This window comes from Haliotis rubra, unplaced genomic scaffold (genome assembly GCF_003918875.1).
Source record: "Haliotis rubra isolate DU_JTF1 unplaced genomic scaffold, ASM391887v1 Scf814, whole genome shotgun sequence".
Lineage (NCBI taxonomy): Eukaryota > Metazoa > Mollusca > Gastropoda > Lepetellida > Haliotidae > Haliotis > Haliotis rubra.
Window position 1 is genome coordinate 144,180 of NW_025767540.1, and position 134,322 is coordinate 278,501.

At 40.5% G+C, this 134,322-nt stretch overlaps 2 protein-coding genes, 2 long non-coding RNA genes and 1 pseudogene across 5 annotated transcripts; 2 read left to right on the forward strand and 3 right to left on the reverse strand.

Moving 5' to 3' along the window:
* The first annotated feature begins 2,490 nt into the window (after positions 1–2,490).
* LOC124261895 lies at positions 2,491–89,635 on the forward strand. The gene is made up of 4 exons (XM_046696260.1): positions 2,491–2,617; positions 86,361–86,436; positions 87,243–87,357; positions 89,403–89,635. The coding sequence occupies exons 1-4, from the start codon at positions 2,544–2,546 to the stop codon at positions 89,633–89,635; spliced, it is 498 nt and encodes a 165-aa protein (XP_046552216.1). The 5' UTR covers positions 2,491–2,543.
* On the forward strand, positions 24,006–43,851 carry LOC124261893. The gene is made up of 3 exons (XR_006894459.1): positions 24,006–24,092; positions 37,892–37,896; positions 43,842–43,851. It is a non-coding gene; the product is annotated as an uncharacterized LOC124261893 (long non-coding RNA).
* On the reverse strand, positions 24,798–50,066 carry LOC124261890. Of its 2 annotated transcripts, XR_006894456.1 has the most exons (3): positions 50,029–50,066; positions 26,552–26,755; positions 24,798–25,395 (listed from the first exon to the last, which is right to left on the reverse strand). XR_006894456.1 is itself a non-coding variant. In XM_046696258.1 (2 exons), the coding sequence occupies exons 1-2, from the start codon at positions 26,688–26,690 to the stop codon at positions 25,220–25,222; spliced, it is 315 nt and encodes a 104-aa protein (XP_046552214.1). In that variant the 5' UTR covers positions 26,691–26,752; the 3' UTR covers positions 24,798–25,219. The 2 variants fall into 2 exon arrangements, 1 of the variants encoding a protein (XP_046552214.1); XM_046696258.1 differs by lacking the exon at positions 50,029–50,066 and having other exon boundaries at positions 26,552–26,752.
* Positions 89,636–106,999: 17,364 nt separating the features above from the next.
* On the reverse strand, positions 107,000–133,934 carry LOC124261891. Its single transcript, XR_006894457.1, has 3 exons — positions 133,877–133,934; positions 107,662–107,877; positions 107,000–107,095 (listed from the first exon to the last, which is right to left on the reverse strand). It is a non-coding gene; the product is annotated as an uncharacterized LOC124261891 (long non-coding RNA).
* LOC124261900 lies at positions 109,800–109,918 on the reverse strand (annotated as a pseudogene).
* Positions 133,935–134,322: the final 388 nt, after the last annotated feature.

Genomic DNA, 134,322 nt, shown 5'->3' on the forward strand with positions numbered 1-134,322 from the left:
ACAAATTACAATATTCCATCATTTCAAACATTGGCAGTGATTAGCTGGAACTTTTTCATTTGTTGAATATCATCCCAGGTTTTGTGAAGTACCTTGCCCAAACAGCACAAGAATTGACAGACATGAATGTAAATGAAATTGTTTCATGCTTTTGTGTTGTGTAAATGATGGATGAAAAAAAGAGACAGCTGTTATACATACACAGTGATCGATTTCACTGAAAAATAGAAAGGTATTTCATAATGGCATAGTTGTAGATGTAACTCATTTGCTGTTGTTTAATTACTAATTGATGAAAAAAGAATGTATTTCATCCTGTTTGAAAAGAGTTAGTTGGGAACCAGAAAAACCAGGTAAGAGATTATGATAATGTGTAAGGGGAGAAAACTATGATAAATTATGAATTGATCCAGCTGTAATTGTTGCCATTCATGTCAGACTAATCTAAAAAAGATATTTCTATCAACATAAATATTGCACCCAATACATTTTCAATTTGCATCCTCAGAAAATTTTATTGTTATTCATCAGTGTTACACTTGGAAGCTATTGTGAATGTGTCTATTGTTATTGGATTTTTAAGACACCATTTCAAAATAAAATTTTATTAACTGCACTCCAGGTGTTCGTTATTTATTTAGGTTAATTGTTTGCTGTAGTGTGAATCCTGTTATGCTAACCTGATAATATGTTCTCCTTAAAAAGGTCTTCAGTTACAGTGGTACAGAATAAATGCACAAGGTCTACAATAAATCAATGTTATGGTATAGTAACACAGTATTGAAAAGTGTTTCAAATATTCTACATGCAGGTACCATAAGTCCATTTCGGTAAAATACCTCCAAATCAGTCACGAAAGAAAAAAAATCATCCAGTTTTGTCTTGCACATTTTGTCCCACTCATGCTGATTGAATGAAATAGTTTCTACATGATGATGGGGCGATTTCGTTTTTCCTCTGCGATTGTAACATGCAGCTACGCGCACATCGCCATCACCAGATAAAAATAAATGCGTGAATACATACCCTATATCTATAAAAAAAGAGTCGATAGGACAAACATTTTAATAGAAGCAATACCAAACAAATAATTTCATCACATGAATAATACAATTTTGTTTGGTCCAGATCCAATCGAGGAGAGCTATCTTGATCTGCATATTACTTATAATCTCGATTATACAGCTCAAGAATTAACAACACTACTCCCATGTGGAAGCGGATGATTTGAATCCATGTCAGGAAATACGTTTAGTCTTTTGCTTTGTTCATATGTTGATAAAGTAAACGTTATTGACTTCCCTTGGTAATATTTCCACTATTGTGACTTTAGAGTAGCTTCCCTTCATAAATGCTGCGCAACATGGTAAACGTAACCTAGATATCTAGGTCATATATGACTTATCGTGATGTGTTGTGAAGTACAGTAATTATTCACCCTTCAATCCATGAGTATGCTACAGAAACATTTGTGTAACCCTTTCCCATTTCTCTGCGATTTCCCTGAACTACATGACAGTTTCGTAATGTACCGTTCAAGGGAAATATGAAACCAGGAAGTAAACATTGAGATTGGTCGCCATTACGCGATTGTGTCCTTGCCCCGTTTAGCCTCGTTTTGGTACAGATATGAATATTCATGAGGCCTCATTAAGAATGGTCTATTAACTGCCCGACGAAGGAGGGCAGTTGAAAAAGATCGAGGGCTTCTGCAAATGATAATGCCCTCACAAATAGCATTACCGTTATTATTGCTAAAATACATGGAATTTGTGTTAAAAAGACAAAAAGAAACAGTGAAGGAATTTGACTGTAAGTTTACTCAAAACCAACTTCTGACAGGGTTGACTGACCGAATGCAATTACGTCATCGAATAATTCAAGTGACGTCACACGGAACGTGACGATATTCGACCTTGGCCATAGCTTGCAACATGTCAAACTATGTCAGACACAACGTCAGTTTTCAGTGTTCGGTTTTGGTCCAACAACAACGTTAATAGTGCAATTGTTAAGGTTAGCACAAGCAAGAAAGCCAATATTACCGCTAATTAAAACGGGAATTCGGGTTGCTTTGACTTGTTTGCCCAAGAATATCTGCCAGTCTAAAGCCAATGTCGAATAAACCGTAAGCCCACGCACCAACTATGACGTCACTTGACAACAGAACGGATAGTGGCCCGTCGTTAAGGTTGAGCGGTCCAATATCATTTGCAGCGGCCCGCAAATTTCTGATAACAGGAGGGCTGTTTCATGATAATTCCATGTATTTTAGCTATAAGACAATATATATGATATCAATGATTTATTGCAAATTCTTTTGAGAGAGTATATACATATTTATAGCTAAAATACATGGAATTATCATGAAACAGCCCTCCTGTTATCAGAAATTTGCGGGCCGCTGCAAATGATATTGGACCGCTCAACCTTAACGACGGGTGGATGATACAAGACAGGCGGTTGCTACACCACAGACAGGTTATGGGCATTCAAGAAAGAGGAAACAAAAAGGTGACAATGTCGGAAATACGACTAAGAAGATGAAGGGTGGACATGGCGGACAGGTTGTTTCATCGTTGTTCAGATACAATCTGGATATACCTAAAGTTGTCAGGTACATTGATGTCTGCCTGACATATTTAATAGGGAGGGGAGATAAAACCGGTTACGTTGATGTCTGCCTGTCATATTTAATAGGGAGGGGAGATAAAACCGGTTACGTTGATGTCTGCCTGACATATTTAATAGGGAGGGGAGATAAAACCGGTTACGTTGATGTCTGCCTGACATATTTAATAGGGAGGGGAGATAAAACCGGTTAACCGGTATATTGCAATTTGAACTTCACAATACGATATATTGCTGTACACTTTTCGCAAACCGGGCACCCGATACGATCGGCAATTGGCGTGACCATGATCGATAATTTTGGTGATGTGAGTGAGTTTAGTTTTATGCCACACTCAGCAATATTCAAGCTATATGGTGGCTGTCTGTAGATAATTGAGTCCGGACCAGACAATCCAGTGATCAACAGCATGAGCATCGATCTGCGCAATTGGGAACCGATGGCATGTGTCAACCAAGTCAGCGAGCCTGACCACCCGATCTCGTTAGTCGCCTCTTACGAGAAGACAAAGTTCATGGTCCAGTGCACTGCTAATCTCCTGCCTGTTACCTATTTCATACAATGGACCATTCCAAACACTTGGAAATCAAGAGAACGTTTCAATGAGCAATAAGGAAACTAAGAGTTTGAGATAATGGTGAAAATGGAAGATAACAAAAATATTTTAATAAAAGTTCAATAATATTCAACTTGAGGTTTAATTAAGTTCATTAAATATCATAACATCATAACATATGAAATGTTTTTATGTTTTATTTTTCAACATATTACCTGTCACCCTCAAGCAAATTGCTTTTACCATGTTCCAGCCTCACAATCCCCATTTTGTTTCACTTTTTATCTTGGTACTTTGCAAAATCTGCAATAAATGCATCACAAACTTCATCTCCAACACTATTACAATTGATATTATTACGATTTGCAAATTCTGTCTACTTACAATGTACACCAGGAAGCTAAAAAAACCTAGTTCAGCATTTAATTCATCTCAATTATGTAAAATGAATTATTAAAACACTACCAACAACAGCATCCGTATACTCTGTGCAGCTTAATCTCACACTGTATACTCCACCCCGTAATCTCTCCTTTGTGTCAGGTCATTACCCGACAGGTAAATGCAGCGTGTTGATTTTACAAATTATAAGGGTACTGGGCTGTAGGGGTTATGTGATGTAGGGGTACTGGGCTGTAGGGGGTATGTGATGTAGAGGTTATGTGATGTAGGGGTAATGGGCTGTAGGGGTTTATGGGCTGTAGAGGTTTATGGGCTGTAGAGGTATGGGCTGTAGGGGTTATGAGATGTAGGGGTACTGGGCTGTAGGGGAACTGGGCTGTAGGGGTTATGGGCTGTAGGGGTTATGGGATGTAGGGGTACTGGGCTGTAGGGGTTATGGGCTGTGGGGGTTATGGGATGTAGGGGTTATGGGCTGTAGGGGTTTGGAGAGACAACCGTTACTGAAGGCCAATATTCTAACCCGGACCTTCACAGGTCTTTCGTGATGAAGTCAAAAATACTAATAACATTTGTATTTCCTTCATATTATTATACATTAATAGTTTTGATAAGTTTATTGGTAATATAATTGCATTTGCGTGACTCTTAAACCATATAAATAAAAATAATAGAATTGGTTCCGGTGCTATTTGTTGGGATAAACAAACCAAAATAGGGGACGCCGCTTTTCCTCGGGTTCCAAACTTTATAGCGGAGTCTTCAATTTAGAAACATTTTCAAGTGATAGGATAAACGGTATAAGCACCTATACCAAAACGTCGCAATAGAACAATAAAGAAGTTGATCAACAATAAACATTTGTCATTACTATTGCTTAACAACTTCTAGAATGCCTCGCAAACAGTTCATTTTCAATTGATCTCTTGTGCAATCTATACTAATCTGAGTCCTGACAGTGGCCAGTGGCATTGTTTCAAAAGAAAGGAAACAGTAATTTCATTATCTTAAACCATGTGTTACACTGTCACATTATATTGCGATAAATATTGTAATACGCAAACACATATAGTATGACCAGAAATTATTGAGAATTTTAGGTATATGTTTAATTGGATTTCTAGTATAAACAACCTTGACCAGCTATCAAGTGCTTGGTTTCATTCAAGAGAGACACTCCGTTAATCATTTTTCATTAGTTTGTGAAGAGTTATCTCCCTTTGTTTACTTGCTAGCAGACGACATTTTCAGTGATCCTCATTATGGATGATTTAGAGAAGAGGAAGTTGATTTTAGAGTATTATGACAAGGACATCAGATCAGCTAAAGTGATTTCAAGTAGAACAGGCATCCCTTTGTCCACTGTTTATCGTGTTTTGAAAATTATTGCAAATGGATATGGCATTGCCATTGAGCACCAGGGAGGCGCAGGTAGGCCCAGAACATTGACTGTCGGTGACAGGAGGCGGCTTGGTATTCTTGTTTCTAAAAACAAACGAAGGAGTTTAGAAAGCTTGAGGCTTGATATGATTGACAGAGGAACTGTGGCTGTCTGTAAGGAGACAATTAGAACTGAGCTGCATGCAATGCGTTGGCAGAAAAGTCGAGGAATTCCATCACCGATCATGAAACCTGAACAAAAGGAGCGAAGGTTGAACTGGTGCTTACAGCATAGAAATTTTAACTGGGACAATGTGATTTTCTCAGATGAAAGTTCTGTGTGGCTGTTTCCTAATACACTGAAATTCTGGACCAAACAAACTGAAAAACCTTTGTATCAGCGCCCAAAGTACAGTCCGAAATTTAACGTGCGTCAGGGGCAACGCCCCTCTGTGTATTTGAAGGGAATATGAACAGTGAGTGGTACACAGATATGCTCGAGGGACATTTACTTCCATCTGCTCACGTGTTCTATGGAATTTGTTTGGATTTTCCAGCAGGACAACGACCCAAAACATTGTTCAAAGCTTTCACAGGCCTGGTTTCGGACCCAAAATATGACATTATTAGATTGGCCAAGCTATAGCCCTGACCTAAATCCAATAGAAAATGTTTGGGGACTTATGAAGGAAAGTGTCAATACGAAAAATCTGACAAATATTGCTGAAATGAAAGAAGAGGTGGTCGATATATTTGGACATCGTGGACAATGACTTTCTAATTTCCTTGATCAGTAGTATGGCCCGGCGCATTGAAGCCTGCATTGCTGCCCATGGTGACTTGACAAAATACTGTTCACCTGTCTTTGAATCTGGAGTTATGTTCTGCTAATATTCACATTTAATATGTGAGTAGTGAGTGAATTTTTTTTTCTAAAATTACAATCTTTAAATTCTCAGTAATTTCTGGTTGTACTGTATCACAATATATCACAATACAAAAATGTTGGCAATACCCAACCCTAACATTTACAGGTAGTGTTGGAATAAGTGAAGGAAAGTCAGTTGTGAGACAGTGGAGTAGGTAAGTACCAAAGAAAACACACCTTACTCCCCTATCTGATAGAATGGATTAACCCCTGCTAATTAGGGATTATCTATTTAACGGAATCTTGTGGAGGTAGCTTAAAAGATAAAGTAATTAACCTACTGAGGTAAATGGCTTTAAAAAATAAACACTTTGTGTAGGTAACTTCGTGATCAATATGAAAAGTGTCAAAATCTCCAAACATGGACCCATGTAAAAAAGTGTTTTATAATGACGCACAAACATCATATAACGCAAATCATCAAAATGTGTGAATCAAAAATCACAATGAAATATTTAATGAACTATTTCTTTTGTGTAAATATAATGATAATCTTTTTCAGTATTTCAGTATTTAACTTGTTCTTCATTGAAAACAATAAATGCTCTTTAATGCTCATTAATGAACTATGCCTCCTGCGGGACTCTTCAGCAGCAGGGCTGTTCCCACTTTCATCGTAGGGATGGGGAAGCACCACCTGTGTGCACTGAACCATTAATTAATGTGTCTCACAACTGGGAGTTCTCACAAATGGGAGGACACCTTTACAGGTAGTGTTGGAATAAGTGAAGGAAAGGCATCCACATTTTGACATCCTTGGATCATGTGTATGTTTCTGTGGGGGGAATCCGGGGGGGATATGTTACAACACTCAGTGTCTCAATGGAGTGTTTCTGTTTCAGCTCGAAAGTAACGGAATTAAAAGAAGATGTGTTTTCATCAGATTCCTTCAGTCATCTCTCTCCACCCCTTCATGGTGAGATTGTCATTAGCTTGTTAACATGGTGGGATTGTAAATGGCTTGTTAACATGGTGAGATTGTCATTAGCTGGTTAACATAGTGAGATTGTCATTGCTTTGTTAACATGGAGAGACTGTCATTAGCTTGTTAACATGGTGGGATTGTATTATATAAATTGGCTTGTTAACATGGAGAAGTTGAAATACTGATGTCGTCATGGTGAGATTGTCCTTATGATGTTGATATGGTGAGATTGCCATTATGATGTCTTCATGGTGAGATTGTCATTAGGATGTCAGCATGGTGAGATAATGCTGATGTCACAATGGTGAGATTGTAATGGTGAGGCTGAAATACTGATGACGACATGGCGAGATTGCCCTTATGATGTTGATACAGTGAGATTGTCATGATGTCATCATGGTAAGATTGTCATTAGGATGTCAGCATGGTGAAATAATGCTGATTTTGACATGGTGAGGTTCAAATACTGAAGTCGTCCTGGTGAGTTAATGCTGATGTTGGCATGGTGAGATTGTCATTATGATGCCGATATGGTGAGGTTAACATTAGGATGCTGCATGCAGAGATTGTCATTAGGATGCCAGCGCGGTGAAGTTGTAATGCTGATGTCAGAATGGTGAGATTGTAATGGTGAGGTTGAAATACTGATGTCGACATGGCGAGATTTCTATCAACATCAGATTGTCATGCTCATGTGAACATACTGAGGTTGTGATGCTGATGTCGACATGGTGAGATTGTCCCTATGATGTCGATATGGTGAGATTGTTATTAGGATGTCGATATGGTGAGATAGTAATTAGGATGGCAGCATGCTAAGGTTGTAATACTGATGTCGATTATGATGTTGACTTGGTGAGATTGTAATGTTGATGTCAACATGGTGAGATTGTCATTATTGATTTGACATGATGAGATTGTCATGTCAACAGGTATGTGCACTGGAAGAAAGGCTGCAGCTGACACAGATGACTGCTGTACAGCAGCGAGCCATCCCCACAATCCTGCAGGGTCAGGATGCCCTCATCAAGTCACAGGCTGGCTCAGGTAGGTCAGGTCACACACTGGCTCAGCTAGGTCAGGTCAAGGACTGGCTCACCTAGGTCAGGTCACAGACTGGCTCAGGTAGGTCAGGTCACACTCTCTCAGGTAGGTCAGGTCAGAGACTGGCTCAGCTAGGTGAGGTCAAAGACTGGCTCAGCTAGGTCAGGTCACACTCTGTCAGGTAGGTCAGGTCACACACTGGCTCAACTAAGTGAGGTCAAAGACTGGCTCAGCTAGGTCAGGTCACAGACTGGGTCAGCTAAGTCAGGTCACAGACAGGCTCAGGTTGGTCGAGTCAAAGACTGGCTCAGGTAGGTCAGGTCACAGGCAGGCTCAGGTAGGTCACGTCAGAGACTGGGTCAGCTGGGTCAGGTCACAGACTGGGTCAGCTAAGTCAGGTTACAGACAGGCTAAGGTTGGTCGAGTCACAGACTTGCTCAGCTAGGTCAAGTCAAAGACTGGCTCAGGTAGGTCAGGTCACGGACATGCTCAGGTAGGTCAAGTCAAAGACTGGCTCAGCTAGGTCAGGTCACCTTTGATACGATTGAAGCGTCAATGGAGGAGCACCGACCAGAGGAATCTGAAATCCCGTGGAAAGAGTTGACTGAACGAAGGGGTCTGCCAGTATCGTCCAGTTGAGTGCATAATCTCCAAGTCTTCCGCCGACTGGTGAGTCTACCACTGGCACAACTGGAGGCGAGAGTTCCCAGTCATGCAGCAATGTCACAGAGTCACTGCTTCGAAGATCCCGACACATGGGGCTGTACGGTCCTGGCAGTGCCACGAGAGCTGGCGAAATAGTGTTGCTGTCATCTGGGACGTCCATGAGAGAATGATCGACCCCCCAAAGAGAACTGAAGACGTGGAGCGTAAATTCAGATTGCTTGCAACAGATTGTTGCAACGATTCCTCTACCTGTATACTAGTGGAGGTCCGATTAATTGAAATAATCGAAGATTGGTCTGATGACTAAATGACCAAGCAATTAATCATAATTTCTTATAATTGAACACAAACAGTTCTGGAACACTTGTTTTCATTAACAATATTTTTCACATGGTTGGTTTTGTCTGTTACATTTCGTCAGCACTATAAGCTCGTTTCAAGTCATGATTGAATTTATCTTAAAGATTCCAAGAAACTTATGTTCCTAACATACTAGTCATCCTTTAAAGATGTGGAATTTGGCCAAAAAAAAACCCCAAAAGAACTACAGTGAAGCCTTGTTAATGGGAGTTCATCTTGTCATCTCCATGACACCGAGTGTTAATCTTTTGAGGCCAGTTAAGTAAACATCGCCGTGTTGTTACGGTTCGTGAACACGACCTACAGCGTCCGGACTGTGAAGCAATTTACTGTTTATTTTACTGATTGGTGACAGCTACTTACCGTCTGGTTCCGGAAACCGAATTTCCGGATTATCGAGGCAAATTATACAGGCATAGATTGGTAACAAGCTGAAATCGTCCGGGAAGCGAGACATCCGGATTATCGGGGTACGGACTAACGGGGCTTCGCTGTACATCTTTTTTTCCTTATTTTTATGTGTATTAACAAATTTCATAAATGACGCTAACCACTTATGTTCGATGATTGATCGGTAGTAATGAACCAATCATCAATTATGAGATTTTAACCAATTCCCAACACTACTGCATACGCTGAAGCTTAAGGAGTTGAACTGAAACCTGAAGTTGTGTATCTTGCACGACTTTAGTAGCTACCTCTCTGGTGGCCCCATTAAAGCGTGTGCATCCAGACCAGGGCTGGCGAAACAGGTCAGTTTTAGACCCATCCTCCAACCACGACAGATTCAGTGGTCCCCTACACCTGACAGCCGTCAGGTAGGAGAAAAAGTGCGCAAACTGATCCAATACTTGCGCATGATCCAGTACTGTCAGGAACTGCTCCTGCATCAGAACCATGGCTCCTCTAATGTAGGCCTGTTCAGGCAACAACTCATGCGCAAGTGGCTGTAAGGATCATAATAAAGGGACAAAGGATCTTGCGTATTGACAAATCCGAGTGACACAACTCCTTATTTTCTACTAGAAGTGGGGTGTACGTATGTTGTTTGGTCCCTATCAAAGAAAGGTCATCATCAATTGAGTGATACACGGTCGAGGCGGGAAGGTGATGGTCGCATGTCGAAAGAGGAAGGCAGATCTGACGGACACCTACTCCTGGGTTATCCGCAATCCACGTCAGCAGTTGGGGTGTTACTACTGCATCTGAGGTACACAGACACTCTGAAGGAGGAGAAGGCATGGCAAAAGTGAGTGCTTCATCCAATGAAGGACCGGACGATGGTTGATGCAAACCCAGAGGAGTAGCAGTCACTTAGGGAGGATCCCGACCTAAGGCAGAGGCTACTGCTCAAACAATTGAGTCAAAGTCGAAAGGCTGGGAACTAGCACTGTCTCTAGAAGGATCCCAAGAAACCAGAATAATCGGACGGGAGGATGTAGACTAAACCGTCACAGGGGTTGAACCCGGCAAAGTAGATGACGTTGTAGATGGGAGTGATGTCACACCTGGCCGGAGAGGGAGTGTCACCTTGAAGTGAAACAGCGCACAAGTAAACAAGCTCGCACTACAAAAAGTGACTGTAGACAGGTTAATTTGCTGAGCCAGAAAAGAGAGATACACTGCCAGTAGGTGCTGACATTGCTGTACCGGGTGTTTGAGAAATTGTCACTTAAACTGTTGGTCGGGACTGTGATCGCGATGTATGAAGCACTACCAAACGAGGGGGTCAGTCTGTCTCAACACTGGACTCGATGTCTGGGGCCTGAATAAACGGCTTAAACTCGCTGAGGTAGGAATCTGACGCAGCATCGAGAAATCACTACGTCCGGTGATGGTGATGAACGGCAAGCTGTTCAGAAGGCTGACTGACTGACTGAGTTTAGTTTTATGCCGCTTTTAGCAATATCCCAGCAATATCACGGCGGGGGACACCAGAAATGGGCTTAACACATTGTGCCCATGTGGGGAACCGAACCCGGGTCTTCGGCGTGACGAGCGCGGGTCTTCGGCGTGACGAGCCAACGCTTTAACCACTAGGCTACCCCACCACCCCCTGTTCAGAAGGCCTCCGACGGCCACTGTCTGCCACTCGTCTTGTGCCCACTCTACGATAAGCGGTGAATGATTCATCATCTAAACTGCCAAAATATGAGCAACGGCTAGACCAGTCACACCATCTGATACAATCAACACACAGTGTGTGAGGATCAGCGGCAGAGAAATTACTTCTGCATTTGTCACAGTGTTTTCTCTTACTGGAAGATTGGTTACTTTTCCCCCATGATGAAAAATAAGAGACGAGTGCAGACAGAGCATAACACACGTCCACCTCTGTAGGCAACAAGAAAGAGAATGACAGGAGTGGGACGTCACGTGACCATCTGAGCGCTTAGCTTCACAAAGATGATTGACAGGTCCAGCTATAGGAGCAGTGGGAGCAATCGGGTGGGAGAGAGGCCAGAAGATTTGATTCAACTTAACCTACAGGACATATCCACGCCATAGTCGAAGTGAGAGAGAGTAGTGCATACCGTGAGATAGGATAAGTTTAAAAATTATTCATTTTCTAAATCTATACACAATCATACAACTTGGTTCCAAAATAGTATTACCCCAAACTAGAATATCCCCTACTTTTTCAAAAAGTGTATGATGCCCAGCTGTGAATATATCCGACATTGGTTAAGGTAGGACACCTCGTCTTAGGGGATGATGAATGGTTCCTGGAGGACTAGTGTCAGAAACTGCTTGGCTACATGGGAACGTTTATTGCGATAGTCCGTCATCGGTATCTCCTGGAAACTTGACAGGATTTGGGTTAATCATATTCCTGGAACCACAAATTCTGGATAGGTGTAGTTGAATAGGTGACAAACAATTTAAACTTTCATAGTGTTTAATTCTGATGCAACAATAAGAACTATTTTACAAGAAGAACCTTCTCCAAGAGTGATCACTATGTTCAACAACAGCAATATTCACCACCAGAAATTAGGAAGCAACAGTGAGTGTGTGTTTAGTGTTACGCCGCTTATAGTTTTATTCCAGGAATATCACAGTGAGTTACACCAGTAATGGGCTTAACACATTGTGCCCATGTTGGGAATCGAACCCGGGTCTCCGGTGTGACAAGCGGATGCTTTAACCACCAGCCTACCCTACCTCCCAGGGCAGCAACAGCAATATTCACCACCAGCAATTCCCATGTTGAGGAAGTCAGCAGCAGCAATATTCATCACTAGCATGTTGGGGAAGTCAGCAACACCATCAGCAACCATTATGTGCACAAACTCATCAAAGCACTATTTCCCTCAGCAATGACTATCTTCATAAATGCAGCACCAGCTTCAGCTACAGCACAGACAAAACAATACAGACAAAGCTGTCACAGACAGGAATGTTTCCTTGTGGGGATCACAGGGCCAAAGTCTTTCAAGAACTCATGATGATATGACGTAAAGACAAGATCATGCTTTAGAACTACATTACATAAATCTGAATCTGTATGCTGAAGTGGATAAAAAGATGGATCATGTCATTGTTGGAACCCAGCTCTAATGATAAGAGACTTGCACACAGTCTACATGTATACTGAGCCAGGCGAGCCGGACCCGCCCCCTACCCGGATGTGCCTGCCTCACACGTGCTTCTTGCGAACCGTGTCACCTTGTACACATCGTGTTCAGTCCTCTATTGTTGGTCCTCGTCCTAGCGTCACATTGTTACATGGTGTCAGGAGTGGTTTCGTCAGAGAAGGGACAAACTACATCCACCCTCACCTTTGCCGTTGACGGGTAATCTTGCGGAGAACTGGCGTAGGTTCAAGCAACGGTTTCAGTTGTTTATGACTGCTACTGACAAGGACGGGAAAGGTGACAAGGTAAAGTCGTCTATTTTTTTGTCTACTATTGGAGAAGATGCACTGGAGATTTATAACACATTTCATTTTGAGAATGACACGGATGCTATGAAACTTCAGCCGATTTTGGATAAATTTGAAGCTTATTGCATTCCCAAACGTAACATTACCTTTGAAAGGCTTTACTTCTTTACTTGTAGTCAGAGGGAAGGGGCGAAAACAGACCAGTATGTTACAGAGTTAAAGAGCAGAGCAAAAACATGCGAGTTTGCGAGATTTGCATCATTCTCTCATCCGAGATAGGATGTGCTGTCTTGTTTCACATACAAAAATATAAAACCCTGACCAATCTGCCATTACTGCCAGACTTAGACTTAAGGTCAAGGTCATGTGTGGGCCCTAGTTCATTGACACTTCCAACAAAGGAACGAGTATAAAACAGTTCCAATATCTATACAAAGTTATGTACAAATAAATTATCATAATATTGTCCACTAGCATAATTTTATTTTTAGCGGTCTACCCTCTGTGGGTGTGACGTCATACCCGAGAATCCGCTCAGTGTGGTGACATTTCAGTAGTGTATACGCCATCGAGTTGAAAGTGACTTGAAGCGCAATATTTTGAATGGAGCGTTGTTGTGATTATGTATTGGAAACTGACAACAGCTCTACGAGTTTTGATGATTATCCAACTGCATAAACAACACGGATGTACATTTCCTGAGAAATTCTATTTTACAAGATAGGAAGAGCATAGATTGTTTACTGTCGTCGTGCGGATTTTGTGAACCCCTCTAGTTCGCACGGTCATCTGTGTTCGTTACACTTTTCAAAGAAGTGCTATGAAAGAGACCTAACCTGTGGCGAAATACGGATACGAATAGGCAAAACCAGAGACCATATACCGACTTAAACTTTATAAGGATGTTATATATCGGGCATTCCTTTCGACATTCCAAACAAACACAGAGGCCGAAATGTCAACTTGGGACTGAGACCGAGAGAGTTGCATTCCGGACGCGACGTTAGTTGCAGGTGGGTTTTAAGATTTAGTTGTTTTCGAGCAACATAAACACTCCAGTAGCTAGCTACATGAAGCAATAGTTGATTAAAAAGTACGTCATAATATGCGCTCATGTCCTATTTTCGATCAGAGATATATTTTCACAGCCACTGTTAGTGTTACTCAGTAGGGCCAAGTCATCTATTTCCCGAGACGGGTGTTTTGTGATGTGAGTGTGTGTTGAGGGATGGGGGTGGGCATGGACAAATGAGAACTTGCAACATATGGGTGCGGTGGTGAGAGAGAGCACATAATTACTAAAACATAATTAAAAATAAGTCATATCAGATAATTATCCACCAGGGACTGGTCCCCTACCATGTTAAAATGGGTATGTGAATTTTGTTTGTGTGTTAGGGCATGATTAAAATGTTGACTCTCATTCTTTCTCTTTAAGGAAATGTACAATAAACAAAATGAAAATGACTGCTCTGCACTTGCATAAAACTTAGGTATTAATGGACCCCTTGTAAAAACATCATGGCAGCTGTATATATAGGTAACGTTTAACACACTTTCAAAAATGGGAAATCAGGGAAATATGTTCACTCAGATAATGTATTTCTTTGTGGGTTTTGTTTTTGGCAAATGTAAAAATGCCACTTTAATGCTGTGTTTTAGGATGTACATGGCAGCATTTCACATCCATGAAAACAGCCTAAATACCCTAGAAGTGACCAAGACTGGAGAACCCAACTGGGCAATCAGCTACCCGCAGGCTTAAACCAAGAGGCCAAGCCAGTGAACAAGAAAGTACATGGTAAATATAATTCAGACAATCAATAATCTTTTGTAGAACTGGTGCACTCCAGTTTGAAAAACAAAACAAAACACTGTTCCTATTACTGCATGTTTTTCTCAAACCAATGAGTCAACACCAAGTCTTGTTTGCAAAGACACTTGTTTTTAATCCTCATATCTTTTTTCCCTCTCAGCTTTGTTAAGACAAAAGTACTTACTTTTTTAGTGCAGATTTCAAAGAAAATTATTATTATGTTGCCAAAACAACATATACTGAAATTGTGTTACAAAATGTCTCTAATTCAATGTAAAATTTATTCACAGAGTTTGTTGAATTCCTACTCAGTAGGCCATTCTCTGGAGAAGAAACAAGTTTCCTTCCTACAGCCTTGCAGGACAAACAGCCTATATTTCCAGGATATTCTGCCAGACACTTTCATTTATAACTAGTAAACAGGAACTGGTGAATTCACAGACATCAAGATATAGTAAAATCATGTATATGTGTCTAGGGGGTGAACTGAAACCAGTTGTGCCTGATGTCTGAAGGTCTATTGTATTCGTCTGTTTGAATCCTGGGACTTGTTCAGATGGCAGTCAACACTGTGTCACATGGTGTTATTGGAGATCAATCTTGTTTTCTTAGGCTTTTACAAGTCCATCCAGTTAATTTACACGCAAGTCTTTGCCTTCATGATGTTGGTGTACACACTGTATTCATTATTTTGTCATAAATAGTTTGTATGCAAATAAATTATTTGCTTTAATTTTTGTGTGCTGGTTTCTTGATTTGATCCATGGTCTTTCTGTGGGACTGATCACACTTTACACGTTACTACTAGAACACAATGAAGAATTCTCTTTTTCACTAGCTGACAGTTAAAGAGATAGATAAGGATTTGTCAGTTCTATTTTTTGCATCTATATGTATTTATTATATCTATTATCAGCTGTTAAGGAGGTTACAGGTCTTTATCATTTTACATTTTACGTATATTTTGCAGATTTATATGACTACGTATCACGACATATAACCTATGCTTTACACGTGTATGGAAATTGAAAATGTAATGAAACTGATGTTTGATATACCATGTCAGAGACGATTTTTGGTTTTTAGATTTTTTACTAGGCAGGTAGGAAAATATAATAGTCCATCAACCAAACCGAAAAAGGCTCTACTATGTTAATAACATGTTAAGAGGCTAAACATAAACATCATTCACAGATGCATATTATATTGAGTGATTTATGCTGTTAACTTTAACATTGATGTATTTTTTGGGCAAAATATGTGAACAAATATGAAAAAAACTTCAATTGATTTTTAAAATGGTGTCTCATTGCTCATGGTACTGTTTTAGTATCTTAATTTATAAATTTTATAGATCACACATAAATATTTTTTTTTTTAATGAGTGATTTATAATGTTTGCTGGAACACAAGAGTATTTCAGGGGCCAAAAACATGAAAATGAAAATGAAAGAAAAATTGAAAAAATGTTTTAAAACAGATTTTCAATGTCTAAAACACTTTTTCTTAATATATATCTTAGAATTTTGTTCTTTTCTACATTCTTGAGCATAGATATTTTATTAACAATAATACTGTTCTACAAAATATTTTTATTTTATTTTCCTCATTGACTCAAACAGTGAAAATGTTCAGATATTATTTTCTAGTTTCTTTCTGAATAGAATCAACAATTCACCATGTTCACAGTTGATAGTGATGGAAATGAGTTATATCATGCATTTTTTTACTTTACAAATGTACACTTATATTATTGTGCATTGACTGTAAACATTAGTCTTTAAATTGGTAAACAGCCATATTGTCAACAAAGGTTACCAGGGGGGATAACTCTAATCAGTAGTACTTACTTACAACTGATTACACTTCTCACTATGGTTTGATGACTTCACACACATAATTACTTATATTGGGGACCAATATTTTCTGTTTTCCTAACCTGGCTGATGGACTATAAACAAACACTTGAGAAACAGTATTTTCCAAAGGTCAAAATTATAGGGGTAAATACCTCTGTTGAACATAATATTTTTTTTTTGTGATAACTGCACTTGAATTTGGACATTTTGTCAGATCTTATGTAATATTTGAGAGATTTGATTGTGTTATTGGTCATGTTAAAAATTTGTTGAATTTTTTTTATCTGTGATTTTAATAAATCTCGATTACATGTAGAATTCACAATAATTGCTGCTTGTGTTCTGTACCTATGATTAGGTGCTTATCTCTTTGCTGAATATATATAGGAAATGGAATATACAAAGTTTGGAGGGAGTTTAATAAAGGATTACATTATTACTATTATTATGCATTGTAATTTGTTATACCAGTTCAAAAATGAAAATAACCTGAGGGCAATGAGATGTTGTTATCCTTTAAATCCAAATTTTGGAGGAAATTAGTACATCACAGAATTTTAAATTTTTTAGCTTGTTATACCAGCAATACAATAACACATCATTGCTCAAGATTTTATTTCTATTGCAGGTAACATCAAACCATCATAATCAACTATGGCAGACATTTGTAATTCTCAATCATCAGTGAAAAAACAAAAATATACTTGTATAATATGTGAAAAGGCATCTGATGATTTAAGTACACTTTCCAACATATCATCTTGGAAAACACTGCTGAGGGCCGCAAAGCTTCGTCATAAAGAACCCATTTTGGAAATTGGAAAACAAACTGATGATGATAAATTTCCATCACTTCTTTATCACAGGAATTGCCGGAGCAGGTTCACTAATGAAAGAGACCTAAAACAATACATGACGCCTGAAGATGGGCAAGCAGCAACAGAGCCCAGGGAGACATCTGTGCGTAACAGCAAGTCATCAGCTGTATATGAAGCTCTTTGTTTATTTTGCACAAGAAATAAGTACATCAAAGGATCAAACACAAGGGAGCCATTGGTAATATCATTACAGTTGAGAACAGATGACACACTGAGGAGAAAAGCCATTGAGAAATTGGATTCCAGAATCATAGCAGCTACAAGCCGGGATATTGTTGCAGCAGAGGCGCACTACCACAGGAGTTGCTACAGATCTTATACAAGAGAGGATAATAGACTTCACCACTCAACTTCAGTCACCAAAGTCACAGAAAAATAGCAAAATTTTGAAGAGGCTTTGACAGCAGCATATGATAAGCTTTTCATGTATATACGAAACACTGTATTCCAGAATCCAACTGTATTAAAGATGTCAGAGATAACCAACAGACTGAGAAACTACATGGAGGCAAAAGGATGCCAGAATATCAAGACTTCAACAACTAAGCATCTGCACAGGAAACTCAAGTCAGAATTTGGTGACAGCCTGCATATATTTCAAGATGACAATGCCAGACTTCTACTTTTTTCCCAGTACATTGACAACTGAAGCTATTGCCATTGAAAATCAAAATATGAAAGAAGAACTGAATGCCATAAGAAAGAACAGCAACAGCAGGAAAGCCCTTCAGGAAACAGCACTACTTCTTCGAAAAGCTATAAAGAATATTGAAGAGGAGTTACCATGGCCCCCAAAACAGTGTGATTTGGACAATCCTTCTAGGTACATTCCTACATGTGTCAAGGAATTTTTTTGTAACTATTCTGACAGGTGATTTTAAAGCTGATGTCACACACCAAAAGACGAAGATTCTAACTGAATCGTTTGGTCAAGATCTTGTTTATGCTGTTACAGGAGGAAAAAAGCTGACACCTAAGCATATCCTGCTCCCATTTGCTGTGAAAACCCTAACTGGGAATGTTGAGATGATTCAAATTTTGAACAGATTAGGTCATGGAGTTTCCCATCCAAAGTATGAAGAAATTGAAACTGCCATTTGTCTCCAAAAGCTAGCTTTGACTCAGGAGGGTGCTGTTCCTTTGCCACAGGATATCCACCCACATATTGCAACAACTCTTGCCTGGGACAATATTGACAGACTTGAGGAAACACTCACTGGAGGTGGAACTTCCCATAGAGTTAATGGCATTGCAATCCAACCGTCAATTCATGGCGCACATTCACACGGCAGTACAACCCCAGTGGTTCAGAAGACAAGACGCCGTACAATTGACACAGTTCTCCCAGTTCTACAGCCATATAACAGTGGCAACCGTGTCGGCCCACCTTCTGTTACACTTGTAAAGTCTTACACAGTTTCTGCTGTCAGTGAGTCAATGAAGAAAAACCTTACATGGATCATTGCAAGATTGCATAGTGCTAAGCAACAAGAAATAAGTTCCTGGACAGGTTTTAATATCCAAACACGTGATGCAGAAGACGTAAGACTAGACACCATTGGATATCTTCCAACAATCAATGCTCCTGCAACCAGCATGTCTACAGTTCATGAAATCTTACAGCAGTCTTTGACCATTATGAACACGTTGCGACTTGAAAACATTGTTGTGACATTGGATCAGGCACTATATGCAAAAGCATCTGAAATTGTATGGAAGCATAAGGAAAGATTTAAAAGAATCATTTTGAGGCTGGGTGCTTTTCACACTGCATGTACATACCTCTCTGTACTTGGAAAACGTTTCCAAGATGCTGGTCTCAAGGACATTTGTGTTGAAGCTGGACTACTAGCAGAGGGATCTACATCTAGAGTTTTTCATGGGAAACACTACAACCGCGGAGTTAGAGTCCACAAGATCATGTATGAAGCACTCATGAGACTGCAATGGAAAGGCTTTTTGCAAAGGGTCGAGGAAACAAATTGTGGCCTGCTTTTTACAATTCAGTCTGCATTGGCAGATATTGAAGACTTTCATGTTAATGTTAACAAAGAAAGTTTGGAATCACTCTTTCAGAGTTAATCTTTCACAGACACTGTGACAGCTTTTAAAGCCTACCAAGAATTTCTCAGGAATGAAAATGGGGATTTATCAGCTTTCTGGACTTCATACACAGATATGATTGAAGTGCTCTTGGGTCTTATCGGAGCATCACGGGAGGGCAACTGCATCTATCCAGCATCAGGAACATTGCACCTTGGTGTTTTGCATATGACAAGCAGAATTATGCAAGATATCTATCAGACTATCATGGTCAGATGTCAGCTCTGTCAACTACTCACAAGCACATTCATGAATACTTAGAGAATGGTGGATTTTCTGTACAGCTTGGAACTGAAAACCCTTTTGGGAGAGTACCAGTAGACCAGGTTCTGGAGGAAACAGCAAACAGAGATACACAGACAGCAGGCGGAACAAAGGGCTTCAGTCTTAAACCTGGTGCTGTTGCTAAGTATTATCTGATGACAGAATATCGCAGTATCTTCTTAGGTCAGATCAGAAGTCTCACGAAGTTGACCAGATCAAGTTTCAGTCATCCAGATTTACAACAATCAAGGAGAGCAAGAGATGAGGCAGATGTTCTTGCTGTTGAAGACATGTTGGAAAACAACTGGGTAAACCCTTTCTTGAATTCAGAACTCATCTCCTTGTCAACGGCTGCTGCTGCCACTCCAGCCATGGTATCTGACCTTCTCAAGGCACAGACCATTGGGGAAGAGAGGATGATGGACTTCTGTACAAATCGTTTACAGCCTTTGTCACCACAGGACTTTCATTCTCGGCTACAAAGGAACAACTTGAAAACTTTCACCGAATTGAGCCAGAAGAAGAAGAAACTCCAAACAAGTCAAGTGGAGGTTGTGCTCAGAGCTGACAGGAACCTCTTTGCTCATATGGTTATTATAGCTCAAAGCAGAAAACTTGACATGAAGTCTGTTTTCAGGCATCCTCTTGGACCGCTTCCTTTATCACTCGCATATCCAGATGGTTCCATAAGAAAGACCAACAAGTTAAGCCTAGCTCTAGAACTGGAAAAGAACATCCTTCCTGAAGAGAAGCTCCCTTACCCATCCTGTACTCTGATTGATGGTATGGCACTTGTCCAGAAGATCAAAGGTGACAACAAAACCTTCCAGTTGGTTGCAGAAGAAATGTTTGTCCAGGTCCTTCATGAAGGTTACAGCAGTCAGAGGATTGATGTCGTCTTTGATGTATACAGGAACGTGTCAATCAAAAATGCAGAGAGAGGTGAGCGCTCTGGAACTCAAGGAACACAATACAAGAACATCGCAGCAGGCCACACCATAAGACAATGGCGAAAATTCCTTTCCAACTCTTCCAACAAAACGAATCTTGTTCTGTTTCTTGTCAAGGAATGGGGAGGTGAGAAGTATGGAAATCGGATTGGAAACAAGGACCTCATTGTCACCTGTGAAGAAGAATGTATCAAGCTGGGCCCAAACAGTGTAGAGATGATAGAGGAACTAACATCCACTCAGAGGAAGCAGACACTCGGCTGTTACTCCACGCCAGACATGCTTCAAGCAACGGCTACGGGAACATAATCATTTGTGCCGAGGATACAGATGTATTTCTACTCTGTGTTGCCTTCCAATCATCTCTTGAAGCAGATCTCTACATGAAGCTAGGAACAAAGAACAGAACAAGACTCATCAAGGTTTCAAGTGTAGCCCAGGTCCTTGGCCAGACCGTCTCTGAAGCACTACCTGCATGTCATGCATACACAGGATGCGACACTATCAGCTCATTTGCAGGAAAGGGAAAACCGTCTGCTCTAAGACTCCTCAAGGGGAATAAGAAGTACCAAGACTGCTTCAAACAACTTGGAAAGGATCCTGAGCTTACAGAAGATCAATTTCAAGTCCTGGAAGACTTCACGTGTTCACTGTATGGATCATCTCTCAAGAGTGTCAACGATCTTCGCCACACGTTGTTCCTCCTGAGGAAGGGCGAACTTGAATCCCACCAGCTTCCTCCTTGCAGAGACTGTTTATTCAGGCACTCACAGAGAGCCTGCTACCAAGCTCATGTGTGGCAGTTGGCCATGGAATGCAAGCCTGGAATTCCATCACCTGTCGGCAAAGGATGGATCCTTGAAGAGAGAGACGGTGAAAGTGTGCTAACTGTTGAGTAGATGAGTGGTCTACCGGCACCTGAAGCTGTCCTACAGCTTTTAGCATGCAAATGCTCCAGAACATGCAAACTCCCAAACTGCACTTGCATGGCAAATGGACTCAAATGCACAAGCATGTGCAAGTTGCAAACCTGTGCAAACATAGAGACTGGTTCCGATGAAGAAGATGGCAGCTGTGATAACACTGATGAGGATGACATATATGATGAATGAACATTATGTATGTAAATGTCATCAAATGCATCAAAATAATCTGGTAAATAGTGTAAACACAACATGTATTTGATATTTCATTAACAAACCTAATTGTACAGTTGATGAGAAAGGGGATTTAACTGTTTGGTGCAAGTTAGTTCACTATGATCAGAAAAATGAAATTTTAAGACACAAACATTCATAAAAATGTTGGAAAAAAAGGTCTCCCCTTGCCCCCAAGTGGTACCAATCACCCTCATTTTTCACTCTGGGATCAAGGACTACAGGACATTTTTCTACAGGATGAGCCACTGATTGATGTTCCACAGACAGTTTGACCCTACTCAATCTCTAAATACCAACAATTTTGTATTTACTTGTATCACTTGATCAACAAACAAAATTAAAAGAAGCGAATAGAGAATTAGAGAATATTAATAAAAAAGAAACAGAAGGGATACTACTACGATCTAAAGCTAAATGGAAAGAAGAAGGAGAAAAACCAACAAAATATTTTCTGTCTCTAGAAAATCGAAACTTTTTAAACAAAGCAATATATAAACTTGAAAACAATCAAAAGGAAACCCTAACCAAAAAAGAAGATCTTATAACTGAAACTAAATCGTTTTACCATAACCTATACACGAAAAAACCATGTGAAAAAGTGAACCTAACAGAATTGCTTAAAAACATAGACATCCCAAAGCTATCAAAAAATCAACAAGAAAGTCTAGAAGGACAATTAAGATATGAAGAAGTATTAAACAGTCTTTAAAAAATGAAAAATGAAAGAAGTCCTGGCTCATCGGGTTTCACTGTTGAATTCTTCAAAAAAAAATTGTCCAATATTCACGAGTATCTTATAAGATAATTAAATTTAGCTTACGAGAAAGGAGAATTGTCTTTGACTCAAAAGCAAGGCATTATAACCTGTTTTCCCAACAAAAAAATCCAAACATTTGCTTCAGAATTGGAGACCCATTTCATTGCTGAATGTAGCGTATAAAATCAGATCATCAACCATTGCAAACAGAATAAAAACAGTCCTACCCTCTATAATAAATGAGAATCAAAAAGGGTTTATGTCAAAAAGATATATTGATGAGTGTACTCGCCTAATATATGACATCATTGACTATACTGAATATATGAATATACCAGGAATTCTACTTCTTATTGACTTTGAAAAGGCATTCAATTTTGTTGACTGGCATTTCATTCCAAAAGTTCTTCTATTCTTTAAATTTGGACCATCGATTACTAGATGGATAAATACCTTCTTTAATAACATTCAACCATGTGTTGTTGTAAATGGTTTCCTTTCAAATTATTTCAATATCTCGAGAGGATGCAGACAAGGAGATCCCATCTCCCCTTATATTTTTATACTGTGCGCAGAAATTTTGGCAACAATGTTTAGAAATAATAATAAAATAAAAGGAATACAAATTGGAGATACAGAATATCTAATTTCCCAATACGCTGATGATACTTCGCTGATACAAGATGGCACTGAAAAATGTTTACAGGCGACATTAGAAATTCTTAGTAAATATGCCTCATTTTCAGGCTTAAAAATACATGTAAACAAAACACAGGTATTATGGATATGCTCAGAAAAAAAACTCTGAAAGAAAATTTTGCAGAAACTGGAATTTAGACTGGAAGAGTGACTCGTTTAAACTATTAGGAATTGTATTTACTCACAACATCGCAGAAATGGTTGAAGGCAACTATAAAGATAAACTTAAGACTCTCAAAATATCAATGAATCAATGGCTAGCAAGAGATCTAACTCCCTTAGGTAGAAATACCATATTGAAAAGTTTACTTTTACCGCAACTTAATCATTTATTTGTAAGTCTACCGAACCCAAACGATCAAATGATTATGGAAACTGAGCAGCTCTGCTTTAAATTTATATGGGAAAACAAACCAGACAAAGTCAGTCGAGAAACTATCACAAAGAACTATGAATACGGAGGAATACGAGCTCCAGAGATAAAAAATCTTATTCAATCACAAAAAATATCATGGATTAAAAGACACATCAACTCAGATTCAAAAGTAAGGAAATTGCTACAAACGAAGTCACATTTGGACATCGGCAGCTTTATACAAACATGCGAAACACACATACTTGAATCAGTAATAACACAAGAAACAAATCATTTTTGGAAAGACACTTTGAAATCATGGGGTAAATTCGTAACCAGAAAAGCAGAAAAAGGAAAAAATGCATGTGATATTTTATCCCAACCCTTATGGTTAAATGACAATATTAAAATAGATGGAAAACCAATTAATTATAAACATTATTCAAGCAAAGGGATTACTTATATAAACGACAAGGTAACTTTTTAACGGTGGAACAATTAAGAAAATCGTTTGGGTGCAAAACTAACTTCCTAGAGCGTCAAGGAATAGTGGAATCAATTAAATACTACTGCAAATCCATAAACATCCATATTGAAGAAAACATCCAAGCCCTGATCTTGCCATATCTTTTACCAAATATAGTAGGAAACCCAAAAGGATGTAGAGATATTTATGACATACTCATAAATGGTAAATTTAGAAAACCTTTAACATATCGAAACAAGTGGCAAAAAGAACTTATCGAGTCTATTGACGATAATATATGGGAAACGATAGAAAAAAACAACCTTTAAATCGTGTAATAATAGTGTAAAACACTCGTGGTTTCAATGCAGCATACTGCATAGGTTTCTGCCAACAAATGATTTGCTAACAAAAATGAAATATAAAGATTCCAACAGATGCACATTTTGCAAATCCGAGAAAGAATCAATTCTACATCTATTTTGTGACTAAAGTCATAAAAGCTATTTGGAAGAAAATAGAAGAATGGATATTCGAAAAAACAGGGTCAAATATTATCTTTTCAAAGAAAAATATTATTCTAGGATATTGTGAAAAGAGAAACCATGCTCTGAATTTGATAATAACAGCAGTGAAATATAATATATACAAAATGAAACAAAGAGATTAAACACCAAATTTGAACTACATTATAGAAGACGTAAAGACAACATATTATGCTGAACGTTTTAATGCCTATTCAAATTGCAAATATGACGGCTTCACAAAATTTTGGTCACTATGTCACAACCTGTTCTGTTAACCTAGCGCTATATATAATGTACTGCTATTACATTTTCAAGTACCTATTCATTTTGCCTGTAAAGACTTTGTATATATTTGCGAATCGTGATTATACCAACCCGTTATGTTATGAACTGTATGACCTGGATTTATGGACAATCAAAAATATAAAAATATTAAAAAAACCCAAACAAAATGGTAAAATTTGTCAGATAGGGAATCGAGTCTACACATAATCAACTGACAATGCTTCATGTGCTCAGCTGCCGACAACCATGGTATATGCCTGAATGTAGCTCCTGCAGAATGGGCAGCTCCGGTCCAAGTCAGTGATGATCTTATTCACACAGTCACTACACAAATTTGCGTGTGCGCAGGGAGATCTCTTTATTGCCCTCATTTTCGAAACAAACAGCATTGTTGATGTCTGGGCCCCTTCCATACTGGGTGTCAGACATGTTTGCTCTCTTCCCATATTGACTTCCACCATCCGTGTCATCAGGGGGGCGACGGCCGGTCTGGTTGTTACCTGTAGAGAAGAAAAATATTATGGCCAGTAGACCACTTGACTACTCCATTTCTTCGAGGACATGGAGCCTGTAACCCATTGAGCAACTCACGGGGATGGGGCAACCCCTCTAACCACAACTATCCCTCTAACCACAACAATCCCTCTAACCACAACAATCTTTCTTACCATACCAATCCCTGTTACCATGACAGAACAATTACTCTGGGGTTGTCCAAAGAAGTACAGGTCCTTGGGGTCCAAGGTGAAATGTTGTGATGGTAGTGTTGTTTAAAGTGATTTAAACTATGGATAGTCAGACATTGTGTCACTGTTTCAACTCTCATTGTTACAACCTCTCTCACCATTAAGGTCACTCTAACCATTACAATCACTTCCCATGGTTACAATCACTTTTCATCACAATCACTCTCAGTGTCACAATCGCTCACATTGTCAGTCACTGACAGTGTCACAATAACTCTCCATCACAATCCCTGACAGGGCCGCAATCACTGACATTGTCACAATCACTCTTCATCACAATCACTCTCTATCATAATCACTCTCAGTGTCACAATCACTGACATAGTCACAATCACTCTCCATCACAATCACTCTCTATCATAATCACTCTCTGTATCATAATCACTCACAGTGTCACAATAACTCTCCATCACAATTACTCACAGTGTCACCATCATTCTCCATCACAATCACTCTCAGTGTAACAATCAATCACAGTGTCACAATCACTCTCAGTGTCACAATAACTCTCAGTGTCACAATAACTCTCAGTGTAACAATCAATCACAGTGTCACAATCACTCTCAGTGTCACAATCACTCTCAGTGTCACAATAACTCAGTGTCACAATCACTCTCCATCACAATCACTCTCTATCATAATCACTCTCAGTGTCACAATCACTCTCCACCACAATCACTGACTGTGTCACAATAACTCTCCATCACAATCACTCACAGTGTCACAATTATTCTCCATCACAATCACTCTCAGTGTAACAATCAATCACAGTGTCACAATCACTCTCAGTGTCACAATAACTCTCCAACACATTCATGCTCCATCACAATCACTCTCAGTGTCGACGTCACAGTCACCAATAATGTTACATCCCTGGTACAATATTACAATCACCTTGACAAGCTCTCACCTGAGTTAGGCCATTGACAGTGCCCCCTTGTCTCAGGAAACCCATCTCCGGTCGCTCTACTCTTATGCAAATTGTAGTAAATGATGCAGATGGCAACTACCGCGGTCACCATCATCAGGGGAATTGCTGTTGGCAGCATCCTCAACCGTACACCAAGTGCTCTTTATTTTATCGCAACACAGTAAAATGTCCCACCTGCGAAACCTGCGAACATAACACACATCATAAACACTGACATCTGACTATTATATGGACATTTAACATTGGAAAGTAGAGCACAACTATAGTATGACCATAAAGTAGTGACATTATCTAAAACAATTTAAACCCTACCAAACTACCCCATACTTCTACCCCCAACATATTTTCCGGTCAATTTCCCAAATTCAAACTTCACATAAAAATTCAATATGCAACCACCCCTTCAGGTTGGTTTCAGTGATGTTCACCCTTCTTTCGATCTAACACTAAACATGGTAAATGGCCTGGCGGACCTGTGTGTGAAACACATGTTGGAAAGTGCAAGTAAAATCTCGAAATCATCATCAACTAATATGTAATGGTCTCATCCTTAATGGTGCTAAGGTTTGAATTGGTGCTCCGGAGTGCGATCCCAACATACACCAAGACTGTGCGAGTCAGCAGATAGTGCCTCTTGAAAATATCTCTTTTTTGAGTACAGACTTGCTCTCAACTTCCGAAGAACATGCTTCAGCTGATTAGCGCAAATCTACAAGATTAACCAAAAGCACTATCACAAATAGTCATGTTTACTATGTGATCGGTGTTGTACTTTGACCTCCAAACTTAAGCAATCATTTAACCCAGAATCCAAACACAGGAGGATTCAGTGTGAAAGCAACAAATAAAGACACACATTACAGGGAACAAGTGTATGATAAACTTATGACCGTTTACATATCAATACATATTACTGCAAAGTAATTACAATGACAGGATTACAATAGGGTGGCAATATTTGATGGAAGTAAAATTACACAGGCAGTTTGTCATGCATCCGCCGAGCAGGTAGGATAGGGGAAGACCGCAAAAAGACAGCGTGAAGAGTGCGGACAGACCAGCAGGAGGCATGCTATGGACACAGAGGGACGAACACTGACCAGCCTATCCAGGCGTTCTACTGGTCAAGTGTCAGTCTGACTTCTCTGACTTCCCTCCATAGTGCCTGTCGGACTCTGTGTGAACTGTTCACACTGCCTCACATAGTTCAGTCCCTTCTGGATTCCGCGACAAATTTTTAAGAACTCCACGGCAAACATAAGTAAATTCTGAATCCCATTTTTCAAAATTACGCAAAAAAATCTGCAGTTAAAAACTTGAAAAAACATACAAACTAATGCAATTTAAAAGTTCAAAAAGATCGATTTTATGAACATAATTGCAGTAACAAACTCAAATAATATTATTGTAAGGTGCTGAAGAAAAATGTCCTTTTCTGACTAAAATTTAAATTTTATACTTATCCTGACTCATGCTACAAGCTTGTCCTTGCGAATGATAGTGGAACACTTGAAATCCCTTTAAGTTCCCTTCTACAAAGCGGACGTAAAATCACTACTCACCAAGGAGTTGCCTCCCTTGCCCCTTTGGCGCCCTTTTGGTCACAAGACCGACCATGCCTTGTCACTCTCTCCGTTTGAATGCCGGACACCCGGATTTACAGGGAAATCCAGAGTGCCATAAGAGGGGAGGTTGGGAGGGCTGACCTCATGAGTCAGGATAAGTATAAAATATCAATTTTAGTAAGAAAAGTACATATTTTTCCATATCCTGACTCATGCTAAATGCTTGCAGAATCCGTCTGAATCGGTGGTGGGTCAGGCCACTTCTGGATTCTCTGGCTGTAGATTTACGTCCTGTATTACCCCCATGGGAACTTATGACGGCACTGCTGATGATTCTGTTCTTTCAACTTCCTCTGATGAGTCTGGGGGCAACCACAACTTGTCAGATTTCTTCCGAAACTTCTGACATTTTGTGTGGATTATTAGATATACTAATGTTCCATTAGTTATCTATTGCAACTCCATCTCTTGATGCGCGCATCAAGTGGAGATGCGACCCTTGTTCATGTACGTGTATGTCCTATACAAGTACAGCGTCTATCACTCATGCTAGCCTGTCCTAGGCGTGTGCATGGACTTTAACCATTAAAATTTGCTCTCCAGAGCGCTGTTTTTCATAAGTCACGTGATAAAAAGGGTGATATTTTTCTCAGCGCCTTTGTTGAACCGTTAGTTGTTGTGTTACAACAAGTGGCCCAAACTGGTGAATGTCTGAGACTTCTTCGGTGGCAATGTCTCTGAGGTAGTGGTTGGCAAACACTGTGTGTGATTTCCAAAAGCAGCCCTCCATTATTGTTGTAATCGAGTAGTTTCAAAAGAGCAAGTGTATACGCCAAGGCTCTGACTTCGTGGGCATTGCAGGCTCGTGGAGGCTCAAGTCCCGCTGCTTTGTAGGCCCTTAGTATAACGGCTCTCATCCATATCGATATCGTTGTCCGTGACACTTCCGTGGGCGTCTCAGTAGATAAGGGGATGAATAGGCGTTTGAATTTTCTTCTCCTTGTTTTTGTCCTTTGTAGGTAGACTTTTAAGGCTCTGGCAGGGCATAAGGATAGATCCTGTTTATCCTTTGGTCCAAGGACTGTAGAGAGTGCTTGGATGTGGAACTGTCTGTCAGGCTGGCCGGGCAGTTGTTTCTTGGCAATAAAATCCCATCTCAGTCCTAGATGTACGATGTCTTGATTCAAATCGTGTTCGTTCGAAGTACAGAACATGTATTTCTGACATCCGTGCTGCTGTTGCTAGGGCGATCAGGAACAGCGTTTTCTGAGTCAGTAGTTCAAAGGATGTCCATTTTAGAGGCTCGTAGGCATCACTGGTGAGATGTTGTAGAACTATGTTGAGATCCCAGGCAGGAGCCTTGAAATACTTTTGTTGGTCTTCCAACTTGAACGAGCGTAGTAGTGCCAGTATCTCTGGTACTTTGGTCAGCTTGACACCCGTCTTCATGGTGATTACTGTGCTGAGCGCAGCCAGGTACATTGAGAGCGTTGAACCTTTTAAGTGTCTCGTCTGTTGCGGTATTCCGTCACTAGAGGATGGGTTGCGTTTACCTCTGTAAAACCTTTCCTCGTTGCATACTGTTCAAATCTCTGTCACTTGTCGTCGTACAAGTTGCGAGTTGATCTGTGTAGAGCTAGTGTCACTGCTTTCGCTACTCTGGTGGAGTACCCTCTAGTCTTCAGGCAAGCTTTGATACGCTCCACCCGTGTAGCTGGAACAATGCCTGATTCCCATGAGCTTGCTTGGTGTGTGGATGGACAAGCAAGTTCGACCACTCTGGTAGTTTCAGGGTTGGACTTTCCAAGTTCTTGTATGAGGACGGGAAACCATACCCTCGCTGGCCAATACTGCACGACCAAACTCAGTTGCAGCGTTGTCGTCTGCTTGATTTCCTGTGTTACTTGTGGTAGTAGTGCTGGAGGTGGAAACGCATAAGCGTTTAGTCCTTCCCATGAGATGCTTAAAGCGTCTGTTGCCAATGCCTGAGGATCCGGAATCGGAGAGACGAATGTTGGTAGTTGCTTGTTGAACTTTGTTGCAAACAGGTCTATCACCGAAACTAGGAACCCTTGCCGTGTCCGTCATGGAAGCGGGAGATGATCGATTCTGGAATCATGGCTTGAAGCTTGTCTCATCAATCTTCGGGTAATTTCTTTGAGAGGCATTTTAGAAGTTGTGAAGATGATGTACATTGGATATTTGATAAGTGATTACAGCAGAGGAGGTTGATGTCCATCTGGCTTCCATGCTCCCCTCCTTTGTGCTTGTAATCACAACTATTGTACGTCAACTCATCAATTGTATAAACTCAACTCTAATCACAATCAATCACTCTGTACATCAACCTCCTCTGCTGTAATCACTTATCAAATATCCAATGTACATCAACCTTGTTAATTGTATATACTCACTATACAGCTATGTATATATTCTCCTTGCTTCAGTTGTTGTATCACTTGCTTGATAACGGTCTTAGTTCCTACACCAAAACGTTGCACTCATTGCAATAAAGAAGTTGACTATCCTTAGAAATCAGTTTTTCTTAATCTTCCGGTAATATGTAATAAAGATGTTGTCACCAGAATCCGAACAATGTGCAGCGATGATGCATAATACGTTGTCTCTAGATCAGCAAAAATCTATGATGTACTGGGACTGCCATTGATGTCAAGTCTACTTATAGTCGACCGGCTGCCGCGAGCAGAAACCGTCTCACGCTTGTCGCTGCAAGTCCACAGATAACCAATATTAAATCTGCTGACAGGAGAAGTCCTCTATGACCCGTGAAGATAGTCGAACCACGCTGTACCCTGCTAACTGGAGAGTAAATGGAGCCTTTCCCACGTTGAAAGAGTTGTTTACAACTGTAGACGACTTCCTGGCACGTGACTGTGACATCACCGGTGTTGCAGGTAAATGATCCCCATACAATCTTGTGCAGTCGTTGATTTCTTCGTCAACACGGCCTTGTCTGTAACCTCTCTGTTCGGCTTGTGCCGGAGTTGCACGAGTGAACACGTGTTTTGATGGCTGAGCCGCGTAGTGCCGATGTAAGCAGCCTGTTCCCTGTCTGTTGTGACTGTATTCTTCAACTTTATAATCTTTACTGCCGTCGTCATCTTATACAGATTCATCTTCACTGTTTCATCGGATGTTATCTGACATCGTTACTTCAGGTGTGCGTCTCTTCCTTAAACCACGCGTTGATCAAACATAGCCAACATCTAGTTGTAGTGTCCAGTTGTGTTATTTTCTTATCTTCCATCTTGAAGATCTATTACGGGATTCACCGATGATCTTGTAATCTCAAACCCTGATGTATCATGAAGGGCTCCGTATGATGAAGGGGGAAATCTGCCATCGTTGAACAGCGGGACAAACTGACTCTGATTATAATCCTCCCCGTGAGTGCCTGTGCGCAGGTTGTTGAAGGTCCAAGTTGGAAGATCCGTATCTGCGCAGTCTGTAGAATCCTGGAGAACGACTGGATCTACTTCGGTGCTAAAATCCTTCCTTCTGAGACGCTGAAACAGCGTGGAGGCTCCGTCATGGACTGCTAACGCTAAGCTGGCGTTCGTTGAATCCTCCAGGGTTCTAACTGCTGATACTTTTGACGGTAAAGATCTTCGCGAACGTAACCATTCGTGCAGGCCTTCATCCAAGAGAGCTTGTATAGCTAATATACCTTTGCGCAGGGCGACTGTCATCGGAGGGGTCTGCTATGCTGAGCTGACGTTAGTAGAGTTCTCCAGGCTTCTAACTTCAGACGGTGAAGTTGGACATTTCCCTATCTGAAGATCCATAATGACGTGAGTCTCTGTACGTAGATCTGTATGTAGAGCTGCGTGCAGGTGAACGGTCCTGGTGTGACTGTGTATTCCTCCTGGAGTCTTGAGATATCTCTCTAGGCCTTCACGAAGGCTGATAGACGTAATCTCCCCTCTGTGAGATGTGGAGTGCCATATCTGCGGCGTCTGTAGGGTTCTGGAGAACGCTTCAATCTGCTTCTGTGTGGAGAATCTTAGAGGCTCCTTTGGGGACGTCTCAGGCTGAGCTGACGTTGGTAGCGTTGTCCAGACTTCTAGCTTCACTCGTTGAAGATCGTCAGGTGCGTGGCCTTCGCGCAGGCTTTCTCTTCAGCCAGGTGCGTTGGAGAGGCTGCTGAATCTTCATGCTGGCTTGTAGTCATCATAGTGGACTTCGTAGCAGCTTCCTCTTGCGTGAAGCGACGTTCCATCATCGACATAATCTGATCTGTAAACTGTTGCATAAACAGCCCCAGGTTGAAGTTCTGCGACGTATGTTGAGACTGCTCCGGGGTTGATGATGCTTCTGAGAACGTTGAGGCCTCTTCTTAAGTAGGCTGCACTTGTGAAGAGTTGATGCTGCTGCTATCTCTGGTACCCGATGTCTGTGTTGATGGAAGGTCTTCTGTCAATGTCTGCGCTGATATAGTTGCCGATGTAGCTGTTGAAGCAGGCTTCGTCTTCTTGCTGATGACTGTGACTTCAGGTATGATGATGGGAGGATCATCATACACGTCTGCTTCTTCCAGAGGTACAATTTCGGCAGTGAAGGATCTCGTCTTCTGCAAAGATCTGTGAAGAGACTTCGACAAAGTCTTAGGTGCTGTAGACTTCTTCTTCTGCGCTGAAGAAGATCTCGTCTTCTTCGTCTGCGAAGAGGACCCGCTCCGTTCACGATGATCTCTACTAAATCGAGACGGAGTTCATCACTGGAACAGCAACCTGCCCTCATAAAACGCTCGGCAATTACTGGAATTATGAACCTATGTTATCAGCGCAATCACTCGATTTACCAGACATGACTTGTGAATACCTTCTTACCCAGTCCTTTGCACGTCTATGAAGAGAAAAAAGGTAGTTATTAAATTCAAAAGTAGTTAGTTTCTGACAATGTTTACAGCGAAAGCTGGAAAAACATGTCGTAGTGCAATCAGGACATAATATATGCGGGTCAGCCACAGACAGCCGGTAGCTACAATGAGTAGAAGTTTTCATCAATTGTAAACCAGATGAAAAACATGGCACACACAACGTATGAATTAGACTAAATATCAAAACAATTGATAATGTACAATCCAAAAACCGTATACAGCTGCCATTTAGATGTAAAAGGTCCAAAATAGAAAAGGATATGTTCCATATAGGGACCCAGGTGCTCTCACAACCGTCCTCAAGGGCGAAGAAGGAGAGAGTGACAAACATGGCATGGTCATGTGACCGAAAAGGGCGCCAAAGGAGGCAAGGAGGACTACTCGTGGGTGAGTGATGATTATACGTCCGCGTTTTAGAAGTGAACTTCAAGGGATTTCAAGTGATCGCAAAGAGAAGGAGACAGCATTAAGCAGGAATCAGGATAAGGAAAATTATTACCTTAGGAATAAATCATCTTTAATCGTGAATATTTTTAAAATATCATTGTAACAAATGTCGCAGTTCGTTTTTGTGAAACCAATTATAGTTTGGTCATTTACCCTGACTTATCGTTTCGGTTGATAGTCAATCTTGATTCAACTTTCAAAATATGTAAATTCCGGGGCACAAATATGGCAAATTCAGCAGGTATTCTGCATGAAAATGCATTTTCCGTGGAACAGATGATTTTCTGCATCAAAAGGTAATTTCTACAACCGCGGAATCGCGGAATCCAGGATGGACTGATAGTTGTACTGCGAGAATAAAAACACCCATTTTTTTGTATGTCACTACGCCTCGTGTTGTTTGAAGAGTGACATCCATCCTGGATTTGCCCATAGCTTTCTAGAAGTTTCCCGGCAACACTAGATTACAAACGGATCGAAACAAAGTAGTTACACATTCAGTGATGTCAATACAATGACAACTCTGTTTTACAAAGATTACACTACCATACATATTGAGTCACTGACACCATGACAATCAAAACTCTTGAAAATATAATGGAATTTCCTCAGTTTCCACGGGATGAATCTGTTAAAAGCACTGAGATAGATAACACAAACCTTAACCTTCAACTAACCCTTGACTGTAACGTAGAGCAGTCCTGAAAGAGACCAAACGCTGACCATTCTGAAGCACTGCTTGAAAACAATAGCTAATGTGAGTGAGTGAGTGAGTTAAGATTTAAAGTCACATCGGCAATATTTCAGCCATATCGTGACTAAAACTAGTTCTAAATTTGTAATACAGACATATTATATATAAAACCCTGTCAACGAAGGACAGTAAAACAACTAGAATATCACAATTAGATTTAAAACTAGTGTGGAAGGTTAAAACTAATAGCACTATTAGGACAATACAAGATAAAAACAGGCTATAGATCGCCAACAACTGAAGGTAGATCACCATGCTAGGAGCCATGGGGACTTACATTACTTTGCTACCTGCATGGATCCTAGCTGGATTTACACCATCCCTTCAGCCGCTGGCGATTGTAGGAAAATTTAGCCAACAGTTAAAATAACAAAAATACTACTTTTAAAATGTCCTGGTATATTTTTGACTGAAAGTTTTGGGACTTACGTACCCTCTCAGGAGGACAATAATTTTACGCTACTTCAACCCCTTTGAGGGTACAGCCACTAACAATCTCAGTGACTAATTTAAATTACCAAGAATAAAATATTTATCTATTTACAAATCAGTTAACAAATCTAATTCTTTTAAAAATTCAATAATTAAATGATAATTAACATTATAAAAAGATCCTTCAATGTTTTGACATTAAAATACTTATCCCTTGTGATGGAATATTCAACACAGTCAAGCAGGACATGCTTGACCGTGATTCTTTCATCACAAGGGATACAAAACGGAGGATCCTCACCTTTCAATAGGTACTCATGAGTATATCTTGTGTGGCCAATACGACATCGTCGTATGATGACCTCTTCAAATCTGGACTGACAACCCAAGTAGGTGTAACCAATAGTTGGTTTGATTGCATGTAATTTATTGATACCTACTTGGGCATCCCACTTCTTTTGCATCAGATCGCGGATGTATGTTCTAATGCTGGCTTTATAATCAGAGTATGGGATCAGAAGTGGTGTCACAGATTTGTTGAGTGCTGCCTTGGCAGCAAGATCAGCCATTGTGTTCCCAGAAATGCCAACGTGGCTGGGTAACCAACAAAAGATGATGTCGCATTGGCCAGTAGCAAGTTCATTGTACAATTCAATAATTTCTAATAAAAGTGGATGTTTGCAAGAAAGATTTTTAATAGCCTGAAGACACGAAAGAGAATCTGAAAAAATGATATATTGTTTATATTTACGGTGTTTATTAATATATTTAAGAGCTGTTAGTATTGCGTTTGCTTCTGCTGTGAAAATTGAACTGTCATTGGGTAGTCTGGAAGATATTGTTTTGGACCCAATGACAGTGGCACAAGCAACCGCGCCACCATCCTTGGATCCATCTGTATATAAGGATTTATAGGTATTATATTTATTTCTTAATTGACTAAATTCTTGTTTATACTGTAAATCATTAGTTTCGGATTTTTAAATGTGGTTAATGTTAAGTCAACTTCTGGCCTCACCAATTGCCAAGGAGGAGAAGAAAGAAGACGAGAAGGAGATATATTATCCAGCTCAATGCCAGCAGCAGAAAGGAATGGTTTAATTCTGTGCCCAAGAGGCGGAACAAGAGAAGGCTTTTTGTTGTACAACTGCTCATAAGAAGGATTGAAAACACAGTTAAATGCAGGATTAGACTCGTTAGAATAGAGTTTTGTTATATACTGCAAAGATAGTTTGATACGACGTTGGGTAAGTGATGGCTCATCAGCCTCAACATAGAGACTATCAATTGGAGAGGTTCTAAAAGACCCAAGACAAAGTCTTAGGCCTTGGTGGTGGACAGAATCAAGTAGTTTTAGGTTGCTGTTGCAGGCTCCACCATATACGATGGAACCATAATCAAGTTTCGAGCGGACCAATGAACGATATAGGTGGAGGAGGGTAGTTTGATCCCCTCCCCACTTTGAGTTGGAAACAACTTTCAACAAATCAAGGGCCTTCAGGCATTTAGCTTTAAGTGATTTAATATGCGGCAAAAAGGTTAAATGAGAGTCGAAAATTAGACCCAAGAACTTGGCCTCCTTGACAACTTTGATAGGAGTGCCATTTAAAGATAGTTCTGGGTCCTTATATGAGGCTTATATTTTCTACAAAAGTGTAGACAATTAGTTTTGGACTTGGAAAATTTAAAGCCGTTTTCAAGACACCATTTATTTATTTTATTTAAACACAACTGCAATTGCCGTTCAATAGTATGCATATTTTTACCACGACAAGAAATATTAAAATCATCCACAAAAAGTGATCCATCAATTGAATCGTTTAAAACCTTGGATAAACTGTTTATCTTGATACTAAACAATGTGACAGACAAAATACTGCCTTGCGGGACACCCTGATCCTGATTGTAATGGTCAGACAGGGTTGAACCCACTCGGACTTGAAATTGCCTGTCTTTTAAAAACTGTGATATAAAAAGAGGCAAACGGCCTCTCAAACCAAAATCATGTAAATCCTTCAAAATGCCATGCTTCCAGGTTGTATCATAAGCTTTCTCAAGATCAAAGAAAATTGATACTGCATGTTGTTTATTTACTATAGCATTTTTAACAAAGGATTCTAAACGTACCAAATGATCAATGGTACTACGATTTTTCCTGAAACCACATTGAATGTTGGTTATAAGGTTATTGGTTTCAAGATACCATGTCAATCTATTATTGACTATTCGTTCCATGGTTTTACAGACACAACTCGTTAAAGAGATTGGTCTGTAATTCGACGGATCAGTATGATCCCGGCCAGGCTTTGGAATAGGAACAACAATGGCATCACGCCACGAAGTTGGGAAATTCCCTGAAGTCCATATTTGATCAAAAATGTCTAAAAGGATTTGTAAACATGATTCGGGCAAATGCTTCAAGAGCTGATAGTGAATATTATCAGCTCCTGTTGCTGTATCGTGAGCTTGCTCAAGGGCGGTATGGAGCTCATGTAACGAAAATAGTTCGTTATAATCTTCACCGTTGTCTGAGATAAAATTTATTCTTTTCTTCTCCTGTTGTTTCTGATACGTTTGAAACTCAGGGACATAATTAGATGAAGATGAATGCTTGGCAAGAGTTTCACCAAGTTTATTTGCAATGTCAGTTTTATTAGTCAATAAATTATCACCGTCCTTCAAATGATGAACGGTAGATTTGGAACCTTTGCCCTTTATTCTTTGGATCATGTTCCACACTTTTGACATAGGTGTACGTGAATTTATTTTAGAAACATAATTTCGCCAAGACTGACGCTTATTTTGTTTAAAAGAACGTCTAGCCTTAGCATTAGTAATTTTGACCTTGTCTAGATTATGGACAGTAGGGTGTTTGCGAAAATATTTTTCTGCCTTTTTCCTACATTTTCTGGCCTGTTTGCATTCATTATTAAACCATGGTTTACGAATATGCGGAATTGCAGAGGACTTAGGAATTGTTTTGTCAGCAATGTGATTTAGTATATCCGAAAAAGTCTGTATAGGATCTTTACTGTTCCTAAAAAAGATCATGCTTCAAGTGTTCAACACACAGTTTCTCATATAATGACCAATCAGCCCTGGCGAAATTTCTCCTTGATAAAGGTGGATCATCACCAGGGCTGATTGTTTTGAGAATGGTAGGGAAGTGGTCACTCCCACATAGGTCATCATGGACCATCCATTCAAAGTCATTATACAAGTTTGAGTCAGCGAGAGACAGATCAAGGGAAGAATAAGTTCCCGTAGCTGGATGAAGATAAGTGGCTGAATCATCATTCAAAATACATAAATTATTATCGGCAATGAATTCCTCAATAATTTTACCTTTAGTATTAGTATGGACACTACCCCAAAGCGGGTTGTGTCCGTTCAGATCGCCCATGATGAGACATGGCTTTGGCAGCTGATCATACAGATTTTGCAGATCCGACAGTCGGATATCAAAAGATGGAGGGACATATAAACTGCACAGCGTCAACGCAATGTGCATAGTCAGACGAACAGCTACAGCTTGGAGATTGGTATTAAGAGGGACAGGGCTATGTATGATGCCCTGCTGTACCAAAACAGAAGCACCACCAGTTGCTTTATCTCCTGGCGGAGAGAAGCAGTGATAATCACTGTATTGTCGTAAATTGAATGAGTCCGTATTTTTTATATATGTCTCCTGAACACATAATGCTGAAGGTTTAAAATCCTGTAATAACAATTGTATCTCATTGAAGTTATTCTTTAGCCCTCTGCAATTCCATTGAATTAAATTGGCCAACTGAGTCATGGTGGCTCAATTGGCGATCTCTCTCGAGAATGTGAGTTGGGTAGGCTCCTCCGTCTGTCCTGTGAGTACGGAGTAACCTCCATATCCAGAGGTCCAAACGAGTTTTGTGTTAGAACCTCTGAAGGTGATGAGACATTAGGCGATTTGTCTCTGTTTAGTTTTTTTCCTTTCTTCTTCTTTGGTTGATCTCCAGCCAGCTGAGGATTGTGACTGTGTAGAGAGCTGACATTCTGTCTGGAATCCAGACGTAGACTGGGTGACTCGGGAAGTAGGTGGAGTAAGTAAAGTTATTGATGTAACAGGTTTTTCTGACTTGGGTCAAGTCAAGTCAGTCTAACATGCAGTTGAGGACACCGCTACAGAGCGGGATACTGCAGCTGAATACGTGATACTCTGAGGGGTTGAAGGCTGATTATTGAACATTTTTTTCGCATCAAGGTAGGGAATATTCTTTTCACATTTTATCTTCATAATTTGTGATTCCCTTTGATACACGGGGCAGGACCTGGATGAAGCAGAATGTAGGCCATTACAGTTAGCGCATTTGAAAGTATTCTGACAATCTGTACCATCATGATTGTCCCCACAACGGTGACAAACTGCAGAATTACGGCATGAGTAGGTCCCATGACCAAAATGCTGACACTTGTAACACCGGAGTGGATTGGGGATATACACATCCACCCCGATGTTAAAGTAACCTGCCTTGATCGACTGGGGAAGAGCTGATCTGGCAAAAGTCAAGAGATAGGTGTTGGTTTTTTATTATTTTCCCTTCTTTTTTGATCGTAAAACGCTTCACCGCTGTAACAGCCTGATCTTCAAGCTCTGCAGCTATCTCCTCCTCGGACATGTCAGAGAGACAGCGAGCCCTGTCTCGTATAATGCCACGGCAAGAATTGAGAGTCCTGTGCACGGACACAGCAACCTCCACAGTTGCAAATGTTTTGATAGACAAAAGATTTAGAGATTGCTGTTTCCGTGCGCACTCCACCAGAAGTGAACCACTACGGAGCCGGGTGACATTTTTAACCTCACCACATATCCCATGGATAGCTTTGGATATGGCAAATGGATTTAGTTTTATTGGTAGAAAATCCGAAGCTTCAATTACTAGGAAACGAGCCCATGAATCAATGTTTGGCGAATTTGTTTCAGTAGAGTGATCAAGTTCGTCTAGTCGTCGCTTTTTCTCGTATCGAGATGAACCAGCTTGTTGGGATGCCATCATGAAAGGAAAAGTATTCAGCACCCTGCTCCCCACCCACCATGGAGTGTCAACAAGGACGGTGTCAAAGAGCACCGGATATCCAAGATGCTGACACCAGGGATACAGGGATGTTATACTCCAGAGACAACGACACAAATAGCTATATTTATCTACCAAATCAATGTCAGGCTGGTTCGGCCCATGACAATAAATTGGAGACATACATCATTTGGAGGTCATTATCACCAGATTGGCCCATGAGCCACCGCCTTCTGGCATAGAACTCTAGGCAAGTTAACATAATAATTCGAACATTGAGGATAAAAAATAACCAAGGCCAAAATAAGCAAATGTGCATATAATAGATTCACCATGCACAGGGCTTGGCGTGACCAGCCGATTGATAGAACCGGGCCAGTTCTACCACCCGTCTAGGTGAAGTAAGGGCCAAAGTGGTGTGTTGGGCAACAGGAACACGGTTCCAGGATCCTATTGCCCTCAACCACCAGAATCCCGTCCTCCACCGACACACAGGGGGCGCAACCCACGGCCAACGGGTTGGTGGACCAAATATATCCCCGGGTCCACAACGGGGGTTGAAGGGCGCTTAGCGTGACCCAGCACCCACCACGAGGAGGTGGCCCTTCATGGGTGCCCTATCCCAATTGTGTAGATAGATGCTCACGCTGTTGACTCAATTATTTACAGACCGCCGCCATATAGCTGGAATACTACTGAGTGCGGCTAAAACTAAACTCACTCACTCATGACAGAACATAAAGGATAAACTAACAAATAGAAATAGTCTTTCAAGTTTTGTGTACAATGTGACAATGTGTTAAAGGTAATGATTGGCTACATACGATCAATTTGATTATTTTTTATATTCTACTCAAGATTTCGATAAACACTGGCATCTAATTTATTCAAGCTGGCTATGAGTTTTTTCAATTTATAAATAAGGAAAACACACAAGCTTTCTCTTTCATTTGCCCTCAATATAAATCATGACAGAAACCATTAGACCTCCTAATGACCTTGACACTGCTGCTTTCCTGCGCCATGTACAGTATTCATTCAAATCCTACATTCAACAGTTTGAATGGCATTGTTGACATCTTGAGAGAAGATGCAAAAGTTACATCAGTTTTAACACTAGTTGTTGTCTTCAACAATACTTCAATACTATCGAGACGGTATGCATCAGCTCCTCATCTTTTACTGCACTTGAGTCACATCCCCTGTTTTTTGACACCTGCTTCTTGAGCCCATGAAATTGACCATGCACCTAATGATGCCATCATGATAGACACTTCAAGGCCCAGTGAGGACAACATATTGTTTGCCACTTGCTGCTGAAGTCCTCGAGTAAGCTATAAGAGGATAGATATTCAAAAAGTAATGACAACAAACCTCAAAACTTACATTTTCTCTAATGCACAATATAATTAGGGGATACTAGTAACTGTACTGTGTTTGACTAATTGGGGATGTATACCTGTGGTTATATAGCTGCAAATTTAGTTATCTGTGATGCGTAAGCGAAGTCGATATAACGTTAAATTTGGGGCTATGTAACCATTGGTATACATCCCCAATTCGTCAAACACAGTACAGCTCTATCCCCATTTTAATTCAACTCGTTTTGCACTGTTTTTTCGTGAAAGAAATTCATTATTTAAACCAGGTCAAAGTTCCTCTAGGTCAAAGGTTAATCATTTCACTCCTTCAACTTACACCATCGCCAGAAAAAATGGTTCCCTTTTCAAACTTCAACACGTTTATTATGTGCACACTGACTAAATCTGACAATGATGAATAAATCATAGTGTTACAGCTAAAATTTGCGGAATTATCATGAAATCGGTCTCTAATTATCAGAAATGAACGAAACGCTGCAAATGATAATGGCCCGCTGATTCCTTAATGATGGGCCATTCTAAGATGCCTAGCGGTTAGAACAATCGGAAAAAAATACATTATCAGACAATAAAGGTATAGTTTTTTGATGACGTAACAATTGAATAACGTTATCCCGTCACTGCGCCATTCTAGTGTGCCCCCTCGTAATCGAACCATTTTACATTACGTCACAATGTAAGCGACGTCACGATGAATGTCAGTTGTCATCGCCTCGTACGACCTCCTGCAGTAAACTACTCCGTTGCATCCCGTTTTTTGCTTTGCAGTTGCTTCACGCAGCTAACATCACAGGTGGAAACATTACGTTTATGTTTTACGACGGTAAAATGTGTCAATTCGACTCACAAGTTTTCAGCGACCACGGTAGCGTTCGCAATGTTTACATTCCCACAATGCAATCGTGGAATGTAAACTGACTACTCAGCTTCATCTTGATGTGGGTGCTGGTCGAACCCTTGGCTCGGGGATGATGCCACTATACCCGTTTCACGGTATTCACCGTGGGTGTGACGTTTAAGACGTTGATACCGGGTTATAAGCCAAATTTTGATCGGTGGTGGCGATGACTATTTCGTTGTTGTAGCGCACCACTTTATGGATTCTCAGTTGCATGTTGCTTTCGGGGCCATGTACAGTCCCACTCCGAACACGTAGTCGGCTTTCGACCGGGCATATTCAACACGTTTTAGTAGCGTTGGATAGCACTCAGTAGATCAACTGGAGCATTGATAGCATCCTCAACACGAACTGTTTCTGCGCGTCGTAAGCCGTCCCTTTACCCACGATGTCGGAATGCGTTTGTGTCTGCGCTCCCAGCAGTGCCCAAACATACGTTCGAATCGAGTCGTTCAAGTGTTCGGTGCCGGCACGAGTGAACCCTCTCGAATCCAGCATGAACATTTTCCAATCGTCCGCAAACCCCTGCTCAAACCTCCAAACACAATAATCCTTGCTGTCATCGAAAATCATGAGATCATCTCTCCACTCGTTACTTGTGACGTAAGCACCTGCATACGTTTTACCACCCCATTCATTCAAGGTCTTGCTGGCTTCTACGAGGGGCATATTGTGAACGATAGGAATACCCAAAGCGTGATTCACGCCTGGCAAACGCCAATCCATGTTCGGATCGATTTCGAATTCGTTGCAAATTCTTTCGTATGCCCGTCGATCGTACGGATTGTTTACCGCATCCAGTGCTTTGTCCTGTGGAAGCGGAGCACTGATTTCTTTGAGGATACGTCTGATCTGGTAGTACACGTGAAACATAAACACAGACTGACTCAGCGGGCCACGTCGAGTGTCGCTCAACATCACACCTCACCCTGTCGTTGTGCACCACTCGGCAAAATTGAATTGATTCTGCCAGAACTGCATCGGGTTGTTAAACCAAGCATGTACCGTCTTAACGTTCGTCACCGAAAACCCGTAATTTTTAAACACATAGATAAATGATGCTTTGAAATGCAACCCATCTGCAACCACGATCTTCATGTGTGTGAAATCGGAAGTATCGCTTTTAGAATAAAACACTCCCGGTTTGTACATGTTGAATTGTTATATAATATATAATATATATATCCAATATGTACGTGGCGGCTTCCGGGAATAATGGCGTTGGGGCGTTCAACTGCTGCGATCGATAACACGTCCGACCAACTTTCGAAGTCGCGCACTCTGCGATATCACCTACTACCAGCGTCGGACCAACATCAACAGCAAAACAACAGGCTGTTCGTCGCAATAATGTCCGCAATAAGCCAAATAGCGGACGGCTACTACAGTGTGTCTCTCAATGAAGAAATCTTCAAACCTGTGGGGCCGAACTCAAAATGAGCGACTCGAACAGCATGGTCGTGTTAGTCAACAACGGAGAAAACACTTTGAGACTCAGCCATTGACTAAAGCGCTTTCGGGTTTACGACATTCCACCAAAACCACCGTGACCGACACGAAATTACCCGATCTTTGTTCACGTAAGTTGAACTGTGCATTCATCTCGATCAGCTGAGCACAAGCAACAACGTTCAAGGTGAACGCCCTTCCACGCTGTTGAGAGCCGTACCGGTGAAAACGGAAAAGTATAACGATGGCAGAACCGAATCGTTTTCGTCACGGCAGTACAAGAAATTAACCCGAGGCACCATCTAGGAATTAAAAGTATCTGTTTTAGATATAAAACATAATCCTGTGAATATAGGATACCTCAGTGTGATGCTGCACATACAATAATGACTAGCGCCCAAGGTCCCGGAATGCGATTGAAAAAATGCTTTAATATAGCAGTCTCCGACCTCGGGGACACGCGCGGATTCGACAAACCAGGAATAGACGGTAAACTGTATGCCTTGCAACTGAAAAACAATATTTACAAACGCGTCGAAGTCCCCGCCGCCGGGAGATCTGGCAGTAACTTAGACGATATCGTTTATACATCAAGAGCTGTGAGTAACACTCGGCACGACCTAGTCCGCAATGACGAGGATGAATAGATGATATACCCAGCGTTCGGCGGCAAGCTGTACGACTTAAACGACGTCGAAACCACGGTCGTCATTCGAAACAAGCAGTATGCCCTCGTCTTCACCGACGACAACAAATTGATTTTAACACAATCTCGAGTCGACTGGTTTCTCAACATCACGCTCGGCTCTCCCTACGTGTTCACTGAAAACAAAGACCACTACCTAAACAAAGTCGTGAAAAACGGAACCCTGCTCATGGCTTACGTCCTGACGCATAGGAGCAGTGTAATCATTAGCGCAGTCTCAGGTATGGCAGCCCACATGCTATCGAGTAAACCCGGGGAGCAAAACGTGGGGTTGCGTGTCTGAATTCGAGGGCGTTGTCAACATCCTGGAAAGTCTACCGGCGAATTCCACGCTGGTCATCCAAGTCTACCTCGGTGAACCATCATCACCAGTCGAAATCGTGAAAGGAATCAAACTCCGGTGGACCAAACAACATCAATATCACGTTTGTTCTGTTTACGTGCGGGTGAACGTCGATTCCCACACCTGTCTGCAGGGAGTCACCGTGACCGTGGAAGACACGATATCGCTCACCAAAATTTTCCTACCCGACAACGTACATCTCATGGGGTTGCAGTGCACACCTGAGAAATTATCAGAAAAACAATTGGAAACTATTTTATAACATTTTATATACATGTAGACGATGAATCATCATCCCAACGTCACGCTTGGTGATCTAGGAGACACGGAGGGGTTCGATCTGCCTGGTGAGAAAGACACCTTGTACATCCTACATTTGAAAGACAACGTGTACGAGCGGGTGCCGCTGGCAGACTTTAAAGAGCCTGAATGGTTGATCAACGTGACCCTCACCGCACCTTACATCTCTTTAAACAAAATTTGGTATGTCTCCGAAATTAGGAACAACGGCGTCTTTCTCGCGTCTTTCATTCCGAATTTTAATAATATAATGGTTGACCAAGTACCACATCACACGTGCAACATGTTAGTTTCAAACGGGGATTCAAATTTAAGGTTCGACTTACCCGATCACCTATCAGATCTTATGACTATGAAACCAGGCTCCACACTGATCACAGAAGTCTTTCTCGTTTACACTGCTAGTATCGTCATACAACTGGGATCGGAACCTTACTGAGATTTATACCACCCTTAATAATAATCCCCCATAGGTTTCGTATAGACCAAGATTTACCTATTAGCCTTTCCCATATTTTCCTGTACGAGGATCTAAACCTTATAAGTCTCAAATACACTGAGCAACCATTAAATAAAACACAATTAAAAAATCTCTTATAATATATATATATGTACACAGGATGGGGCTGTACCCATGGTCGTAGAAGAACTAGCGAAGACACTGGAAACCGTAGACGGGTTTCGTTTGAGACAGTTACGTGACATAAAACGCCAACTAGAACAAGATCGTTACAAACGGACAGCAATATGTAAGAAATACCATAGAGCTTTCGCTTTCAATTTCGTGTATGGGGCTGATACCACCCTTATGGCAACCAGCATGGGATTAGGGGCGGTAGGTGTCGGGTTGTTAACCACCATCGTAGCCGCACCTATAGTGCTAGGCATTGAAAAAACAGCTGGGGTGTCAGGGTTGGTGGGGTTGGTGTTTAACTCTTTCAACACCAGTCAACCAGAGGCATTTACTGCCATGACACCGAGTTCCCAGAGACTCTGAGGTCATAGATGAAGCCTATGTTTATGAAGGAAATTATAAGCTTGTAAAACGTTATTGCTTCTACATCCCATACACCATTTAAAAGATCTAATCCTACTGTTGATAAATATGAAGTTTATTTTTATAATGTTATTCAAATAATACAACTACAACTTAAATAAAATGATTTTTGAATGAAAATGCAAGCTTACATTTATAACGTCCCGATAAACAACGAAAGAAGCAAAAACTATGGCGATTGTTTTCCATGTCATAACATTCCCATGCCTTTTTCTTTTATATTTTTTTACGTCATCAGAAAATTATTATAAAAAGATTTCTTAAATGATATGTATGGTCCCTATTTCCAGATATCTGTGGTTTTCCGCTCGTAACATGACATAACAACGGAAAATACCTCCGTTTTCGAAGCGTCGTATGAATAACATGGGAGGCGAATCGTTTGATGTCGGGTATCGTTCGAAAGCTCTGAACATCAACAACATCACTGAACCCTTGCCGAGAGTATTTTCACAGTTGTAAGAAGCAATTTTATTGGATAAAAATTGGTTTCTAATGACGCTTTTTCGCCACAGTCTGCTATAAGGGTCGTGACTGGTCAAAATCAGACACGTGACCTAAGACAGCCAATCATATTACGGCAATGGATACCGTCCCCGTAAACGAAAACCTTTCGATTTAGACCACAGGCGATCGATGCATGGGATACGCCCCTTATACTACTATAGGAACAAGCACAGGCGATCGATCGCCTGTGAAATAATGCTATTTTGAACATATTAAGCAAGAAATCGCTACCTATACGTAACTTATTGAACTTATTGGACGTATCGTGCTAGGTTATGACCTGTGACAAAAATGCTTCATGTATATATTTTCGCATTAAACATCGTGTCCGAGCGTGAAGATTGAGGCGGCGAGTGCCGAGATGTCACTTGTCAGTGACTTGACTTGCATTACATGATCGCACAAAAAGATGGAAATAATAATTTTATATGTACGTTTGACAACTTTTATGAATGTTTTTGTTGATTTTATTCATTAGTTTATTCAATTTATTTAATGAATTCCTCGAAACATCGTTACTTTGCTCTTTGACAATGTTATTTTGGACCCGCTGCCGAAGCATGTGTCCGAGAATCGTTGTTTTCAATAACATTGCGAAAAGTAGTTTATATTTTTAATTCTGCTGATAATATATGGGTCATTTTCAAAATAGGTAGGATTTTAAATTCTTTATTACAGTAAAATCAAACTCCTGAAAATTAATTTAGTTTTAATTCAAATGAAATCTCAAATACTTAATTATTCAATTACACAAACATGCAGGCTCAAATTTATTAATTGGCCTTTTAATTGATACATAAGTTATTAATAGGGTGAGGGAAAGTCCTGACCGTTACCATTTCTTAATCAGAATAAGGATTTTGAAATATAATTCATAAAAATCTTTTAAAGATGGCATACACAGCTTTTACACCGACTTAATCAAACTTGAAGGTAAAAACTATTATCATGAATCTTGAAAGTGTTATTTTGTATCTTTCATTTATTTACCACAAAATAATTGCATTTTTCTAAAGCATTATTATGCATATAGTTTTCAACAGGTGAAATTGTCTAAAATAAACATCAGCTACTAAGCCCAGGACATCTTTTGATGACACCAGCATAAAGAGGAGTGTTTCATGTATTATCACGAATTAATTACAGCAGTCAATTAACACCAGTAACGGTTAGGACAATAGTGGTAACGGTTTGGACAGGAATGGTAACGGCTGGACATAAGCATTAAACAGTTTAATTCAACATAGAAACAGGTAACATGAAAGGAAAAAATGATATCATTTACTTCAATTGCTAACCCTATTTTGGACAGACAGTGACATGTGTATTAGAAATTGTAACTTGTAACAAATGTGACATATTTTCTTCCATGCTGTGGTAACGGTTTGGACATTTGTTATATCAATATGAAACTTGTGAATGAATTTAGGCTTTTGAATAAGAACAAACTGTAGCTTCTAAAGAATAGAAAAACACACCTGTCTAGGTTGAAAATCACTTATAATCTAAAGAAGAGTGCAATTGGGGAACGAAAATTGAATGAATAGTAACGGTTGTGACATTATTGCTAATGGCCAGGACATCAGTGTAACAAACAAATGTTATCCCTCTAAAACGTTGCAAAAGATTCAATTCTGAAAGATACTGCAACAACTATGAAACTGTACACATGCTACACAGGCCACTGCATAGATATCATTTTGCTGTTGATATTATGGTGCAATGTTAGTCTCCACGAAATATACTTCTTTCATTCACTCGGATACCGTTAGTTTTTGTTAATCGTGAGATGGTAACACATATTTATCAGATACAAAGGTTTGGCCAACATATTAGCACCTAGCAAATATTCAAAGTAAATGGTAGCCTTACATATCTCACAGTTAAAGTTAAAACAGTTTACACCCAAAAAATCTTTAAAGGTTGGAATACTGAAAGTTGTTTACCGTTACTACATTTTGTCCAAACTGGTACCATAGATGTCCTAACCTTTACCTTTAATTTATAAAGACTATAGATCTTATAGAAAATAGAAACTTAACGTATTAAATTCGTTTAAAGCAGATAGATAAGTAAACAGAAAATTATTATCACACCATGGAACATATTCTTTAAAATAGAAATTTATTAAAGATATGTCCAGACCGTTACTATTATTTGTCCAAACCGTTACTAGAGACTGTGTTTTTAATGCTACTACATCAAAACTCCTTTGAACAGTAAAATTCCATGCTTAAACTTATCTTAACCCTAAAAGTAATTATAAATTTGTTATATTTCAAATATTAATGAACAACTTTTTGAAATACAAATCATTTTGTCCAAACCGTTACAAGGACTGTCCAAACCGTTACTTTGCAGAATGGTAACGGTTTGGACAGTAACGGTCAAGACAATTTGTAAGTAAATCTAAAATAAAAAAATGAATGATCCCTAAAAGATTTCAAAGGACATGCCTTCCACCTTGTCCATTTCTGGGCAACATATCAATTGAAATTTAAGAAAACAAAGAGATATATTTAACACAAAATACATTGGTAACGGTCTGGACAATTAAGGTTGATACATAACATTTATACTTATTTGATGGTGTCAATTTTCTGCAAAATGTGTTGAATTTCATTATTTCATCTGCTGTCACATGCACAGGGGCTAGCTCAAGCAGACACAGGAAGTAGTATTACAATCCAGCTCCAGGTGGAAATTATTGCAGGAGTTTCATACACTGGTAACGGTCAGGACACAAAAACACTGGACAAGCATGTTACAATTTGTAGAAAAAAACTTTTTTAAGTTAAAACAAAATTAAAAGCAGTTTGAGTATGTTTGATCAATCCTAATTGGCATCATATGAATTAGTTTGTTTATTTGCATTTATATTTACATTATTTGTGAACATTGATATTAGGACCGTCACCTCCGGACAGAGCAAATCGGCCAATTTTGACCCTAAAATGTTGCTAAATATAAATTTCAAAATGACAAGACTAATGATATACCACATTTACTGACTACTAAACATCTAAATATGTTTTCTAGCACAAAAGAATCCTTTTAAGTTAACAGAGGTTTTTCTTTATTTGGAACGGACAGAAACCCTACCAATTTTGAAAATGACCCATATGATAAATTTAATTTAATAAAGTGTTTTCAGACATTGTGAAATGTGATAGATTTAATATATGAATCATAAGTCAGGTAGGTTCCTAAAATTATGTCTCATTTTGAGGTGACTACTGCCTGGCCGATTAATCGGCGTCCGGTGTCTGGGGACTCATAACGTTGTGGCCGCTTAAAAGCGGCCTGCAGTGTTAATTTGGGTTAAGTTTGCATCCCGCAGATTGCATCGTAAAGCGCTGAAACACGGTAAGTGAGCGTATTTCCACGGCACTCACTGACAGTGAAGTCTCCGAGGAGGAGTTTGGTCCTCTCTGAACTCGCAAAATATCACAAAATGAAACGAGATTCGGTCCAAGTCTCGTAAATGCACTGCCATCAGTGAAGACGAGAAAAAAAAGTACATAGAACAAGGGATACAACAAGCCCAACAAGCTTTCATTACGAAAACCAAAGAAATCATAGGAGATTCATATTAAATTGTTTCGCTGAGATCAACATTATACAGTTTATTGATGTGAAAATTTATTACTAGGACAAACAACACATACCTTCCTGTCGAGTGATCACAATAGTGCAGGTGCACAGGCGATCGATGCATGGGATACGCCCTTATACTAATTCTTTCAACAGTCCACCCATTCAAAGTCCAAATCATGAAATCACACCACAGTCTTTCAGTAATAGACATTTGACCGTGAATTTGGTAATAATATCTGTGTGACCTTTTAAGACGAACACGGTCATTCTCATCTAGAGAACAGTAGAATCTAGGATCCTTGGCACACTGCTTGGGCTCCATCCATTTCCAGTCACAGCGTGCAGGACACTTTATTTCAAGAACACCACCAGTATGTCCATCATCAGTCTGTATCAAACCATCAGGGCTAGCACCAAGGTGTGGATACTTTGGATAAACAATAAGACCACATTGTTCCACACAGACACAATTCTTGTTTGCTGTTTGATAGACCTTGCGTGCTGCAGGTTCATGACTGGTTCCCCATTTACAAAAAGTAACATCAGAAATGTCTCTGTAGCCACAAATATCTTTAAGATGATTATCTGGCTTTGTGTCACTGCGCATCAACACAACATCTCCAAATTTAGAGGAAGTAAGTCTTTCACTTCTGGCAGCTAACCATAAGTCGTTGTTATGCTGACCTCTTGTTAATGTCTCGATACAGTGGGCATCTTCCTCCGACACATGCATACAATCAAATAATACCTGCATTTTTTGCTGACAATCAGTGGAATGAAGATCTACATGGTCACAATATGAAAAGGAAATGTTATGAAGGGGAGGCAGAGAGGGTTTCATGTTTGATGGCGTAGAAGTGTCTGCATAAAACTTTAACCAGGCAGCATTGGAATTCTTACTTTCAAGTTTCTGTTTTAATCTCTGACAGTTGACAATGGGTTTAATGTAAGCTGCTTTTTCATTACCAATCTTATCACACTTCTCTTCACTGCTTCCCTTTCATGTAGAACAGAAGATGACTTTCTAAAATTAACATCTTGTGATCTTTTTGGACTAAGTTTCCTCTTGCGTGGGTTATTCCACTTGCATGGTTGGGATGTGCATGATGTAGTACCATCTTTCCTCCTTGTTGTCACATCAACTAAACAGTGGCACAGTGCTGCAATGTGATTGCAAGCCTCAGCAGCCCTGAAATATGTATATATAAATAAAAAATAAATTAGGAACAAATCTCAAATTTTGTTCACATCATGATTATTTGAAATCTTTTCTTCATACTATTTACTAAGAAATGAATTCTCATGCTTATGAGTACTCATTATATGTTACACATATCCTGGGCACTGTTAAGGTGTGCTTGCCTTGAAATTTATATCTCCTGGTGGGGTGTGGCTGAAGAAATCTCTTTATGGAGGGAGCAGAAATATAAGGTAAATAAGAAAAAGACAAAGAAGGACCACTTACCCAGCTGCACAAGTGCAGTCTGCAGAGTGAATCTTGCCTGTAACCTTTGACAAACAAATCCATGCAATGTGGTCTGGGCATTCTTTCTTGTTGCTCGTAGGCAGTGATGGTATGACTTTGCATTGCACGATAGCATGGCTACATACGTCTGAGACGGGGCTAAACTCAAGTGAATGAACATGTCTGTCTTCAAAATATACGAAAGACTTATGATGTGGCTTCACGTTCATGGTGAGAACAAAGTAGTTATAGACTTCAGTCTCTGAAAAATCAGGAATGGCACTAGTGTCCCGTATCCAGACTGTGAGATTCTGCGGATCAGGAATACTCTCGCCGAGGGTTGTTATCAACTTGTCATGAAGTGATCGAGTCGGTAGATTTGCAAGCTTTGTCGCGCTTGCATTTGTTGGATAACAAAGTCTGCTTACCCCTTTCGCCCTCTCAACAAGCTCAAACTTCTTACCAGTAACATATTGGCAATGATCGCGGAGGTACGCTTTCAGCTCTGTAACTTTCATGACCTCTATCTCTCGGTCACCAAGCAACGTATCAACAGACGCCATTGTTGCTAAGTACGTCCCGGAAGTTGGAGGTGTTTCGCGCCGGCACACTCCGGTACAGCGATGACTTACTTTTACGTCGCTTTTAGCAATATTCCAGCAATATCACGGCGGGGGACACCAGAAATTGACTTCACACGTTGTACCCATGTGGAAGAAAGTCGATTCACTATTTTAACGTGGTAACACTTTAACGTCAGCCTTGTGTCTTGGTGACAAAGCAGCAAATTGCGACACTGAACAACCAATTATCACTATTTATCACTAACGATGATTTGAAATATTTATCAACTAATTAACTAAGGACATGTGTATGTATAAGGATAATAAACTGCGTATGAATACACAATAATTATGATTATTTAATTTGAAGTTCACACTATACCATTTATCATTTTTTAGGACGAGAATTTTAAGCTGGTCGCATGACCGAGAAACTGACGTTCCTAAGCGTATGAACACATTTTCACGTCATCCACTAGACCACATCATGGACTACTTCCACATTCCTGGGGAAACCCTTGGAATTCACTACCACGAATACATGCGGGAGCTTTGTTTCAGATAATTATTGCCGTGATGTGACAGTCAACATCAATAAATCCACCATGATGCCAATTGACCAACGATGACTAACACTTGTAATCGCCACAGGTTTATTAACAACTTCAGAAGTCTCTCCCGTAAAGACTGTCATGGCCACCATGTTTACTGCCTGTATTGGATATAGTACGACGTACTCTCGCCGTGACTGACGAAATGAAGTAGTTCATAAGAAACAGTTTAATCTAATGATGATATTATTTGAATCTATTTGTTGTAACTCAACAACAAAAGGTGTTCCAACAGCACGCTGAGCATACAACAGATCATTTTGAAGAACTATTTTATTCCGCGTCGTAGTTGGTGGCTGTATCTAAGGCAGCTAACATGGGACGAGACAGCAACCAGGCTTGTCCCACCGTGGTATCATCCGGGGGCTTTGAAATCCGAACTCCCTTACTGGTAGTTACAACAGTTTTGTCACAGGCAGAAAGGAATTCCATTTTAAAGTAGTTGGGACACGTGGTACTTCAGGTCTTCCAGTCTTTTGGAATTGGTCGATAAGTTCCGTACTCGGATGGTTAGAGACTTGCATCACACTCCCTCGTCACTATTGGTACTCTGCCCCTGACCTTACTGTTTAAGGATTAAAGATTTTCAAGAGAAAGAAGTGAGAGCTCTATATTTGCTCTCGGAAACCGTAAACGTTCATTCTTACAACTCCTAGTATTACTTCTTTGATGGGCAATTTAGAAGTTTAGTTGATGAAAACTGGTGCCAATTTTTATGGATATACAACTCTTTTATTCTGTGAATGGAGACGCTTCGACGTAGATTCCAATGTCGTTGTCAAGCAAGTGATCATCATTCTTCAGCTCCTCATATAACACAATTATCAATCGAACTGTTATATGCCAAAGCCAGAGAATAACCAGTATCGATTATCTATAAACCCATTTGGCGTAACATGCAAAGTGTCCCGTACAAAGTAGTTGGATATCAATGAACTTAAACTCCGTGTAAATGTATTTTTCAAAGGCCTGACCGGTCCCCTTTGTTCGACACTTGATCCATGTATTACATCAGAATCCAGGTCGATTCTACACGCAAAACAAATTCATCTCTACATATATCCAGATCTATAGACTTATAACGTTACATTTTAAATATAAGTGTAAATTGTTGTGCACCCGTGGGTTTGGTAGATTAGCGCAGTGGTTAAAGCGCTTCTCTCTCAATACCGGGGTCCAAAAACTCACAAAAGTATTGAAAAATAAATCCAGTTGTATTTGAGTGAAATTCAACAAGAATTGAAAGTATTTAAAAATATAACACGCTAACAAAATAGGTACACTCTCAGAGAATCCTAACACTGAAATGTTCGTTATAACAAGCGATAACCACCTGAGACGATAAAAACACTCACCTACTGGCAGTAGAAAGAAGCCATGGCCCTTATTAAACTAAAAAACTAAAAATCGACATTATCTTTATAAATCTTAATTTTTAAAGGGCAGAAAAGTAAACTATTCTCAAATTCAAATCATTCAATCTTTTGGGGGTATAGATTTCAAATAATGGTCCTGTAATTATATAGCATGAGACTTACTACAATTCTGAAAATAATAGGACTGTATCTCAATTTAATCCAGTCGAAGAGACAGAAATATCCGTTACTAGGATGAAATGTTCCTTGTGGTTGTTATTGATGTTATGGTAATGTTTTATTGCCCAAATGTTAGTCTTATCAAACACAGAGTTACATTACTTTGTAATCTCCGAACACGTGACTAATAACTAAACAGTGATGGTGTCAATTTAATATATAAGTAGTATAGAAGTAATCAGTTTCGGACATCAAAGCATTCCTAAGGAGAACAAAAGCATTCCTAAGGAGATCAATAGCATTCCAGGGGAGATCAAAAGCATTTTTTTAAGGAGTAATCCTACATACCAAAGGAGTGTTCAGGATTCACATTCCATAAATTCCAGGAGCTGTCCTTTGAACCTTTAACCCTATTGTATACAATGATAGCCTACACTATGGTTCTATACCAGCCGGTAAAGAGTTAAGGGGCGTCTTTATTTAACATCATGACTCACGGAGATGGGAATGTGTATTAAAATGTTATGAATAGGAACCAAGCAAATTTGATATATCAAAATCATTGCTATGAAAGTTAAAAATGGGTAGAATGTTGCTTATGTCTATAAATTCATAGCTGATTCTAACCACTTTCAATAAGCTCTTGGTACCATAAATAATATGTTCATTAAGTAGTACATCTTATTTGTTAACACTTGTAAGCTAGTCTGTCGTATACACCCTGAAGCAAATATATCCAAGAAAGCCCACGCAAGTCTAGAAAATGTGGCAAGTCTAGATTTCCTCAGCTTCTGAAAATGAAGAAAGACTCAGGGCTCCTTTTCATTATATTCTTTACTATGAACTTTTTTTTCAGTAAAATATGTTCATTTCAGAGACTAGTTGTTAGTCTAACTTGTACGCATGCATCACTTCTTACGTTATATTCCATCAGAAATTCCAACCTAGAAATGCAGCAGTCTATTTCCTTTTATATGTAATATCAATGTTCAAACCTTATAGCTTCTTTGGAAATAACATATGGTTGAAATCAAAATGGTTTGAAAAGAAGTACAAACATATGTCAATATGAATGGAAGGTTTAGCCTGGTGAGTCACGCAGATTGGAATGTCAGTTACTGAAATTGAAAATATTCACCCAAACGCAACCGTCCACGTTAAAGTGGGGTCGAAAGTTGGTCATCTCGCCTCAAAGTTGTGTTTTGGCGCTACACTCCAGCGGATCGCAATGTTTTCAATCTAAGATATCCTACCCATCAAAAGCTTAAACTCACTAGTGAAAATTAAGTAAAAATAAAGGTTAATGGTACCTGCGGCAAAGATAAATTATTACAAAACTTTGCACGATATCATTACACAGCCAACTTGCATGAATTCGATATGGGTCATGCTTCCAGAAAACAAAGCCATTTCCGTAATTCTGCAACAAACATAACTCTCTGAAATTGGAATGTGTATTGAATGTCAACTGAGTATTTCTCTACTCCAGCAGGTAAAGGGTTAACAGAATGTATGAAACACAGCTCACCTTTTCTAGCTCATTGTAAATGCCTGCATATGAATATAATTCTACAGTATACAAACAGGTCAAAATTAAGACTATTCTCTGCAAGAAATGAAATATTAAATGCTCAATGGATGAGAAATATTACTTAAAAGTCAATCAATTCTAACAATTTGTACAAAGTTTCAATTACATACCTTCAACTGAACAACAAAGGGTTTGCAGAGACACCGTTCCTGGTCTTGAATTGATAACACTAAATTTTTCACTTTGCGTTTAAGGATAGGTATAGTTTCACACAACTGCTTATCATTCAGCTGAGTCACACGCCAGGAAGACATGTGTGCGTTCAACTGTACCTGTGATAATTATAGCAACATACAATTAAATCACGTATGTCTTCAATGTTTTACCACTTTATTTTGAATGTTTAATGGTAGACGCTATTCAGAAAATGTCACGATTAATATCACGACTTACAATTCCTTTGAATTTTCAGTACACATATTCTATTATAAATGTCACGATCAAGATTTGCAAACCTTTTTTTGTTTACAGACAAATAAGAAAGTATACCATATGACCTCGTTACACTGTTATCTGATTATTGCATTGCATTGCAATAGTTGTGCCACAAACTATTTTATTGATACATCATCAACTACAACCTTTATATTAAACTGAGGTCAGATTTAGTTTCATGTGTTTTCTGTGGGAGGTTATTTAGTATGTATGTAACTCATTAATAGCTAAAGATATGCATGACGTAACAAGTCAGCCAAGTCATGGTTGGGTGTATTGTTCTCATGCACTGATACATTCAGCCATCTCAGCCTTCATTAAAGCAAAACAATGGATACACAGCACCAAAAACCGGATAGTAAACCATTGAAATAAACGTAAATACAGTAGGAAATACATGCCACGACCGGATTTACGTACGTTTTCAGACATTTCCTAACTTCGGGCATATATTTCATATGAATCTATACCTTTGAAACATATGCTCATCGTACATTTTCGTATGCACAAGCACCTCGTTCATGTATGCCCTGACCGGATTGTCAGGGATTTCCAAATATGAATCGCAAAACAGATACCCCGGTAAATACATGACCATACAGTATTTCCAATGCATTCCTTTGAATTTCAATGGGTGCTGAAATTTCCGATTTCGTTCTAAGTTTCTCGGGTTGGAAACATGTGAAATTTACTTAGGTGGGGAAACACATGTAAATTTTCAAATTTGCAAATGTTTACACACCTTAGATATTTATGTATCATACCGGATTTCAGGGGTATGTATATGAACGGTTCATACACCATCATGTTACCTGTACTCAAGCAAGATGATCATATGTTTCCATCATGTGAATTACTTGGCTCATGTAATTTCACTTTCACACATTTTAGTACGTTTGAAATCAACGTTCACATGACCTCAATATTCTTATCACCAAAGAGCCTGACAAAGAAAGCGGTATTACGCAAGCTAACACGCCTTATTAAGCTGCACTCGCTCTTGCTACCAGTATCAGTTACGCCTTGTCTGTGGTGTTGGCAAATCTTGTGAGGTGCATGTTTCGAGGGATTGAAAGGTTCAGTGGTGAACAAAGGGCGATGCGTTGCCCTTTTGTCCTCGCAAGTGTCCCTAGCTGCCCCAAAAGAATAGCACTTTGTCTCTCTTGGAGCACAGCCAAATATGCTACACGAACCAACTCCTAATTTCTGAAGTCTTTTGAGCTCGCGCATCTACTGTAAAATATTTTGTGGCCGTACATAATTGGAATATTATTGCACTGCATGTGACCTTCTTAATAGTCTCACAGTGCCTGAACCATGTTATTTCTCCATTCGTTCAGCCTTTGCTGTAATAACGCCCTACATAAACTTTAAAGTTTGTTTCACTAACGCAAAAGTATACAATAAGAAACAATGTCATATCAAATTATATATTCTGTGAGACATGAAATGAAAACTTGATTTTATCGAGTAGCGATTATTACCGGATAGCACGGGCGGGTGCGTTCTCTGAGTATATCATAGGCATGTTGGATTTCCGTGCCTTTTGTGAAATTCGTCTGTATTGTCCTGTTTAAATTGACGATCCATAACTCAGATTGCGAGTAAATATCACGTAAGTAATTGTGATGTCGCATTGCTGTAAATTTCCCTGTCGAAGAAGTCATTCTTTTGTTTGGAGAAGATCTATGGCTATTACGCCCGAGTGTTGCTAAACATCTTATAGGCCTTTAGTCTGACACAAACGCGGACATCGCATGTTCAAGTTCTGATCTGACAGGGGCTGAAAATATCATTCCGACATGAAAACAATATCTCAGTGTTTTCCTAAGTAAGTGGAGATCCTTCTACAACATTGGAAATAACTGTGTCGTTGTCCTGATATTCCCCCGAACGAAAGCTCTACCCATTTAGGGTACAATGTGTAAGTTACAGAATTGTAGGGAATAGTCTTAAGACTTTTCTACTTTGACCAGGATTCTTCGAACTTGTAACAGTCGTTTGAGAAGATCAAAAGAGAAAAGGGTAGTGCGCGATGTATATGACGGACGTATATGCAGAACGTTCGAAGAACTTTATAAATACAATAATAGAAATACCGGCTATGTTTAAAACGTACCTTCAGTCTGATAGCCAGAGGGATTATTGTGAAAGATCGCAGTATGTATCATCATAAACGGGCCAAGATAAAAGTACATGTCATTCATCCCCACATTATATCCCACGGGACACCGTTGTTACAGGTAGGGCAAACACCATCTTCTAAAGGTATCTGCCGGTTTCACGGTACATACATGTGTTCAGATTATCGGGAAAACTAGCGCAAGTTCTCCTCCATCACACCAGAGACCACATAATCTATCATATGGCCTTTGATCACACATATAATTGTATAAATACCCAGTGTTTATTGATAGCGATGAAGCAATTTATCAAAATTTAAGGCCGACAGTATCATCTGCATTACTCTCTTAGATAAGGTGAAATATCACAGGGTTGTCATGGTAACGATAATTTGGCATACTATTTATTGGGTTATTCTTTAATTTGCGATTAGAATTTAAATCAGTTTTGACATGAGCATGTTAAGAAAAGAAAAGCTGTAAAACGAAATGTATTGTGATCGAACCTATAGGCCTTTGTTAAAAAAAAAACGAGTTGTAAAAACGAGATTCAAGCCACCTACATAAAAACCTGTTTTCATGATAAATATGTGCTAATCCGTTGCACGATTCCAACCATATCATGGGCATATTTTTGTGAATCATAATCAAACAGTGATGTTACAAGGCGTCCATGCCGCGTCAACAACACATATGCAAACAGGGGCGTAGCTACCATTCTAAAAACAGCTCGAGCTTACAAATGATCTTTCTTAAAAAATATTTTTTCTTCTAATTTTTGCCAAAAATACGTACAGACACGTTCCATTTAAAAAGTGGAAATCCCTCTACGAATCGTACTGACTGCAGTATTTTTTTTATTAAAGCATTACCATGTAAAGTAAACAGGTTATTCTTCATATCATAACTTTCAGTGATGATTGTGTTTCCATCGACATGTATGAGGATGTTTTGTTACATTCATGATTATATGTGAATCATCACTGAAATGCAGGTGTTTATTTTTCATTTGCTTATCATTTATTTTAGATGCTTGATGTATGGTATTGTGTCAGTGCAGCAGACATGTGTAAACGATGTCCAAACATATTTGTATATGAGGAAATCACATTTCAATTTCCATGGTGGTAAGACACCCGTCCGTATCCACCCTGCCCTCCCTAAATTTTAATGAGGAGGAACACTTTCTTTGAGTGGGATTTTTAGAAGTAGAATTCGTCTTTCAGTATGTTCAAATACAATTAACACGTTAAAACTCGTTCTTAGCAGATGAGGAATATATATTCAGGTTATATGATTTGACTAGAATGAAATTTAAGAGGGGATACAGGCGGAATTTTCCACAATATTTTGAAGCTATTAAAATCATCAAACGTCAAAAGATAACTCTTCAGGTCTCATAAAAGATGAAAGTTGGGCAAGCCCTCAATACCACCTAAATATAAGGCTTTGCAGCCCATAGGGCTTACACGAAAAAAATGGCTTGCAAACGCACGAGAATTGCAATACGGGCCTCTAACCACTGATTCTCCGTGACCTGGAGACACATGTGACTGAGCGTATGTTGGGGCGTCGTCTGTCATACAGACCCTTAAGCAAATATATCCAAGCTCACGCAAGTCAACAAATTGTGGCAAGTCTAGATTTCCACAGCTTCAGGAGAAAGTCCCAGGGCACCTTTTCATTATATTATATATGTTTTTATTATGAACTTTTATTCTGTGAAATATGTTCATATCAGAGACTAGTTGTTGATCTAGTTCTGACGGGTTGAAGACAAAGACAAAATGGACACTAGTGCTGTTAAATTTCTTAAATTATATATAAATATTCGCCCTTGTCTCGGGTTAAATGAATATTTTCCACCAAATGTACATTCGGAGGATATCGATATCTAGGTTAAGCTATTTGAATCATATTTACAATTAAAAGACCCAAACAATGGTTTGTTGTCTAAATCTTTGGTTTTCCATATCTTTTCCCAGTTTGTATCACAGTCACAGAAAGATATTTTTTTCCCCTTATGTCTCTAGAAAAACTCACTGCAGGGTTCGGGTTATGGAGTGCCATAACAAAACACCCACAGCTGGCGGGACCAACATCTCCAGTAACATTTACATCTGCCAACGCTTAATTCGCAAGTGGTGAGGCCAATGAGGCTAAGGGTCCTGTACCATGTTTGTGAAATATCGATGATGCCTTATATAAAGTCTATCATCTAAGCAAGTCTAGCTATGTATGGCGTTAAGTCACTGCTTGGGAAAAACGCTTCTTTAGAATTTTATTTGATGAATATTAGTATTTCCATCATATTGGAAAATACATAGACTAACGCTTAGTGTCTGAATATATATAATTTTGATCGTAACAAACAAACCCATTTAAATTGAAATGGAGCCTCAGGGAGACACGAGATTAAGTCCGGCTAGCCATGGCAGTTAGATATGTTTACTTTGTAACCCGACCCCAAAAGTGAGTTAGGTTTCTTGCAGATGTTAACAGACCCTGGACCTGAGGAGATCTAGACTTGCTTCAATTAAGGCTTTAGCATTGCAGAGAGGGCTTGGCAGTAGGGGAAATAATGTGGTTCAGGGACTGTGAGACAGCCTAGAAAATGCATGGCAACCTACACTTCATTGTGACTATGATTAAGGCATCATTTTAAAACACATGGGTTATTTCCTTTGAGTTTAACTGACAGGCTTTCGGTGTCAAATTATTTGGAACTCCGGCCAAAGGTGATGTTATGCTGTCTAGAAATATGGCCTTTTTGTAATGCTTCGGTTACACATAATGATAAGTGATTGTTGTACATATGATGTTTTTTAAGGATAATCTCAGCTGACTAATACTTTGCACGTGTTTCCCTCCACTCTTTCCATACCCGTAAAAGTTAATTTTCCATATATTTGTCTGTAACAAAATACTCTAAAGTAAGGGGATGGCTGAATTTGGCCACCTGAGGTAGTGACCACAGCACTCTGGTTATACTGAGAGAGAGGACAGAGCTTGGCAAGATACCAATAAATATGCTTGTCATTTAAAACTTTATCTGATGTTTGTGGAATGTGCTTTTATAATTGAAGATGCTTCCTGCACCTGTAGCCCCAATATAGATGTTAGTCTGTGAATCTTCCAAATTACTTCGTCTCTTTTTTCAGTTGAAATTAAGATCTTTGCCTTTTATCAAAATAACATATTTTCAGTCTTAATGTGCCTATGTCGGGAATCAAACACCCGTTTTTGACCTGACAGGCGAACGCTTTAACCACGAGCTTACCCCCATCATTCCTTGATACTATTAAAGAATATACATTGGTACATTTATTATACATTCAAGATTGAACCCAGTTTTCTCACTGTATATCCTTCAGTTTTTATGTTAGTGATGTGATCTGCACACTGATAATTTAAAAAGAGGAATATAAATAATGATTGTTTCCGATCTTTATCCAATTTACTTTTCCATTTATCTAGTAATTTTCAGTTTCTATTTTCTGGAAATTTTGTTCGCAGGTACTTTTAACAGTTTCACCCAATAACAGTAAAGCATACAGATAATACGTTTCGGTACTTTGATAGATTTAATAATAAGTACACATTATATTCCATGATATTAAGATACCAAAATGATTAACATATTATATAATGTATAACAAATTAGACAGCAAAAAGCAAAAGCAAAACAGAAAACGCATGAGCAACATAATGCTGTCAGGTAGTAAGCTTTCAATAATTATGGAAACTGCTTAGTTCTGAGCTAATTGCAATCACTACAATTTTCTATAGTCTACCCAAGAGATGGAACAAAATAGGTCTATTATGAAAATTATGAGCTAATTGCAATCATTACAGTTTTCTATAGTCTACCCAAGAGATGGAAACAAAATATGTCTACAGTATATTCCGTCGGGTAACTGAAATTTGAGAAAACGTCCGTATGGTATAATACCTGTATTCCGAAACAAAAAGAGGTCATACCAAGTATGTGCATGTTCACACATTTACAACAGTAATTTACACCGGGAATCATTAATACATTGTAATCATCTTTTATGAAAGTATAGATAATGAAATTTGTTCACTTATGATCAGTCGGATAACTCATACAAGTGAGCACTAAAATTAGGGACCTACCGGTTCATGTCTGTGTGAACACATCTGTTTGTGTTTTATTGTAATTAGCAGTGTCTCCTTGTATATAAGAAGTGAACCTAAGGTCAGTTACTTGAACTGTTATGTAATTTCCATTACAAAAAGTATAAATGATATTACCTACTGGTCAGAAAGACTTATCAGTACCCCAACACCGACCCACCGCCACCACCCCACCCTAGGCCTATCCCATGCCACATCCTCTCACTCGCACACATACACACTCCCTAACATACATATCGCTCTGGCCGATAGACCCGATATTTGAAACTTTTAAACAGACACCATGTGTATGTCAAGAAAGACACGCATGTTATTAGTGGTGCTCAGTCATGGGTATCACTTCACCATGTGTTTCTAATTATCCCAGTACATTATGGCGTGGTCGGACGCGCTAACAAACCCTATGTGACGGTTACGTTACAGACCATTGAAATACATGTTAAAGTAGTGCTAATCTTGTAACACTATATTTACCCAGTTCCAACCATTCACGCATGTACTAAATATATGACAAAACTATTCCTGATCATACGAGATTTCAAAGGTATTGAAATGCATGTCCTACAATCACAGCATTTACATATGTTACACATGTTAGGAAACACATGAAAACAATGGCCAGATTTACGCACCTGTGAAATACATGTAAATGCAGAGTTGAATGTTCGTTCATTTTAACCCCCCTTTAAACGTGTGTAAATCTGACGGCCAGATGATACGTAGATTTCAAACGTTGTTCATATGGCGGCAGGATGAAACGAGTATTTTCTGACGTTAGTAAATTTGGGTAATACAGTCATTTTGTGTGGTGATAGTATAAAAACGTAGTAGCCATTTCCAAATAGGGAAGTGCTGACACAGAAAGGAATGTGTATTCACGTGACAAGCTCATTGTGTGGTCATTGTTGAGATGTTATTATAGATCATGAGCCAAAACTGACTAGCGTGGGGGCTGCGACTTGGTGAGGTGAGGTGAAATTGGGTTTTACGTCGTGCTTGAGAATATTTCACTCATATGACGACGTGCATGCACGTGTATGTGTATGTGCGGCTGCTTGTACTAGCCCAGACTGAAGCTGGTTTTATAGTGCTAGCTCACTGAGATACCATGCCGCAGTGAAGCATGAATACCCCACTCAGACACATTATACTGACTCCGAGCCGACCAGTCCTTATTGTACCCATTAATGCCGAGCGCCAGGCAGGGACCAACAAGTACCATATTTTAACGTCTTTTTGGTATGACGCGGTCGGGGATCGAACCCGCGACCTTCTGCTCTCCGGGCGGACGCTCTAATTACTACACCACGGAGGCGGTCGGCTGTGACTTGACACTTGAAAAGAGATGCCGTGTGTCAACAACCTGTTTGTGAGCTTTTTAGGTAGATAGCAGAATTCGAAGAACAGCATTTTGCAAAAATATGAAATTATCTAAGCTGTAATCGTTTTGTGTTTTCTTCACACGAAACATTCGAGTTCAACAACACCACCTGGATGTATTGTAGGAATAGTTTCATTGGTAAATACTTTAAGTTTTTCTGCTTATTTGGTCAAAGCTTCTTTAACTTGCTTTGTTGTTACCTCTCGGTAGTTTTGTAAAGTGCATGAACACTCATACACACGAAATGTATGCATGACATCAAGGTTAGGCGTGATGACAGATGCTAATACACTAATGCTATATTAACTTAGACTCTTCATTCAGCCAAAACATGGCGTAGCAGACCTTTCCATATAAGGTTATGCTACTACTTGATCAACCGATCCAGAGCGGGGGCGGTCTTGTGAAAAGACAATTACACTGGTCTCAGCAATATATATATATATATATATATATATATATATATTCGGGGGCGGAGGGGTAGCCTAGTGGTTAAAGCGTTGGCTCGTCACGCCGAAGACCCGGGTTCGAATCCCCACATGGGTACAATGTATGAAGCCCATTTCTGGTTTCCCCCGGCGTGATGTTGCTAAAATTTTGATAAAAGCGGCGTAAAACCAAACTCAGTCAGTCAGTAACAGCCTGTTCAAGATCATATTGTTTTGAACAATAGGATTGCTGAAACATATTTACAATGTGTATGACACCATAGAAACATGAATTAAAAACAACGAAACAAAAATTGTAACAGACCTTTTATTAACAACATAAGTCTTCACAAGTATAGGATTCAAGGGATTTTTCACAAGAAAAAAAAGCAATCTTTTGGTTCAATGATTTTAAAGCTTGTATTGTGTTTTAGTCTTAATATGAAACATGAAACAACTCAGATACAGCAGGTATAAAACAGAGAAGACTATCGTTTAGCGGCATTTATGCCACAGAAACATGTTTGTGTCCTGGGGGTCCCAAATTGGCGGCTCTCCTGATGTATAGGACCAAGTGTTTCTTTGATAGGGAGCTGTTGGTGTCATTTCGAGAAAACTGTTTTGTCTTTTCGGCAGGTTGTGTTTCTAATATGTGGATAAGTCCACATCTTTTCCTTCCTTTATGTCGGCTTGGTGACAGATTCTTCTGTGTCATTATTATGGGATGATAAAATCTCGACTGAAGGGTTGTAACGCAAGACAAGGATTTTATTCTTGCTGACCCTCATCATCATCATCATCAATATCGTCATCGGCAGCCATGACAGATTCACTGTCACTTTCTACTTCGGGCATATCTATACGAGTCAGAATGTCTTTCATGATCGTTTTCATGAAACGGGTTATCTTGTTTTTGATGATAGATTGATCAGTGCCAGGGTCCATATCACTCAGGCTGTCTAGGTTGGGTTGAAATAGAGGTGCCTGTGTAAAGTATTGAGTGAACTCTATGACATTGTTAAGGCTATTGGCCAATTCTTTTCCCCATATCTGTTTCATTTTTCTGTCAATCCAATCTTCTGTTCGACCCTGTTGTCTGTACTTTTTCCTTTTGAGTTTCATCACGTCATGGTTGATGTTTACACACGAGTCCAGATGCGTTGTAAACCCACATTTTTGCCACTCCTCCATGTCAGTGCTTGAAGGCTTCCCACGACATTGTTTTCCAGCAGAACCTCCTCCTTTCTGTACAGGAAGTTGTTCCTCGCCTTCACTGTTGTCGTCACTATCATATCTGAGACGTTTCCTCTTGGATTTCAAACTGGTGTTTGCTGGACACCATGTTTTGATATGTCGCTGTAGATCATGCACATTGTTTATCAATACGCTGCAGTCAGTACACGCAGTGGCCATGGTGAAAGGTCCTGTGTCATCACTCGAGATGGATGCTGTTTCAGTGTCGTTGTCAAAGCTAAGAGATCTTTCTTTGGATGTGTCATCAGCACAAATGTCGGAAGCTGTCTGAATGTCTAATACTGGAGAGACCTCTTTTACCTGTTTTTGTTGCAAACCACTCTGTTGATCAGATGTATTGAGGTTGGTTTTCAAGAGATTGACATGGAGTCTATTCTTTTCACTTGTACTAGGTTTGAGATCCACTGTGAAGTGTCCATAAGGTGTTTCAACAGCCTTTTCATAAAGAATCATAAATCTACTAATGTCGTCAGGAAATATCCTTCTGGCAAATAACTTCACCTGCTGTCTGTCCACTGGTGAATTGAAAAGTGTTACATAATGTGAATTTAGAGCAATGTCACGAGATTCCTTACCTCTTGGGAAGAGGTTTTGCAATAGCAAAAAGATAATAACATTTTTGTGGTGGGAGGTTTGAGTAAACAGACGGGAAATCCGCTTATCATTCTTTGCTTCAGACAGAAAATCATCCAACACCATCATGTTCTGGTTGTGGGCATCAAAGTAGTTTTCATCTTCGATATTGTAAGGTATTCCTTTCACAAAACGTACTTGGGGTAAAGTTTGAAGAATGCTATCGTAAAGCGGTTGCCACACGGTATAACACCAGACTATACAGTCAGGTAGAGGTTGAATGAATCCATGTCTTAATAGGTTGAAGACAAACACCGACTTTCCACATCCACTGGGTCCGACGATGATGCCATTGGAGGGAATCAGAAATTTGAATCGTTCTTGCTGCTTGTGCTCCTCCTGAGGAGGAGGAGGAGGAAGTTGTTTTTCCTGAGGAAGAGGAGGATGTAACTCTTGAATTGATCCTTGCATATGCATCTGCTTCTGATGTGTTTGTAAATTATCTTTTCGCGTAAATCTCTTGTCACAGTCTGGACAGGTGGTAGTAAGCTCCATAGTGATGTAACGCAAGTGGGTGATTAGAGGGTCTGAAGCATTCTTTTGTACCTTTGAGCCATGTTACATTTCAAGGCAGCTTTAGTCCGTTTCATAATGATATTGGTCACAGGTTGTATTTTCAGTGCAGTCTTCTTTTTGCCCTTCACAGTTGCCTCTCTTTTTTTCTTGTTAGATGTAACCTGTCTATTCAGCAATGCCATTGTTTTTCTCTGACGTGTTTTTTTTTACTTGCTCTTGCCAAACTTTGTGAACATGGGTGTAGGGCCAAATATATCCCCAGAAGCTCTCCTCATGTTGAAAAAGGACGTCTTATCCGTCAGCAGGCAAGAGTGAAATGCCAGTCATTAGATACTTCAGTTTAGTATTTATTCTACTTTCTTACTATGCAGGACATTTTTGGGAATGATATTTGCATTTGTACATTTTTCGTATACCCAACAAAACATCATTTGCTCTAAACTACTTTTTTTTCATATTTTTTCACATACATCAATAGCATCATTGACTACTGAAACAAGAAGGTGTACAGTATTTGAAGTAGTGACAAATATATTGAGATACAAAAGTGTCATTCCATATAAAGTTCCTTACATCAAATTGATGAAGAAAGTGATGAAAACTCCAGTTGGTTTTACATTTACATAAGAGATAATACAAACAATAGAAGCCACATACATTTGAATCTACAGCTTGTAACCGTTCACCATTGTACAAGTAAGATTTAACATAAGACTTTAGATAACTATCAAATACAGTATCAACTGGTTCTGCTAAACTATCAAACAGTTCTGCTCTAGTTCCTTTGAAATACATAGCCACCCAGTGGCGACCACTCTTTTGTATGCTCTCTGTATTCACAATGACACCCATTCCTTTCTTCAACAGTGAAGGTGTGGGTGTGGGTAAAGTATCTTTAGCATACACTCCCAAGAAATGTCTCTGTAAGACTGAATCACACTGTATGGCACATTGCAGTTCTGAAGCTTTCATGTTGATGATTACTAGATGTACACATTCCTTGCCTTATCAATTTCTATGATAGAGTTTCTTTTACTCATGATGACACAACTCAAAGTTTTGGTGAGAGCAGATTCGAATTCAATTTCAAGTCTCACATTTCCCGATTTCACCAGATTGAGATATACAGTTCCTACTTCATCCTTTAAATCTATGTTTGACTGGTTTGTGTAAACTATAAGCATCTTGGTTGTTCACAAATCGTTTCACCTTCCTCAGCTTGATACTATGGTGACTCATTTTCTTCAATTCATCACGGGGCAGTGGGGTACATAATAAGCGCCCGGATTGTGAGGGTCATAAAAATACTTTTCTAATGCTTTTTGCTGTTTCAACTCACTGCTTTTCTTTTGGGAACTCATGTTGTACCGAGGAGAATAAGACTTACTAAACAATATATATAACATAAAACACATATGGTTTGATTATTTATTCATTCCACCACTATCCCCTATCAGTGTGTTACAGTACATAATGATCATCACCATGTTACAGAGCATGATTAAAACACCTCTGAATTTACACTGATAGGATATGTCCTTCAAAATGTTGAGATGACATGTCTTCCATCATCCCCTCTGGATCATAGTCACACAAACAGTCAATAAGTTCATTACAACACACATGACACTGGACTTGTCCACTATTGCAACTCACGTGACGCAGCATATTATTGTGACAACAAATGCTACAATTTCGTTGAAGAGGAGTAAGTTTCTCTTCTTCATATGGATCTTCCGCTGTTAAATCAAGTGCGACATTCATCTCCATGTGTTGTTTCTCTTGCTGTTCAATGTCTTCCATGAGTTGAGTGTAATCCCACCACAAATCATTTAAGGTGGACGACCGCCTCCGTGGTGTAGTGGTTTGAGCGTCCGCCCGGAGAGCGGAAGGTCACGGGTTCGATCCCCGACCACGTCATACCGGAAAGACGTTAGAATGGTACTTGTTGGTCCCTGCCTGGTGCTCGGCATTAATGGGTACAACAATTCCGCTGGAGTGTAGCCCCAAAACACAACTTTGAGGCGAGATGACCAACGTGGACGGTTGCGTTTGGGTGAATATTTTCAATTTCAGTAACTGACATTCCAATCTGCGTGACTCACCAGGCTAAACCTTGCATAGATATTGACATATGTTTGTACTTCTTTTCAAACCATTTTGATTTCAACCATATGTTATTTCCAAAGAAGCTATAAGGTTTGAACATTGATATTACATATAAAAGGAAATAGACTGCTGCATTTCTAGGTTGGAATTTCTGATGGAATATAACGTAAGAAGTGATGCATGCGTACAAGTTAGACTAACAACTAGTCTCTGAAATGAACATATTTTACTGAAAAAGTTCATAGTAAAGAATATAATGAAAAGGAGCCCTGAGTCTTTCTTCATTTTCAGAAGCTGAGGAAATCTAGACTTGCCACATTTTCTAGACTTGCGTGGGCTTTCTTGGATATATTTGCTTCAGGGTGTATACGACAGACTAGCTTACAAGTGTTAACAAATATGATGTACTACTTAATGAACATATTATTTATGGTACCAAGAGCTTATTGAAAGTGGTTAGAATCAGCTATGAATTTATAGACATAAGCAACATTCCACCCATTTCAACTTTAATAGCAATGATTTCGATATATCAAATTTGCTTGGTTCCTATTCATAACATTTTAATACACATTCCCATCTCCGTGAATAATCTCTTTAAATAAAGATGCCCCTTAACTCTTTACCGGCTGGTATTGAACCATAGTGTAGGCTATCATTGTATACAATAGGGTTAAAGGTTCAAAGGACAGCTCCTGGAATTTATGGAATGTGAATCCTGAAAACTCCTTTGGTATGTAGGATTACTCCTTAAAAAAATGCCTTTGATCTCACCTGGAATGCTATTGATCTCCTTAGGAATGCTTTTGTTCTCCTTAGGAATGCTTTGATGTCCGAAACTGATTACTTCTATACTACTTATATAGAAGTGAAATGTTCGTGACATTGTTACTTCCTATTTCAGATGATTCTCAATTTCAAGTCTTTAGTGATTGTATACATCCTCTTTGACCCTTGATGGGATAGCAGTCACGTGATATTTGAAAATATAGTATCAGAATTTCACAAGCCATGTAACTTCAAATACCCTGGAAAGGAACATTTCAGTAACGGAGATCACGTACTCTGGCAAATCAAGCAATAAGTTACCATTAACCACACACAAGCTCTGAATATTTTTTCCTTTTCCCATGTGACATACTTTGTGTTCTAAATGTAACTTAAACCATGTGAAAAAGAGCACAATTCCCTAATTGGGCAGTGGTAAGGGAAATTTCACTTTTATTTCTACGCATGGGATATTTTCTATGTATTGGGATATGTTATGCAGACAGATATTCTAAGCCCCAAATATTGACAAGCATCATTAATGTAAAGATCTATTGTATTCATTCAAAGTGAATGGGTAAGATTATGCGTCGTTCTACACATGTAGATGTCAAGCCGAAAAATATCCACGAACATTTCCTCAAAACTGGCGACATGGCATCAGACCAAATCCATTTATCTAAAAATAATTGACTGGCTTAACAATTTGCAGAAAATGAAACGTTTGAACAATATCAATGTCCTAATGTACTAATATCCAGGTATTTTTACACCAAATTGTAGGAAGTTTAACTACAAAGTAAGGTTTTGTTACCGTCAACAGTAACGAACTGACCTATTACCTTAGCTGTAACAAATATACTTTTGGGGTTATTGGACTGTTTATGCAAGATGAATGTTGACCATTATCCAACCATACTGATACCAAGAAGACAAAGTCATCAATATCCCCTGCGATGGCAAATTAATCTTCATGATTATGTCTACGAGTTATGATTATGTCAAATATTTAGGTGTGTATATAGAAAAGTGGAAGGAGAGCATTGAAAGGTTTTTTAAGTTCTGCTCCAGAAAGGAGCACTATCACCAATTTCCGTCTAAGTCGAACGTGTTGCCATAGAACGCCAAAAATATTTTATTCAGAATTCCAAAACTACCAAATGGCACCAGTACACCACCAGATCTATATATGTGCCAAGTTTGGTGAAGAAATATTGAACGGTTTTTAGAGTTCTGCTCCGGAAAAGACAAATGTGCACGGACAGGCGGACGGAAGGACGGACGCACGGACGGAATCCATTTTAATACACACACACACACACATACACACCGCAAAACGCGTTGCGGGGGATCACAACATTTACTTATTAAGTTTAAGAGAAGCATGGCGGCGACGGCACAGGCAGAGAGATGGGTGCCGTGTTTTGATTCTGACGTTATGATAATCGATCATGTGACTTTCAAACTTTTTGAGTTGCAAACGTATTGTTTGGATCATAAATTAATAATACATTTTACCACAGTGTTAAACCAAACAGATGGCAGCATGTATACCCACGTTTGTTAAACAACTGATGACATATTCCAGGATCACTGACGTGGTAGTGTGCGTACTTGATCGCCATGGTACCAATCACTACTTTGGCAGATGCATTCAAGGACGACGTCATACTACAGAACATGGTGATGAGTGCCGCATTACACAACAAACAAACAGACAAAACTCACCATGGTGATTCCCCATCTGGTCGTCAGCTTGGGTCTCCTCTGCAACCGACAGGATATCAGCGATCAGAAACGACTTGCTCATTGTTGACTTTGCAAGACGTAGTGGCTACCGTTGTGCACGACGTTGACGAGAAGTGTGATGTCAAATGTCTCTAACTACGGCCATATTCAACATGTTGTCGGTAAATGGTTAATTTTTCACCTGGGTGAGTTCATAACGACGGCAAAAATGAGCAATTTATGTTCGTTTAGCTCGTTAATGTCCTACCGTACCAATCACAGCCGGGTGATTCTCCCTGTCCGGCTAAAAAGAACACAACCATACTACAACCCAACTGTTGTATCTTGTGTCAAATATCCAAATAGTGTTGTTGTGTGTTTTGTGTTGTTGTTTGGAGTGGGTCGACAAATCTAAGGACATGTTTTAGTTATTATATTTAAATGATTATTTTGTTATATAACCATTAAAAACCGGAATTTGTGTACATAAACCATATTTTCTAGTTACGTTGCTTTCAGTATTTGACAGATGATGGGTTCTTAAAGCAAGTCACTGCTAACGTGTTACTGGTGGGAGTATCTAAACATTACAATCTTGTGGTCTGTTAATTGTGAGAACAGCTTTAAGGTATATGCATGTCAGTGTACCTTGGCTGGGGATAGTCATACAGGGATTATTATACTTATTAACAGGAAAAGATAACTGTGCATGACATAAAAGTGCACAAAATAAAAATGCACAAAATTTATAAGATTAAAAACAATAACCCTAAATAAACATGTAACAAAACACTTACTTTTTGCATGCTTTTTGACACCTTAAATTCTCACACCTGAAAATGAAAATTGAAGAACGGTTGTTGATAGCAGTAGTATATTTTTAAAGATCACATATACTCTAGGGGGGTACAGATACATACATCGCTAATTGGCATCGTTATAAATGAAACTCCGTCATTAAAACTACTCATTTCGATCTTTGATTAACTTAAATCGACTTTTTTGACAACAGTGCACAATTCTCACCCGCGAACGAAATTTCAACCAATCAGAGCGGCGCGTCTCTGTGACGTCATTTGAGGAATAGATATGAGGGCCGATGCAGAATTCATGTACATTTCAGGGGGTAAATTATCTTGTTTACAGGCTTGCATAAACCTGAAATCGTGACAACTGTTGTGAAAAAAATGAAAGCTATATGTTCTCACAATCTACTGTCATTTAATTTTGTCTCCTGCTTTGGGGCGGTAGGGTAGCCTAGTGGTTAAAGCGTTGGCTCGCTCACGCCGAAGACACGAGTTCGAATCCCACATGGGTACAATGTGAAGCCCATTTCTGGTGTCCCCCGTTGACGTTGCTGGAATATTGCTGGAATAAAGCGGCGTAAAACCAAAACTCAGTCAGTCTCCTGCTTTGCCTAGTTTCCGAGTTACAACTTGTTTTCATAGACGATGATTCCGTCAAAATCACTTGGTGTCGCTATGCCTTATTTGTTCGAGTCAGACGCTAGTGACAGGGAAAACGATGATCAGCCTCGCTCATCACGGTTACGGTTAATTTCTTCAACCTAAACAGTGCGACATTAAGAAGGGTGGATGCCCATCAGATGCAGTTATTTGAAAATATCCCCGGTAGTTCTTGTCTGATTGTAATAAAGTATCAAAGCAGTGTGGACTTTTCCAGGTTTTCTAATGCCTGGATGGTATAATGACTGATCCAAATTTATCCCATTTCTGAGGTTTTTTTTAACTCGATATTTGATCATGTAAAAATATGACGTCTATTACGTATGATATTAAAAATTGACATTTGATTGATTTGAATGCTTATATGTATTTCTTATGCAACAATGAAGTTCTGTTCGCATTCTCAAAACAGTGTCGGACCATAAGTTTTCACATGCAATTTAGATTGCATGCAATACAGCAATTAATAATCCCTTGTTGTAATCCGTGTTAGGTGGTATAAACCTACACATGTTATTTGTCATCATTCACTTGATGGTCAGTTAATGAATTTATAACCATTATAATTAATGGTAACACCACTTAGATTACCCGACAAAGGTTCCCATTTGGCATTTCTTGTGTCTGAAGTAAATACTCAACATTATAAACATCGATCAAAGGATTAACCGATAACACGCTGATTGATTAATTACTTTTATCTTACACATCGGATTTGTCAAAAGGTAGTGTCTATGTATGTAGATTTATTAATCTATACTGAATACACTCTGTCGTGTTTGTGTCTGTGTAAAAACAACGTATTTCTTTCAAAGTATTAACCGCCAGTACATTGATTGATTGCTCATTATTGGCTAACTAAATTACTTTTTTTTTAAAGAATGGCGGACATTATGCAATATGTTGCCAGGTGTGTATCTTGGGTGACCAATGAGACTATACACTAATGTGAAATACCTGAAACGATATATCACTTTTTCGTATATTAGACTGTTAAAAGACACATCACTTAGAACAGCTGCAGATGAATGGCATATCACTCGTTTTTGTGGATATTGGTGGATACATTCCTCGAACATGGTAATAGCCTGACATTGTTCCTGTAACTTTAATCTGTTTTAAATTAATATTTGCATTTTGTTTTTATTCATTTGTCGTAGCATTCAACAGAATCATGCCCCATTTGGCTTAGGACAATACAACAAAATGAATAAAGTGCCCTTTGTGATCTATGCAGATTTTGAGTGTGTTTTGGCTCCTTTACAACATGATGAGACAGCAGGTCGAACATCAACATGTCCAAGAGCACATTCCCTGTGGGTACAGTTATCAGATAGTGTGTAGGGAACCAGATCTCTATTCTTTTCCACTGAGAACCTATAGTGGGGAACAGACTGCAGAACATTTCATGACACACCTTTTGGATGATTATGATCAGATCATGGACATATTACACCACCCTGTTCCCATGAAATTGTCACAAGAAGAAAGGTTAGCTTTAGATTTGGAAACCCGCTGATATCTTTGTGGAGAGGAAGTACGAGATGGTGAGAGACACATCGATCACGATCACCTGACTGGTCAAGTCAAGGGTCTGTATCACAATGCCTGAGACCATTGCGCACGTCCCTCCTCTCCATCACACCCAGAGACTCCCGCTTGTGTGAATTACTTTATAACATGTCTATAGACAAGAAACACCTGTGATTCTAAGGTACATCCGTTATATTTCATCTAGAAACATTCGTTATATTCCATGTGCCTCCTGCACAGAGCATCACCCACCCTGTCACTGGTCAAACACATTGACATTGGGGTCAAGGCTTACAGAAGCATCTTCATCCTAGCTAATAATAATAATAATGTATTCACCAATGTAGCGGTGGCTAATCCGTTATTGGGTGTTGATGCACCAAACACTGGATCAGTCTCGTGTCAACTTCCGGGTATATAGTCTGCCATCATGAATATCATGCATTGTCTGTCACACAACAACACTGCATTATGTAACACGAGCGCCGGGGTACACAGGGCAATAGGGTAAACCGATTGTGATATACATGGTGGTGTAATTAGAGTCAGTGAGTTTTGTCATGGTGTGAACATCGCCACGTGTAAATGAGACTTTCGTCGACACGTACACCATCGACAGGTGACACAGAAAACACCCGCGTCTCCTGTCAGGGTCCTGATATCTGCTGCTGTAGTTATTCAACAACACACAAGGAGTGGCAACACGAGTCTCTAAACCAAAATGCCGTAGTATTGTCGATTAAAACACTAGATCTAACCCATTCACAACAAGATGATTCACACACACACACACACACAGCGAACGGATATCATTTGACTATAAAATTTAGTTGACACTCGCAGTCACACTTAGATGACGCCAGATTACTCTCACAGTCACACTTAGATGAGGCCAGACTGCTCTCACAGTCACACTTATATGAGGCCAGATTACTCTCACAGTCACACTAAGATGAGGCCAGATTACTCTCACAGTCACACTTATATGAGGCCAGATTACTCTCACAGTCACACTAAGATGAGGCCAGATTACTCTTACTATCACACCTAGATGAGGCCAGATTGCTCTCACAGTCACACTTAGATGAGGCCAGATTGCTCCCACAGTCACACTTAGATGACCCTAGATTACTCTCACAGTCACACTTAGATGAGGCCAGATTGCTCTCACAGTCACACTTAGATGAGGCCAGATTGCTCTCACAGTCACACTTAGATGACGCCAGATTACTCTCACAGTCACACTTAGATGAAGCCGGATTGCTCTCACAGTCACAATTAGATGACGTCAGATAGCACTCACAGTCACACTTAGATGACGTCAGATTCCACTCACAGTCACACTTAGTTGACGCCTGCTGCTCTCAGACAGTACTGCGCCAGGACGGGGTCAGTGTTGACGGCGATCGCCATGGCCAAACGCAGCTGGAGAGGAGACACGGGGCCACCCCCCGTCACGTGACTAGAGCCTGGACAGTCTATTGCGTCACACATGTGATGACGTAATTCCTGCGCTCGTGCCTCGGGTGTCGTCTGCCGTTTCCATTTAGTTCTGTAAGAGAGACATATTTCTGCAGTTACTTCCTGATATATGACGTGACTGAATCACTCAGGAGATTTTGTTTCCCCTGTGTCTATGCTAGATCCAGTGACATGTAGCTGATTCTTACCTTCTGTTCTTCCCCCTGTGTCTATGCTAGATCCAGTGACATGTAGCTGATTCTTACCTTCTGTTCTTCCCCCTTTGTCTATGCTAGATCCAGTGACATGTAGCTGATTCTTACCTTCTGTTCTTCCCCCTGTGTCTATGCTAGATCCAGTGACATGTAGCTGATTCTTACCTTCTGTTCTTCCCCCTGTGTCTATGCTAGATCCAGTGACATGTAGCTGATTCTTACCTTCTGTTCTTCCCCTGTGTCTATGCTAGATCCAGTGACATGTAGCTTAGTTGTAGCTGATTCTTACCTTCTGTTCTTCCCCTGTGTCTATGCTAGATCCAGTGACATGTAGCTGATTCTTACCTTCTGTTCTTCCCCTGTGTCTATGCTAGATCCAGTGACATGTAGCTGATTCTTACCTTCTGTTCTTCCCCTGTGTCTGTGTCTATGCTAGATCCAGTGACAGTGTAGCTGATTCTTACCTTCTGTTCTTCCCCTGTGTCTATGCTAGATCCAGTGACTGTGTAGCTGATTCTTACCTTCTGTTCTTCCCCTGTGTCTATGCTAGATCCAGTGACATGTAGCTGATTCTTACCTTCTGTTCTTCCCCTTTGTCTATGCTAGATCCAGTGACATGTAGCTGATTCTTACCTTCTGTTCTTCCCCTGTGTCTAGCTAGATCCAGTGACATGTAGCTGATTCTTACCTTCTGTTCTTCCCCTGTGTCTATGCTAGATCCAGTGACATGTAGCTGATTCTTACCTTCTGTTCTTCCCCTGTGTCTATGCTAGATCCAGTGACATGTAGCTGATTCTTACCTTCTGTTCTGTTCTTCCCTTGTAGCTGATTCTTACCTTCTGTTATGTCTATGCTAGATCCAGTGACATGTAGCTGATTCTTACCTTCTGTTCTTCCCCCTGTGTCTATGCTAGATCCAGTGACTTGTAGCTGATTCTTACCTTCTGTTCTTCCCCTGTGTCTATGCTAGATCCAGTGACATGTAGCTGATTCTTACCTTCTGTTCTTCCCCTGTGTCTATGCTAGATCCAGTGACATGTAGCTGATTCTTACCTTCTGTTCTTCCCCCCTGTGTCTATGCTAGATCCAGTGACATGTAGCTGATTCTTACCTTCTGTTCTTCCCCTGTGTCTATGCTAGATCCAGTGACTTGTAGCTGATTCTTACCTTCTGTTCTTCCCCTGTGTCTATGCTAGATCCAGTGACTTGTAGCTGATTCTTACCTTCTGTTCTTCCCCTGTGTCTATGCTAGATCCAGTGACTTGTAGCTGATTCTTACCTTCTGTTCTTCCCCTGTGTCTATGCTAGATCCAGTGACATGTAGCTGATTCTTACCTTCTGTTCTGACGTTGACATTTAACTCTTTGCAACGATTCCGATGATAGATCAGTCGTCTGAAGCTCCCGTATGTCCATCTTGGGAGAATCTACAACGAAACATGTTAACGGAAGTCTCTTACGGGTAATGAATACCTGGAGGTCATCTTTATCTCTGTCCCCTGTAACACACCGAATATCATGCGGGAGATTCTTTAACGATACACTGACTGACTGACTGAGTTTGGTTTTACTCCGCTTTTAGCAATATTCCAACAACATCACGGCGGGGGACACCAGAAATGGACTTCACACATTCTACCCATGTGGGGATTCGAACCCGGGTCTTCGGCGTGACGAGCCAACGCTTTAACCACTAGGCTACCCCACCGCCCCCTATTACGATACAGATCGGTACTTATGCAACGCATGTTATATTTGGGACTACACTTTCTCAGGTAAGTACAGATTCTAGTACTTTTTGTTGGGTCGAGGCCCATCCGGGATTCGAACCCACACCCTCAGAATCAGACACTTAATCGCCAGCACACAAAGACAGCCATCTAACCCACTTTCTAAATGGCAGTGTGTATTCAAATCGGCACTTATATGTATAATTGTCACATGTAAAGTGTATGTAATTAAAGTTACATCGGGTGCCTTTATCATTAACAAAACCGAGCTACTAAATTTATAGAGAGATGTTTTTATTGCTTTCGATAACGGAATATGTGTTCTAACATTCCGATCCCTTGTGGAGATATCGTGTATCCCACCCTTGCCTTACTATTGAGATGTGCATGGTATTCCAGAGAGTGAACGATCACACTTATAGACAAAACTTCCGAGCTAGACCAATTGAGCACAGCTCATAAATAAATAAATAAATAAATAAATAAATAAATAAATAAATAAATAAATAAATAAATAAATAAATAAATAAATAAATAAATAAATAAATAAATAAATAAATAAATAAATAAATAAATAAATAAATAAATAAATAAATAAATAAATAAATGCCAAAAAATTGAAGAATGAAACGAAACATAGTAATTAGTGTATCAAGTCAATTATCAATAATTTAAGTCAATACAAAACACAATAAGAAGTTAACATTTTGTTATCTTTCATAACATTTAACATCACTGAAGTGTAGATATATTAATGTTTCTCTTAACGCTTAGACATCATTAAAAGAAATAACAAAACATGGTGCTTCAAATCATCTCAACACATATGCACCGACTTTGGTGACGCCTTCCTATCAACGCCTACTACAGCAGGCACGCCATCTAGGGCACTAATTCCTTGTCATTGACAACTCTCGCCCTAACAACCAGGCACTTCCGCTTCAGTGCACCTCATCACTCCCCAATTTGTTCATCACTTAGCGCTAACGCGGAGTAATACACGCGCATTATTGGTCAATCAGAGGATAAGCGGTTCCGAGTGTTTTTAAGATAAGTCCGGATTAGTGAGAAAGTATGGACAATGTGATTGCCGACAGTGAAGGCCGCACCGTCAGCAGCTACTACGTGTATGGTTACGACAGTGGTGTTGGCGTTGTTGCTTGCAGAGCCGTACGGACCTTATCAACCATTAGGGACTATATTTTGGTATCTGGGGTGGTATTAAACGTCACCATGGTGTTGATATATTTTAATAAATTGCCTTATTTGTTGAAATATCTCCAAAAGTTTGTACGAAACAGTATAGAGACAAACAGAGAGTTGTGAGTGAGTGGCTACGGGAGTGGTTTAGTGAGTGAGTGATCCATGCTGTTCCCTTTTGCGGATAGGCAAACGGGAGTCCAAACCAGAGAATTAGGATCATTTATCTCTACAGACGCCTTCCGCTCTAACCCCGTATTCATGTCTGACATGCATATATACTTGATCGTCATATACGGACTTCGAGGTATGGTAGTAGAGTTTAGTTTCATGCCACACTCAGCAATATTCAAGCTATATGGCGGCGGTCTGTAAATAAACGAGTTTGGGCCAGACAATCCAGTGATCAACAACATGAGCATCGATCTGAGCAATTGGGAACCGATGACATGTGTCAACCAAGTCATCGAGCCTGACCACCCTATCCCGTTAGTCGCCTCTTACGAGAAGCATGGGTTACTGAAGATCAATATTCTAACCCGGACCTTCACGGGTCAGGTACTGCCCACTCTCAAAACGTCCTTGGCGACCGCTATCAAAAACATAATGCGCATGTGCTGGTCAACGCGTATCTACTTCCGGGAAGTGTCGCGCAAGTGCGGCAAATGCCAAGAATGCCGTCAAAACAGCGATACTGTTGTATTTGTAGTAATCATTGTAAGAAATTTGCGAACGGCCGGAAGATCACTATTCACAGATTCCCTGCAGATATACGACTGAGAAAGGTTTGGATTCAAAGATGCAAGCTTGCCCATTCCAACTTCAAATACACAAGAAATGACAGCACCAGATTATGCTCGGAACACTTTTACAGCGGGGAGGGACCGAGTAAGCTTCATCCTTTGCCAACTGTTTTCCCTAAGAAGACATTCAAACTTTCGGTAAGATTGTTTGTGAAAAAATTTAGCTTAAAAGCAGATGGTATTTCGTATTATCCACCAAAGTGATAAAGCAAGGCTTAGGAGGTTAGTCGTATCGTATCATGTAGCATGTGTATCATATGTTGTGCATTGATCTGCATTGATCTTTGCCAAAATGGATTCATATGACCCAGGATCATGAAATAACTTGCATCTGAAACTGAATTTGTTGGAAACTATTTGCTTAAGTATTTATGATCATATTCAAAAGACACCTAGACAACGGCCTCTAATATAAATATCAGATATGTTATATAATGTTATCAATCCATCATGTATGAGATATTGGATATGATATAAAAAGGCTTAGCTAAGATTCTACATGCTCCTTGGGCCAGGTTTGTGTTTCAACCCTGTGATATATATTTTATGTATTATGTAGGAGTTTCTAGAACCTTATTTATTCATTTCGTTGTGGTACATACGCTGTCTGTAGAAAGGAGCAAGAGGTCCCTATTTTACTTGATTTTACTTATTTTGACTCCAGAGACTTTAGTTAACATGAAACTTGCCTTGTATGCATGTATTGTCATTTTCTAGTCATTTCTGGTCATTAATACATGTCACTAGTGGCCAGTTTGTAATATGTTTGAAACAGCAGAATTGGGTTCCAATCTGTCAGTGACAGATTTTGTCATTGAATATATTATATATGTCACTTTTATTGCAGACATAGATACACATGATGCCATTTAACAATCTACAATGCATGCAAATATTTTTCAAAAGGATAGAAATATTTTTAAAAATACCCTAGCAAATATATGGCTGGAAAGAAATGTGATAACGTTTTTATGGAGTGATTGTGTTTGAATGCTGATAACTTTTTTATTATATTATTTTGGTGTACAAAACAATATGTATTTGGGTAACTTGTCCTTTCCTCTGGCTCCACATAATATTTCAGGTTAATTGTACACGTAGAACTGTAGATATTCTTCGGAATGCATTTAGATCTCATGACCTTCAAATTTCAAGGTCAAGCACATTTTTATAAATAGCTGTAAAATATTCTTATTCAACTTTATTGTCACTTTTTTGGGGTAGAAAGACCTGTCTTACCATGACAATGACTATGCATACTTATTTTGCTTATGTTTTACTCGTTTTCAGACATTATTCATGAAAGCTGTGTGAAAGTTTTAAAAATGATTGATACGGTGCTACGCTTACAGGGTCTCATTTTCATATTGTATAATGTAAATATATGACTATTACCACAAAAATGGATAGACAAGATACCAATACAGAGATAGAATACTTACACATACTTTTTTGAAGTGCAGAAATATTTTTGAAATGTTCCTAACCAAAAAAAATGGCTGAAAAAAAAAAGTCATTTTTTTTTTCTGTGGGTAGATGTCTTGTAACTCGAACAACTTTGTAATAATAATTTTTGGTATCATAATCAAAGTGTTTTGTTGTTATTGAAACTTCATTCTGTCAACACACCAAATTTGGTTTAAAAATTCCTATAATTATAAAATGACTGGTAATGCCTAGTGTAGACTAGTACACATACAGATCAAGAATTGAGATAAATTTGACTTTATTAATTTGAAATTCCAAATGAAATAGGAAATAATTACGTGCATGTTATTAGAACAATATTGGTAAGTATGGTAACCTTATACCTTTCAGTGAATCCATCCAAACATTAGCATTGCAAAAAACGGTTTTAATTCCTTCATGTCATTATTATTTTCTAAATTCTGGAAAATTAGTTGACATTTTCCCCTGATTACTGCATACATTTCCAAAAAAATGACAGTTGATTGGTGATCATTTTATCTTCTTTTACAGAATGTGTCCCATCTTGTCCATGGAACTACATGTGAGACCTATTTGGATCATGGTCTTGGTGAGAACATGGATATTGATGATGTTAATGAGATTGCTTTGCATATGGAGGATGCAAGTATGTGTGATGTGTCAGCAGAGAAATCAGATTCACCTGCAGGACTTTTATCAAGACTTGAACGTTCCCTTAGTCACCATGACTACTGTGGTTCCCAAATGTTGACCAGTCTCTCTGTGAATAAATGTACCCAAACAGTTTCGGAACCTGTTACATCAGCTGGAACTCAGACATTTGACAATGAAATTATCTATTGCAATGCAAGCACTCAAACATATGATTCATTGATGCACAGTGTTGGTATTCAAGTTGACAAACCAACATTGACCTATGAGGATATCAGGTGCTCTGATGAAAGTGTTATGTTCTACACTGGAGTTCCAGATTCGTCAACATTTGAGGCTTTGTTTGATGAAATGTATGATGATGAGCAGGTTTACTCTGACACATCTGATGATGGGAGACCACATGCTTTGAGGCAGATAGATGAATCTGAATTTTTTCATGATTCTAATGAGATTGAGATTAGAACTGTTACTAGATGATTTGGCATACAGATTTAGAATTTCACGTGCAACATGCGGCAGACTCTGCAACAAGTGGTTTGACTATTTATATGTTCAACTCTCGTTTTTGGTGCAATGGCCAAGTAGGGAGAATGTTAATGCAACAATGCCAGATTCATTTAGTACAAATTACCCAACCACTAGAGTTGTCATAGATTGCAGAGAGATATGGACAGAGACACCTAGTTCACTTCAGCTACAGTCACTTTTATACAGTGACTATAAGTCACATATGACCTACAAGGCTTTGATTGGGATAAGTCCAGCTGGTGTTGTAACATTTTCTTCAGATTTGTATTGTGGTAGTATCAGTGACAAACAGATCACCAAACTTAGTGGCCTTGTTGAATTGTGTGAGGAAGGTGATGCTATCATGGCAGGCAAAGGTTTTCTCATCTCTGATTTAACTACACCTTGAGGTATTGATCTCATCATTCCCCCATTTAAAACTAAAAAGCAACAAATGACTCAACATGAGGTGAATGTAACCAAGAAAATTGCCAGTTTGAGGATTCATGTTGAGCGGCAAATGGAACGAATTAAAAACTTTCGCATCTTACAAGGTACTATTCCCATCACAATGGCTTCCCAGGCAACAAAAATATGGCATATATGTGTTTGTTTGACAAATTTGCAACCACCTCTTGTTCTTGAATGATATAAATTTGAATGAATTTGTTCGGGGTGTGGCCAAGGCCAGAGTACATGTAACTTCAATGATTTGAAGATTATTTCTTGAAATGTTAGAAGACTATCAAAAACTTAAACATGATGACTTTGCGAATTATTTTAGTTTGTATGACATGGTCAGCCTTTTTTTAGACCTTGATTAGGCCTGCAACATATTTTTGCAGACATTTTTCACTTTGATCTCTTTGAAACGCTTAGGAATATTTTGATAAAGGTCAGGTAACCCCCTGTTATTACAAGCTACTAATTATTACCTCAAGCCCTGTTCTGTTAGCTGTACTCACTCCACTGCAACCGAATTAACTACTACTATTAACTAACTTGTTAGGTCAGGTGTTGGTTGTGAGTAGGTGTCTAACAGAACTTATAGATAGGTATAGATAATAGAGCATCACTGCTCAGTGATCACTATTGATCAGTAGATGATCACTGTTGCTAATAATTGACAAAACAAATACGAAGATTCTATATTTATTTACATTCACAAATATATTAATTCCTGTCTTGACACATTGTCTGAATGCAGTGTCAGGTAAGTTGTTTTACGCAACATTCGTATTGTCCATCATATGTACAATGACACACAGGTATATATTGTCAATAAGAACATTTACATTTTTTACAAGAAACCTATTTTTTTGCTTTATCTGTAGTATGTGAATGCCATTAGAACATTGTGTGTACTATAAAGCTGACAAATTTGTAGCTTTATTGGTAGAGCATGTCATTCAACAAAAGTAATATTGACAAATGTGTTAAATACTGAAATAATAGTGTGCTTGAAAATGTGCCTTTCTTTATTTTTATTATACAATGCACCAGTTATGAAAGGATGTGAACTGTGAACAGTTAACCTTAAAGGGAGATAATTTATCAAAACTACTTTGTAGTGCCTTTTCAGTTGTGGCAGGTTTGTGTGATGCTCTAGGTATCCATATGCAAATACCAAATTGTGATGTTTCATATTATTAACGTTTGTCTTAACAACATATATACTGGGACGGAGGCCTCAATACTACAAGAAAGATTTCACTTTAATGTATATTATCTCTCTAGCTGTTAAACAGCTATCCATGTTGTTGAAAGTGAGTCAGTATTGATCTGCACACAGTGATCAGTTCACCAATAAAATAATTTTAGTGATCTGTTTGTGTTTTTGTTATATATACATATTTAAAAACACTACTATTTGATCTTCAAAGCTGATAATTATTATAAGCCATCAAATAAGATGGCAAAAGATTTTAAGAACATTTAGCATGCAGGATTAAGCACTTAAATACAAGGGATGAAGCAATTTAGTTAAAGACAAGTCTGTTTCTTGTCTCATAGTGTAAGTCATTTCATGGTACTTGCTTTCACTGTAAATGTACAATAGGAAAAAATATTTATATTTGGTTATATTCAAGCACTTGAACCTACTCAGTGGATTGGTATTCTGCACATGCTACATTGAATTCAAACACTCTTTTGAGAACTTTAGGCAAACATTCTAGAAATATGTACTTGTCATTTTCACCTTGTGTATTCAAACAATTTTCAAGCAAGCATGAACTCATTTTCATTTAAGATTGCCATACTGTTTCAACAATGATTGTGAACTGGTCAACACAGGCAATCACTGATACATTTATAGGAACACTTGAAATCTTATTTAATTATACAGTGGAATACCCATTTTCACTCTTCTTGAGAATAATTCTGGAATTACATTAGTCAGGTAAAATTTGTTCAACTGGGGCAGCATGCCATTCCAGACTTTTTCATCAAATCTGATTCTGTCAACAGTCCACCCATTCGAAGTCCAAATCATGAAATCACACCAGTCTTTCAGTAATAGCCATTTGACCCTGAATTTGGTAATAATATCTGTGTGACCTTTTAAGACGAACACGGTCATTCTCATCTAGAGAACAGTAGAATCTAGGCCTCTAGGTTCCTATAGTAGTATAAGGGGCGTATCCCATGCATCGATAGCCTGTGGTAATGCATGTCAAGTCACTGACAAGTGACATCTTGGCTCTCGTCGCCTCAATCTTCACGCTCGGACACGATGTTTAATGCGAAAATATATGCATGAAGCATTTTTGTCACAGGTCATAACCTAGCACGATACGTCCAATAAGTCCCATATTTTACGTATATGTAGCGATTTCTTGCTTAATATGTTCAGAATAGCATTATTTTACCAAATACTTTCGTCTAAATCTAAAAGTTTTCGTTTACGAGGACGGTATCCATTGCCGTAATATGATTGGCTGCCTTAGGTCACGTGTCTGATTTTGACCAATCACGACCTTATAGCAGACTGTGGCGAAAAAGCGTCATTAGAAACCAGTTTTTATCCAATAAAATCGCTTCTTACAACTGTGAAAATACCCTTGGCAAGGGTACAGTGATATTGTTGATGTTCAGAGCTTCCGAACGATACCCGACATCAAACGATTTGCCTCGCATGTTATTCATACGAAGTTTCGAAAACCGAGGTATTTTCCATTGTTGTGTCCTGTTACCGAGCGGAAAGCCACTGATATCGGGAAATAGGCGACCATACATATTATTTAAGAAATCTTTTTATTATAATTTTCTGATTACATAAAAACGGTGTATGAGATGTAGTAGAAGTAACGTTTTACAACTACAAGCTTATAATTTCCTTCATAAACATAGGCTTCCTTAGAGTCTCTGGGAACTCGGTGTCATGGCAGTAAATGCCTCTGGTTGACTGGTGTTGAAAGAGTTAAATTCTCAATAATTTCTGGTTGTACTGTATCACAATATATCACAATACAAAAAATTTGGCAATACCCAACCCTAACATTTACAGGTAGTGTTGGAATAAGTGAAGGAAAGTCAGTTGTGAGACAGTGAAGTAGGTAAGTACCAAAGAAAACACACCTTACTCCCCTATCTGATAGAATGGATTAACCCCAGCTTATAATGACACGCAAACATCATATAACGCAAATCATCAAAATGTGTGAATCAAAAATCATAATGAAATATTTAATGAACTTTTTCTTCTGTGTAAATATAATGATAATCTTTTTCAGTATTTCAGTATTTAACTTGTTCTTCATTGAAAACAATAAATGCTCTTCAATGAACAATGTCTTCTGTGTCTCATCAATGAACCATGCCTCCTGCAGGTACTCTTCAGCAGCAGGGCTGTTCCCACTTTTATCGTAGGGATGGGGAAGCACCACCTGTGTGCACTGAACCATTAATTAATGTGTCTCACAACTTGGAGTTCTCACAAATGGGAGGACACCTTTACAGGTAGTGTTGGAATAAGTGAAGGAAAGGCATCCACATTTTGACATGCTTGGATCATGTGTATGTTTCTGTGGGGGAATTCGGGAATATGTTACAACACTCAGTGTCTCAATGGAGTGTTTCTGTTTCAGCTCGAAAGTAACAGAATTAAAAGAAGATGTGTTTTCATCAGATTCCTTCAGTCATCTCTCTCTCCACCCCTTCATGGTGAGATAGTCATTAGCTTGTTAACATGGTGGGATTGTAATTGGCTTGTTAACATGGAGAAGTTGAAATACTGATGTCGTCATGGTGAGATTGTCCTTATGATGTTGATATGGTGAGATTGCCATTATGATGTCTTCATGGTGAGATTGTCATTAGGATGTCAGCATGGTGAGATAATGCTGATGTCACAATGGTGAGGTTGAAATACTGATGTCGACAAGGCGAGATTGCCCTTATGATGTTGATACAGTGAGATTGTCATGATGTCATCATAGTAAGATTGTCATTAGGATGTCAGCATGGTGAGATAATGCTGATGTTGACCTGGTGAGGTTGAAATACTGACGTCGTCATGGTGAGGTAATGCTGATGTTGGCATGGTGAGATTGTCATTATGATGCCGATATGGTGAGGTTAACATTAGGATGCTGCATGGTGAGATTGTCATTAGGATGCCAGCGTGGTGAGGTTGTAATGCTGATGTCAGAATGGTGAGATTGTAATGGTGAGGTTGAAATACTGATGTCGACATGGCGAGATTTCCATCAACATCAGATTGTCATGCTCATTTGAACATACTGAGGTTGTAATGCTGATGTTGACATGGTGAGATTGTCCCTATGATGTCGATATGGTGAGATTGTTATTAGGATGTCGATATGTGAGATAGTAATTAGGATGGCAGCATGCTAAGGTTGTAATACTGATGTCGATTATGATGTTGACTTGGTGAGATTGTAATGTTGATGTCAACATGGTGAGATTGTCATTATTGATTTGACATGATGAGATTGTCATGTCAACAGGTACATGCACTGGAAGAAAGGCTGCAGCTGACACAGATGACTGCTGTACAGCAGCGAGCCATCCCCACAATCCTGCAGGGTCAGGATGCCCTCATCAAGTCACAGACTGGCTCAGGTAGGTCAGATCACACACTGGCTCAGCTAGGTCAGGTCAAGGACTGGCTCAGGTAGGTCAGGTCACAGACTGGTTCAGGTAGGTCAGGTCACACACTGGCTCAGGTAGGTCAGGTCACACACTTGCTCAGCTAGGTCAGGTAACACTCTCTCAGGTAGGTCAGGTCAGAGACTGGCTCAGATAGGTCAGGTCACAGACTGACTCAGGTAGGTCAGGTCACACACTGGCTCAGCTAGGTCAGGTCACACTCTCTCCGGTAGGTCAGGTCAGAGACTGGCTCAGCTAGGTCAGGTCACAGACTGGCTCAGGTAGGTCAGGTCACACACTGGCTAAGCTAGATCAGGTCACACTCTCTCAGGTAGGTCAGGTCACAGACTGGCTCAGGTAGGTGAGGTCACAGACTGGCTCAGGTAGGTCAGGTTAGAGACTTGCTCAGTTGGGTGAGGTCAAAGACTGGCTCAGCTAGGTCAGGTCACACTCTCTCAGGTAGGTCAGGTCACAGACTGGCTCAGCTAAGTGAGGTCAAAGACTGGCTCAGGTAGGTCAGGTCACACACTGGCTCAGCTAGGTCAGGTCACAGACAGGCTCAGGTTGGTCGAGTCAAAGACTGGCCCAGGTAGGTCAAGTCACAGGCAGGCTCAGGTAGGTCAGGTCACACACTGGCTCAGCTAGGTCAGGTCACTGACTGGGTCAGGTCACAGACAGGCTAACGTTGGTCGAGTTACAAACTGGCTCAGCTAGGTCAAGTCAAAGACTGGCTTAGGTAGGTCAGGTCACAGACATGCTCAGGTAGGTCAAGTCAAAGACTGGCTCAGCTAGGTCAGGTCACCTTTGAACCGGTTGAGGCATCAATGGAGGAGAACTGACCAGAGGAATCTGAAATTCCGTGGAAAGAGTTGACTGAATGAAGGGGTCTTCCAGTATCGTCCAGTTGAGTGCATAATCTCCAAGTCTTCCGCCGACTGGTGAGTCTACCACTGGCACAACTGGAGGCGAGAGTTCCCAGTCATGCAGCAATGTCACAGAGTCAGTGCTTCGAAGATCCCGACACATTGGGCTGTACGGTCCTGGCAGTGCCACGAGAGCTGGCGAAATAGTGTTGCTGTCATCTGGGACGTCCATGAGAGAATGATCGACCCCCCAAAGAGAACTGAAGACGTGGAGCGTAAATTCGGATTGCTCGCAACAGATTGTTGCAACGATTCCTCTACCTGTATACTAGTGGTGGTCCGATTAATTGAAATAATCGAAGATTGGTCTGATGACTAAATGACCAAGCGATTAATCATAATTTCTTATAATTGAACACAAACAGTTCTGGAACACTTGTTTTGATTAACAATATTTTTCACATGGTTGGTTTTGTCTGTTACATTTCGTCAGCACTACAAGCTCGTTTCAAGTCATGATTGAATATATCTTAAAGATTCCAAGAAACTTATGTTCCTAACATACTAGTCATCCTTTAAAGATGTGGAATTTGGCCAAAAAAACTCCAAAAGAACTACAGTGAAGCCTTGTTAATGGGAGTTCATCTTGTCATCTCCATGACACCGAGTGTTTATTGTTTTGAGGCCAGTTAAGTAAACATCGCCGGGAGGTGTTGTTACGGTTCGTGAACACGACTTACAGCGTCCGGACTGTGAAGCAATTTACTATTTATTTTACTGATTGGTGACAGTTACTTACCGTCTGGTTCCGGAAACCGAATTTCCAGATTATCGAGGCAAATTATACAGGCATAGATTGGTAACAAGCTGAAATCGTTCGGGAAGCGAGACATCCGGATTATCGGGGTCCGGACTAACGGGGCTTCGCTGTACATCTTTTTTCCTTATTTTTATGTGTATTAACAAATTTCATATATGACGCTAACCACTTATGTTCGATGATTGATCGGTAGTAATGAACCAATCATCAATTATGAGATTTTAACCAATTCCCAACACTACTGCATACGCTGAAATTTCAGGAGTTGAACTGAAACCTGAAGTTGTGTATCTTGCACGACTTTAGTAGCTACCTCTCTGGTGGCCCCATTAAAGAGTGTGCATCCAGACCAGGGCTGGCGAAACAGGTCAGTTTTAGACTCATCCTCCAACCACGACAGATTCAGTGGTCCCCTACACCTGACAGCCGTCAGGTAGGAGAAAAAGTGTGCAAACTGATCCAATACTTGCGCATGATCCAGTACTGTCAGGAACTGCTCCTGCATCAGAACCATGGCTCCTCTAATGTAGGCCTGTTCAGGCAACAACTCATGCGCAAGTGGCTGTAAGGATCATAATAAAGGGAGCAAGGATCTTGCGTATTGACAAATCCAAGTGACACAACTCCCTATTTTCTACTAGAAGTGGGGAGTACGTATGTTGTTTGGTCCTAACAAAGCAAGGTCATCATCAGTTGAGTGATACATGGTCGAGGAGGGAAGGTGATGGTCGCATGTCGAAAGAGGAAGGCAGATCTGACGGACACCTACTCCTGGGTAAGTTCAAGTTATCCGCAATCCACGTCAGCAGTTGGGGTGTTACTACTGCATCTGAGGTAGACAGACACTCTGAAGGAGGAGAAGGCATGGCAGAAGTGAGTGCTTCATCCAATGAAGGACCGGACGATGATTGATGCAAACCCGGAGGAGTAGCAGTCGTTTAGGGAGGATCCCGACCTAAGGCAGAGGCTACTGCTCAAACAATTGAGTCAAAGTTGAAAGGCTGGGAACCTGTACTGTCTCTAGAAGGATCCCAAGAAACCAGAATAATCGGACGGGAGGATGTAGACTAAACCGTCAAAGGGGGCTGAACCCGGCAAAGTAGATGACGTTGTAGATGGGAGTGATGTCACACCTGGCCGAGAGGGACTGTCACCTTGAAGTGAAACAGCGCACAAGTCTGAAGTGCTGGAGTTAGAGGGATCGCCGTAAACAAGCTCGCACTACAAAAAGTGACTGTAGACATGTTAATTGCTGAGCCAGAAAAGAGAGATACACTGCCAGTAGGTGCTGACATTGCTGTATCGGGTGTTTGAGAAATTGTCACTTAAACTGTTGGTCGGGACTGTGATCGCAATGTATGAAGCACTACCAAACGAGGGGGGGGAGTCAGTCTGTCTCAACACTGGACTCGATGTCTGGGGCCTGAATAAACGGCTTAAACTCGCTGAGGTAGGAATCTGACGCAGCATCGAGAAATCCCTACGTCCGGTGATGGTGATGAACAGCAAGCTGTTCAGAAGGTCTCCGACGGCCACTGTCTGCCGCTCGTCTTGTGCCCACTCTACGATAAGCGGTGAATGACAGGAGTGGGACGTCACGTGACCATCTGAGCGCTTAGCTTCACAAAGATGATTGACAGGTCCAGCTATAGGAGCAGTGGGAGCAATCGGGTGGGAGAGAGGCCAGAAGATTTGATTCAACTTAACCTACAGGACATATCCACGCCATAGTCGAAGTGAGAGAGAGTAATGCATACCGTGAGATAGGATAAGTTTAAAAATTATTCATTTTCTAAATCTATACACAATCATACAACTTGGTTCCAAAATAGTATTACCCCAAACTAGAATATCCCCTACTTTTTCAAAAAGTGTATGATGCCCAGCTGTGAATATATCCGACGATTGTTAAGGTAGGACACCTCGTCTTAGGGGATGATGAATAGTTCCTGGACTGACTGACTGAGTTTAGGTTTACGCCGCTTTTAGCAATATTCCAGCAATATCACGGCGGGGGACACCAGAAATAGGCTTAACACATTGTGCCCATGTGGGGAATCGAACCCGGGCCTTCGGCGTGACGAGCCAACGCTTTAACCACTAGGCTACCCCACCGCCCCAATGGTTCCTGGAGGACTAGTGTCAGAAACTGCTTGGCTACATGGGAACGTTTATTGCGATACAGTCCGTCATCGGTATCTCCTGGAAACTTAACAGAATTTGGGTTAATAATCATATTCCTGGAACCACAAATTCTGGATAGGTGTAGTTGAATAGGTGACAAACAACTTAAACTTTCGGAGTGTTTATTTCTGATGCAACAATAAGAAATATTTTACAAGAAGAACCTTCTCCAAGAGTGATCACTATGTTCAACAACAGCAATATTCACCACCAGAAATTAGGAAGCAACAGTGAGTGTGTGTTTAGTGTTAGGCTGCTTACAGCAATATTCCAGCAATATCACGGTGAGGTACACCAGTAATGGGCTTAACACATTGTGCCCATGTAGGGAATCGAACCCGGGTCTTTAGTGTGACAAGTGGATGCTTTAACCATCAGCCTACCCTACCTCCCAGGGCAGCAACAGCAATATTCGCCACCAGCAATTCCCATGTTGAGGAATATTCATCACCAGCATGTTGGGGAACCATTATGTTCACAGACTCATCAAAGCACTATTTCCCTCAGCAATCACTATCTTCATAAATGCAGCACCAGCCCCAACTACAGAGCACAGACAAAACAATACAGACAAAGCTGTCACAGACAGGAATGTTTCCTTGTGGGGATCACAGGGCCAAAGTCTTTCAAGAACTGATGTTGATATGACGTAAAGACAATATCATGCTTTAGAACTATATTACATAAATCTGAATCTGCATGCTGAAGTGGATAAAAAGATGGATCATGTCATTGTTGGAACCCAGCTGTACTGATAAGAGACTTGCACACAGTCTACATGTATACTGAGCCAGGCGAGCCGGACCGGCCCCCTACCCGGATGTGCCTGCCTGACACGTGCTTCTCGCGAACCGTGTCACCTTGTACACATCGTGTTCAGTCCTCTATTGTTGGTCCTCGTCCTAGCGTCACATTGTTACATGGTGTCAGGAATGGTTTCGTCAGAGAATGGACCAACCACATCCACCCTCACCTTTGCCGTTGACGGGTAATCTTGCGGAGAACTGGCGTAAGTTCAAGCAACGGTTTCAGTTGTTTATGACTGCTACTGACAAGGACGCGAAAGGTGACAAGGTAAAGTCGTCTATTTTTTTGTCTACTATTGGAGAAGATGTACTGGAGATTTATAACACATTTCATTTTGAGAATGACACGGATGCTATGAAACTTCAGCCGATTTTGGATAAATTTGAAGCTTATTGAATTCCCGAACGTAACATTACCTTTGAAAGGCACAGATTCTTTACCTGCAGCCAGAGGTAAGGGGAGAAAACAGACCAGTATGTTACAGAGTTAAAGAGCAGAGCAAAAACATGCGAGTTTGGAGATTTGCATGATTCTTTCATCCGAGATAGGATAATTTGTGGCATTGCAAGTGATGCATTAAGGGAAAGGCTCTTGCGTGAAGATGATTTGACTTAAAATAAGACTGTTACTATGTGCAGAGTTGCTGAAGCTAGTAAAGTCCAAGTTAAGGAACTTCATCCACTAGACTCCCAATCGGTACATTCTGTCAACAGAAAAAAGCCCCAGAGTTCTGGTTCCCGTTCGTCTGAGCAATCTGATACATGTGGTTATTGTGGATTTAAACACGCTCCTAGAAGATGTCCTGCATCTGGAAAATCATGTTATAAATGTGGGAAACAGAATCACTTTGCTAGAGTTTGTAGGTCCAAGAATCAGTCATTGAAAAGTAAAGTTCACTTTGTTGAGGAAACCCAAGATGAACTCTTTGTGGATTCAATTGATACAGATGTCGTTTCTGACAAAGATTGGATAGTCTCCTTACAAGTCAATAACACGTTCTTGCCACTTAAACTTGATACAGGTGCTCAAGCTAATAACCTTTCTGAGAAAGATTTCAACAGGCTACTTGACAAACCAAGACTGCGTCCCTCCAGAACTAAACTCACTGGTTACTCTCATGTTGATATTCCCGTAATGGGTCAGTTTACAGCTACAGTTTGTCACAAGAACACACAAGTTGATCTCATGTTTGTTGTAACTACAGTCTATTCTAGGGTTGAAAGCATGTGACCAGCTGAATTTGGTACGTCGTGTTCTCTCTGTTGGTTCTGAGTTACCTTTAGACGGAGATGTAGTGTTTCAGAACTATGCAGACGTGTTCAAGGGTCTGGGTGATCTGCCAGGTGTTCACCACATCAAGCTCGACAATGATGTTCCACCTGTTGTGCACGCATGTCGTCGAGTACCCTTTGCTTTGCATGACAGACTAAAGGAAGAACTCAACCGCATGGATAAGCTTGACGTCATAACCAAGGTGAATGAGCCAACGGACTGGGTGAGTCCTCTTGTAATTGTTGAAAAGCTAAACAAGCAGTTGAGAGTCTGCCTCGACCCTAAAGACTTAAATAAGGCCATTAAACGTGAACATTTTAAACTTCCTACACGAGAGGAAATCATTGCAAAGTTCTCGAATGCACGTTTTTTCAGTAAACTTGATGCATCAGCTGGATTTTGGCAAATAAAGCTGGATGAGGAGATTTCTAAGCTCTGTACATTCATAACACCCTTTGGAAGATATAGTTTCTTACGGCTCCCCTTTGGCATATCTTCTCCCCCAGTAGTATATCACAAGACGATACACGCCTTGTTTGATTCAGTAGAAGGTGTAGATACCTCCATGGATGACATTATTGTGTCAGGTTCAATGCCTGAAGATCATGATAATCATCTTTCTCAGGTTCTTGATATCGCACGTCAGAATAACTTGAAGTTTAACCCAGACAAATGTGTTTTAGGGGTTACTGGGTTGACATTTCTTGGCGATGTGATCAGCAGTGATGGTGCGAAGCCAGATGTCCAGAAGGTTGAAGCAATACAATCTATGCAGAGACCTACCTGTAAGAAAGATGTCCAGAGCTTTTTGGGTATGATAAACTACCTAGGTAAATTCATCCGCAACCTCTTGAGAAGACACAACCTCTTAGACAATTGTTGGATAAAGATGTTAATTTTCAGTGCCTACCTCAAGAGGAACAAACATGGTTGTCTCTGAAGCAAGTTGTGTCACAGGAACCAGTCCAGAAGTTCTTTGATCCTTGGAGGAAGATCAAGATTTCGTCTGACGCTTCCCAGAGTGGTTTAGGTGCTGTCCTACTGTAGAAGTATGATTCTGATTGGTTGCCTGTAGCGTAAGCTTCCAGAGCTCTTACCAGTGCTGAAACTAGGTGCGCTAAAATTGAAAAAGAAATGTTGTCAATAACCTTTGCATGTGAACATTTCCATCAGTACATATATGAACAGTCCATATATGTAGAAACGGATCACAAGCCATAAGTTTCAATCTTCAACAAGTCTCTCAATGAATGCCCTCTCAGAATACAGAGATTCATGTTAAGAATGCAACAGTATGATGTTCAAGTCTCACATACCGCAGGAAAGTTCATGTTTACTAATGATACATTATCACGCTCATGCCTTCATCAATGCCCGGATCTGTTTTGTCATCTGAAGAATGTGTTCAAGCCTATGTTGACATAATCGTCTCGTCTCTCCCTGTGTCCATGACACGCTATGCTGAGACAGACAGATAGTTGTTGAGACAGATAGTGGTAGTCAACTTCGAAGGAATCGTCGTGATATTCTGCTGTCATCCCGCACCCCTGCACCAGCGAAGAGTGCTGGAAACGCTGATGTTACAACTCCATCATTGTCGAGTCTATCTTCGTCGTCTGTGACGTCTCCTGTGTCTGTGATGACTCCGTCGCCGACTGTGACTAAATATGGCCGTGTGTCCAAGCCACCCGTGAGAATTGGAGTGGATTGATTGTTAATTATTGCATGTTTAGATGTTTCAGATGGTTCCCCACCAGTTGGAGAAGTTTCGTACTTGAGAGGGGAGATGTAATGATAAGAAACTTGCATACACATGTATAGTGAGCGAGGAGAGCCGGACCGGCCCCCTACCCGGATGTGCCTGCCTCGCACGTGCTTCTCGCGAACCATTGTTACATGGTGTCAGGAGTGGTTTCGTCAGAGAATGGACAAACTACATCCACCCTCATCTTTGCCGTTGACGGGTAATCTTGCGGAGAACTGGCGTAAGTTCAAGCAACGGTTTCAGTTGTTTATGACTGCTACTGACAAGGATGGGAAAGGTGACAAGGTAAAGTCGTCTATTTTTTTGTCTACTATTGGAGAAGATGCACTGAAGATTTATAACACATTTCATTTTGAGAATGACACGGATGCTATGAAACTTCAGTCGATTTTGGATAAATTTGAAGCTTATTGCATTCCCGAACGTATCATTACCTTTGAAAGGCACAGATTCTTTACCTGTAGCCAGAGGGAAAGGGAGAAAACAGGCCAGTATGTTACGGAGGTAAAGAGCAGAGCAAAAACATGCGAATTTGGAGATTTGCATGATTCTCTCATCCGAGAGAGGATGTGCTGTCTTGTTTCACATACAAAAATATAAAACCCTGACCAATCTGCCATTACTGCCAGACTTGTGTGGGCCCTAGGTCATTGACACTTCCAACAAAGGAACGAGTATAGAACAGTTCCAATATCTATACAAAGTTATGTACAAATAAATTATCATTATACTGTCCACTAGCATAAGATGCAGCTCCAGAGTTCAAACCACAGACAGCTTTAAAGGCAGGCATGACCTAGCCACACATCTTCAAATGGAAGCATGACCTAGTCACACATCATCAAAGGCCAGCATGATCTAATCACTCATCTTCAAAGGCCAACATGACCTAGTCACACATACTTCAAAGGCAAGCATGACCTAGTCACACATCTACCACCTCAGCACCCCTTGCCACAGATCTTTCACAACAAAACGACCTTCACCACATACCACCTTGAAGTTCGTCTTAAAGGATTTTTAAAAAGGTTAAACACTATGCATTTTTATTACATAATGCCATTCAAACATAAATATATATAATACATGTGCACCATCCATTTACGAAAAATAGTCGTAAAAATTATAAATATGCACCAAAACTAAAACCATTTAAGCCCCGCATATTCGTATGCAATTATTTCTTTTTAGCGGTCTGCCCTCTGTGGGTTTGACGTCATACCCGAGAGTCCGATCAGTGTGATGACATTTCAGTAGTGTATATGCCATCGAGTTGAAAGTGACTTGAAGCGCAATATTTTGAATGGAGCGTTGTTGTGATTATGTATTGGAAACTGACAACAGCTCTACGAGTTTTGATATTTATCCAACTGCGTAAACAACACGGATGTACATTTCCTGAGAAATTCTATTTTACAAGATTGTTTACTGTCGTCGTCCGGATTTTGTGAACCCCTCTAGTACGCACGGTCATCTGTGTTCGTTACAGTTTTAAAAGAAGTGCTATGAAAGAGACCTAACCTGTGGCGAAATATGGATACGAATAGTCAAAACCAGAGACCATATACCGACGTAAACTTTATAAGGATGCTATATATCGGGCATTCCTTTCGACATTCCAAACAAACACAGAGGCCGAAATGTCAACTTGGGTGCTGAGACCGAGAGAGTTGTATTCCGGACCCGACGTTAGTTGCAGGTGAGTTTTAAGATGTAGTTGTTTTTGGAGCAACATAAACACACCAGTAGCTAGCTACATGAAGCAATAGTTGATTAAAAAGAACGTCAACGGCCAAGTCATCTATTTCCCGAGACGGGTGTTTTGTGATGTGAGTGTGTGTTGAGGGATGGGGGTTGGCATGGACAAATGAGAACTTGCAACATATGGGTGCGGTGGTGAGAGAGAGCACATAATTACTAAAACATAATTAAAAATAAGTCATATCAGATAATAATCCACCAGGGACTGGTCCCCTACCATGTTAAAATGGGTATGTGAGTTTTGTGTGTGTGTTGGGGCATGATTAAAATGTTGACTCTCATTCTTTCTCTTTAAGGAAATGTCCAATAAACAAAATGAAATGACTGCTCTGCACTTGCATAAAACTTAGGTATTAATGGACCCCTTGTAAAAACATCATGGAAGCTGTATACATAGGTAACTTTTAACCCACTTTCAAAAATGGGAAATCGGGGAAATATGTTCATTCAGATAATGTATTTCTTTGTGGGTTATATTTTTGGCAAATATGAAAATGCTACTTTAGTGCTATTGTTTAGGATGAACATGGCTGCATTTCACATCAATGAAAACAGCCTAAATACCCTAAAAGTGACCAAGACTGGAGAACCCAAGCGGGCAATCAGCTACCACCTAGGCCTAAACCAAGAGGCCAAGCCAGTGAACAAGAAAGTACATGGTAAAAATAATTCAGACAATCAATAATCTTTTGTTGAACTGGTGCACTCCAGTTTGAAAAACAAAACAAAACACTGTTCCTATTACTGCATGTTTTTCTCAAACCAATGAGTTAACACTAAGTCTTGTTTGCAAAGACACTGGTTTTTAATCCTCATATCTATTTTCCCTCTCAGCATTTGTTAAGACAAAAGCACTTACCTTTTTAGTGCAGATTTCAAAGAAAATTATTATTATGTTGCCAAAACAAAATACACTGAATTTGTGTTACAAAATGTCTCTAATTCAATGTAAAATTTATTCACAGAGTTTGTTGAATTCCTTCCCAGTAGGCCATTCTCGGGAGAAGAAACATGTTTCCTTCCGACATCCTTGCAGGACAAACAGCCTATATTTCCAGGATATTCTGCCAGACACTTTCATTTATAACTAGTAAAAAGGAACTGGTGAATTCACAGACATCAAGATATAGTGAAATCATGTATATGTGTCTAGGATGTAGGGCGGTGGGGTAGCCTAGAGGTTAAAGCGTTGGCTCGTCACGCCGAAGACCCGGGTTCGAATCCCCACATGGGTACATTGTGTGAAGCCCATTTCTGGTGTCCCCCGCCGTGATGTTGCTGGAATATTGCTAAAAGCGGCGTAAAACCAAACTCAGTCAGTCAGTCAGTCTAGGATGTGAACTGAAACCAGTTGTGCCTGATGTCTTAAGGTCTGTTGTATTCGTCTGTTTGAATCCTGAGACTTGTTCAGGAGGCAGTCACCACTGTGTCACATGGTGTTATTGGAGATCAATCTTGTTTTCATAGGCTTTTACAAGTCCATCCAGTTAATTTACACGCAAGTCTTTGCCTTCATGATGTTGGTGTACACACTGTATTCATTATTTTGTCAAATATTTTGTATGCAAATAAAGTATTTGCTTTAATTTTTGTGTGCTGGTTTCTTGATTTGATCCATGTTCTTTCTTTGGGACTGATCACACTTTACACGTTACTACTAGAACACAATGAAGAATTTTCTTTTGCACTAGCTGACAGTTAAAGAGATAGATAAGGATTTGTCAGTTCTATTTTTTGCATCTATATGTATTTATTATATCTATTATCAGCTGTTAAGAAGGTTACAGGTCTTTATCATTTTACATTTTACGTATATTTTGCAGATTTATAGGACTACGTACCACGACATATAACCTATGCTTTACACGTGTATGGAAATTGAAAATGTAATGAAACTGATGTTTGATATACCATGTCAGAGACGATCGATACACCGACTTCTCCTAAAACATACACTAACGAATTTAGGGTACTTCTGTATACAGTAGTGAGATCGAACTTATCGACTTCCGTAACGGTACGTATTTCATAGAAAAGATTATCACCATACTTAAACCTTTACGGATACATTTAGCAGAAGACAAATTTTATGAAATAAAGCTGAAAGTTACTTAAAATCATGAACCTCGAACGTAACTATTTCAGTGTTTACCTTCCCATACTGATGTATACCGGAAGACAGGCTCAACAAATTGATCGAACGTACATTGTCGTTATCATGACTGCAAAGTCTCACCTGTATAGAAATATAGTTCTAACCCCTGGCAACATGTTTTCATGTGATAGCAATGTAGATTTCACAGCTTTAAGGTTTTACAGCACTTTAAAGCATAACCTCTGAAGTTCATAGCCGACTTCACGATATGTAACCAGTAGCAGGACAGCTCCATAGATTGTGGGAGAACATAATGGCCAAGTTTCATTTTCATGGACTTTATCTTCATAGAATCCAAGTCTACACTGGGTAAGTACCTTCCTCTTTAACATATATCCTTTTTCCATTCATAAATGTTTTAAAAAATGTAATTTAGACAGAATGAATTGTAATGCCAGAGTACATGTGGAAACTATGGTCAAGTTTGCTAAAGTCCAAAACATGGAAATATGTAGCTTACAGAAGATATACAAAACTTAAATTTATTGTTTAAAAAATATAGTTATCATTCCTGTATATGATTCAGCAGGTTATATTTTTGGTTTTTAGATTTTGTACTAGCCAGGTAGAAAAATATAATAGTCCATCAACCAAACAGAAAAAGGCTCTACTATGTTAATAACCTGTTAAGAGGCTAAACATATACATCATTCACAGATGCATATCATATTGAGTGATTTATGCTGTTAACTTTAACATTGATGTAGTTTTGGGGCAAAATATGTGAAAAAATATGAAAAAAACTTCAACTGATTTTTAAAATGGTGTCTCATTGCTCATGGTACTGTTTTAGTATCTTAATTTATAGATCACACATAATTTTTTTTTTTTTCATGAGTGATTTATAATGTTTGCTGGAACACAAGTGTATTTTAGGGGGCCAAAAACATGAAAATGAAAATGAAAGAAAATTTGAAAAAATGTTTTAAAACAGATTTTCAATGTCTAAAACACTTTTTCTTAATATATATCTTAGAATTTTGTTCTTTTCTACATTCTTGAGCATAGAAATTTTATTAACAATAATACTGTTCTACAAAATATTTTTATTTTATTTTCCTCATTGACTCAAACAGTGAAAATGTTCAGATATTATTTTCTAGTTTCTTTCTGAATAGAATCAACAATTCACCATGTTCACAGTTGATAGTGATGGAAATGAGTTCTATCATGCATTTTGTTACTTTACAAATGTAAACTTATATTATTGTGCATTTACTGTAAACATTAGTCTTTAAATTGGTAAACAGCCATATTGTCAACAAAGGTTACCAGGGGGGATAACTCTAATCAGTAGTACTTACTTACAACTGATTACACTTCTCACTATGGTTTGATGACTTCACACACATAATTACTTATATTGGGGACCAATATTTTCTGTTTTCCTAAGCTGGCTGGTGGACTATAAACAAACACTTGAGAAACAGTATTTTCCAAAGGTCAAAATAAAAGGGGTAAATACCTCTGTTGAACATAATCTTTCTTTTTTTTTTTTTTTTGGGGGGGGGGGATAACTGCACTTGAATTTGGACATTTTGTCAGATCTTATGTAATATTTGAGGGATTTGATTGTGTTACTGGTCATGTTAAAAATTTGTTGAATTTTTTTTATCTGTGATTTTAATAAATCTCGATTACATATAGAATTCACAATAATTGCTGCTTGTGTTCTGTACATATGATTAGGTGCTTATCTCTTTGCTGAACATATATGGGAAATGGAATATACAAAGTTTGGAGGGAGTTTAATAAATGATTACATTATTACTATTATTATGCATTCTTATTTGTTATACCAGTTCAAAAATGAAAATAACCTGAGGGCAATGAGATGTTGTTATCCTTTAAATCAAAATTTTGGAGGAAATTAGTACATCACAGAATTTTAAATTTTTAGCTTTTATACCAGCAATACAATAACACATGATTGCTCTAGATTTTATTTCTATTGCAGGTGACATCAAACCATCATAATCAACTATGGCAGACATTTGTAATTCTCAATCATCAGTGAAAAAACAAAAATATACTTGTATAATATGTGAAAAGGCATCTGATGATTTAAGTACACTTTCCAACATATCATCTTGGAAAACACTGCTGAGGGCCGCAAAGCTTCGTCATAAAGAAACCATTTTGGAAATTGAAAAACAAATTGATGATGATAAATTCCATCACTTCTTTATCACAGGAATTGCCGGAGCAGGTTCACTAATGAAAGAGACCTAAAACAATACATGACGCCTGAAGATGGGCAAGCAGCAACAGAGCCCAGGGAGACATCTGTGCGTAACAGCAAGTCATCAGCTGTATATGAAGCTCTTTGTTTATTTTGCACAAGAAATAAGTACATCAAAGGATCAAACACAAGGGAGCCATTGGTAATATCATTACAGTTGAGAACAGATGACAACAGATGAGGAGAAAAGCCATTGAGAAATTGGATTCCAGAATCATAGCAGCTACAAGCCGGGATATTGTTGCAGCAGAGGCGCACTACCACAGGAGTTGCTATAGATCTTATACAAGAGAGGATAATAGACTTCACCACTCAACTTCAGTCACCAAAGTCACAGAAGAAGAGCAAAATTATTAAGAAGCTTTGACAGCGGCATATGATAAGCTTTTCATGTATATCCGAAACACTGTATTCCAGAATCCAACTGTATTAAAGATGTCAGAGATAACCAACAGACTGAGAAACTACATGGAGGCAAAAGGATGCCAGAATATCAAGACTTCAACAACTAAGCATCTGCACAGGAAACTCAAGTAAGAATTTGGTGACATCCAGCATATATTTCAAGATGACAATGCCAGACTTCTACTTTTTCCCAGTACATTGGCAACTGAAGCTATTGCCATTGAAAATCAAAATATGAAAGAAGAACTGAATGCCATAAGAAAGAACAGCAACAGCAGGAAAGCCCTTCAGGAAACAGCACTACTTCTTTGAAAAGCTATAAAGAATATTGAAGAGGAGTTACCATGGCCCCCAAAACAGTGTGATTTGGACAATCCTTCTAGGTACATTCCTACATGTGTCAAGGAATTTTTTGCAACTATTCTGACAGGTGATTTGAAAGCTGATGTCACACACCAAAAGACGAAGATTTTAACTGAATCGTTTGGTCAAGATCTTGTTTATGCTGTTACAGGGGGAAAAAAGCTGACACCTAAGCATATCCTGCTCCCATTTGCTGTGAAAACCCTAACTGGGAATGTTGAGATGATTCAAATTTTGAACCGATTAGGTCATTGAGTTTCCCATCCAAAGTATGAAGAAATTGAAACTGCCATTTGTCTCCAAAAGCTAGCTTTGACTCAGGAGGGTGCTGTTCCTTTGCCACAGGATATCCACCCACATGTTGCAACAACTCTTGCCTGGGACAATATTTAGAGACTTGAGGAAACGCTCACTGGAGGTGGAACTTCCCATAGAGTTAATGGCATTGCAATCCAACCGTCAATTCATGGCCCACATTCACACGGCAGTACAACCCCAGTGGTTCAGAAGACAAGACGCCGTACACTTCTCCCAGTTCTACAGCAATATAACAGTGGCAAGCGTGTCGGCCCACCTTCTGTTCCACTTGTAAAGTCGTACACAGTTTCTGCTGTCAGTGAGTCAATGAAGAAAAACCTTACATGGATCATTGCAAGATTGCATAGTGCTCAGCAACAAGAAATAGGTTCCTGGACAGGTTTTAATATCCAAACACGTGATGCAGAAGATGTAAGACTGGACACCATTGGATATCTTCCAACAATCAATGCTCCTGCAACCAGCATGTCTACAGTTCATGAAATCTTACAGCAGTCTTTGACCATTATGAACACGTTGCGACTTGAAAACATTGTTGTGACATTGGATCAGGCACTATATGCAAAAGCATCTGAAATTGTATGGAACAGTAGTGAGATCGAACTTATCGGCTTCCGTAACGGTACGTATTTCATAGAAAAGATTATCACCATACTTAACCTTTACGGATAAATTTAGCAGAAGAGGCATTCTATGAAATAAAGCTGAAAGTTACTTAATAACCATCATAAAATCATGAACCTCGAACGTAACTATTTCAGTGTTTACCTTCCCATACCGATGTATACCGGAAGACAGGCTCAACAAATTGATCGAACGTACATTGCCGTTATCATGACTGCAAAATTTACCGTGACCGCGGAAAAATTAATTCAGTTTCTAATCAGTTTTCCATTAACATGTGATAGGCAAGTAACTTTCATACCAGTCTGCAGTAGGTCTAAACAAAACATAGTCATAGTCGGGATCGGGATCGTCCCACGGCTGTATGTTGTCATCTGGTGTAATCGTCCTCAATATTCCTCTCGGTCTTGCCGCTAGAAATACTTTCAAATTGAAAAGGTTGCATGTATGTGGTATTATCTGTATCTAGTATGTCATCCAAATCCAGGTTTGACTTCGTGGATTGATTTATTTGCTAAACTAAAAGCAGACCTCAGTTTAAGCGAACAGGCTCGGTACCACTGTATTTTCCGTGTGTTGATGTAGCGACTCTCGGTTCTGACGTCACGCAACCACGTGACCATCTACCTCATTATCTTGCGTAATCGCAAAATGCTTTCGAGGGAGGTGCGTTTTAGATTCCTAATACAAGCTGTATAATGAAAAATTACCGTTTTTAACTGTATTTTGTGGATATTATATATACCCAGGGGTTCACTAAGAGCGAAACTAGACAATGTGAAGTGACGTTTTTAAAAATCCTTTAATCACTTTGCAGGACATTTTTCTCAGGATGAGGCACTGATTGATGTTCCACAGACAGTTTGACCCTACTCAATCTCTAAATACCAACAATTTTGTATTTACTTGTATCACTTGATCAACAAACAAAATTAAAAGAAGCGAATAGAGAATTAGAGACTATTAATAGAAAAGAAACAGAAGGGATACTACTACGATCTAAAGCTAAATGGAAAGAAGGAGAAAACCCGACAAAATATTTTCTGTCCCTAGAAAATCGAAACTTTTTAAATTAAGCAATATATAAACTTGAAAACAATCAAACGGAAACCCTAACCAAAAAAGAAGATCTTATAACTGAAACTAAATCGTTTTACCATAACCTATACACGAAAAAAACATGTGAAAAAGTGAACCTAACAGAATTGCTTAAAAACATAGACGTCCTAAAGCTATCAAAACATCATCAAGAAAGTCTAGAAGGACAATTGAGATATGAAGAAGTATTTAACAGTCTTAAAAAAATGAAAAAATGAAAGAAGTCCTGGCTCATCGGGTTTCACTGTTGAATTCTTCAAAACATTTTGGTCCAATATTCACGAGTATCTTATAAGATCATTAAATTTAGCTTACGAGAAAGGAGAATTGTCTTTGACTCAAAAGCAAGGCATTATAACCTGTTTTCCCCAAAAAGGTAAATCCAAACATTTGCTTCAGAATTGGAGACCCATTTCATTGCTGAATGTAGCGTATAAAATCGGATCATCAACCATTGCAAACAGAATAAAAACAGTTCTACCCTCTATAATAAATGAGGATCAAAAAGGGTTTCTGTAAAAAAAATATATTGGTGAGTGTACTCGCCTAATGTAAAACATCATTGACTATACTGAATACATGAATATACCAGGAATTCTACTTCTTATTGACTTTGAAAAGGCATTCGATTCTGTTGACTGGCATTTCATTCAAAAAGTTCTTCTATTTTCTTTAATAACATTCAATCATGTGTTGTTGTAAATGGTTTCCTTTCAAATTATTTCCATATCTCGAGAGGATGCAGACAAGGAGATCCCATCTCCCCTTATATTTTTATACTGTGTGCAGAAATTTTGGCAACAATGATTAGAAATAATAATGAAATAAAAGGAATACAAATTGGAGATACAGAATATCTAATTTCCCAATACGCTGATGATACTTCGCTGATACTAGATGGCACTGAAAAATGTTTACAGGCGACATTAGAAATTCTTAGTAAATATGCCTCATTTTCAGGCTTAAAAATAAATGTAAACAAACACAGGTATTATGGATAGGCTCAGAAAAAAACTCTAAAAGAAAATTTGCAGAAACTCGAATTTAGACTGGAAGAGTGACTCGTTTACACTATTAGGAATTGTATTTACTCACAACATCGCAGAAATGGTTGAAGGCAACTATAAAGATAAACTTAAGACTCTCAAAATATCAATGAATCAAGGGCTAGCAAGAGATCTAACTCCCTTAGGTAGAAATACCATATTAAAAAGTTTACTTTTACCGCAACTTAATCATTTATTTGTAAGTCTACCGAACCCAAACGATCAAATGATTAAGGAAAGTGAGCAGAAACCAGACAAAGGCAGTCGAAAAACTATCACAAAGAACTATGAATACGGAGGAATACGAGCTCCAGAGATAAAAAATCTTCTTCAATGACAAAAAATATCATGGATTAAAAGACTCACTTACTCAGATTCCAAAGTAAGGAAATTGTTACAAACGAAGACACATTGGGACATCGACAGCTTTATACAAACATGCGAAACACACATACTTGAATCAGTAATAACGCAAGAAATAAATCATTTTTGGAAAGACACTTTGAAATCATGGGGTAAATTCGTAACCAGAAAAGCAGAAAAAGCAAAAAATGGTTAAATGACAATATTAAAATAGATGGAAAACCAATCAATTATAAACATTATTCAAGCAAAGGGATTACTTATATAAACGACATGTTTGACGCCCAAGGTAACTTTTTAACGGTGGAACAATTAAGAAAATCGTTTGGGTGCAAAACTAACTTCCTAGAGCGTCAAGGAATAGTGGAATCAATTAAATACTACTGCAAATCCATAAACATCCATATTGAAGAAAACATCCAAGCCCCGATCTTGCCATGTCTTTTACGAAATATAGTAGGAAACCCAAAAGGATGTAGAGATATTTATGACATACTCATAAATGGTAAATCTAGAAAACCTTTAACATATCGAAACAAGTGGTAAAAAGAACTTAGTGAGTCTATTGACGATAATATATGTGAAACGATAGAAAAAACAACCTTTAAATCGTATAATAGTGTAAAACACTCGTGGTTTCAATACAGCATACTGCATGGGTTTCTGCCAACAAATGATTTGCTAACAAAAATGAAATATAAAGATTCTAACACATGCACATTTTGCAAATACGAGAAAGAATCAATTCTACATCTATTTTGTGACTGTAAAGTCATGAAAGGTATTTGGAAGAAAATAGAAGAATGGATATTCCAAAAAACAGGGTCAAATATTATCTTTTCAAAGAAATATATTATTCTAGGATATTGTGAAAAGAGAAACCATGCTCTGAATTTGATAATAACAGCAGTGAAATATAATATATACAAAATGAAACAAAGAGATAAAACACCAAATTTGAACTACATTATAGAAGACGTAAAGACAACATATTATGCTGAACGTTTTAATGCCTATTCAAATTGCAAATATGACAGCTTCACAAAATTTTGGTCACTATGTCACAACCTGTTCTGTTAACCTAGCGCTATATATCATGTACTGCTATTATATTTTCAAGTACCTATTCATTTTGCCTGTAAATCGACTTTGTATATATTTGCGAATCGTGATTATACCAACCCGTTATGTAATGAACTGTATGACCTGGATGTATGGAGAATCAAAAATAAAAAAATATAAAAAAAACCCAAACAAAATGGTAAAATTTGTCAGGTAGGGAATAGAGTCTGCACATAATCAGCTGACAATGCTTCATGTCGATCTAGGTGCTCCGCTGCTGCCAACCATGGCATATGACTGTATGTAGCTGCCGCAGAATGGGCACCTCCAGTCCAAGTTAGTGATGATATAGCGCACACAGATTATACACACATTGGTGTGTGAGCAGGGAGATAACTTTACATTGCCCTCATTTTCGAAACAAACAGTGCACTTATTGCTGATGTCTGGGCCCCTTCCACGCTGGGCGTCAGGCATGTTTGCATATTGACTTTCACAATCCGTGTCATCAGGGTGGCGACGGCGACGACACGTCATACGAGCTCGGCCAGTCTGGTTGTTACCTGAAGAGAAGGAGAATATTATGGCCAGTAAACCACTGGACTACTCCATTTGTTCAAGGGCATGGAGCCTGTAACCCATTGAGCAGTTCACGGGGATCGGGCAATCCCTCTAACCACAAAATCTCTCCATACAACAATCCCTCTAACCACAACAATCTCTCCACACAACAATCCCTCTAACAATCAATCACAGTGTCACAATCACTCTCAGTGTAACAATCAATCACAGTGTCACAATCACTGACATTGTCACAATCACTCTCCATCACTCTCTATTATAATTACTCTCAGTGTCACAATCACTGACAGTGTCACAATAACTCTCCACCACAATCACTGACAGTGTCACAATAACTCCATCACAATCACTGACAGTGTCACCATCATTCTCCATCACAATCACTCTCAGTGTAACAATCAATCACAGTGTCACAATCACTCTCAGTGTCACAATAACTCTCCACCACGTTCATGCTCCATCACAATCACTCTCAGTGTCGACGTCACAATCACCAATAATGTTACATCACTGGTACAGTATTACAATCACCTTGACAAGCTCTCACCTGAGTGACATCCTGAGTCAGGCTGTGGCCGCCTTTCCCCCCTTGCCTCAGCAAACCCATGTTCGATCGCTCCACCCTGCTGCAATTTGCGGCGAATTAAGTAGATGGCAAATGCCACGGTCACCACCGTTGCTACCAAAGTTGGCAGCATCCTCAACCGTACACCAAGTGCTCTTTATTTTATCGCAACACAGTAAAATGTCACACCTGCGAAACCTGCGAACATAACACACATCATAAACACTGATATCTGACTATTATTTGGACATTTAACATTGGAAAGTAGAGCACAACTACAGTAAAGTAGTGACATTATCTAAAAAAGATTAAACCCTACCAAACTACCCTATACTTCTACCCCCAACATATTTTCTGGTAAATTTCCCAAATTCAAAATTCACATAAAAATTCAATATGTAACCCACCCCTTCAGGTTGGTCTCTCTTTCAGTGATGTTCACCCCTCTTTCGATCTAACACTAAACATGGTAAATGGCCTGGCGGGCCTGTGTGTGAAACAGATGTTGGAAAGTGCAAGTAAAATCTCGAAATCATCATCAACTAATACGTAATGGTCTCATCCTTAACGGTGCTAATGTTTGAATTGCTGCTTCGGGGTGCCATCCCAACAGACACCAACACTGTGCGAGTCAGCAGATAGTGCTTCTTGAATATATCTCTTTGTTGAGTACAGACTTGCTCTCAACTTCTGAAGAACATGCTTCAGCTGATTAGCACAAATCTACAAGATCAACCAAAAGCTCTATCACATATAGTCATGTTTACTATGTGATCAGTGTTGTACATTGACCTCCAAAGTTAAGCAATCAGTTAACCCAGAAATCCAAACACAGGAGGATTCAGTGTGAAAGCAACAAGACACATATTACAGGGAACAAATGTATGATAAACTTATGACCGTTTACATATCAATACAATTTACTGCAAAATAATTACAATGACAGTATTACAATACGGTGGCAATATTTGACGGAAGTAAAATTACACAGACAGTTTGTCATGCATCCGCCGAGCAGGTAGGATAGGGGAAGACCGCAAAAAAGACAGCGTGAAGAGCGCGGACAGACCAGCAGGAGGCAAGCCACGGACACAGAGGGACGAACACTGACCAGCCTATCCAGGCGTTCTGCTGGTCAAGTGTCAGTCGGACTTCTCTGACTTCCCTCCATAGTGCTTGTCGGACTATGTGTGAACTGTTCACACTGCCTCACATATATAGTTCAGTCCCTTCTGGATTCCGCGACAAATTTTTAAGAATTCCAGGGCAAATATAAGTAAATTCTGAATCCCATTTTTCAAAATTCCGCAAAAAAATCTGCAGTTAAAAACTTGAAAAAACAAACAAACTAATGCAATTTCAAACTTCAAAAAAGATCGATTTCGTGAACATAATTGCAGTCACAAACTCAAATAATATTATTGTAAGGTGCTGAAGAAAAATGTACTTTTCTGACTAAAATTTAAATTTTATACTTATCCTGACTAATGCTAAATGTTTGTCCTTGTGAATGATAGTGGAACACTTGAAATCCCTTGAAGTTCCCTTCCAAAAAGCGGACGTAAAATCACTACTCACCCAGGAGTTGCCTCCCTTGCTCCTTTGGGGCTCTTTTCGTCACCTGACCGACCATGCCTTGTCACTCTCTCCGTTTGAATGCCCGACACCCGGATTTACAGGGAAATCCAGAGTGCCATAAGAGGGGAGGTTTGGAGGGCTGACCTCATGAGTCAGGACAAGTATAAAATATCAATTTTAGTCAGAAAATTACATATTTTTCCTTATCCTGACTCATGCTAAATGCTTGCAGAATCCGTCTGAATCGGTGGTGGGTCAGGCCACTTCTGGATTCTCTGGCTGTAGATTTACGTCCTGTATTACCCCCCATGGGAACTTATGACGGCACTGCTGATGATTCTGTTCTTTCGACTTCCTGTGATGAGTCTGGGGGCAACCACAACTTGTCAGATTTCTTCCGAAACTTCTGACATTTTTTGTGGATTTTAGATATACTAATATTCCATTAGTTATCTATTGCAACTCCATCTCTTGATGCGCGCATCAAGTGGAGATGCGACCCTTCTTCATGTACGAGTATGTCCTATACAAGTACAGGGTCTATCACTCATGCTAGCCTGTCCTAGACGTGTGCATGGACCTCGTGGTTTGGTAGACTGTCAGTTTTACCTGAAGTCATGGCGATGCATACTATAGAAATGATCCCTAAAAGTATGATCCCATTTGCCCTCCAGAGCGTTGGTTTTCATAAGTCACGTGATAAAAAGGGTGATATTTTTCTCAGCGCCTTTGTGGAACCGTTAGTTGTTGTGCTACAACAAGTGGCCCAAACTGGTGAATGCCTGAGACGTCTTCGGTGGCAATGTCTCTGAGGTAGTAGTTAGCAAACACTGTGTCCGATTTCCAAAAGCAGCCCTCCATTATTGTTGTAATCGAACAGTTTCCATGCAGAGCAAGTGTATACGCCAAGGCGCTGACTTCGTGGGCATTGGAGGCTCGTGGAGGCTCAAGTCCCGCTGCTTTGTAGGACCTTAGTATAACGGCTCTCATCCATATCGATATCGTTGTCCGTGACAGTCCGTGGGCGCCATAGTAGATAAGGGGATGAATAGGCGCTTGAATTTTCGTCTCCTTGTATTTGTCCTTTGTAGGTAGACTTTTAGTGCTCTGACAGGGCATAAGGATAGATCCTGTGTATTCTGTGGTCCAAGGACTGTAGAGAGTGCTAGGATGTGGAACTGTCTCTCAGGCTGGCCGGGCAGTTGTTTCTTGGCAATAAAATCCCATCTCAGTCCTAGATGTACGATGTCACGATTCAAATCGTGTTCGTTCGAAGTCCAGAGCATGTATTTCTGACATCCGAGCTGCTGTTGCTAGGGCGATCAGGAACAGCATTTTCTGAGTCAGTAGTTCAAAGGATGTCCATTTTAGAGGTTCGTAGGCATCACTGGTGAGATGTCGTCGAAATTTTTTGAGATCCCAGGCAGGAGCCTTGAAATACTTTTGTTGGTCTTCCAACTTGAACGAGCGTAGTAGTGCCAGTATCTCTGGTACTTTGGTCAGCTTGACACCCGTCTTCATGGTGATTACTGTGCTGAGCGCAGTCAGGTATGTTGAGAGTGTTGAACCTTTTAAGTGTCTCGTCTGTTGCAGATGACACAGGTATTCATACCCTTGCCATGTCCCGTCATGGAAGCGGAGAGATGATCGATTCTGGAATCCTGGCTTGAAGCTTGTCTCATCAATCTTCCCGGTAATATGTAATAAAGATGTTGTCACCAGAATCCGAACAATGTGCAGCGATGATGCATAATACGTCGTCACTAGATCAGCAAAAATCTATGATGTACTGGGACTGCCATTGATGTGAAGTCTATTTATAGTCGACTGGCTAACCGCGAGCAGAAACCGTCTCACGCTTGCCGTTGCAAGTCCCCAAATAACCAATATCAAATCTGCTGACAGGAGAAGTCCTCTATGACCCGTGAAGATAGTCAAACCACGCTGTACCCTGCTAACTGGAGTGTAAATGGAGCCTTTCCCACGTTGAAAGAGTTGTTTACAACTGTAGAAGACTTCCTGGCACGTGACTGTGACATCACCGGTGTTGCAGGTATATGATCCTCATAGAATCTTGTGCAGTTGTTGATTTCTTCGTCAACACGGCCTTGTCCGTAACCTCTCTGTTCGGCTTGTGCCAGAGTTACACGAGTGAACACGTGTCTTGATGGCTGAGTGGAAGTGGGCGAAAACTTCGCCACGTAGTGCTGATGAAAGCAGACTGTTCCCTGTCTGTTGTGACTGTATTCTTCAACTTTATAATCTTTACTGCAGTCGTCATCTTATACAGATGTTCTGTAAAGTTGACCGTAACCGATGTCTCGCTGAGGAACTGCGACAATGCTGTTAACTGTCCCCTTGATATCTTGTAAGCCCATGTGATGAAAATAAATCTTCAGTGTTTCATCGGATGTTATCTGACATCATTAGTTTAGGTGTGAGTCTCTTCCTTCAGCCACGCGTTGATCCAACATAGCCAACATCTAGTTGTAGTGTCCAGTTGCGTTATCTTCTTATCTTCCATCTTGAAGATCTATTACGGGATTCACTGATGATCTTGTAATCTCAAACCCTGATGTATCATGAAGGGCTCCGTATGATGAAGGGGAAATCTGCTATCGTTGAACGGCGGGACATGCTGACTCTGATTATAATCCTCCCCGTGAGTGCCTGTGCGCAGGTTGATGAAGGTCCAAGTTGGAAGATCCATATCTGCGCAGTCTGTAGAATCCTGGAGAACGACTGGATCTACTTCTGTGTTAGAATCCTTCCTGCTGAGACGCTGAAACTGCGTGGAGGCTCCATCGTGGACTGCTAACGCTAAGCTGGCGTTCGTTGAATCCTCCAGGCTTCTAACTGCTGATACTTCTGACAGTAAAGATCTTCGCGAACGTAACCGTTCGTGCAGGCCTTCATCGAGAGAGCTTGTATAGCTAATATTCCTTCGCGCAGGGCGACTGTCATCGGAGGGGTCTGCTATGCTGAGCTGACGTTAGTAGAGTTCTCCAGACTTCTAACTTCAGACGGTGAAGTTGGACATTTCCCTATCTGAAGATCCATAATGACGTGAGTCTCTGTATGTAGATCTGTATGTAGAGCTGCGTGCAGGTGAACAGTCACGGTGTGACCGTGTATTCCTCCTGGAGTCTTTAGATATTTCTCTAGGCCTTCACGAAGGCTGATTGACGTAATCTCCCCTCTGTGAGATGTGGAGTGCCTGCGCGCAGGTTCCCGATGTGAGTCTAAGTCCGACGGTGCTGACGATCCATATCTGCGGTGTCTGTAGGGTTCTGGAGAATGCTTCAATCTGCTTCTGTGTGGAGAATATTAGAGGCTCCTTCGGGGACATCTAAGGCTGAGCTGACGTTGGTAGCATTGTCCAGACTTCTAGCTTCAGTCGTTGAAGATTGTCAGGTGTGTGGCCTTTGCACAGGCTTTCCTCTTCATCCAGGTGTGTTGGAGAGGCTGCTGAATCTTCACGCAGGCTTGTACTCGTCGTAGTGGTCTTCGTAGCAGCTTCCTCCTGCGTGAAGCGACATTCCATTATCAACATCATCTGATCTGTAAACTGTTGCATAAACAGGCCCAGGTTGAAGTTCTGCGACGTATGTTGAGACTGCTGCAGGGTTGATGATGCTTCTGAGAACGTTGAGGCCTCTTCTAAGGTACGCTGCACTTGTGAAGAGTTGACGCTGCTGCTATCTCTGGTACCCGATGTCTGCGTTGATAAAAGGTCTTCTGTCAATGTCTGCGCTGATATAGTTGCCGATGTAGCTGTTGAAGCAGGCTTCGTCTTCTTGCTGACGACTGTGACTTCAGGTATGATGATGGGGGGATCATCATACACGTCTGCTTCTTCCGGAGGTACAATATCGGCAGTGAAGGATCTCGTCTTCTGCGTAGAGCTGTGAAGAGACTTCGACGAAGTCTTAGGAGCTGTAGACTTCTTCTTCTGCGCTGAAGAAGATCTCGTCTTCTTCGTCTGCGATGAGGACAGCTCCGTTGACGACGATCTCTACTTAATCGAGACGGAGTTCATCACTGGAACAGCGACCTGCCCTCGTAAAACGCTCGGCAATTCACTGGAATTATGAACCTCGGCAGCAGTAGTTAACACACGGTTATCAGCGCAATCACTCGATTTACCAGACATGACTTGTGAATACCTTCTTACCCAGTCCTTTGCACGTCTATGAAGAGAAAAAAGGTAGTTATTAAATTCAAAAGTAGTTAGTTTCTGACAATGTTTACAGCGAAAGCTGGAAGAACATGTAGTAGTGCAATCAGGACATAATATATGCGGGTCAGCCACAGACAGCCGGTACCTACAACGAATACAAGTTTTCATCAATTGTAAACCAGATGAAAACATGGCAAACAACGTATAAATTAGACATAATATCAAAACATTTGATAATATACAATCCAAAAACCGTATACAGCTGCCATTTAGATGTAAAAGGTCCAAAATAGAAAAGGATATGTGCCGTATAGGGACCCAGGTGCTCTCACAACCGTCCTCAAGGGCGAAGAAGGAGAGAGTGACAAACATGGCTGGTCATGTGACCAAACAGGGCGCCAAAGGAGGCAAGGGAGACTACTCGTGGGTGAGTGATGATTATACGTCCGCTTTTTAGAAGGGAACTTCAAGGGATTTCAAGTGTTCCACTATCATTCGCAAGAAGAAGGAGACAAGCATTTAGCATGAGTCAGGATAAGGAAAATTTGCCCATAGCTTTCTAGAAGTTTCCCGGCAACACTAGATTACAAAAGGATCGAAACAAAGTAGTTACACATTCAGTGATGTCAATACAATGACAACTCTGCTTTACAAAGATTACACTACCATACATATTGAGTCCATGACAATCAAAATTATAATCGAATTTCCTCAGTTTCCACGGGATGAATCTGTTAAAAGCACTGAGATAGGTAACACAAACCTTAACCCTCAACAAGCTGTTAACTGTAACGTAGAGCAGTCCCGAAAGAGACCAAACGCTGACCATTCTGAAGCACTGCTTGAAAACAATAGCCAATAAACGTCAAGTTAACTAGACCCTGTCAACGTGTTCCACAAGAAAAGTTTCTGCTCGAGTGACCACATCCTGCCTAGGATTATCACGTCACCAGACTTTTCACTATTTATCCAAATACACTTGTGCTAATAAGAACAGGCTAACCTAATATAAGAATTGAAGTGCACATTACATATTGTTAAGCATAATTCCATAGATACATTACTACAACTGTGACAAGTGTGGAGCATGACAACATAGCACTACACATCAACAAGGCCATGTAACCACTTCTCTGTATGGGCTTTCACGACAGAACAACCCGGGAAGATCTGGGTTAGAATTTATCTTCAGTAACCCATTCTTGTAGTAAGAAGCCACTAACGGAATCGGGTGGTCAGGCTCGCTGACTTTGTTGACACATGTGATCGTATCCCAATTGGGTAGATCGATGCTCATGCTGTTGACTCAATTATTTACAGACCACCTCTATATAGCTGGAATACTGCTGAGTGCGGCTAAAACTAAACTTACTCACTCATGACAGAACAGGATAAACTAACAAAGAGAAATAGTCTTTCAAGTTTTGTGTACAATGTGACAATATGTTAAAGGTAATGATTGGCTTCATATGATCAACTTGATTATTTTTTATATTCTACTCAAGATTTTGATAAACACTGGCATCTAATTTAAGCAAGCTGGCTATGAGTAGTTTGCAATTTATCAATGAGGAAAACACACAAGCTTTCTCTTCCACTTGCCCTCAATATCAATCATGACAGAAACCATTAGACCTCCTAATGACCTTGACACTGCTGCTTTCCTGCGCCATGTACAGTATTCTTTCAAATGCTACATTCAACAGTTTGAATGGCATAGTTGACATCTTGAGAGAAGATGCAAAAGTTACATCAGTTTTAACACCAGTTGATGTCTTCAACAATACTTCAATACTATCGAGACGGTATGCATCAGCTCTGCATCTTTTACTGCACTTGAGTCACATCCCCTATTTTTTAACACCTGCTTCTTGAGCCCATGAAATTGACCATGCACCTAATGATGTCATCATGATAGACACTTTGAGGACCAGTGAGGTCAACATATTGTTTGCCACTTGCTGCTGAAGTCCTCGAGTAAGCTATAAAAGGATAGATATTTAAAAAGTAATGAAAAAAAACCCTCAAAGCTTACATTTTCTCTAATGCACAATATAATTAGGGGATACAGTAACTGTACTGTGTTTGACGAATTGAGGATGTATACCGGTGGTTATATAGCCGCAAATTGAGTTTTATCGGCGACGCGTAAGCGGAGTCGATTTAATGTTAAATTTGCGGCTATATAACCACTTGTAGAAGTCCCCAATTCGTCAAACACAGTACAGCTATCCCCATTTTAATTCAACTCGTTTTGCGCTGTTTTTTCGTGAAAGAAATTCATTATTTAAACCAGGTCAAAGTTCCTCTAGGTCAAACGTTAATCATATCACTCCTTCAACTTACACCATCGCCAGGAAAAGTAGTTCCCTTTTCAAATTTCAACACGTTTATTATGTGCACACTGACTAAATCTGACAATGATGAATACATCATAGTGTTACAGCTAAAATGGACAGAATTATCCTGAAATCGGGCTCTAATTATCAGACATGAGCGGAACGCTAGCAATGATAATGGCCCGCTGATTCCTCAACTACGGGCCATTATCAGTTCTGTTGTCATATGACGTCACAGCAGGTGACGTCACGCTCCATAATGACGTCATAAATCTTGTTTCATGATCTCAAATCTTTATTTCTGATACTATGAGGCCACGGGCCTATGAGTACAAATACACCTCATCGGTGCAGACATGAAATAAAGTGATAACAATGAAAGCATGTATAATATATACAATCTTAATATGACAAAATTGATTTCCTTTTTTCGAATGCATAAAACAGATATTTAGCAGTATTCAAGGAAATGTCTTCATTTTTGGATGATAATAACGAATTGAATTTTAGTATATTGGGGAAAACATAGAATTGCGACAAAAGATATTCACGTCTGAATTCAATGTAGGCTGGACAGATAAGTAAGAAGTGATATTCATTTTCAATTACGTATAAGTTACACATTTTGCATGTTCTTTGTTCCCGGGGCATGTTATGGTAACGACCTCTTTCAATTTCTAAGCTATGGGAACTTAACCTAAATCGTGATAAACAAGATCTATATTTGGATAAAGTAATATGAGTTAAGTATGTTTCACAAGAATTCCTTAATTTAAAATTACAATACGTAAACATTTTGGCGCTCTCAGATAAATCACTATGGCAAACTTGCCGAAAATTATCTTTCAGTCGTTGAAAAAACATTTTAACAAAAACATTTTCATCTCCGTAGGTGTGTGATACTCAAACATCACCAAAACCTAATTTAAATATGATATATCTAACTTTGGTAACCCAGTTCTCATAGCCTTGCTCATCATACATACGCATCATATTGTAACATTGTCGAGGCAAACGGCACCCAGGCATGTTAGTAAGATATAACCAATATTTAATACATTTTAAAACAGCAGATAGTTGGACAGGATATCTACCACAATCGGCCAATACTCCATTATTGGACGTGATAACTTAACGTTTAGAAAACGTTTGCAGGCATATAAATGAACTTTTTCCAGTTCTTCCATATTATTAAGCCCCCAAATTTCAAATTGGTGTTATCTTTGTATCGAATAATTTGAAGTACAGATGAGGCGAGTGTGGTTTCAAGGAATGTATACTACTAAGAAGTAATGACAGCATTTTTCTGGCTTGAATAGAAATATTGTCAAACGCTTTCGACCACTGTAACCTATTACTAAAATACAAATCCGAGATAATAATATCCTGAAACAACTTCGACAACACTACCATTATAAAACCATTTTTCAAACCGAAATAAACCACCTCCTTTCTTAAAAACTACATTTTTAGTTTTATGCATGTTCACTGCCAATTTCCATTCTGAAAAATACCTATTAAGAATATTTAGTTTAAACTGCAGACTTCTCACGCTGTTCCCAAACAAAATAAGGTCATCCGCAAATAAAAGAAGGAAAATATGAATATCATCTGGGTAACACCGACATTCACTTTCAATTACATTAACTAATTCATTTATATAAAACTGAAACAAAAAGGGGCTGAGCATACACCCTTGTCTGACTCCCATTGGGCAATCAAATACACTAGATAAACTACTATTTGAACGATCACAAGATTTCACACTATTATAAATAGACTCTAGCATTTGACCCATTTTACGACTCAGATCGTGTTTATATAACTTCCAAAGAAAATGTCTTTGAACAGAATCGAAAGATTTCGAGAAATCAACAAAAGCTACATAGAATTTACCACCTTTGCGGGAAAGATAACGCTCGATAATAGAATTCAGAACAAAACGATTGTCAACCACTGAATAACCTTTTCGAAAGCCTGATTGACACTCAGAAATTTTACCAAACACATCCGTCCAGTACACTAATCGCTGATTCAGGATGTACGTGAAGACTTTGCTGAGGATACTCAAGAGGCTTATTGCTCTGTAGTTGTCGGGGATAGAAGTGTCACCTTTCTTATGAGAAGGAATTAATATTCCTGTAGATCAGGTCTCTGGGAATTTACCCTTTTGGTACATACTATTGAATATTATCTCGAGGTATGGAACGATTACATGGGAGGAATGTTTAAGATATTCACTCAATATGTAATCAAGTCCTGGAGATTTGTTGTTCTTTAGCGCCTCGAGACTGCGAACGATCTCCAATCTTGTTAAGGGGGAATCCAGAATATCTTCAGTGATTTCTCTTATAGAATCTGGGGGATCTTCAATATCATGTATATCGTCATAAATACATTCTAGATTATCTGGACTGCCGTAGAGGGTAGAAAAATAATCCACCCAGTCTCCAATATCTACGGGGTTTGGGCGCAGTTTACGACCTGATAAACGTTTTATTGTACCCCAAAAACGTTTCGAGTCAGTTGTTGAGGTCTCTAAATCATCTCTCTGACGTTGGATATATTCTTTTTTCTAAAAGCATTTAGAAACTGACATCGTTCATGCTTTTTAGAGAGGCATTCACTATCGTACCATGGTGAAGTGCTGCTTTTGTGACTTTCTGGTCGTCTAAACATGGAGGCAGCTGAAAAGATGGCGTCCGTGAATATCGAGACTGCTTCTGCTACATTAGTCAATGAACACATGGCTGCTTGTTCGAGTAATGCCAAAGTCTCCGAGGATTCCATATGATGAACAAAGTTGGGTTTACATGACTCCTTCCATATGTACCTGCACTGATCTATATGGGTAGAGGTTGGGTTCGGCAAAGAGTTTCATGATCTAACAGTGTTGGGTCAAGAGCCCGCCGTGAGTAAGTTGTTTGAACTTAAAATTACATTTATGATACTGTTTTGCCTTTTTTAACACAAGTTCCATCCATTTTAGCGGGATAGGGGAGTTAACAGACCCAGGGCTTCTGCAAATGACAATGCCCTGTAAAACAGCTTTACCCCAATGGTGTAGGGACACATTCAAAGGTTTTGGTGAATCGGTTTTCAAATTGCGACCGTATTTGCTTATTATAAGGTCAAAAAGTTATAGCACTGACCAATCAGAACTCGTGTTACATACTAAGTTGAATTATATAGTCAAACTGAAGCTGATGATTTTGCATCAGAAAACTTGTATGCACCAATATTGTAATGTTTCTTGTAAACTTGTGAGGGTAACAAAATGTTACCTGACTCTGTTGCCTAGAAGGAAGAGGCATTATCTGTATTAACTAATGAGACATGGTCACTTGATGACCCAAGTGATAAAAGACATATATGTTCTAAAAGTAAGGCTTAATTCGGTGTTTGCCCTAGGCATACAAATGTAGGAGTCATCATGACTCCCTGGTGTAATGAGAGGGAGACATGGACATGTTTTGGGGAGTCAACTTTAGTTTGAAACTTTCATCTTGAGACATTACCTGTGATTGATTAACAAAAACAAGGTTAGGTAAGGCAGGTCAGGTGTTCCCTGGGAACGTCAACTTTACCTGTGGGAAGATCTCGAGAAAGATCCGTTCATCGAACACGCTTTGAGCGCTGTAAGCTGTGTGTTGTACCACAAATACGGTATGTTTTTAGCTCCAGTGGCGGCGGCGATCATCACAGTAAAGCATTGCCAATTTAAAGAGGGAAAAAATAATTATAATAGTATACAAGATGGAAACTGCCCGGCAAGAAATGACTCCTACTCCAACACAGGAGCAGGGGGAGGAAATACCGACACAAGTCATATAATTATAATTATATACATAATGTCTGAAGGAAAAACATTCGTTAACGATGCATACCATGCAACCGTGGTCGCCGTTCTAGCTGTAGGATACGCTTGTTTAACCAAAATGGCTCTCAAACAACCGACGATCAAACTCAATTTCGACCAGCAGGATATGGCCATGCCCATCATGACTTTAGGGATGGCGATGGCCACCAAGGACGTCCTCGTAAAACAAGGAATCATACCGGAAAATATTTTGAAGTAAAATGAATATATATATAGAATGGCTACGATCGCTATGATGGTCGGCGGGGCTTTAGTCAACGCCCTGGCATTTTCCCCGGAGTAATTACCTGTTCTCGAATTACGGGAGTCGAACGCGGCCGAGGTAGAAGCGGAACGAAAACGGCACGATATAGCTGTGGAGAAATCACAAGCCGCGCAAACCGAGTACGCAAAAAAACGCATGCAGAGACTCGATTTCATTAATGATCAACTCGAGCATGAAAACCAAGCTGTTCGCACGTTCAAGAATGTCGATGACGCCGCGAAAGAATATTACCTGCTAACCGGTAAACAGCTCGAACCACTCGATGAACCCACACTCTCCAAGTATTACGCGCCTTCCCCGGAACAAAAAAAATCGAGAACTAATCTTCATCGCACTGGACCTAGCAGCAACTGTGTTAATTGTCAAACAATTAGACTAGATATTCATATGGATATAACAAAGATGAGACCCGCTCCGTATCATTGTCAATACGTGCTTATGGGAAAAGCCGAGATTTGTGGTAGGAAATGCAGGACTGAGGGGTACTGTTGTTTTCATATGAGGATTATAAGAAATGGTTTCGTGAACAACACATGCTCCCCTGTGTGGTATTGGAGTGAAATGCCATTACTGTTTATGAAGAGCCCACGGGGCGAACGTGGTCTGAAACCAACTAATTTACAACAAGAAAAAAGATTATTTGAACAAACGTAAGTGCCTCCTCAAAATGAAAAGTAAAAAAGGCTTCATTTTTTTGCCTGGCAGATAAGGCTGACGGAATGACCTCCCTTACATAACTGGAGGCACAATTAGAGATTGGCTTGCATCTAAGTATAATAATGACCGACCTGCAGTTCGTGCGCTCTCCTAGAACCTCGAAAGGTTATCTGAGCAGCTGGCGGATGAAAGTAGCCAAAATTATACCCGTCACCGATATCAAACCTCACTAGCAAACTAGAAGAGGAACTGAACGACCTGGGACGCTTCAAATTTCGATTCGTATTGAAAATAACGCGGATTGATGGGGCCTATGAGTTTGCTTTCCTTCCCTTCACAGTTGGACGAAAAATCGCGACTCAACCTGAGATAAATGCGTATTTCAACACCTCATTACAAAACATACAAGAATACCTGGATGTTGAGTACAGAATCGAAACAGTCAATCTAAGTATAGCTGACTACAACGCTGAAGTGGACCTATTATCACCACCCCTCCACATGTTGAAAATAAAATAGTAAAAAAACATCAACAAAAACAACAGATTTTATGCACGCTTCTTTTTTTTCCTCAGTAAATAAGGCAACACCCAATTAGAGATTGGGTTTGCACCTAAGTATGATTATGTTTACTGCTCGAGAACTTAATGAGATTGCAGAAGAACGCCGTGAATTCGACTATCCCATCGACCTGTTGTGTGGAGACAGATCATTCCGTGGCCAGTTCGGGCGAACTGAACCCCCGAAAGGTTATCTGAGCAGCTGGTGGATGAATATAAGGAAAAGGAATATATGGGCTATCAAGTACTTCGACCGACCTGACTATCGACAGCTGATCACTGACAGACTCGAAAGGAAACTGGACGACCTTGGAAGCCTCAACTTTCAAATCACGGTGGAAATGTCACTTAATGTAAAGCCGGCGGACGGTTCCTCTAAGCAGCGAGTTTTCCCTTACTTTAAAGGCGGCCAAAGATTCGTGACTCAACCCGGGATGATAGATGTGTATGTCAGAGCCTCGATACAAAAAATACGAGAATACATAGAACGCTGCCCCACAGAGTGTGGGATTATGATAACGGAACAAAAAAGATTTCTCTAGACAAAGTTGACTACAAGCCGGAGCAGGATGACTACTCCATGTTGTAAAAAACATAATTTTTGCGTGCTTCATTTTTTTACTCAGTACCGATGGTCCAATTAGAGATTGGGTTTGCAACTAAGTATAACAATGACTACTGTCCGAGAGCTTAAACAGATTGCCAAGAACGAGGTGTAGCCGGTTACTCCCCATTGAGGAAACCTGTTGAGATTACTCAACATACAACCCCCTCCCACTGTGAAACAACTCAAACTCCAAACGAAAGAGCTGGGGCTGACGGGTTATTCCCGCCTGAGGAAAGCCGGACTAGTCGAACTATTGCACGACCCCGTACAACCTCCTCCCACGGTGAAACAACTCAAACTCTGAGCGAAAGAGCTGGGGCTGGTAGGTTATTCCCGTATGAGGAAACCCGAGCTCGGTGAACTGTTGCATGAGCACAGAGTCGTCGATCTACATTTCGTGCACACTGAACACGCTATAGGTAACTATCTGAGAGGCTGGCGGATGAATGTAGACAAAAACATAGACATTGACGACGTCAAACCTCTGATTGCTGACAAAGTCAAAGAGGAACTGAACGACCTGGGAATTCTCAAATTTCAAATCACGGTGATGTTGAAAATGTTCAGCCTTATTTTAGGGGCAAACAAGAAGTCGCGACTCAACCTGAGACGGTAGACAATTCCATCAACACCTCGCTTCAGCAAATACGAGGGTACCTGGAACACTTCACGCACAGGGGTTCAGGGTTGGCAGGGACAAATTTGATAACTACATGCCGTTCAGAGGTGGATCGTACCTGGACTTACCAAAGGAAGAAACAAGCCATGGTCAACGCCAAAAACAGAGGAGACAATTGCATGAGGTAAGCGATCAGGTCAGCCTTGCTTCCTGCCGAGGTTAATTCGAGCAGACCTTCGAGCTACCCCGAAGACAACGGACTCAACTGGGACAGTATAGACGAACCCACCCCCATATCTTAGATCACCAAAATCGAAAAACAGAACCACATAGCCGTCATCGTCTTCGTGCATGAAGGCAACAAAACGATCGTGCACAGGATCAGCATTACCAGGATATTTAGAGTTGAAAACATTATATACATTTTATAAATATTTCAGGAAAATTTGAAGTCAAGTTAAGAAGGGTGAATGTACTGGGAAAGTAGTAGATATAATGATAGTCCTGGATCAAGTCCAACAAAAGCCTCTGCAAAGCTTTATTTCACAAATAAAGCTTTTGTCAGGCCCTTAGATCTCGCACCAGTATATCTACTACTTTTGAATCCCCAGTTAACTTCCCGGCCACACATGGCAGTACTGTGCCGCACATGGCACTATGACGTGTTGACAGGAGGTAACATTGTACCGTACGGTACGATCAATAATTCCTCTCTAACGAACCCTCTACCTGGCCCATCTCTCAAGTAGTACAAGTTCGGCTCGTCGGCTTTGATGTCCACTTTATCTATGTTGTAAGTTTAGACTGACCATATCGGATCGGTGGCTCGCTTATGGCTATCACCCTCGTGTTCCCCTGGCTGGTATAGGTACCTCACTAGGGCCGTATCTGGTATCTGTTTCTCCTTCCCATGCAATGGTGCAGCCGACTCTGCCACTATTGATTTTAGTTTGATAGCGTCGGCTGGTTTCTTGCCGGTGAGACGGGTGATTTCGTGGTTGATGGCTGACACCACCTGAGGTAGCCGCGCTACCCATTCCGTCAATCATTTCCCCGGGTTGGTCATCTCTCTCGCATACTGATGCCCAAATAAGCGCTCAGCCAAAGTCCTGTTGAACCTCTCAACTATGGCTTGGCTACGATGGGCTCCTGCCGTGCCAAGCCTGACCTTGGTATCGTGTTTGTCCAGCAGGTGTGACACGACACTCATGAACTCCCGCCCGGGGTCAACTTGCAGCTATGTGGGCAACATCAGCAGACTGCGTTTGTATATGCGTTCAAATCCGCGGGCAACCTGGGCCGAGTCTTTCGCGGTCAAGGGTTCGGCTTCCTTGTATCGACTGGCCACGTCCACGATGGTTAAGGCATACTTGTACCTCTTGTCGTGGGGTAGGAATAGGAGGTCGGCCTGGTGAACGCTATTGGGTATGTCAATACCGAACTTCCTTCTAGGCACGTAGTGTGGTTCCGGTAGATAGATCGGCCACAGGGCTTGTTTTTCAAGCAACGCTTTGGTCTCGTTTGGGGGAACTCGCGCCATTTTAGCCAGCTTATGTCCGGCGCTAGCTCCTTTCAAGTACCCACATGGGCTGTAGTAAAGAGCCTCAAAGTTTCTCTGGTTCCGTGACATGTTGCCCCGACAGGGTATGGTAATTACATATATACCTATGTTGTTGGTTCAATTTTCTCTTGCCCGTACGCGTACGTGTTGATCCCATCAATAGCTATCCAACACTTAGTGTCCATCGTCGACTGGGACGTCTTGTGTATAGTCAGTCCGTATATCCTATGCCCATCACTTCTAAGCATGTTCATTTTATGCCTGAAGGTACGGGTCTTGAACAGGGCTTCCTTGAATCTGGCGTGTTTGATGTGTTGTTTAACCACATACTTCTTAACACCCTTCGCCTTCCGGATCTCACCATTGTCGGCCTTCAGGATGGAGTACATCTTGGGTCTCAAGCCTATGTACTCGGCTATGGTTGTGCCAGCACACTCGTCCTTCATCTTACCTAAGACCTTTTTATCTACCATGCTGTGTATAGCATGGTCCTTGTGGTAGTCACTGGTGTCATACAAATCGAGGCGTTTTTTCATGTCCTCATACACGCCCTCAGTTCGAATCTCCATCAGCAGGGAATCCGTGTCAGTGTACAACACTTCACACCTGTCGTCGTGCTGTTTTTTCAGTTCATTGTAGTAAAAGTCGTACATCTGGTGTTTGGATAAATCGAGGATGCTCATCCCCACGTAAACAGGCCTGTTGAATTTTATGTGGTTTTTCTTCATGTGTAGGGCAACCAGATTGTCAGTGAATATCTTGCTCCGATTGCTCAGGTTCTCCATAGTCTTACCAAACACCGAGTTGTTCATGAGCTTGTAGAGATTTTTCTCAAAGTCACTGGTGGCAAGCTTTCGGAGGTCTGTGTTCATTCTGATGTATGGCTCCATCCAGGGGCTCTGGTTGAACACGAGCACCCTGTGTATTTTGGTCAGCCTCATACCCAACGACAGGTACAGCTGTAGGTTGCGATAGTGAACGATGTACTTGGTCTTATTCATTAAGTTGGGCACGAGTTTTTCAACGTCTGCCGCCCGCCCACCTAACAAGTTATGTTGGTACTCAGACATCCAGTCTTGGTTAACCCTCATATGTTCGGGGGCCACGGGGTAGCTGTTGTGTGATGTGTGTAATGCCTTGGAGTATTCCAAGACAACCTCGAGGATATAACCTTTACTCGAATCATCCGCGATGCTCATAACATCAATCTCATGCGATGTCCATTCGACTCCCCCTGTGGGTAGATACTGGCTCATGGCCCAGCCGTACAGGTTGTTGGCGTCGAGGTAGAGAATATGATTGGTTGGCTTGCTCAGGTCATAGCCCTTCACGTATTGATTATTTGCTTTCGCGTATCGTTTGGTTGCCATGGAAATCCCACCTCGCAAGCCTTTCTCAATGAATAGGTGCATGTCGTAATCAGTGAGCAATTCCAACTTAACTCCGGTCTTTTTCAACAATGCATCCCACGACAGACCTGGGCTGGTGTAGTACCATGAGTAGTCGAGTTTATACTGCTTGAACCATGTCCGCCTAAACGTCTCAAACACGTCGGCTAACAGCAGTACATCTGTCCTCAAGTACAGGTCGTGATAGTCACCCAGATTCTTACAGCCCAGTTTATATCATACGTTAATCGCGTGCGAGTAATCGTCTTGGGATATTGTCGAGTCGGTCAGGTTGCTGTAAAATTCTCTGATGGGGGGTAGTCGGGTCTCGGCGAACTTGGCCCAGCCATCCATGTACTCATAGGGGTACACACCCTTCCTCATCAGCAGGGGTCGAGTCTCGGCGTCGGTATATCGATCAGTGATGGGGAAAGTATCGTTGGCCTTGACCAGACTGTCGAGTGACAACCGGAGGAACTGAACCGCGTCGATGAACCTCAGGCCATTCAAGCTGAAGGAGATGTATCTCTCCATGTTGTTGGGGATGCACGTCAGGTTGCCGTCGACTTTCGCGATGGCCTGCATGATCAAGTGAGAGTCGTACCCTCTCAAGTTGTGGAAGACCACGGGGATGTTTATTGTCTGGGGAGTGATTCTAAGCTTGAGGTTACATGCGCTATGAGCGGCACCTCTATACTTACCGGTGACGTGGCAGTGATTTCTCACTGAATCACCGTTCAGTGGTGAGTCACACACGTGGCAGTTAGTGCTACAGGCGTGAGCTAGCCGGTCAGCTTGGGTCATACGCATGGGAGCGACTGTATGCAGTGCATTCCTGATAGTTTTCTCTCTTCCTCCTGCAAACACTTTAGAAACTTTTCAGCCGCGTCGGGACCCCTGTACCATACCGGAGCTTTCGTTTTCCCATCACATCGGACGACCACGTATCCAAACGCACAGGCCTCATGCTCCTGTGTTTTGTGTGTGAAGCTCTCGCCTTTGGGTGTACCCCCAACAGCCTCAACGGGTTTGACCAAGGCTTCAAAGTCGGTGTAGATGACATAAGGCACGGACATTTGGTTCTTGTGGTTGCCGAATTTTAGGATATTGTCACCTTCCTTAGGCATGTCAACTCGTATGGCCATCTTCCCCACACTTTGGCAATACTCCCGGTGGGATTCGAATAAATCAGCTCTGCTAAACCCGTGCAGGCATCGTACACAAAAGTGTTTTTTCCCAACGTGTTTCGACTGGTCGTGCAACAGCTTGCTGAGATGTTTTATCCACATGTGGTGATACTTTTCACCTTGCTGGATCATGAATATATTGATAACGCGGCGGTTCAACAGTTGGGTTCCCCCCAACACTGGACTGACCCTGTGTACTATTGTTGTGTTGCCTTCGTGCCCTAAGACGTTTATGGCTATATCATTCTGTTTTTCTATTTTACTTATCTGGGATATGGGGGTTGGTTCATCTGTACCATCCCAGTTGAGCCCATCATCTTGGGGATAGCTAGAAAGCCTGTCTGAATTAGTGTCAGCTGGAAACAAGGCTGACCTGATAACTACCCTCAGGCAATCGTCTCCTCTATTCTTGACGTTGACCATGGCATGTTTTTTCCTATAGTAGGGGGGCAAGTCTATGTACGACCCACCTCTGAATGGCACGTAGTTATCTATGTCTAGATAGACATTATCGATTTTATCAACAACCCACCCGGACCCCATGTGTGTGTAGCGTTCTAGGTATTCTCGTATCTGCTGAAAACTGGTATCGATTGATGCGTCTATAGTCTCTGTATGAGTCACGACCTCTTGTTTACCTTGGAAGTAAGGCTGAACGTACTCAGTGACCCCAGCCCCCTGCTGTTTATCGAGCGACAATTTCACTGTGATCTGAAACTTTATACTTCCAAGATTGTGTAGTTCCTGATTGACTTTATCAGCATTAGAGGCTTGATATCGGCGATGTCTATGTTTCTATCAACATGCATGCGCCAGCCTCTCAAATAGTTACCTACAGCGCGCTCAGTGGGCATGCGCTCAGTGGGCATGAACTCTAGGTCAATAGCTCTATTCTGATGTAATAGTTATACAAGCTGTTGCTTCCTCATACGGGAATAACCAGCCAACCCCAAATCGCGTACCTCGGCTTTTAGTTGTTTTACAGAGGGGTCTGAAGGCGAACGGGGTCGTTTAATAATGCGACTAACCCGGCTCTCCCCAGGTGGGAATAACCCGTCAACCCTAGCTCTTTTGCTCGGAGTTTTAGTTGTTTTACCGTGGGAGGGGCTTCTAGACCTAGTAACCTCAACAAGGCTGGTTTCCGCATTTTAGAATAACCAATTACACCCTGCTGTCTCCGGATCTGCTTGAGCTTGCGAATAGTAGACATAGTTGCGTAAACACCTAAGTATATCAATCTCTAACCATGGGACGCCGGTAAGGGAGGTAACTCCTCCAACCTTGATAAAAAAATAGTGAGGAGCCCACAAAATCTTTTAGTAAATATCTAGATAGACCTTATCGATTATACCCTCGACCCGACCGGAACATACGCAGCATAGTAGGGTGTTTTGTATTACTTGCAACGAGTCGACAACAAGTATATCTATCTCCCCATGCACATCTACTCGGCCACTATCAAAGTGTGCCCAGCCCATGGCACATCAAACCCTACTTTCACCATGATTGTAAACGAACACCCCTTATATAGTTCGCTAACAATCATGGGTTTGAGGACACTGATATCTATACTTTCCCCCACATCCATCTGCTAGCTTCTTAGGCAACTTTCCCTGTGCTCAATTTCCACAAACGTAGTTATACCTAGGTGTGTCCACAGCCTCTAATTGGGGCCTTACACTGCTATCCTGAGGAGGCATCTACGTTCTTTTCTGTAGTCTTTTTTCTTCTCATCGATGAGATGATGTCTGACTACGTTTGCTCTGTGAGCTTTGCATGGGCAGTAGTGCCCTTTCACCCCGATACCACACACAGAACATGTGTAGTTCGGGCTTCCCATATGGAAACAACAGTACCCCTCAGTCCTGCAGTTTCTACCACAGGCTTCTGTCTTCCCCATAAGCACGTATTCGCATCGGTACGGAGCAGGCCTCATCTTTGGTATACCCATATGAGTACTTAGTACAATTGTTTTGCAACCAACGCAGTCGCTGCTAGGCCAAGCGCGATAAAGATTAATTCCCGGTCCATTTGCCCCGGGGATGGTGTGTAGTACTGAGCGAGTGTGGGCTGATGGAGTGGTTCTAGCTGTTTACCTGTTAGTAGGTAGTATTCTCTCGCTGCGTCGTCGACATCGTGAAATGTTTTAACGGCATAGTTCTCACGCCTGAGTTGTTCGTTAATGTAATCGATCATCTGGACACGTCTTTTCGCGTACTCAGATTGTGCTGCTTGTAATCGTTCCACAGCCAGGTCATGGCGCTTCCGCTCTGCCTGAATCTCAGCCGCATGTGACTCTAGTAGTTTCGAGAAGAGGAAATTACTCCCTGAAAATGCCAGGGCATTTACTAAAGCCACGCCGACAATCATGGCGATCGTAGCCATCCTATTATATATTAGCACATTTACTTCAAATATTTTCCGGTAGGATCCCTTCTTTTACTAGGATGTCCTTGGTGGCCATCGCCATACCAAGGTTCATTATGAGTATACCCATATCCTGCAGGTTGAAATCTAGCTTGATAGTCGGTTGTTTAAGCACCATTTTAGTGAACCGAGCGTACCCTACGGCTAGACTGGCGACCACGGTGGCGTGGTATGCGTCGTTGACATCTTGGGAACAACACGGCCAAACTGGACGCGATAGACGATCACATCGCCCATGAAAAGGTCAAACTCGGTGAAACGGAAGATGAGTCTCTGAGAGCCACCATCGAGGAACGAATACGTAATTTGGAAGAGGAAAGAAGGACCCGCCTGGAAACGGCATCCTCCTTCCGAGACCAGCTACGATCCCAGATCAGCAGGATCCTCTACCAGGACACAACGCTAGCTGACAGGATCCGAATCCTCTTCCGAGAGCAAGGGATTACTATCGCCAGCATTCTGACTGCATTGGGCTTCATCATATCATCCCTGGTGGTTTCACTGAGTGGGGGTTCCCCCACGCCTGCCGGCAGCAGTGGCACACCAACACCCACAGGTGGCGTCAAAGACTTGATAAAAAACAACCTGAAATCCCTCGGGGAAGCCCTGGCTAAACTGGCTGGTAAGGCCGCCGAAGCCCTGCCCGGCATCCTGGGTAGCATCGTCTTGTGGCTGCTAATCGCTCTGGCTAAAACTGCCACGTGGCTTGGTCAAAACCTGTGGGCAGCCATCGTCGCCGTGGTGGGTTTGGTGTATGTAGCGGCTAAGGAATTTTAACCAAATGAGACCCAAACCGACCGCTACCCCACCAACCACCAGGGCTGTTTTACGATCGATGTGCTGCTGATCGGATTGTGAGGGCTGTGGGGATGTTGGTTGAACCCTGGGCTCCGGGGGTGGTGCCACTATACCCGTTTCACCGGCCGTGGGTGGCAGGACTTGGGGGGTGTTTACATCGGGGTTGACACCCAACTTTTGGTCAGCCGTGGCTATGACTATTACTCTCAGTTGCATATCGCTCGGAGCCATGCACAGTCCCACGTCGAAGACGTAGTCGACTTTCGACCGGGCGTATTCCAACACGCCTTGGTAGCGTTTGATGGCACTCGGGAAATCTACTGGAGCATTGATAGCATTCTCAACGTTAACAACGAACTGTTTCTGAGCGTCGTAAGCAGTCCCCTTACCGAGGATGTTGGAACGCGTTTGCGTCTGCGCACCCAACAGCGCCCACACGTACGTTCGAATCGAGTCATTCAACCTGATTACACCGGCACGAGTAAACCCTCACGACGTGTCCAACATGAACTTTTTCCAGTTATCTGCTGCCCCCTGCTCGAACCTCTAGAGGTTGTGAGGTGATGATACGACTTGTACCCCCATTCTTTCATCTTCTCGCTGGCATCCACGAGGGGCATGTTGTGGACGATGGGGATACTCAACCCTTGGTTCGGTCCCGGCAAACGCCAATCCGTCTTCGGGTTTAGTTCGAATTCGTTGCAAATACGTTCGTAGGCCCGTCCATCGTACTGGTTGTTTACTGCTTTCCACGCTTTGTCCTGTGGGAGCGGGGCGCTGATCTCATTGACGATACGTCTGATCTGCTAGTACAAGTAGAACGTGAACACAGACTGACTCACCGGTCCCCGCCGAGTGTCGGTCAATGTCACACCACACCCCGTTGTAGCGCATTACATGGCGAAGTTGAGTTGATTCTACCAGAACTGCATCGGGTTGTTGAACCAAGCGTGGACTGCCTTAGCGTTAGTCACTGAAAGCTTATACCAGTCGAACACATCTATAAACTGGGCGTCGAAATACAGCCCATCAGCAACCACGATCTTGTACGGGAAATCTATATCTAGTTTAGGGTAAAACACTCCAGGGGAGTACATTTTAAAACTATTATATAATACGCATATATACTCTAACATGTACATAACACTTCCAGGAATAACGAGCGGCGAGGCCGTTCAGCTGATGCACGCGATCGATAAAACGTCGGGTCAACTTGAAGTCGCACTCTGCGATATCACCTACCTACCGCGATGGACTAACATCAACATCAACAACAATAAGCTGTTCGTCAGTTGAGCTCGCAGCCAGATAACTGACGGCTACTACAGCGTGTGCTCGCTAAGCCCCTGGGAACCGAACTCAAGATGAACGACTCAAACAGCACAGTGGTGTTAATCAACAACGGAATAAACCCCTTGAGTTTCGGCTGGCCATTGGCGAGGACACTCGGTATGCCGCCTGATGAGATAAAACCAACAACTACCGTCACAGGCACGAAGTTACCCAACCTAGTACTGTACCGAGATCTGTGCATTCATTTCGGCCAGGTGAGCACAACTGACAACATTCATGGGGGTCACCCTTCCACGATACTGCGAGCTGTACCGGTGAAAACGGACAAATACAAAGACGGCAGAACCGAGTCGTTTTCACCGCGGCAGTATAAGAGGTTAACTCGGGGCAACATCCCTGAGCTGATAATATCGGTGTTAGATATAAATCATAACCCGGTGAATATAGGATACCTCAGCATAACGCTTCACATAAAATGATCAGCGCACAAGGCCCTGGAAAAATGCATCAATGCGGGGATCTCCGACCTCGGGGACACACGCGGTTTCGACGACCCCGGAGTAGATGGTAAATTGTACGCCTGGCAACTGAAAAAGAACATTTACAAAAGCGTTGAAGTCCCCTTCGTTGGAGCCCTAGGTGATATAGTAGATACCACAAGAGCGGTCGTCAACACTCGGTACGCCCTAGTCAACACGGGTGATGATAAATGGATAGTATACCCATCGTTCGGGGGGCAAACTGTTCGACTTAGAAGATGTTGAGAGCACTACCGTCGCCAGAAACAAGCCATATACGCTCGTCTTCACTGAAGATGACAAGTGGGTGTTATTACCCGCTAAAGGTGACTGGTTTCTCAATATTAGGCTCGGCTCCCCCTACGTGTTCACGGATAACAAAGACAACTACCTAAACAAAGTCGTGAACAACGGAACCCTGCTCGTGGCTCGTGGCAGCATGTTAGCTTCCAGTGGGCAGGTATAGATAGAGCTCAAATTACTCGATTACCATGAGGATTTTAGAGATGTCGCGAAAAACTTCACACTCATCATAGACTTCTATCTCGGAGAGGTAGGGGTTTGGCCATCTAGGAATTAAAAGTATCTGTTTTAGACAAAAAACATAATCCTGTGAATACAGGATACCTCAGCGTGATGCTGCACATACCATAATGACAAGCGCCCAAGGTCCCGGAATGCGATTGAAAAAATGCGTTAATATAGTGGTCTCCGACCTCGGGGACAAGAGAGGATTCGACGAACCAGGAATAGACAGTAAACTGTATGCCTTGCAACTGAAAAACAATGTTTACAAACACGTCGAAGTCCCCACCGTCGGTGGATCTGGCAGTAACTTAGACGATATCATTAATACATCAAGAGCTGTCAGTAACACTCGGTACGACCTAGTCCGCAATGACGAGGATGAATGGATGATATAACCAGCGTTCGGAGGCAAGCTGTTCAACTTAAACGACGTCGAGACCACGGTCGTCCTTCGAAGCAAGCAGTATGCCCTCGCATTCACCGATGACCAAAAATTGATTTTAACACAATCTTGAGTTGACTGGTTTCTCAACATCATGCTCGGCTCTCAGTACGTGTTCACTGAAAACAAAGACCACTACCTAAACAAAGTCGTGAACAACGGAACCCTGCTCATGGCTTACGTCCCAACGCATAGGCGCAGTGTAATCATCAGCACAGTCTCAAGTATGGCAGCCCACATGCTATCGAGTAAACCCGGGGAGCGAGACGTGGGGTTGCAGGTGGTGTCTGAATTCGAGGGCGTTGTCAACATCCTGGAAAGTCTACCGGCGAATTCCACGCTGGTCATCCAAGTCTACCTCGGTGAACCATCATCACCAGTCGAAATCGTGAAAGGAATCAAACTCCGGTGGACCAAACAACATCAATATCGCGTTTGTTCGCGGGTGAACGTGGATTCCCACACCAGTCTGCAGGGAGTCACCGTGACCGTGGAAGACACGATATCGCTCACCAAAATTTTCCTATCCGACAACATAAATCTCAAGGGGTTGAAGTGCACACCTGAGAAATTATCAGAAAAACAATTGGAAACTATTTCATAACTTTATATAGACGATGAATCATCATCCCAACGTCACACTCGGTGATTTAGGAGACACGGAGGAGTTCGATCTGCCTGGTGATGAAAACACCTGGGACGTCCTATATTTGAAAGACAACGTGTACGAGCGGGTGCCGCTGGCAGACTTTAAAGAGCCCGAATGGTTGATCAACGTGACCCTCACCGCACCTTACATCTCTTTAAACAAAAATAGGTATGTCTCCGAAATTAGGAACAACGGCGTCTTTCTCGCGTCTTTCATTCCGAATTTTGATAATATAATGGTTGACCAAGTACCACATCATACGTGCAACATGTTAGTTTCAAACGGGGATTCAAATTTAAGGTTCGACTTACCTGATCACCTATCAGATCTTATGACTATGAAACCAGGCTCCACACTGATCATAGAAGTCTTTCTAGGACACGCTGCTAGTTGGAGTGGTTCAGACCGATAATTTATAGCTGGGTTGACAATACATTGTGAAGAGGGGGCCACACGTTGCCGTATCGTCATAAAACTGGGATCGGAACCTTTACTGAGATTTATAAGTCTCAAATACACTGAACAACCATTAAATAAAACACAATTAAAAAATCTCTTATAAAATATGTACACAGGATGGGGCTGTACCCAGTCGTAGAAGAAGTAGCGAAAACCAAAGAAATCATAGGAGACTCACATTAAATTGTTTGGCTGAGATCAACATTATTTACATTTTAGTTTATTGATGTGAAAATTTACTGCTAGGACAAACAACACTTACCTCCCTGTCGAGTGATCACAATTGTTCACGTGACCAGGAAGTGTTGGCTTGAGTCATAAGCCGCGTGACCAGGAGAGTGCCGATTCGCGGTCATAGTGACCAGGAAGTTGGCTGGGGATTCAAAAGTGGTATGCACACTAGCGGAGAGAGATAAGGGCCTGATAAAAGCTTTATTTAATAGAGTCTTTCGTTGAAAGTGATCTCGTACCATCACTCTGTATATTACTACTGCTCATCTGGAATTTAATGAAGTCTTTTATATCATAAAACCAAGAAGTCAATTACAATCCCACCAGGTTAACAAGCTAATGACAATCTCTTCAGGTTAACAAGCTAATGACGATCTCTCCATGTCAACAAGCCAATTACAAACCTACCATGGGGGGGGGGGATGACTGAATAGAAGGAATCTGTTACCTGCGAGCAGAAACAGAAACAGAAACACG

What these genes read in the sequence shown, in the direction of transcription:
- LOC124261890 (XM_046696258.1), bottom strand. Translation starts at nt 26,690, where the DNA reads ATGCTGCCAACAGCAATTCCCCTGATGATGGTGACCGCGGTAGTTGCC. An exon ending in CTGTCAATGGCCTAACTCAG is followed by an intron (nt 25,396 to 26,551) that starts GTGAGAGCTTGT and finishes TCTTCTCTACAG; the next exon opens with GTAACAACCAGACCGGCCGT.
- LOC124261895 (XM_046696260.1), top strand. Translation starts at nt 2,544, where the DNA reads ATGAAGGGTGGACATGGCGGACAGGTTGTTTCATCGTTGTTCAGATAC. An exon ending in TCTCTCTCCACCCCTTCATG is followed by an intron (nt 86,437 to 87,242) that starts GTGAGATAGTCA and finishes TCATGTCAACAG; the next exon opens with GTACATGCACTGGAAGAAAG. An exon ending in CAAGTCACAGACTGGCTCAG is followed by an intron (nt 87,358 to 89,402) that starts GTAGGTCAGATC and finishes GCCCCATTAAAG; the next exon opens with AGTGTGCATCCAGACCAGGG.